The sequence below is a fragment of the Narcine bancroftii genome, chromosome 9 (assembly GCF_036971445.1).
Source record: "Narcine bancroftii isolate sNarBan1 chromosome 9, sNarBan1.hap1, whole genome shotgun sequence".
Lineage (NCBI taxonomy): Eukaryota > Metazoa > Chordata > Chondrichthyes > Torpediniformes > Narcinidae > Narcine > Narcine bancroftii.
Window position 1 is genome coordinate 124,364,927 of NC_091477.1, and position 144,179 is coordinate 124,509,105.

General features: G+C 40.7%; 1 protein-coding gene across 5 annotated transcripts; it reads left to right on the forward strand.

Annotated features, from left to right (window-relative positions):
• The first annotated feature begins 4,004 nt into the window (after positions 1 to 4,004).
• On the forward strand, positions 4,005 to 103,119 carry LOC138742788 (protein piccolo-like). Of its 5 annotated transcripts, none has more exons than XM_069897727.1 (9): positions 28,989 to 29,028; positions 31,490 to 31,537; positions 41,274 to 41,404; positions 61,891 to 62,067; positions 64,990 to 65,128; positions 81,622 to 81,722; positions 89,290 to 89,424; positions 96,481 to 96,626; positions 100,066 to 103,119. In XM_069897727.1, exons 3-9 carry the CDS (start codon positions 41,287 to 41,289, stop codon positions 100,237 to 100,239), a joined length of 990 nt encoding a protein of 329 aa, XP_069753828.1. In that variant the 5' UTR covers positions 28,989 to 29,028; positions 31,490 to 31,537; positions 41,274 to 41,286; the 3' UTR covers positions 100,240 to 103,119. The 5 variants fall into 5 exon arrangements, with proteins under 5 accessions (XP_069753832.1, XP_069753831.1, XP_069753828.1 ...); XM_069897728.1 differs by having other exon boundaries at positions 61,993 to 62,067; XM_069897729.1 differs by lacking the exon at positions 61,891 to 62,067.
• The last annotated feature ends 41,060 nt before the right edge of the window (positions 103,120 to 144,179 follow it).

Genomic DNA, 144,179 nt, shown 5'->3' on the forward strand with positions numbered 1-144,179 from the left:
CTGTATTTTATGTACAAATTGTTAATTGTGTATTATTGGAATATATAGTAATTGAAACAAGATTAACTGTAATTTGGATCATGAATCTAACACGAACTCATGATACCTTGAATTAAGTGTCAATGGAAGTCAAAAAGACAAAATGTCTTTATTCTCCATTGGTCATTCCTCAAGTTCAAGGATGATCTTTGTCCACTTCATTTATGTGGGGTTGCGAGGTGGTGGTAAAACCCATTTTTGTAATTGATTTATCAAACATGCTTTCCATTTCATAATTCTGCCAAATTATACACCGATATTCTATGTATCACATTCTTATCCATAATTTTCTGAATTATTGATATTCCATTTATTTCTTCCTTCTTGCTTAAATATTGGGATTACATTTTGCTCCCTTCAAACTCGTAGGAACTGTTCTAGAATTTATGGAACATGTTGCATAACAGCATTAGTAACATGTGACATTAACAGGGCATTGCTAGTACAAGGCACTTTCAGGTCGACCAAACACTTGTTTGTAAAGGCAGAGGTTAATCGCCCTTACTGCTAAAGAAATACCTTCCTGAATGTGCCATGACCGACTCCGACGCACCAATTCCAACCCTTCCTGGGAAAGGATAATCAGTGGAGTGCTGCGCTCTGCCACTTGACCTGAACGTACAGTCACTGCAAGAGGTTGGTTCGGGGTGGGCTGAAGATGCTGTCAGCCCGCGACCCATCTCCAAGCAGGGGCCGTCAACAGGAGCTGTTGGGGCGACCAGTGCAAGCTGAGACAGCCTCACTGGGCCGCTTCGGCCTTTGGGGCCATTCTCTGCGGCTCAAAACACAGCAGAGCAATGGCTGTCTTCCCTATGTATAATCCCCCATGCAGCTGGAACTGTTCTGGGAACCACAGAGCAGTTCCAGCTGCCTGAGGGATTATGGGTAGAAAAGATGGCCATTGCTCTGCTGGGTATTTATAACAGGTGGCACTACGGCACAAGTCGTCCCACTTCCATCAGCTCCAGAGGGCACTACGAGGCACCTCTGGATATGAATGGGATGCTGGAGCAGCCTTTTATGGTTGCTGTCTGAAAGGTAAGTTCTTGGTTTTCCAAACGCTCCTGTAGTCAGCCTCAAGATGGAGGCCTGACATGAAATGGCTGACAGATAGTAATTTGGCAAAGTATCAGGCCATCAAAGGTTGTAACAATGGTAGTTTTAGGACTAGAAGATGATTAATAGCAATATTCAACTGAGTTGGAGCTATTGATTTTTAAAATTTCTATCAGTGTCCTAGACTTGCAGGTGCAAGTAACAAATTTCAAATGGAAAGTGGCTTTACTGATTGGAAATCTTTAACCAGTGATGTTTTGGAGGGATTGAAGCTGCAGCCATTTTTGTTTGTGATGTAAATTAGCAACATGGATGTGAAGTTTTGATGAGAAGTTTATTTATCACATTATATCTGATGTGGTGTGAAGGGTTCTTTTGTGAGAAACCTAACAGTTCAACTCTAACATTCATACAGCCGTATAAATTAGAAGAAAAACAGCACAATTTCAGAGGATCGAGTAACAATAAAATAGATAATTTAGTGCAAGCAAGGGCAACATGAGAGCACGATTGATATAGGAGCCTTTTTATAGTAAAACACGAAAGTCTCCAGACACTGTAACCTCTTTCAGGTGGCCAGCATGCCCCGATGTAAAGTCGCATATTCTACCCGAATGTGGCTGCAGGGAGAAGAACTTGATGCGGCTCGTAGGAGTACTCACCAATCCTCCTCCGGGTGGTATAATCTCCACATCTGAGCAGTCCACCGAGGCATCTGAATGCAGCTGTCTGAAAGCGACTGCTCGGGGGCGGGCTGATGACAATCAGCCGGCGACCCAAATCCCTGCTGCCCAAGAGCCCCCTTCCCCACACCTGACAACCCCCTCCTCCACTGTCCCTGCCCTGACATCCCACGCTGGCCGCCCTTTCCTCGACGTCACGCGCTGACAGGAGCCGGAGTGCGCTCTGAGGAGCCTCTCCTGCAGCTGTCCCTTTCAGGTGGACAGCACAGTGCTTTCAGGACTTCCACCTGAATGATCATTCCACAGGGCTGTATCTGCTTCTGCAGGTGCATCCTTGGCGGAGAATGCACCTGAAAGTGGCTAGAGGTACCTTGAAAGGCTCAGTCCAAAATGTTGGATATATAAAATACACTGTTTGACCTTATTAGTTTCTCCAGCATTGCTTTTATTTCAGCCTGTTTGTGCTTGATTTCCCATTCTTGCCTTCATTGGACAAGGCATGGAGTATGGAAGTTGGGACATCATATTACAGCTGTAAAAGATGTTGGGAAGCTGCGTTTGGAGTATTGTGAGCAGTCTTCGTGATCAGCTTTAGAAAGTGTGCTATTAAGATGGAAAGATTGCAGTAAGATTCACAAGGATGTTACCGGAACTGGAGATCTGAGGACTTGATAGGGTCAAACTTTTCTCCCTGGAACATAGGATGCTGTGGGGTGCATTATGGAGACTTGTGTAATCACAAAAGTTATAGATAAGGTTAATAATCATCCTTTTTTTCCCCCAAAGATGGGGAGTCTGAAAACTGGAGGTGGAGGTTTAATGTGAGAGTGGAAAATGTTATAAGGGTCCTGAGAGACAATGTTTTCACACAGATGATTGTGTGTATATGCAACAAGCTGCCAGAGAATGTGGTAAAGACAGGTGCTATTACAACATTTGGGCAGCTAGATTGAGAGGAAAGGTTTAGAAAATATGGATCCAATGCAACAAATGGGTCAGCATGGATGAGTTTGACCACTGGGTCTGTTTCAAAGGTTGTGTAGCTCTATGACTCAATGAGTAAGCCACCTTTCCTGACTTCATGATATTGGAAAGGTTTATGATGAAGCCATATACAATATTTGAACCTGCCAGTAATCCTTGGGAGTCAGGAAATAAAGTGAAATTATTGGATGTAATCCAAAATCTACAACTAGTAATCATGAGTTTAAATCTGGTGAATAGTTTGATTTTTTTTACTTGCAACACCATCTTGTTTTATTGCACAAACCATCAATTGGTTTATCTGTGATTCCTGAGCTACCTCCCTCTGGATTATTCTAAACTGCTCTGAAATATCCTATCAGGTCACTCCCATATTCTTAAGGGTTGTGAAATGAGCGGACAATATGGTAACTGATCTAACTACTACAAAACTTGAAAGGAAAGATGCTTGTAATTGATGATCGAAATCTTTCATTACAGAGCTGCTTACAGGGTAGTCACAGATGGTTATGTTTTTATATCAAATCTACCATCAGCTATACCACATGCAATGCTGGATTTGGGAAATAAAAAGCAAGGTACCAGTGTAGAAAATAGACTCTACTCTGGGAATTCATGCTTTATTGTGCTTTTATTTTACCATTTATTTTGTACAGCACTCAAAGCTTTTGGCCATAATTATCGACCATTTATATTGAATCGCAAACATTACTGTAAGTGAAAGTTCAAACATCTGTGTGTTTTCCCGTTCTCCTATCTTAAACAATATTGCTGAGATATTTGAAATGAACTTGATTTCATGAGTTAATATTATTAAAAAAGAGTAATTACTGATGGAAGTTGCATGTTTGATGTGTTTTGAAAAGATTTTCGCTAAGTTTGCTGTGAAATAGCTTTTAGACCATTTAAGTGTTAAAAACATTAATGACTTGCAATTTTCAGGCTTTTGCTATTTATAGAATACAATATTTCAAAAGGGATGGTTTTTAACCACATCTGTGTCAATTTCAGCTAAACATACTCGTTTCAGTGAACAGAAAAACAGCAGGCTCCATGTTTTTCTGAGCCATTTGTTGAAATGCACAACATCAGATTGAGATGCACATTTAATAAATGGAAAGCAAGCTGAAACTTATATCATTGGAGTGAATGAATTCGTGACATTCATGGTTTGTTTGGTCTAAAACTTGTGGATTTGTTGACAGTCTCATCGTGTGCGTTTTGTTTGGTAGGAATGCAAGTTCTTGAGTGGAATGGAATTCCTTTGACTGGCAAAATGTATGAGGAAGTGCAATGCATCATTGGTTCCCCAGTTCGGGAAGCTGAAATATGTGTAAGACTGTGAGTTTTTCCCCACCTTTCTGTTCACCATTCAAATTCCAAGATTTTTATTTTGCATCCTGTTGAGGTGAAACCTTTGTAAATCAACCGATTGCAGGTGCATTCTACTATTTAAACTGGAAAGCAAAGGAATATTACAATGCACATGAAATTACTTTTCAGTTTGGCTGTTCCTTCTGTCACAACAGTATAAATCAATCTGCACATTCTCCTCAAACGAATGCTTATTTTGTCTCAAGCTTGAATCTTCCTTGTGAAGCTTGTGCTTAGCAGAATCCTTTACAAAACGCGCCAAGAATTGTAAACAGCTGTTGATCAGATTTTTATGTTCAGTTATTCTGTCAAAAATACTGAAGGAAGGATGCTTGGTTTATTTTATTTATAGAGTACATTTAAAATATGTTCATCATGTTGACTAAAATGTTGTACAGATCAAAAAGACATCACAACTTGGCAACTATTTAAAGTCCAAAATAAAATGAATGCGAGGTTAGAGCACAAGGGAGCAATCAGGTGAATAAGGAGGACTCAAAATGCTGGTGAATCAAAGTATATCTTCCCTCTGGATAGAAAAGAGTTGATGGAAGGGGCTGATTTGATTGAGGAAGGAATGTTGTTTCACAGTTTGGAGGCTGCAAGAGCCAAGGCATGATCTCCTCTGAGTTTATGATTTGATTATGAAACAGCCAATGCCCCAAGTTAGCCAAACTGAGGGGGTCTTGAAGGGGAATGAGGATAAAGGAGATCCATGTTACAAGAGGGGGCTGGCCCATGAAGGGCTTTATTGACAAACAGGAGAACTTTAAAAATCATTTCTGAGCCATGCTGGCAGCCAATGGAGGGAGGCCAGAATAGGGGTGATATGGTCCCTCTTCTTGGCACCTGTCAGGAGCCTGGCTGCAGCATTCTGAACCAGTTGCAGATAAGATAATGAAGACTTAATAATCCCAGTATATAGAGAATTAGAACAGTCTAAACAAGAGAATATAAGGGCATGGATAACTTTCTCAAGATCTTTAAATATAAGGAATTTGATTTTTGGCAATAGTACGAAGCTGAAAGAAGCTAGCTTTTAGTACTGCAGTCGCTTATTTGTTGAACTTTAACGTGGTGTTTAATGAGGGGTGGATCAGTTGCCAAGTCGATTGGAGATAATCTTGGTACAATTAGGGGGAACCGAATAGGATAACCACAAATTTTTCCTTTTTTATCTGTAAGAAGTTTTGAGCCATCCAACACTTTATGTCCTCTATACAGTTAGTGAGGCTGGCAACCTTTGATCATGAGGTTTCAAGGGGAGATATCATCGGCATAGCAGTGGAAAGAGATGCCATGTTTTTGAATGGTCGGGTCTCTGGCACTGGGATTGGACCCTAAAGTCAGAAGGGAAGAGAGGAATGCAGTTGTGATAGGGAATTCGATAGTAAGGGGGGACAGACCAGAGGTTCTGTGGGAGAGATCGATTATCCTGGATAGTTTGTTGTCTCCCTAGTGCCAGGGTCTGTGATATCCGGATCGTGTGCTCCCAAATCTCAGAAGGGAGGATGAGCAACCACATGTCATAGTCCATGTAGGGACTAATGACGTGGGTAGGAAGGTTGAGGAGGTCCTGGTAGGAAAGTTCAGGGAGTTAGGATCAAAGTTGGAGAGGACCTCCAGGGTTGTACTTTCAGGATTGCTACTCCTACCACATATTTATGAGGTGAGAAACACAAAGATAATCCATCTTAACACAAAGATAATCCATCATGGTGCAGGAGGGAGAACTTCAGGTTTTTAGAAAATAGGGGTTCTTCCAGCGAAGATGGGACCTGTTCTAGCAGGACAGTTTGCAGCTGAACTTGAGGGGAGAAACATTCTTGCGGGCAGCATTACTTCGGGGGTGGGGGGGAGTTTAAACTAGATTTGCAGGGGGAGGGGAACCAGAATGTTCGAGCAGATAGTGAGGTGGAGGTCAATGAGAGTGAGACAAGGACTGCATGTGTACAGGAAAGAAATCGTCTCTCATGCATCTACTTGAAAGTAAGGAGTATTGTTGGTAAGGTGGATGATTTTAGGGCATGGATTGCCATGTAGTATTATGAAATGATTGCTATTCGTGAGTCTTGGTTGCAGGAGGGGCAGGATTGGCAGCTGAATGTTCCAGGGTTCTGTTGTTTCAGACAGGATTGAGGGCAAGGGAAAATGTCATAGCTGTTCATTGACAGGACAGCACTGAGGACTTGTCTACAGAGGCTATGTGAGTGGAGCTGAGGAACAGGAAGGGCATGAGCATGCTAGTAGAGCTGTATTATAGACTGCCCAATAGTCCAAGAGAATTGGAGCAGCAAATCTAGGCAGATGGCAGGCCAGTGTAAGAAACAGAAAGTTGTCGTAGGAGGAGATTTTAAATTTCCACACATAGACTGGGACTCTCATAGGGTAAATAAAAAAAAAAACTGGATGGGTTGGAGCTTGTCAAAGGTGAACAGGAAAGTTTTCTGCATCGATATGTAGAGGAGCCATCAAGAGAAAATGCAAAGCTTGATCTTTCAGGGAACCAGGTAGGCCAGGTGACAGAACTCTGTGGAGGTGAGCATTTTGGGTCCAGTGACAATAATATCATCAGTTTCAAGTTAATTCTGGAGAAGGACAGGTCTGGTCCTTGAGTTGAGGTTCTGAATTGGAGAAAGGCCAATTTTGAGGAAATGGGGAAGGATCTTGGAAGAGTCAATTAGAATGTTATTTTCTGGCAAGGATGCATCCAGCAGGGGGAAGGCCTTCAAGGACAACATTTAGAGAGTGCAGAGATTGCATGTACCTACCAGGAATAAAGGCAAATTTAACTGGCATAAGGAACCTTGGTTTTTAAGGGAGATTGGAGAGCTGGTAAAGAAAAGGAGGGGTCTATATATGCAGTATGGGCAACAAGGAGCAAGTGAGCTACTTACAGAGTATGGAAAATGTAAGAGAATGCTTAAGAAGAAAATTAGGAAGGCAAAAAGAAGTAATGAAGGTGTTTTGGCAGATAATGTGAGGGGACAATCCAAAGGGTTTCTACAAGTATATTAAAAGTAAAGGGATAACAAGGGACAAAATTGGACCCTAAGAAAATCAGACTGGTCAACTGTGTGTTGAGCCTTGTGAAGCAGGAGAGACCTTGAACAATTTTTTTTGCATCAGTATTTATACAGGAAACTGCCAAAGTGAATAAGGATGGAAGGGAAACAAATGGAAGTGTCATGGAACATAGGAAGTTTCATGAGAAGGAGGTGTAATGAATAAAGGTAGATAAGAAGGGCTCCAAAAGTAAACTTGGCAATTATAGGCCAATGAGCCTGACGTTAGTTATATGTAAATTATTAGAAAGATTTCTGCGAGATGGGATATATAGTTATTTGGACCATCATCAGCTGATTAAGGGAAATCAGTGCGTGGTAGGTCGTGATTTACAAATCTTGTAGAGTTTTTTTTTAGTAAGTTACCAAGAAGGTTGATGAGGGAAAGGCGATGGATGTTGTTTATATGGATTTTAGTAAGGTCTTTGACAAGACTCCACATGAGAAGTTGGTTCAGAAGGTTAGGATACTAGGTATACATGGAGAGATTGTAAAATGGATTTGAAACTGGCTTGGTGGAAGAGTTGTGATGGGTGGTTGCTTCTCAGACTGGAGGTCAGTGTCGAGTGATGTGCCTCAGGGATCTGTGTTGGGAACATTATTGTTTGTTATCAGTATAAATGACCTTGATGATAATGTGGAAAATTGGATCAGCAAGTTTGCAGATGACAAAGATAGGAGGCGTCGTGGACTGTGAAGAAGATTTTCATAGCTTGTTGACGGATCTGGACCAGCTGGCAATTTGGGCCAGTAAATTGATGATAGAATCTCCCTTCCCTGCACTTCCCGAGCTTAGATCTGGGCGAGCTCAAGTCTTATGTACAATTAAGCCTATCGTTCCCCTCAGATTTTGTCCTTGTGATTATTGGAGCAACTGGTAGTGCCCAACAGAGATGTTGCAATTTGGAAGAGAAAATCAGGGTAGGACATACACAGTAAATGGTAAGTCATTGAGGAGTGTGGAGGAGCAGAGATCTGGGAATACATATACATTGTTCCCTGAAGGTGGTGTTACATGTTGACAGGGTTGTAAAGAAAGCATTTGTCATCTGAGCCTTTATAATTCAAAGTACTGAGTACAGAAGTTGGAATGATGTGTAGAAGTTATTTAAGTCATTAGTGAGGCCACACTTAGAATATTGTGTGCAGTTCTGGTTACCCAACAGCAGGAAAGATACCAATAAGATTGAAATGGTGCAGAGAAGATTCACAAGGATGTGGCCGGGTCTTCAGGAGTTGAGTTACTGGGAAAGATTAAACAGGTTAGGTTTATACTTGGAACGAAGAAGAATGATAGGAGACTTGATAGAGGTTTATAAGACTATGAGAGGTATAGACAGAGTAGATGTGAGTAGGATGTTTCCACTGAGATTGAGGGAATAAAGTCATAGCTTTAGGGTGAAAGGGGAGAGGTATAAGGGGAACATGAGGAGAAAGCTTTTCACTCAGAGAGTGGTAGGAGTGTGGAATGAGCTGCCACCTGATGTATTGAATGCAGATTCAAACTTGTTTTAAAAATAGATTGGATAAATACACCGATAGGAAAGGTCTGGAGGGTTATTGAATGAGAGTAGATCAGTGGGACTACCTAGTTTTATTGGTTGCCTAGACCAGAAAGGTTGAATGGCCTGTTTTTCTGTACTGAATTGTTCTATATGACCAAGGGAAAGTATGTATAAAGAAAAGAGAATGAAAAATTTTCCATATTATCTGAGAACATCCTATCATTAACATGATTTTTTTTAAACCAGTTCAAGGCCGTGCCATTGACACTGACCCCATACTGGAGATGGTTTATTAAAATAATGTGATCCACAGTATCAAAAACTGCACTAAGGTCCAGGTGAATTCGAATGGCAGAGCCACCTGAGTCAGTAGAAAGGAGCAGATCATTATACACTTTTAGTAAGGCCGAATCTTTGCTATGGTGGGCCTAATAATCTGACTGAAATCTTTCAGATATGTTATTTTGATGTAGGTTGGGCAACAATTGGCAAAGAACAACTTTTTTCAAGGACCTTTGATAGGAATGGAAGTTTAGAAAGCGGTCTACAATTTTTGAGTGTGGTGGGGTCTAAGTTTTTTTTTTCAGGAGGGACTGGACCACATCTACCAAAGAAGACAATTCAGATAGTTCTAAAGCAACATATTGCAAAAGATGGATCTACTCAACCCAAGCAACAGTTCAAAACAAAAGCAGTTTTTAGTGGAAGTTAGGGTAGGCAAAGAAAGAATATTGTGAAAGGGTGGACACCGAAGAAATTTAGATTTCAGATTAAAATTTATTGTCAGGGTACGTACATGACATACAACCCTGAGATTCTTTTTCCGACGGGTGAGGCAGAATTACCATTTATTGGTAGTGCAAAAAAATGTACTCAACACACACATGATAAACAAATCAAGAACTGCAAACATGACGTCCTGGGCTGAGTCCTCTACCTTTTGGAGGGCTTTATGCTTAGATCAGACCATGATGTAATTTGAAGACCCAAATAGTCACGGTCATAAAGCGCAGAAATACCCAAGAGCTTACATGTTTACCTCACCCTCAGCTTCCTATCTGTACTGATCCCATTTACCAGCACCTGGTCCATAGTCTATTAAGCCTGAATGTTTCAAGTGTTTTTCCACATGCCTCTTAAATACTGAGGTTGTACCTGCCTCCACCACTTTCTCAGACAGGGTCCTCCAGATTGCAACAGCCCTCTGGGTGAAAAATTATTCCTAAATTCTCCTCTGAATCTTTTATTCCTCACTTTAAAACTATATCCTCTGGTCTTTGACACCCACTGCCTGAGAGAACGGTTTCTTGCTTTCTACCCTTTCCATGGCTTTTGTCACCAGAGAAAGAATTACGAGAGGAACTCAGCAGGGCAGACATCATCCACGGGTAGAAATGGTCAGTTAAGATTTCAGGACTGAATAGAGGAGACATATTTACTCTCTTCCAATCACCATGACCACCACCTGTGGCTTGCACAGCTTGAAGTATTTCAGTCAGGATGCTGACCTCCCCTAATAGCCTGTTATACATCTCTTCAGACTCTTTCTGCCCACTGAGACATCTAAAATTCCTCCCCTTTAATCTTAAATTCACTGTTTTAATTCTGAAAGTTTCTGATGGTGGGATACTCCTCTGAATGTACACAAGACCTCTGACTCCATGTGGTGCGAGCTGAAAGAGTGATATAAAAGCTAGTGAATAACAAAAATGAAACAGGAAGCTCTGCAGATGCCATGATTGTAGTGAAAAATGCAAAGTGCTGGAGAAACTCTGCAGGTCACGCAACATCTCTTGGAAGTAATAGATTACCAATATTTTGAACCTGAACCCTTCTTCAAGGTATAAAAATGTTGGATACCAGGGCAGCTCATTTTTGATTTTTAAAAACTCTCCCCATGAAGTTACAATTTCTCTTCTGGTTTGTCCCACCTCCCAGCTTGTTATTTCAGTTAACCTTATCACACCATCATGCCTCACACAGTGCAACAATATCAACATCAAAGCTACTGAGCTCTGACTGCAGAGCAACATTCTGGTCTGTTGCTGGTAGGATTGTCTATGAGATCCTGTCGTTCAGACCAGATTTACATTCTAAAACAGTTTATTAGTGGTTCAAGCATTCAAGTATGCAAGATTTCACCTTAAACAATTCATCCATTCCTGTTTTAACTCCATCATTAATTTATTGAGCATCACAGATGGGAGATGTCTGTGACATGATCTTATGCCATTATACACTGCTCATGTTATATTCATGAATGCATTGTAAAATGTTGCTTTAATGTAATCTAAACATTTTATTCATATTTTCATTTAGGGATTTCAACATGCTCTCCGATTCAGAGAAGCTTCAACATTTGGACTTGAAGGAACGAACAAAACCAGGTAGGGCAAACGTAAACATTTATTGTCAACTGGAAATGCTCTGATTTCAGATTACAGAAATGATTGTTTAAAAATCCAAATCATAGTGAAACTCATTGGGCTAAAGCCATACAAATGGCTGGGACGGGGTGACTTGCACCCAAGGAATGAAAGGGAGTGACTACAGAGCTAAGGGACTCATTGATTGAAATTTTTCAGAACTCACCAAGTTTCAGGAGTGCAGCAGAATGGCAATATGAATATTGAATAGGCAGTATGATTCCCTTGTTAAAGGAAGACAGAGGGCTGGGACCAGTCAACTTAATATCTATTGTTGGCAAGATGTCAATCCATAATGAAATAATTAATTATTTAGGATCATTTAGAACTAAACCCAGTCAACATGCTTTACTGTAACATTGCCTTTCTTCAATTGACTATAAATGTGAAATATTTTTTTACCTCTCCTTTTATTTAAAATTTAATTTTAAACATACAGCATGGTAACAGGCCAATTCAGCCCATGGGTTCGTGCCGCCCAATTTACACCCAATTAACCTCCACTCCCAGTACGTTTCAAAGGGCGGGAGGAAACTGGAGCCCCAAGGGGAAAACCCATGCATTCGTGGAGAGAGTGTACAAATTCCTTACAGACAGCGTGGGATTTGAATCCCGGTCCTGATTGCTGCCGCTGTAACAGCATTGCACTAAATGTGCTGCCAACTGTACCATCCTGGTTGTTTATTATGGTTCTTTGTTTTGGCATATTGTGGTAATTTAATTTATACGATTGATGTTGGTGGATCTTGCATACCTGTGTGGCAGCTGCAAGTAAGATTTTTTTGTGTATCTATACATCGTACTTATGTATATGACAATAAACTCTCATTCTCTCAAATTTTATAGAATCTATTGAGCATGTGGCAGGGAGAGTTGATTAGAGGGAAACTTGTAGTTAGAAAGATTTTCAAAAGGCATTTGAAAAGGTTCTGCATAAAAGGCTCCTGTATAAATGAGGAGACCAATGTATCAGAATAATTATGTTAGAATGAATTGAAAAGTGTCTGCCACAAAGGAAATAAGATAATTGGAATAAAACAGGTCTTTTTTATGATGGAATAAGGATTGCCAAAAGTATGGTTATTCCTAAGAATTGAAAAAATGGGAGAATTCAGCAAGAGAGGACAGAGGCACAGATGAATGAGCATTGATAAAGAAAATGCAAATGAAGATTGATGAACTGGAAGGAAAATGCCAAATTATGAGAGCTTCCATGGTGTAAACTGAGTCCCTTAGAGATGAAGACAAGGGATATTATTGGAGAATAAAGAGATGGTGAAGATATATTTCGTGTTTGCTTTCATTGAAGAAAAACCTCCCAGAAAACGTTATTTCAGAAAGTCACAGAGCAGGCTCTTCAGCCCAATTTGTCCATGGCCACCACGGTGGCATTCTGGGCTAGTGCCATTTGCCTGTATTTGGCCCATATTCTTCTGCATCTTTCGTATCCATACATCAGTATAAATGAACATTGTAATAAGCCCTCTTCAAAAGTATCCTCTGGAAGCTCGTTCCAGATGCAGATCATACTCTGAATGAAGACATGAGGTTGCTTTGGTATTTTAAGACCAAAAGGATAGTAAGGGATAACATTGGTCCTCTTGTAGATCAGTGCTTCGATATGTTTGGAGCCAAAAGAGATGGCTGAGATTTTAAATGTTTTTTTTTGCTTCTGTATTTAGTTGGGAAACTGGCACAGAGTCTATGGAAGTGAGAAAATCAAGCAGTGAGGTCATGGAACTTGTACAGATTAAAAAGAAGTTGGTTGCTGTCTTGATGCAAATAAGGATGAATAAATTCCCAGGGCCTGACAAGCCTCGGACCTTAAGAGAGGTTAGTCACAGGTGAGGTGCCGGAGGATTGGAGGGTAGCTCACATTATTCTGTTGTTTAAAAATGTCTCTAAGAATAATCAGGGAAATTATAAGCCAGTGAGCCTGACGTCAGTAGTAGGCAAGTTATTGGAAGATCTTCCAACAGATGGACGTGCAAGCATTTGGATAGACAGGAACTGATTAGGGATAGAGGGGACTAGAGGGGTATGGACCGGGTGCTGGTCAGTGGGACTAGGAGGGTGGGGATTTGCTACGGCATGGACTAGTAGGGCCGAACTGGCCTGTTCTGTGCTGTAAGTGGTTATATGGTTTTATGACTGGACAGAGTGGATGCAGATGGGATGTTTCCAATAATGGGAAAATCCAGAACCCGGGGCCACGGTTTGAGGATAATAGGCAAACCATTTAGGACCGAGATGAGGAGGAATTTCTATACCCAGAGGGTGGTGAATCTGTGGAATTCATTGCCACAGAGGGCAGTGGAGGCAGGTTCATTAAATATATTTAAGAGGGAATTAGATCTATTTCTTCAGTATAAGGGTATTAAAGGTTACGGAGAGAAGGCGGGGACGGGGTACTGAACTTTAAGATCAGCCATGATCTCGTTGAATGGCGGAACAGGCTCGAAGGGCCGAATGACCTACTCCTGCTCCTATCTTCTATGTTTCTATGAAAGACTTCAGTCAGGTCTTTGAAAAGGTCCCACATGTGAGGTTAGTCAGGAAGGTTCAGACACTTGGTGTTTATGGTGAAGTAGAAAACAGGATTCGACATTGGCTTTGTGGGTGAGGTCAGAGTTGTAGTTGATTATTGCCTTTCTGACTGGAGGTCTGTGACTTGTGTGTCTCAGGGATCAGTGCTGAGTCCATTGTTGTTTGTCATCTCTATCAATGCTCTAGATATTCATGTGGTAAATTGAATCAGTAAATTTTCAGATGACACTAAAATTGCAGGTGTTGTGGACAGTGAGGAAAGTTTTCAAAGCTTGCAGAGGGAACTGTACCAGCAAGAAAAATGTGCTGAGAAACAGCAGATGGGATTTAATACTCATGTTTCTTTTATTGTCATGTAATAAAACAGAATATGTAATATTGCATGAAATTTCTTTTAGTCTGTTGTGAGGAAATCAAAGAGTCACTATTAGTATTGCCTCGCACCTTTAAAGTAAGAAAAAGAAAGTCCCCCTGGAGAGGGGACTGAGTGTCTGCAGATTCACCTCCAGCACTTTTGCATCCTCTGCAACAACACAGACTCCTGTTCAATCTGTTGGCAATTCAAGCTCCAGATCCAAACCTCTGATATGATCATGAAGCCTTCTTGGCCTCGGCACCCTCTCGAATCCTGGTTAAGATACCTGGATCCCATGAACCGTTTGGCATTTCCTGAATAGCTTCCTTAATTTCAAAATCCGTAAATGGAGATTCCAATTCCTGATTATCAATTCCATCTAATAAACTTAAGTTTAGATCAGGAAAAATCAATTATTCTGTTTCCCCTCAGAAGTATATAATTTTTGATAAAATGAATAAAATTGGTCATTAATTTCCTGAGGCTTATGTTATTATTGAATTCTTCTTAACAGCATTAACAGTCTGAGATGCCTGTTCAGCTTTCAACTGCCAAGCAAGTACCTTATGAGCACTTTCCCCAACTCATAATAGCGTTGTTTAGATCAATTAGTTAAGCACTCAAACTGATAAGTTTGTAAAGTATCATAATGCAACTTCAACCTCTCCAATTTAATTTTTAAAAATCTTCTGTTACCCCTTTCTGAAAGTCCTTCTTTAACTCAGCAATCTTATTTTATAAGATGAAACTTTCTGCCATATATTGTTTCTTAACTTTCGTAGAATAATGATCTGCCCTCTCAAATAGGCTTTTCAAGCATCCCACATTCCAAAATGACTATCCACAGTATTAACATTCTCGGTCAAAAATTAAGAAATCTGCTCTTGAACAAAAGTAACAAACTTTTTTTTCAATAATGTTGCATTAAACCTCCATCTAAACGATGGACGCACAACCTCTGAACTTTCACAAGAAAAAAGTAATAATGAATGATCTGATATAACTCTACTTTTATATTCCGCTCATAATACTCAACCTTGTAAATGCGCTGATAACAAAAATAAATCAATTCTAGAAAATGAATCATGTCTTGAAGAATAAAAAGAAAAATCCTTCTCTGTAGGGAAGGATTCTCTAACTTTTATCCAAATAGCCACCAAATTTAAATCTTTCATGAACGCATTTGTGTTGCCATCTTTGATTTCCTTATACTTTTTGGATTTCTATCCAATAAAGGGTCGAGAACACAATTAAAATCACCACCAACTAAAACATTTTCATTAACTTGAGTTAAACATAAAAAAAAACTTCTAAAATAAACCACTCATCATCTATATTAGGGGCATAAAGATTCAACAAAGTCCACGATTCAGTAAAAATCTTACAATTCACTCTTAATACTCTACCAGCGTACCCCTCAAAGATTCCAATTCAAAAGGTAAATTTTTAAGAATCAAAATCGCTACTCCTCTTGCCTGAGAATTAAAAGAAGAGAAAACATGACCAACCCAATCTCTTTTCAATTTCAAATGTTCTTTCTCAGTCAAATGTGTTTCTTGTAAAAAAGCAATATCAATTTTCATTTTTTTTAATGTAGGCCAATATTCTTTCTCTTGATTGGATTATTTAACCCCTGCACATTAAAAGTTGCAAAGTTCAATTGAGACATCTCTTTTTTTAACTGCTAATATAATTATACACTATAAAATAATGCTCCCCTCTACAATTCTTCCAAAAAAGAAAAACTCCTCAAAAAAGTAAAAATAACAAAAAAACAACAAAAAAACCACCCAAAGGTAGTAATACCTTAAAAATCTGGGTGTGGTAAACCCACTAGTGGTAGATGACTGTCAAATTTTACAGTGTCATCATCAACCCCCACCCCCCCCACCCCAGCCAGATACATATTGATTATTTAATCAAACACAATCAAATATAGTCTATATATTCAACCAAATGATTCCAAGCCCAATGACTGCTCCAGATCTTCAACATCAAGAAGACTCTGTGTCATCTCTTCTTTCTTTCCATTCCCATGTCCATTTCCTTGCAATTCCGGCAAAGAGTTGGCAAAAACCAAAGCATCATGATCAAAACTGAGATTGAAAATTTCCATAGAAAACCTTCAAAATTGCAGGATAATGAAAAGCAAACTTGTAACCTTTTCGCCACAAAACATCCTTGGCCGTATTAAATTCTCGTCGTCTTCTAATAACCTCTTGACTCAAATCAGCATAAAAGAGTACCCTGTTATGTTGAACTATTAATGGAGCTCGATTCTTTCTTGCATTCTGTACTGCCATACGTAAAATCATTTCACGATCTTGATATTAGTGTTAGGGTTCAAAACTAATCAAAACTGCTCTCGGTGCTTGTCCTGGAAGTGGTCTTCTTCTCAGAGCTCTGTGAGCCCTATCCAATTCCAAACCTTCAGGGAAAAACTCTTCACCCAGCACCTCTGGGATCCAGCGCATAAAATTTTTTATAGGGTCAGCACCTTCCATATCCTGTGGAAGACCAACTATTTTCACATTATTCCTCCGACTTTGATTTTCCAATGAATCAGTCTTCTTCATTAAATCTCTTTTCTGAATCCCCCAATCTACAAAAGAACCTTCTACTTTTTCCATTTTTTCTCTATTACTTCTACCTGAGTTTGACACTCAGAAAAAGCTGTTTCAATTTTCTTAAAATTATCTTCCACAGTGTCTACTGATTGTATCCATTTATTAATATCACTTTTAACTACACTCATTTCCTGTTTCACAGTTGATATTTCATGACACAAAGTATTCATTTTTATTTTCATCTCCATAAATTCTTGAGTCATTTAAGTTGATATTTGTTTTGACAAATTATGCATTTGCTGTGTTTGACCAGGAATCCCTTCCAAAACAATAAACACTGAATCCAGTCCAGATTCCACTTCCACTTTTTGAGATTCACCCTCTTTAACAGCAAGCTCCTCCTCCTGGATGTATTCCAATAAGGTAAGTTGCTCTTCTTCCTCAGTCACCACAGTTCCTTTCACTGAACGGCTGCGGCTCTGGACACCCGACGCCGGCACCCCGACCTCTTTGGGATGCCAGTGCTCAAGTTCCCCCACAGCGTTAATTTTATCCAGCAGCTCCCGGGCCCGCGATGCCACATGCAGGCCAGGCGAAGCCATCGGACGCCCAGAGGTGTCTTCCGACAATACTCTGTGGGCCAGCGGGCGGGCTCGCGGGTCCCCTGATTGGCCGTGCTGCCCGCGCACACGACTTCACGTGGACACGGGTTGGCAACAGCCGAGCTCACCGAGGTGTCGGCCCCATCTTGCCGAGGCAGGATCGGCGCCGGAGTCAAAGTCGAACGGGCTGGAGTCCTCTGAGGCCTGGAGACTCTCAACAACCACTCCGTGGATTCAGTGATTCAGGTAGGCCTCAATTCTTCCACACTTTTATATGGTAGTTTTTTCTGAAGCGGAGGTTTGAGCTTTTTCACATTAGATGCCATCATAAAGCACTGTTATTTAAATAACTATAAATCTTATCTTTAATCATTTTTATACTATTAAAAAAACTGGGTATTTAATCAAGCTGGGGAGAGGTGGAACACACATCTTCCTTCTACGCCATCTTGCCACGCCTCCCTCCCCCCCCAGGTGTTGCATTTTCGAAGGACAAACGAGGAAGAATGTGCATGGTTAATGATGGGGCGCTGAGGATTGCAGAAGAACACAGGGATCTGTGAATACAGATACACTATATGAGTGATGTGTCTAATAGTGTGCCTGCATGTTTTGAGCTGAGGACTGGAGAATACTGTTTCGTTGGGTGGCACTTGTACAATCAAATGACAATAAACTTGTCACAGGCAGATAGGGTCATAAAGAAAGCTTTTGGTCCATTGGCATTCATAAATCAAAGTACTGAGTATACGAGTTGGGATGTTAGGGTGAAGTTGAATAAGACATTATAAAACCAAATTTGCAGTATTGTGTGCTGGTTCAGTCATATAACTACAGGATAAGATTGAAACAGTGCAGAGGAGATTTGCAAGGGGATTGCCAGGACTGAGTTTCAGGAAAAAAGTTAAACAGGTTAGGAATTTATTTAGAAAAATGCAGAGAGATTTGATAGAGGTATACAAAATTATTATACGTATAGTTGAGTAAATGCAAGCAAGATTTTTTACACTGAGGTTAGGTGAGATAAAAACTAGAGGTTGTTGGTAAAAGAGGTAAAGTTTAAAGAGGTAATTAGGAGGAACTTCACATAGAATGTGATGAGAGTGTAGAATGAGCTGCCAGCTGAATTGCTCAATGCAGGTTCAATTTTGATATTGACAAAAAGGATTGTGGACCATTCACTTTTCCATGCCTTTATGATGTTACATACCTCTATGAGGCCCTCTCTCATTTTCTTGATAAAGGGAATAAAGGGCCATTCTATCCAATGTCTCTCTAGTACTGTAAAAATACAATGCTGGAGAAATTCAGCAGGTGAAAAGGTGTACTTTACATCGCAAAGATACATAATCCACATTTCAGACTTGAGCCCTTCATCATGATACCTTGATGAAGGGCTCAAGCCTGAAACATCAGTGATGTGTCTTTATATTTGCTATATAAAGGACACTGTTTGACCTGCTGAGTTTCTCCAGCATTTTTTGTTTTTACTTCAACTATGGTATCTGCAAGGGGAGTCACGTGATGGAGTAGTGGCTGATCGGGTGGAACCAGCCCTCTCCAGAGAAAAGAAAAAAAAGAGCTCAATAAACATAAAATAGAGGAAGAGAAAGGTAAAGTTTCAGAGAAGAGACAGAAAAGAGAAATAGTAAGAATAACAGAGAAAAGGGAAGAAGGAAAATCACTGGAGAAGAAAGAAGAAGGCCTTACCTGCACGTCAGAGCAGAGAGCCACCGTGGAGAAGAATGGCCGATCTCTGGTGTTGGTGAATCCCCAGAGGAGCGGTGTCCTCCCGACCGGCGGACTTCATAAATGGCTCTCAGAGCCAAGAAGAGGTGCGCAACTGCACCTCGTCGCCCCGTTGCCATTCACCCTCTTCCACCCCTTCATTCTCTTTCTCACCAGTCTTCTTTTCGACTTTCTTGCTTACTTCCCCCAGCCAAATGCCCCGATACTGGATCTCTCTCAGTTGGTTGCTGCTCAACTGAGTCCCCCTCCCGCCGGCATTAACCTTTTCTTTTACTTGCACATCAAGAACCATATTGGTAAAATTTCTAAGATATACAACAAGAGAAAACATACTGGAGCAGGCAAGAAAGAAGGTTAGAGAAGACAATAAGACATTGGAATATAAGGGACAAAAATTATTTTTTTACCTGGACATAAGCTTCAAACTTTTAAAGAAGAGGAAGGAATTCAACACGGCGAAAACAATCTTATGGAAGAAAGGGTATAACCTTATATAAAGACATCCAGTGGTACTCAAAGTATTTATTCCTGGGGAACAGAATAGAATGTTCTCGGACCCAAAGAAAGCCCAAGAATTTGCTGAACATTTTCAGGACTGGAGAAGAGAGGAGGAGGAGTGACAATAAGGAAGACCGGTAAGAAAATATACAAAAATATGTAAAAATATAAAGTAAAGATAATGTATATATAAAGATTTAAAGATGGTTAAGAGAAGGGAAAAAAGAGAGAGAGAGAGCTTTGTTATAATTATAGGAAAATAGTGTTCTCTCGGGGGGGCTGGGGGTGGGAGAAATGGACACTGAGAAATCGGTTGACGCTTGCGAGTAAGTTCGCAAACCGAATGGAAAGGGGAGTTATGGTTGCTGTCAAGGGACAAGGGGCAATCCAAGGAGGGGAGTTCATTTGGGGTTAAAGGGTTATTGCTTGTGGGGATTGTTGGGGTATTGAGATTAAAATGTTAAACTTTAAAAAAAACAGTCATGGAAAAAAGGGATGGAGGTGGTGAAGAGGCGGGAAAGAGTGAAAATAAAGATATAAGATGGAAGATGGCCACATTGGACTATAGGACTATAAACATTAATGGAATATATAACCAAGTTTAAGTGTATCCCATTGGGAAAAAAAATCACAAATAATTTAAAAGACAAAGTTACAATGTTTGAAAAAACCTGGGAACCATATATGGAACATAACAGAAAGAGCAGGCCTTGGACCACCACCACCTAAAATGATAAGAAGATAAACACGATCAGATTTAATGTGAATAAGTAGATGATACGTCTTTTTTGTCTGTATTCCTTTTGTAAAAGATATTGTTTTATTGTATTTTATATGTTCAATGTTTACTGTTTTTGGAGGGGGGTGGGAAGGGGGAAGGGAGGGATGGGGGAAAAAAGAGAAAATGTCACTGTGAATATTTAAAGAGATGCATCTGTAAATATATTGGTTGATATGGTTCATAGTGCGATAAATAAAGAATTGCAAAAAAGAAACTATGGTATCTGCAGACTTTCGTGCTTTACTCAAGCCTTCCCATCACAGCAACATCCCGGTGTATCTCCTCTGGCCCACTTCCAACTTACAAATAACCTTTCCAAATCAGATGACTAGAACTGCACAGAGTACTTTCCAAATATGCTCTAAGGAAGCACCCCCCCCCCCTCCCCTGATCAATTCCCAGCTTTTCTCTCCTGCACTCTTATCTGTGTCTACCAGTCGCCTCTTCGCTGTTGGCCTGTGCTCCTCTGCCTGGCTCTTCTTCTCTTCTCCCTTCTCCTTTCTATGCAGACCACTGCTTGCTTTTTGCTCAGAGCATGCTGAAAGGCTGAAGGCTGAAACATCAGTATATATCTTTGCCTCTTTGGATATGGCGGGACCTGCTGAGTTTCTCCAGCATTTTGTGTATTTACAGAAATTAAAATGGTTTGATACCAGCAGTAATTTATGATATTATTGAGATGAACTAATTTAGTGACAGAATTTTTAAAGTATTTCATCATTATCAGTGGAATACAGAGCGGGCACTTGGGCCCCACGATATTGTGTGACTTGGATGAACCTAAAACCAATATCTCTGTTATTGGCCATTGCCACTCTGGGGAAAAAGGATGCAATTCAAAATGATCCATCATGATACATGTTCAGTAGGCACAATATTGTGGCCCAAAGGTCCTGTACTGTGCTGTACTTTTCGATATTCAGCAGTTATTGTTTGAAATTTGGCTAAAGATGTTTGTGGCTTTGAATTCCCCAAGAAAATCAAAAGTGTATTCATCTAAGTACATTTTCAACCGTGCTACGCTCTTTGCTCAGGAAAAAAAAAATTCTACATTGATGTTTGATTGAAAATCATCAAATTTATTTTTAATAGGTTTTATTTTTTTAGACATAAACCACAGTAAGTGGCTCTTCTAGCCCATGAGCTCATGCTGCCCAATTAACCTAATTACAGTAGGTAGACGAGTGAGAGGGGACTTGATAGAGGTATTAAAAATTATGAAAGGAATAGATAGACTAGACATAAACAGACTCTTTCCCCTGAGGGCAGGGGAGGTTGGAACAAGAGGCCATGAGTTAAAGGTCGGGGGCAACACTTTAGGAGAAATATTAGAGGTGGCTTTTTCACTCAGCGAGTGGTGGCAGAATGGAATGATCTTCCGAATGAGATAGTTGCGTCAGGGTCCCTTCTGTCATTTAAGAGAAGGTTGGATGTGTACATGGAGGTGAGGGGGTTGGAGGTTTATTGGCGGTGAGCGGGAGGTTTGAGCTAGTGGAGTTGTTCAAGTGAACCGGTGTGGACTTGAAAGGCCGACGTGGTCTGTTTCCGCTCCGTAAATGGTTATATGGTTATGTTCTATGAATTCTACAGTCAGCCAATACATTTTATCAAGTTGTGCAATGCAACTGAATACCAGAAATCTCCATTACTTCACATTTTGATATTTAATACATTTGGACTAGTATTTAATTCAACATCATTCAAGTGTGTGATGCAAATAGAGGCCATGGATGGAAGAAAAATAGAGAATTACGGGGTTACAGTGCCTTGTTGTATTGCAATGCTCAGACATAATTTATTCTGTGCAGGGAGGGCTGATGTAACACACGAGCTCAATTGTTCCATTCCTTTCCAGCAAAGCCCAGCCCAACTCATCTTGGTTCGTTATTCACAAGGTGTGTGCAAAGTGAGCAAGGCCTGTCCTTGTGCAAGAATTGCACATGGATGACATAAACTTATGGCAGAGGTTTCAAGCAGCCCAGTGCAAGACCTTGCAAAATACTCATTTTACACATCTTTTCGGGACACAAGAATTTCAAACAGATTCCCTGAAAACAAATTTGATTGCTATGAAACAATTTTTGTCACTGTATCGTTACGTTAAAAGAAATCTTTCAAATATCATTAAGAAATATCGTAACAGGGCTGAAAATCTGAAATGGAAATGAAAAATACTGGTAATGGTCCATGGGTCTGACTGCATCCCTGTGGTGGTAAAACAAATTTGAAAACTTCAGTGACAATCCTGGGCACGTCACTACTAAATCAGGAATTTTATACAGAACAGGAGATGCATCCACCCCCATCCAAGTCAGTAATGCTCTAATGCAAGTTAATTCAACTGTACCTGTGTTATTTTGAGGGTTTAAACAAACACTACCTGCCACCCCTCTCCCAACAAGCAGACATGGCACACCAGTTAACAAGATTATATATCTATTTCCAAGTTACAATGGGCTAGACAGAATCGACTCTTCTGGATGCAGGCACACACCTTAAAATTAGTTCTCCAGCATCGTCTGCACCTCTCAACCTGGAGTTGAATTTCAGATAATTAAAATCATAGTATGCTACAGCATAGAAAACAGGCCATTTGGCCTTTGTAGTCTGTGCTAACCATTGTTCAGCCAGTCCCAATAACCTGCTCCCATTCTGTAACCCTCCAGACCTCTCTCATCCATGTATCCAATTTATTCTTAAAACTCAAGATTGAGTCCACACCCACTATGTCAGATGGAAGCTCATTCCACACTCCCACTACTCTCTGAGTGGAGAATGTTCCCCCTAAACCAGTAGTTTTCAACCTTTTTCTTTCCACCTACATACCACTTTAAGTATTCCCTCTGCCATAGGTGCTCTGTGATTAATTAAAGTGGTATGTGGATGGAAAACTCTGGGGGGAAAAAAACAAAGAAGACCTTACTTGTACATGAGAGCAGGGAGCTCCCACCAAAAGGTTGGCCTGACTCCTGAAGCCGGTAAGTGGCTACAACAATGGCTCGCAGAGCCAGAGAAAGAAATGCAACTGCGCATGCGTGATTCCTCACACATGTGCAGTACGTAGTGCAGCGACACTGCCGACAGGAGCAGAGCCTGGCTGCGGGACATGGCAGAAAAACCTCACAAAGATAAGCGTAGACAGAGCCGTTGTCATACCCACACTCCTGTTCGGCTCCGAATCATGGGTCCTCTACCGGCACCACCTACGGCTCCTAGAACGCTTCCACCAGCGTTGTCTCCGCTCCATCCTCAACATCCATTGGAGCGCTTACACCCCTAACGTCGAAGTACTCGAGATGGCAGAGGTCAACAGCATCGAGTCCACGCTGCTGAAGATCCAGCTGCGCTGGATGGGTCACGTCTCCAGAATGGAGGACCATCGCCTTCCCAAGATCGTGTTATATGGCGAGCTCTCCACTGGCCACCGTGACAGAGGTGCACCAAAGAAAAGGTACAAGGACTGCCTAAAGAAATCTCTTGGTGCCTGCCACATTGACCACCGCCAGTGGGCTGATAACGCCTCAAACCGTGCATCTTGGCGCCTCACAGTTTGGCGGGCAGCAACCTCCTTTGAAGAAGACCGCAGAGCCCACCTCACTGACAAAAGGCAAAGGTGGAAAAACCCAACACCCAACCCCAACCAACCAATTTTCCCTTGCAACTGCTGCAATCGTGTCTGCCTGTCCCGCATCGGACTTGTCAGCCACAAACGAGCCTGCAGCTGACGTGGACTTTTTACCCCCTCCATAAATCTTCGTCCGCGAAACCAAGCCAAAGATGTGGATGGAAAGAAAAAGTTTAAAAAACACTGTTTAAATTGTACCTCATTGACTCATTATGTGCAGGGTTTTATAACTCCAAAGGAAATAGGCCACTGACAATTTTTCTCAAGCAAAATATTTCAGTAACAATTGGGTCTAGAGCAGTGATTCTCAGCCTTCCATTCCCACTCACATATCACCTTATGCAATCCCTTACTCATCACAGAGCACTGATAGCATAGGGATTACTTAAAGTGGTACATGAGTGGAAAGAAAAAGGTTGAGAGGTCTTTAAATCGTTTGTAAATCTCTCTGCTCCTCTGCACTCCTCAGTGCCCGACCATTTACTGTGTATGTCCTTCCTTGATTTGCTCTTTGTGCAATATATCACTCTTGTCTGCAATAAACTCCATCATCCTTTTATTGGCTCATTCTCCCAGTTGGTTCAGATCCCTTTGCAAGTTCAAATATCTTCCTCACTGTCTACTACGTCTCCTATCAGCAAACTTGATGATCCAATTTACCACGTTATCATCCAGATCATTGATATAGATAATAAACAAAAATGGTCCCCACACTGCTCCCTGAGGCACACCACTCATCACAGGCCTTCAAAGAGAAGAGAGCCCATGTGCTGGATTTCAAACTGGAACCAGCTGTGGTCCACCCCACGTAGGCCATATGACTTTAGGTGAGGTGGAAAATCACTTGGAAGGTGGCTTCACCCATGAGTTGGCCTAGGAAGTCACGTGATAGAGTAGTGGCTGGTCATGGAAAACCAGCCCTTCACGGAGAAAGTGAAAAATAGAGTGAATGAACAAAGAAAACATAGAGAAGCTGCAAGATAAAGTTAACAAGAAGAATCTGAGGATGGTTCCAAAGAAAGAGAAGATAAGAATGACCGACAAAGAAGAAAGGAAAAACTCTGGGGGGGGGAAAAAAACAAAGAAGACCTTACTTGTACATGAGAGCAGGGAGCTCTCACCAAAAGGTTGGCCTGACTCCTGAAGCCGGTAAGTGGCTACAACAATGGCTCGCAGAGCCAGAGAAAGAAATGCAACTGCGCATGCGTGATTCCTCACACATGTGCAGTACGTAGTGCAGCGACACTGCCGACAGGAGCAGAGCCTGGCTGCGGGACATGGCAGAAACATCTGGAGGAACCAATGAGGTGACATCGATGGAGGAGGAAGCACCAGGAAGTCAAGAAAGGCAGCCAGAGAAGGAAGACAAAGACCCACATGGAAAAACAGAAGGTAAAAAAACAAAAGCAGCTAATAAATAGGGAATATTTTGATGAACAAATAAAGACACTAATGGACATCTTCATGACGAATTTAATATAATTTTTTTTAAATGGAAAAGGCAGAGGACAGAATGCAGAGAATGGAACTTACCATAGCAGAGATAGGAAAAAGAGTTGATGAAGTGGAAATGGGGATGAATGAACTAAGAGAAAAGCTGAAAGATGGGGACAAGGAAATTAAGGAGGTACAAGATTTGCTAGCTTAAAAAATTGACATTTTGGAGAATTGTAGCAGATGCAGCAATATAAAAAATAGTGGCCTTGAATGAAGGAACAGACATCAAGGGATTTATAAAAAAAATGCATCCCACAAATCTTGGGAGTGGAAGAACTCCAAGAAGAAATAGAAATCGAAAGAGCCTACAGAATATTTGCACCAAAGCCGCAACCACATCAAAAGCCGCGCTCTATATTAATAAAGTGGCTACGATACACAACGAGAGAGAAAATATCGAAGCTGGCAAAGGGTTGAGTGAAGGAAAATAAAGAACCATTGGAATACAATGGGGAAAAAATATTTTTCTACCCAGACATTGACTTTGATCAATTTGAAATATAAATATACTTTATTTGAACAAATTTGGGAACCATACAAATGCCAACCTCAGACCTTCATCTCCTAAAGTGATATGAATACAAGCACGATAAGATTTAAATATGTAAAAGTGGATGATACCTTTTTTCTTTGTTTTTTTGTTTTGTTTTGTGTGTTTTATTATTTCTTGGTTTTTGAAGGGGAGCGGGGAGGGATGAAGGGGGGAAACTTTTTTAAAAAAAAAAGCAAATGTTACTGTGCATCTTTTAATGATGAACACTTTTATATCTATATATTGTTACGGATGTGGTTCATGGTGCAATAAATAAAAAAATTACCAAAAAAAAAAACCATGGGTTGACTGGAGGAAGTAACATTTGGTCTGCTTCCTGGCCAGGTGACCTTCCAGGTTACAAGCACATGGAAACTCACCTTTGTCCCGACCAGCTTCTTGTCTGGCCTGTCGAATAATCATCTGTGTTACAATCCCTGAAGAGGAAAAATAATAATTCCATTCTGAAGAGAGGTGCTTGATCTGACACTCATGTTGCGATTCTCCACCAGTGAAGTTTTTTTAAATATAGATTCAATGGGTCCCAGAGCAGAGTACAGACCCTTTGACCCCAATCATTCATGCTGACCAAGTTGACTTTCTGGCTGATCTAATTTGTGAGCATTTGGCCTACAACCTTCCAGACCCTTCTTCTTCACATATGTCCAAAGCCTCTTGAAAGATGTCATTGTAACCTCCCCGCCCCCACCCCCACCCTACCCACAGCTTCCTTTGGCAACTCGTTCACCCTCCCAGTGAAAAGGTAGCCTCTTAGGTCCCTATTAAATATCTCCCCTTTCACCTCAAACCTATACCCTTTAGTTCAAGAACCATTTGCACTGGGGGAAAAGAAAATGAGTCTTCACTTAACTTGCTATGATTTTAAGGTCATCTCTCAGCCTCCTACATTCCAGGGAGTAAATGTGGCTCTTCCTTGGCCACAAATTTGGGTTAACATCCTGGTGAATCTCTTCCACAGCTGTTTAAAAATTATTTATGGAATTAATTTCTATGCTTACTGGTATCCTGGTATATCCTGGTATATTGGTATATTGTAAAATCCTGGTATATTGTAAAATGGCGAAAAGAGGAGAGGAAGTAGGAGCAAAGGGAAGGTTTGTGATGTGGTTGGTACCAAGGGGAGGCGAATTCAACAAATGTTGCTGTTACTAGCTGAAAGAGATGGTGAAGGCCAGATCTGGCCAGAGGAGGAGTTCTGTTGTAAGAGGCCATGGACAAAGAGTTCAGAGTGGGCATGGGAATGCAGAATTAAAGGGAAAAAGGCCACACTTGTGAACTGATTGGAGAGTTCTGTATAGTTGTCTCACAATGTGTATGTGGTTTTTCCTAATGTAGAGAGACATATCATGAGCACCAGACACACATACACCATATTGGAAGGAATGCAAACTTCACTTTGAAGAAAAATCATTAAATTAATGGCAGTGCTGCCAGATCAGCTATTGCAGACCCAGGGACAGCGGGGAGCAGAGGCACAGCACTCCTCACATGGCCTGTTAAAAGAGGTCAACAGCATTTTATTCAAAATCCTGTAATTGCAGCGCCTGTGGGCAGACACCAGGGAGCAGCGGACTGGCACAGGTTGCCAGAAATCGGGTGAAACACCCCACTGTTGAGAGGGAGAAGCAAAGTAGACATCCCTACAGAACGGTGACCACAGCAGTGGACCAGCAGCTGAAAGACCACACAGGCATGGGCTGCTGGAGACTATCTCTTAGATACCAGGTATCAGAACCTGGATTTGAGAGGGTGCTGAGGGCAAGAATAGTTCCCAAAGGGCCTTGAGCATTGATAGTTTCCTGATCGTATCAGACATTTGAATCTGGAGTTTGGGTGGCCAGTGGATGGAAATGGGGACATTTTAAATAAATCTGTCAGGGCCCCTGAAATTTCTACTCTAGACTTGTCAAGGTCTGAGAATATACCTTGTCAGGCCCTGGAGATTTATCCATTTTTATTCATTTTAAGTCAACAAGCACGTCCTTCTCTTTAATCTGTATGGGTTCCATGACCACCCTTCCCTGGACTCTAAGCCAGTTTTCTGACTGTATACAGATGCAAAATAAAAGCCATTTAAGATATCTCCCATCTCTTCTGACTCCACTTTGATCTACAAGAAAACCAATTTTGTCTCTTAATATCTGTCGAAGCCCTTAGGAGTTTACGCAATCCTGTCTGCCAAAGCAACTTCTAGTCCTCCTGAGTTCCCTCTTGTGCTTTTTCCTGCATTCTATATTCCTCAAGCATTTGCTCCTTGTTGCCTATACCTGTTATACACCTCTCTCTTCTTAACCTGATCCCCAATATCCCATGAAAACCAAGGGATGCCTGTTCACTTTGCCTTTAATCCTCACTGAGCACACAAACCATATAGTCTCAACATTTCACCTTTGAAGACTCCCACTTACTGAGCAAATCTTGCCAAAAACCTGGCAACATTGAGGGAATATCTTTGGTCCTGTTCTCATGAATCCTTTTCAAAAACCTCAATCAAATTTGTGAGAGAATTTCCCCACACACAAACCTATATTTTCCAAATCCATTTGGATCTTGTCACTCAGAACCCCCATCCAGTAGCATGTCCATGTCTGGTGATGATGTCACTGACCTGCAACCTTTCCTGTATTAATGGTGATTGCTTCTATTTGTCATGAAGCGAATAATGTCGATGGTCAAACTTGAATTTTAGGGGATCCCTTGACAAGCCTGTCCTCTGTCAATTGCATTTCTGTGCACAAGAATTCCTGCTCCTTGTCATTGATTTTTTTCAGCTACAGATTTGTCACCAATTGTCTATCAAAATCTGAGGGATGTTGGAATAAAAGTTTTAAAAGTACCAATGCTATTTTTTAAACTTGTTACTTGATCATTTTTCTTTAAAAAGAAAAAAATTACTGTGTTCGTTTTATTCAGGAGAAAAGCAAAGGTCACCAGGAGTTGATCCAAAACAACTGGCAGCAGAACTACAGAAGGTGTCTCAGCAGGTACCTTGTGTAGTGAGTTCAGCCACAGAGAAAGGGATCCACAGCCATTCAGGAACCACATCAGCTGCCTCGAGCGCTGCCCCGAGCCCTGGGCAACCTGCTTCCCCTTCAGTAAGCAAGAAGCGACACAGCAGCAAGGTGAGCAGAGAATCCTTGTTCGTGCTGAAAGCGTACTCAGTCCTTCATAGGGTGTGTTGAGAAGGACTTTGTTTCCAGATTAATTAATATCATAACTGTATAACAATTACAGCACGGAAACAGGCCAATTTGGCCCTTCTAGTCCGCACTGATCCAAGTCCCCTCCTCTAATCCCACTTACACCTCAGGATTCCTAATAAAGGCAGTACCGCCCAATCCCCTCCCTCAGTACTGCCTTGGAATTGGGCAGAGGTGCCTCTAGGTTTATAACGATTAAAGCCTGTTAATCTCGACTTCTGGTCTGTTGGGTCTAATTGATAACACTACAATTTAATCGCTATATACTTTCATGCCATGGACAAGGCTTTTTAAGTGGAAAAGCTGGACACTGACCCTAAAGATCCAGAGTCCTCTGTAAAATTCAACCAGTTGTTGCACTACCTGAACGCCCTTATGAGGTGACATGATCTTCTAGAGGAAGACAAGAGAGTCCTGCTGTTTGCACAGGTTGGCCTCTGCGTTTTCCAGATGATAGAACCAGTGATAGGCACAAGAATTTATCTACAAATGGAATTCAAAATTGTTAATTGGTAGAGATCCATCAATATTGAAGCATTTAATTAAATTATGGAATAAAATTGATTAAGAGATGGGTGGAAAAAGTATGATTTCATCTAAATGCCTTTATATCAGAATAGACTTTTTTCTTTTTACTGTTGATCATCAGTTTTTAAAGATGTGGAATCAATTGGAGATTAAAAAGGTGGAAGATTGTTTTGAGGCTGGGAAATTTATTTCTTTTAATCGAATGAAGAAAAAATATAAACTTCCTAATTTTTTTTGTTATTATCAAGTAAAATTTTTTAAACGGATAAGTTAGGTTCCAGTTAAAAATTACCGAGACAATCTGCTTTAGAATTATTACTTAATAAAGGAGATATAAACAAATTTATTTCAGAGATGTATAAATTATTACAAAGGAAAATGCCTACATTAAATATTCATAAATCAAGATTAAAATGGGAAATTGATTTGAATAGAAAGATGAAAATGATTGGAAAAATGCATGTAGAGATAATGTTACTAAATTTATTAATGTAAGGTAGAGGTTAGTCCAACAGAATTTTTACATCAATTATATTTAACCCCTCAAAAATTAACTTAACATCCTCAGATTTATGTTTGAGGTGTGGTAAAGAGACAGGTTCTTTATTCGATTTGGTTATGCCCCAAAGTTGAAACTTTTTGGATCCAAGTTAAATTATTTTTGCAAAAAATATTGAAAGTTAAACTCTCACTTGGTCCAATGTTTTTATGAAGAGATATTAAAATTATTAGTTTAAAATTAAGATTAACTATGCATCAAATTGAATTTTTACGTTTAGCTTTAGTTGTATCTGAGAAAAGTCTGGCCATCACTTGGAAATCGGATTTGGTGTTGGGAATGCAAAGATGGCAGACTGAAATGAAATCTTGTATCCCTCTTGAAAAGATAACATATAATTTGCAGGATAAATATCATTTCCCTTTGAAAGTATGGACCCTCTCTTTACAAATTGTTTGTTTGAAGATATGAGCTCTCAATCCATTCTGGTGATGATTCTTGGTTTCATAGCTGGAAAGTTGAAATTTCCATGTAATTGATCATCTCCTCCTTTCTTTTTCTTCGTGGGTAATTGTAGGGGGAGGAGGGTGGGGAAGTTGGGAAATAATGGGGAGGGAGGGGGGTTTGTTTTTTACATATATCGTTCACGTATTTTTCTGTATATGAATTTTAAAAATGGATATAATTGTAAAAGAAAGTATTTAAAAAATCTGTATGGAAATGTTTTCCAGGAGTTGAAGTTAAGGTGCTGTGTAATATCCCAATGAATTCAGCCCACTGTGTTAGCCTGGGAGAGTTTTCTAATGTTAGAATTACAGGTTTATTTCAGCTGATTGACTTTTTCTCTGTGTACTTCTTCATGCTCGTGCTTCATTGTAAAGACCATTTATCTTTTCGAGTGTCTATTTCTGCAGATCTACTATACCAGAATAATCATAGAACTCTTCCAGGTTGCACAGAAGGATTTAGAAAGGATAGAGCAGAGAGAGAGAATGTAGGATTAAAAATCCATGTGAAAAGAGTGAGAGAAGTTGTCAAGAGAAATTCAGCAGAAGTCCCTTTATTTTTGCAGAGCATTGGAGGATCGGTTGGAAAAATGTTTTCAACATCTTTGCGATCTTCTTACATCCATTCTTGCACATTAATGCAAAGAAATGGAAGCAAGGAATGAATGTAATAATTAGATAAAGGAGATAAAAAAAAATGCCTAACAATAATCATATTATTATGTTTTCATTCCTATAAACAAATGGGAAATTTAACCTATTGTTGCATAAAATATAGAGGTTAAAGGGTATCAACTGGAGGAAATGGTTAATCATGAAATAAAGAAGTTGTTTTTTTGTGATTTTGCAGCCTCCTGAAACATCAAGCAAGTCACATCCAGTCACTGGAGAAATTCAGGTAAAATTTTTGTGTCATTTTGTTTAATGTTGATGCTTTATTTTTCTAACATTTGCCATTGTCAAACACGATTATAAATCAAGAATTTTAGAATAATTAGGGCACAAAGGAGACCATTTGGTCAATCGTTTATGTATGTACTAGATTCAAGCAGAGAAATCTGATCAAGACCCATCTCCCACAGCCCTGCTGGTTTCTGTCCTTACAGAGTCCATCCAGTTCTCTTTTGAATATCGGAATTGGCTGTACATCCTGACAGTGATTTTTAGGTCATCATCTCTACATAAAAATGAACACAATACCTCAGTGCCTTTTGCCCTTTAATTCTGTAAATCAAAGTCTACCTGACGGAATTCTGAAATAAAAACAAAAATGTCGGAAATGCTCAGTCTCTCTGAAAAGAGTAACTGAGATCCCATTTTGAATGAATAACTCTTCAGAACATGAAAAGTAAGTGTGTTTTCAGTTCTAGATGAGGGAGCATTTGAGAGAATGGAATGTTCCAGACGAAGGTGTGCAGCCAGTTTGATGATGGCTCCCAAAGCTGAATGAGAGGGCTTAGAGAAAGCTAAAATGAGAAAAGAATATACTTGAACACTTGAGTGCAGAGCAGAGTCATGACTTGAATTTATGTCAAAAAGGAATGCCAGAAATGCCCAAAATATCAGGTGGCACTGGACTACCTTGGTCTCTTCCTGATAACTACCATGCTGTCTCACTCTTTGCAACTGAAAACCCAATTGTATTCTTACTTCATACCTTGATGAAGGGCTCAACACAACAGTGCATGAAAAATGAGGCAGTGTCTGTGGTTTATCGATTATTCAGGGATCTGATGGCAGCGGGGAAGAAGCTGTCCTTGTGCCGTTGATTTCTCATCTTTAGGCTCCTGTACCTTTTCCCTGATGGTAGCAGAGTGAGAAGGACATGGCCTGGGTGGTGGGAGTCTTTAAAGATAGAGGATGCTTTTTTAAAACACCGCCTCATATCGATGTCCTTGATGGAGTGAAGTCTGGGGCCTGTGATGTCGCAAGCCAAGTTAATAACCCTCTGCAGATTATTCTTGGCCTGAGAGTTGGTGCCTCCATACCAGGCAGTGATGCAACCAGCCAGAATGCTCTCAGTCGTACACCTGAAGAGGTTCACAAGAGTCTTTAGTCACTGAACCTCCTCAAACACCTAACAAAGTATAGCCACTGGCGAGCCTTCTTCATGATTGCATTAACGTGAAGGCTCCTGGACAGATCCTCAGAGATGTTGACACCCAGGAATTTGAAGTTCTTTGCTCTATAAAGTACACTGACCTGCTGAGTTTCTCCAGCATTGTGTTTTTACTGTACTCTTACCTTTCCACCCTGATGTGTTGATGATGTGAAATATCAGTTATTTTTTTTCCCCCACAAATGTTACCTGGACTGAGAATTTCCTGCATTTTCTTGTTTCCTGGTCATTGAATCATCCATGAGTGGAACACGATGAACTCTGTCTAAACCAATCATGATTTGGTATGCTTCTATCAAATGTGTTCTCAATTGTTATTGTGTCAAGCAATTCCTTCTTCTCCTGACCAGATGTAGGTGCAAGTGCCCCAGTTTATGCGCTGAAATCTTCACATCCTGACTAAGTTGAATGACCACTATTGAAAGAAATGGCCATTTTTGTATTTCATCAAGGTTCATCATAATTTCTCTGCATTTTATTCTCTGCCCCAATTTGTAAAACGCATAATCTCATCTGCTCAATGGATACAATTATATTTTGTCCTCTCACCCTGAAACATCTCCCTTTGTTCTATGTTCCAAAGTACTCAAAATTTAAATGTTGTTTTACCTGACTTAGTACCATTGGTTAGATACTTAATCATATTTTAAAGATGTGTTGCATCAATAAGGGATGGGCAATGTCATTCTGTTGAAAAAAGCAACATCACACATAAAAGAATGAAAGCGTGATATGCATAGAAAGGGAAATAATAAACTTAGATGTGAGGAATCTGGTGAGAACAACTCTAGAATGTATGGATATGAATGTGTAAAGTGTGGTGAACAAAATTGATATTGTAAATACAGGGTATTTGTGAGCATACAATGTGGAAATAAAACAGGTAACAAAAGCACAGATCGAGACACCGTTTCAAGGCGAGCTGTTCAGAAAACAATGGAAGCAAATAATGGTGGAAGCATAAAGCAAATAAAAGGGCAGTAGTGCTCAGGAGAACAGATCCTTCAGCCCATTATCTGTGCTTAACACATCAAACTTGAGTGCTTCCACCTGATGGATATCATTTCATCCCCTTTGTATTCATTTTGTCAATCTTAAACCTTTATTGTATACATTAAGTTCCACTATTGGATCTCCTGGCAGGCTGTTTCAGGCATCCACCACTGCATAAAACATTTTTCCCTTATGTCCCCCTCAAGCTTCCTCCCGTCTCACTTGAAATGCATGTCCTCTAGTTTGTCAAGACAGGCTGCATCTGTGGAAAGAGAAATAAATTAGCATTTGTGGTTAACAAGAAAATTTGCAGATGCTGGAGTCAAGTGCAATCCCCAAAAGTGTTGGAGAAACTCAGCACGTCATGCGGAAGTCGAAGGCCATCAATGTTTCAGGCCTGAGCCCTTCATTGGGAATGTCCTTTGGGAATGAAGGGTTTGGGCCCAAAATGTTGTTTGTGTTTTACTTCTTATAGATGCTGTGTGACCTGCTGAGTTTATCCAGCACTTTTGTGTAAATTCTTCAGTGTTAACTCTTTGATCTCCTGAGTACTTTCAGAACTTTTTGTCATATTTCCAGTATGAGCATTTATTTTTCTAATTTTCAAAGAAAGAAGAGATGACATGAGAATATGCATTGAAAATTAGTTAGTGTTGTGGAAAGAGCAAGTCCTCAAGGTGACAAGGGCAGAATCTCATTATTGCAGTCTGATCTAGACCATCAACCAATGAGAGGAGGTTTGTGAAATTAATCTGAGGAGAAATTACTGTAAGGCTCAAGAGGTAAAGATTACTGAGGTTGTAGATGTCAACTATCCTGATCTGAATTAAATTCAAGAGAGATCTAATGTGCAACAGGATACCAGAGAAGAAAACTTGAAAATACACACTAGATACATTCAAGGTATTGGATGAAACCCGGGCTCCTCGGAGAACAAGTGAGGGACTAACAGTGGCATGGTTAGTGTAGCAGTCAGCACAGTCTATTATAGCACTAGCAAACTGGGCTTGAATCCACCATATAATCCGTAAGGAGATTGTATGGTCTTCTCCATGACTACGCAGATTTCCTCCGGGTGCTTCCGTTTCCCATCTTCCAAAGACATGTAGGGTGTAATTGGGCAGCATGGGGCTCATGGGCTGGCTCTCTAAATTTATATTAAGAAAATTTAAAATATATAATTTAATGTGTAAGACACATTTAAGCTGAACAGTTCCATCATAAATAAGTAAAATGGAGGTTTGAGAAAAGAATGACAGTGACAAATAGGACAAATGTGGTTGGTTATTTCATGTTGGGATTGACATTATGGATGGAAAGATGCTTCTGTGCTTTAGGAACCTATAAATGTTGATCAAGAACAAGCCATTTGGCCCAATCATTTATTTCTGGCCGTAAATCCTTTCTAAATTGATTCTATTTGCCTGTATTAGATCCATAGCCTTCTACTCTTTTCCACTCCAAGTATCTGTCCAAATATTGTAATTGTATATACATACTGCCTCTTCTGGAGCTCATCCCATTTAACCACCAGAAACTTACCCTTCAGAACTACTTTAAATATCCTCCCTCTTACTTAAACTTGGGCCATTCGCTGGAGGCTCACTTACCCAGCAAGAAGATTTCTTTTTTATCTATACCTCTCCTCTGCCTCCTACCCTATATTGAAAATAAACTCAGCCTATCCATTCTTCCCTTATAATTACAGATCTTTATTCCAGGCAAGATCCTGGTCCATTCTCTTCTGCATTCAATCAATTTATCAGGATTAAACTCCACCTGCCATTTCTCAGCCTATTTCATTAAAACGCCAAAATCACTCAATAGCCTAAGACTACTCTCGACAGTGTCAACATCTTCATGAACCTTAGTGTCATCTGCAATCTTATTGATCATGCCTCCAACACCCTTTTCCAAGCTATTGGAATGTCTTACAAACAGCAAGAGCACCAATCCCAGCGGAACATCGCCAGTCACAAGCATTCAATTACAAAAGCAGCCTGCCACTTTCACACTCTGTTTCCAATTGCCAAGTCAATTTTTTAATCCAATTTGCCACTTTGTTCAAGATCCCAGGGTCTTAATCTTTTGGATAAATATCCTATTTGGGACTATATGAAAGGCCATGTTGTCATATTGAAAGCCTGCAACACCTGCGCCAAAAATCATGCCAAATTAAACAAAACTGCTTGAACATAATCCATAACCTACTAGTCATTGCATATTCATGTGTCTATTTTAAAGCCTCTTTACCAAGGGCTCAACCCTGAAATGTTGGTGATGTATCTTCACCTTTGCTACATAAAGACACTGTTTGACCTGCTGTGTTTTTCCAGGATTTGTATGTTTTTTCACTGAACCACGGTGTCAACAGAATCCTGTGTTTTACCTCTAAAACCTCTTAAATGTGATTATCGTTTCTGCTTCAACCTCTACCTAAGGCAGACCACTAAAGGCACCTCTTTTTTTTGTAAAACCTTGCTCCACACACCTTCAGATAAACCTCTATTACCTCAAATGTATGTCCTCTAATATTTGACCTATTTTATCCTTGGATTTGATGACAGTCTCCTCTATCAATGCCTCTTATGAACTTCTATCAGGTCAGCCCTCCGTCTCCAAAGAGAACAACCCAAGATAATATCCATCCTCTCATTAGGGTTCATTCCTCCTGATCCAGGCAGCATCCTGGTCAATTCTTCTGTAACATTTCCAGACCCTCCACCTCCTTTCTGTAACAGGGCAGGCAATATTCCAAGGGTGCTCTCATCCAAATTATAAACCCTAGAGTTGCAACATGAATCCCTTAACCTCCTACTCCATTCCTCCATGAGTGAAGACAAGTTTGCCATTCAGTGTTTTTACCAACCGATCGACTTGGCCACTTTCAGGGAGCTCTGGATTTGGAGCCCCTTCAGTCTGTACCTAATGATATTAATGATCTAGACATCAACTTTGTCCAGGTTGGACCTCTTTAATTCAGCGACAGGACCTGGCCATTGCTGGACCACAGAAAAATGCCAGAAAACAGAAATTGACCCCTAAGGCAACCTCCTAAAATACAGCTGAATAGAAGACATTGACAGGACTGTATCACCAAAACACTTGGCTGCAATGTAAACAGTTTCTGGCGCATTAGCGCTGCTAACAGCGCCCTGGTGGCAGAGCCACACACTGAGGGTGACAATTCCTAATGTGCCAGAGCTCCGAGTGCTGGATAAGAAAGGTCCAACTTGGACTTTTTCCCTCACATTTAGCTTCCAGACGTCCAACTTGCACTTGATTGCAACATTTCATCTGCCTTTCCTTCTGCATATGATCTGGAACTGATGCATAAGAGATGGTGCTGCAAGGAGGACTTCAGGTTCATGGATCATTGGGCTCTTCCAGGGAAGTCGGGACCTGTTCTGGCAGTTTGATTTGCACCTGAACTGGAGGGGACTAACCTACTTGCAGATCGTTTTGCTCGTGCTGCTTCGGGGGATTTAAACTAGATTGGCAGGGGGAGGGGAACACGAGTGTTAGTGCACAGAGTCAGGTGGAGGTCGATGAGAGTGAGGCAAGGACTGCATGTAAAAACAGGGTTGTCCAGGAAAGAAAAGGTCTGTCATGCATCGACTTCAATGCAAGGAGTCTTGTCAGTAAGGGGGATGATCTTAGAGCATGGATTGCCAAGTGAGATGATGAAATGATTGCTATTCGTGAGTCTTGGTTGCAAGAAGGGCAGGAATGGCCACAATGTTCCAGGGTTCTGTTGTTTCAGATAGGATAGAGGGCAAGGGAGGAAAGAAGGAGGTGTGGCATTGCTAGTCAGGGAAAATGTCACAGCAGTGCATTGACAGGACCACACTGAGGACTTGTCTACAAAGGCTATGTGAGTGGAGCTGAGGAACGGGAAGGGCATGGGCACACTAATAGGGCTGTATTATAGACCACACAATAGTCCAAAAGAATTGGAGCAACAAATCTAGGCAGATGGCAGGCCAGTGTAAGAAACAGAAAGTTGTTGTAGGAGGAGATTTTAAATTTCCGCACATGGACTGGGACTCTCATAGGGTAAAAAAAACACTGGATGGTTTGGAGCTTGTCAAAGGTGAACAGGAAAGTTTTCTGCATCGATATGTAGAGGTGCCAACAAGAGAAAATGCAAAGCTTGATCTTTCAGGGAACCAGGTAGGTCAGGTGACTGAAGTCTGCGTAGGTGAGTATTTTGGGTCCAGTGACCATAATATCATCAGTTTCTAGTTAATTCTGGAGAAGGATAGGTCTGGTCCTTGAGTTGAGGTTCTGAATTGGAGAAAGGCCAATTTTGAGGAAATGAGGAAGGTTCTCGGAAGAGTCAATTGGAGTAAGTTATTTTCTGGCAAGGATGCATCCAACAGGGGGAAGGCCTTCAAGGACAACATTTTGAGAGTGCAGAGATTGTATGTACCTACCAGGAATAAAGGCAAATTTAACTGGCATAAGGAACCTTGGTTTTTAAGGGATATTGGAGAGCTGGTAAATAAAAGGAGGGGTCTATGTATGGAGTTTAGACAACAAGGAGCAAATGAGCTACTTGCTGAGTGAAAATGTAAGAAAATGCTTAAGAAGGAAATTAGGAAGGCAAAAAGTAGGCGCGAATATGTTTTGGCAGATCATGTGAGGGGAAAATCCAAAGGGTTTCGACAAGTATATTAAAAGTAAAGGTATAGCAAGGGACAAAATTGAACCCTTAGAAAATGTGTTGAGCCTTGCGAAATGGGAGAGACCTTGAACAATTTTTTTGCCTCGGTATTTATGCAGGAAACTGGTATTATGAATAAAGATGGAAGGGAAACAAATAGAATTGTCATGGAACATATGGAGTTGATAGCTGCCTTGCAACAAATAAAACCCCCGAAACCATGTCCTTGAGGGAGCCAAGTACTGAAATTGCAGGACCTCAGGTGGATATATTTAAAATGTCCTTGGTCATGTTTAAGGGCTCCAAAAGTAAACCAGGCAATTATTGACCAATGAGCCTGACGGCAGTAATATTACAATTATTTGAAGGATTTCTGCGAGATAGGATATATAGTTATTTGGATCGTCATCAGCTGATTAAGGGCAGTCAGCATGGATTTATGTGTGGCGAGTTGTAGAGTTTCTTTGAGGAAGTTACCAAAAAGGTTGACGAGGACTTTAGTGAGGCCTTTGACAAGGTTCCACATGGGAGGTTGCTTCAGAAGGTTTGGACACAAGGTATTCAAAGAAAAGTTGAAAACTGGATTCAATATTGGCTCTGAGGAAGATTTTCAAAGCTTGGTGACTGATCTGGACCAGCTGGGAAATTGGGCCATAAATGGCTGATAGAATTTAATGCAGATAAGTGTGAAGTGTTGCACTTTGGAAGAACAAATCAGGGTTGGACGTACACAGTAAACGGTGGCCCATTGAGGAGTGCACAGGAGCAAAGAGATCTGAAAATACATATATATTGTTCCCTGAAGGTGGGGTCACATATGGATGGGTTTGTAAAGAGAGCTTTTGGCATCTGAGCCTCTATAAATCAAAGTATTGAGTAGAGAATTTGGGATGTTATGTTGAAGTTATTCAATCAATGGTGAGGCTATAGTTAGAATATTGTGTGCACTTCTGGTTGCCCAACAGCAGGAAAGATATCAATGTCAGATATTGCCAGGTCTTCAGGAGTTGAGTTACCGGGAAAGAGTAAACAGGTGAGGACTATACTCCTTGGAACGAAGAAGGATGAGGGGAGACTTGATAAAAGTTTGTAAGATTGAGGGGTATAGGCAAAGTAGATGTGAATAGGATGTTTCTACTTAGAATGGGAGAGATAAATATGAGGTCATCGCTTTAGGATGAAAGGGAAGAGGTTTTAGGGGATCATTATGGAAAAGTTTTTCACTCAGAGGTTGGTGGGAGTGTGGAATGAGCTGCCATCTGATGTGGTGAATCCAGATTCAATCTTGAGTTTTAAAAATAAATTGGATAAATACATGGATAGGAAAAGTCTGGAGGGTTATGGAATGAAAGTAGGTCAGTCGGACTAACTAGTTTTATTGGTTGGCACAGACCAAAAGTGTTGAATGGCTTGTTTTTATAACAGAACATTACAGCACAGTCTCACAATGTTGTGCAAACCAATGTAAACCTACTCAACAATCTAAACCTTACCCATCTCTCACATCGGTAACCCTCTATTTTTCTTCCAGCCTTGTGCCAAAGTGTCTTTTAAATGTCCCTATTGTACCAGCCTCCACCACCATCCCCGGCAAGGCATTCCAGGCCCCCACTCCTCTCTGTGTATCCAAAGAAATTATCCCTGGCATCTCCCCTAAACTTGCCTCTCCTCAACCTATACTGATGCCTTCTGGTATTTGCTACTGTTGCCCTGGGAAACGGGTGCTGGCTGTCCACTCTCTCTCTGTGCCTCTCATAACTATGTGGACATCTATTAAGTTTCCTTCTATCCTTGTTCACTCCAAATCGAGCCCCCAGCTCTGTTTACCTTGCTTCAATGCACTCTCATAAAAGCTTTCACATCCTTACTTACTGCAATGAGAGACTGGAGCTACTGTAACGGCAGTGCAACGACTGCTATGGACCTGGGGAGAGCTGGGAGTGGAGACATTGTAGTGTTTTGCTGGGTCCTACCAGCTTGTCCAGCTACTGCTAGCTCACTGCAGGCTTTAAACAGCCTGTTAAAGGACCTGATTATGTTTTATTTAAAATCCTGTGTCCACACGGTCTGGGCCCAAGATTGCAGTGCCTATGTTTCAGGGAGGCAGCGGACAGGCACAGGGCACCAGTAATGGGGAGAACACTCCCCATTGAGGAGAGGCAGAGAAGAATACCCCAAGGATGGTGATCACGATGGCGGACCAGTGAGGGGCTCTGCGGCTGAAGGATGCACACAGGCGGCAAGCTGTGAATGACTTGCAGGCTGTGGGCTGCTGGAGCCTGGCTCATGAGAACCAGGTATAAGAACCAGGATTTGAGAGGATGGTGGGATTACGAAGGGCCCTGGTTGGTGAAGGCTTTCTCATCATGTCAGAGGTTTGGATCAGGGCTCAGGTTGCCAATGGCTTGAACTTCACTGGAATCTTGTGCAGCTGAAGAGGCTGAGGGAGCACTGGAGCTGGATCGAAGGACACTCAGTGAGTCTAAAGGGCTCTTGGCTGCTCTTTCTCTGACTGTAAGGCTGGCCAGGCAATCCTAATGGTGAATATTTGTCTGCCTTATGGTAGATTAAAGGTAATTTTGTGTAATATTACATTTCTGTTTTATTGCATGCCGATAATTTGTATATGATTTGACATTACACCTATTAATGTGCAAGGTATACCATATTTTGGGATATTTTTAATTGTATTTCAAAGCATGTCAGCAATTTTGGCATTAACGAGAAATTGGAAATGATGGATAAATCACCATCATCACCTCTGATTACAAGTGCATTTCAAGATTCAGTCCTATGCTTCCCTCTCCCATTCTGGCCTGTGCATTCCTTTCAATTGGACTTTTTTTTTCCCCTTAGCTCCAAATGAATTATGACAAGCAAGTTGGAAATCTCATTGTGCACGTTCTCCAAGCCCGGGACCTTGCTCCAAGAGAGAACAATGGTTATTCAGACCCATTTGTTAAGGTTTATCTTCTTCCAGGAAGAAGGTAAGGGTAACTTAAGAACTTTCATGCCTTTGCAAATAAAACATTGTTCCCCTGATGTGAAAACACTTTGGGCTAACGTTCATATATTTTTGCTTTGTACAGCATTGAATACTGGAATGTAATGAACATTGAAACCGATCCCACTGTAAATGTTAGTGGAACTGAAAGCTGAGTCGATGATTAGAAATGCAATTGAAATCCTTGTATTATTGGTCACATTCTGTAATTATTAAGCCTTTTGGCAGCATATCATTCAAATTGAGCACAGAAGCTGAGTCTGATCCTCAGGATATCTGTTGTAAGAGCACCGCGTTAAAATTTTCCAAACATCATGGACACAGTTTACTAAATTTGAAAGTGGAAAGAGGGAAATACTGTTATCAGAGGTAGACAAGAAGATGTTGCAAAACAGAAGCCCGTCAGGCAGAATCTATGGCAAGTAATAGACAGTTAACGTTGTCAGGAGACTGCCAAAAACATGAGGCCATGGATGGACTTGTCAGTGTGGGAATGGGAAGTAACGTTGAAGTGGCTGGTCACTGGGAGATCCTTCCTGTTGCACCGATCAGAGCAAAGGTGCTCAACTTGAACAGCTCATCGAGTACATGTACTGTATGTGACAAGTGTTTCCCAACCCTGATAGTGAATTCCAGACACACATACTCTCTGGGTGAATAAAGTATTCTTTATCTACCCTCTAATCCCCTCATTAAACAAAATATATACCCCTTGGTTTTTAATGTCTCTCCTTAGTGGGGGGGGGTGGGGGGAATCTTTCCTGCCAACTAAGCCCCATCCATTGTAGACACTTCCTATCCGTTTCACCTGTGCAAATGGAAACAACAGCATCGTATCAAATTTTATAAATCACCATGGCATCTTTTGGAGTCCACTCATACCATATCTATCAAATGACCTGAACTATACCTGATACTCAGTCTGAAAGCCAGTTCTTTGCTATTCCCTGCTCCTGTGCTTTGTGTCTCAGGAAATTATTCCAGCTGTTTCTTGAACCACCTTATTCACTCCTATCTTTAAGGTTCATGGACGTGCACTCCCAATTTCCATTATTTCTCCATATCCTACCAATTATTTGCATGTTCACAACCTTGCTGTGTTTCCACAACAATGTTATCTCATGTCTTTGGGTTAAGTTCAACTTCTCCTCTCTTTGCCCAACTGACCATCCCATATTGAATCATCTACAATTTTTTTTTCATCCTTGCATATTTAATATCTTAATTGTAATCTAAAGGAAAGGAATCAGTTTGGAGAAATATTAGAATGTGTCATGAAAGTTGTTTTGTCAAGGAAAAAAAAACTCAAGGTAATTTGTCACGGCCAACATGGTTTGTGAACGAGAAATCATGTTTGGCCATTTCTGTGTGTGCGGTGGATAAATGGAAACTGGTGGGAGCAAAGGGCTTCGATTTCAAGAAGGCATTTGTTAAATAATAAATAAAATAGGTCAAGAAAAAGTAAGGCAGTGATTCATTGATCATTCAGAAATTTGATGGTGGAGGGGAGGAAGCTGTCTTAATGCCACTGAATGCTTGTCTTCAGGCTCCTGTACCTTTTTCCCAATGGTAGCAGAGTGAAGAGGGCTTGGCCTGGGTGGTGGGGGTCTTTGAGGATAGAGGCTGCTTTCTTAAGGCACTGCCTCTTGTAAATGTCCCTGATGGAGTGAAAACTGGGACCCATGATAGCACTGGCCGAGATAACAACCTTCTTGAGATTTATCATGTTCTGAGCATTGGCACTCCGAACCAGACAGTAATGCAACCAGCCAGAATGCTCTCCACGATACACCTGTGTTGCAACAAAGGTTATTGTAATAAATTAAACTTCATGATTCATAATTCTAGGGATATTCAGGCTCTTCTGCCCAACCCATCCATGCTGGCCAAATTGCCTAGTCCCATCTCCCTCCATTTGGTCCATATTGGAAGGACCGGTTGGTATAGCGGTTAGCACAATGCCTTGACAGCATCAGCGATTAGAACCGGACCTGGGTTCGAATCCCATGCTGTCTGTAAGGAGTTTGTAGGTTCTCCTCATGTCTGCCTTGGTTTTTTCCAGGGGCTCTGGTTTCCTCCCACTGTTCATAGTGTACTGGGGGTGGAGGTTAATGGGGTGTAAATTGGGTGGCATGGACTCATGGGCCAAAATGGCCTGTTACTGTACTCTGTCTAAATAAAAATTTAAAAATATTCCTCTAACATTTCATATTGGCATACCTGAAGCAATCTCTTTTAAACATTGCAATTGTAGCTGCCTCAACCCCTTCCTCTATCAACTTGTTCCACATACCCACCACCCTCTGTCCTCTTTAAATTTTTCTACTCTCACTCGGTCCATGTTTTGTCATTTTAGAAAACCCCACCCCTCCCAAAGCTTGGGAGAAAAGTTGTGAACGTTCATCTTATCTCATACCATCACGAATTTATACACCTCTTTATGGTTGGCTTTCAGCCTCCAACACTCTGTTTATAAAAAAAAAAGCCCAGTCTATCCACCCTCTCCTATGTCCTCCTCACAGAACCATAAAACACTACAGCAGAGAAACATTAGGATTAAGCCCATCTAATCTGTGCCAAAATATAATTGTAAAAGCTAGAGGATGAAAACTGGAGTCAATAATAGAGAGATTGGCAATGGGCTCAGAGGCCTCAGTGGGCAAGAGAAGTAGGATACTGGGAGATGAAACCTGATGTAATTGCAGGTGGAAGTGAGATGAATGATTTAGATGCAAGTCAGTACCATGTGGGCCCTTTGCCCAAATAATAAATAACATTTTAATTTGGTTTAATCAAGTCCATGTCCAGGACCATGTGAAAGCACCGTTGTCCTGAAAATGGAAGCAGGGCACAGGAATAATTTCACAGACAACAGCCAAAAAGTAGTGTTGTCTCAGGAGCCAACATCTTCTCATGTACATTTCATGCTCAAATGACATGGGATTCATCAGCATGTTTCATACTGGCTATGGGCAGCTGATGCAGTTTTCAAACTTCTTTCCTTCTAAAATGTATCTTAATTATGTCACACTGAAACTTAATTTCTCGAGTCAAGTTTCATGTAGAACGTTTCCCTCTTAGGACAGATTGTTTTCCCAATATCCAGATTTGAATGGTCTGATTCATAGAAGACTCATGACACAGAAGAAAGACATGTTACCCACTGTGTCTTTGTCATTCAAGAAAGAGGGACCTGTCCTAATCACACCTTCTAGTTCTGAATCTGTAGTCTTGCACGTGACAGTTCTTCAAATTGACATCCGAGCATCTTGTAACTATGAGGGCCTCAGCTACGACCAACCACTCAAGCTTGAGATCTTTATTGTAGGAGGAGAGGAGATATTCCCAATTCGTTATTGTGAAACCCAGCATTTATCCCCTATGTTCAGGCAAACATTTTCTTCCTATCAACAACCCAAGTTTCTCAAAATGTGGACAGTTCCATTAAGAGTCTGAGTGATAAATGGTCATTGTTCAATCTGTTCCTAAAAAGATTGCTGACAACCAAAAGTGTTACAGATGGAAGGAAACAAGGTGATAAAGTTGGACACAATCTCTTTGTATGGCATAACAGACTCAAAGGGCTGAATGGCCTTCAATTGGTTCTGTGCTCCAGGTCAACACGATGAAAATTATTGATTGATTTTATTGACGGTTTAATGCATTAATTGCTCATTTTAAATTGTGTTCAAAGCCTTGTCTAATCTAGGGAAAGTCTAGTAACAGTATTTGTTTTAGTGCATTTACTCAATTGCTACTTCTCTTTCTCTCCCTTCCAAAATTTTTAGATGAATTACTTCACATGCTTAACTTTATTCTTGATCTCAGTCTGATTTGTCTTTGCCTTTGTGCATCTTTTTATTTCTATTTGCTCTGCTCTCCCCTCAATCTCTGGCGTTTGCAGTCAAGTTATGGTTGTCCAGAATGCAAGGTAGTGTTTGCTTTTCCTTTCTGCTTGTGATTTATGTTGTGCCAATTTTTGTACAAAGAACAGACGGATGTACTCACTTTAGTGCTGGCCTTTTGTTGCTCACTTATATTGGATGTGGAATGACAGCATACTCATCAGTCATTTTCTTCATAACTATTCAATACTTCAAAATAAGAACAAACCTCTAAATTTAGTCACTTGCTGAGTATAACAGAATTTTAAAAGACTTAAAAATCTCAGAGAGAAATAAACTATCAATATAATGCAAAAGTGAACAGTCATTTTCTTATCCAGCATTTTTGTGGGAGCAGAACAGGATATTGGACAAGTGGTGGAGGGGAAGGGAAAGTCAGGAGTACAATTTTTGATCCAAATAAGAGTTCTTGTTCATTTTTATGTCGAATTAGGCCAAACTGCAACACAGTTCTGGGGCAGATGTTTATGCAATGGCAGTGGTAAGATCTGCCTTTAAATAGAAGGTTTGAATCAAAATCACCATTGATGTGGTCATGAACATGTCATAAAATTTGTTGTTTCACAGCAGCATTTGCAGCTGTTGACCAGAACTGAGGGTAATGATGGTGCCTGAAAGCTGAGCTGCAGAGAAAGAGTAGCCTGATGTATGATTTGCTATTGTTTAAGTAATCCAGGGCAGAGTGGAGAGCCACTGGGATTGCATCTCCTGTGGAGTGATTGGGGCAGAAGGTGAATTCCAATAGGTCCAGATCTGTACTTAGGTACGAGCTAATTCTGGCCATGACCAAGCTCTTAAAGCATTTCATCACAATGGATGGTAGAGCAATTGGGTGATGGTCATTGAAGCAACTCACTTTGTCCTTCTTGGGCACCGGTATAATTGAGGAACTCAGCCGATCTTGCAGTGTCCACAGGATATAAACTCTCAACAGTCTATAAACCCGCAAAGACCCAAAGCTACCTTGACTACACCTCTTCCCAATCGGTCCCTATAAGGATTCCATTCTCACAATTCCTCCGTGTCAGTTGCATCTGCACCCAGGACAGGGATGCCAGATCATCAGGGATGTTCTTCTTCACCATCTACCACCCTATACCAACATCAACTCGGCATTTACCTGCATATCCTCCATGACCCTCACATCTGCCCTGCACAAGAACAGGATTCTCCTTGTCCTCACTTAACACCCCACCAGCCTCTGCATCCAACACATCCTCCGCCACCATTTCCACCACCTACTAGGTGATCCCACCATTAAACATATCTTTCTGCCTTCTATTGGGACCACTCCCTCAGTGCCTCTCTTGTCCACGCCCCTCTTCCCACCAATCGTCCCCTTAGGACCTACCCCTTCAACCACAGGAGATGCTCCACTTGTACCCACAACTCTTCCCCCACCACCATTTGGTGCCGCATACTGTCTTTTCAAATGAATCAACACTTCACTTGTGAATCTGTCATCTACTGCATCTGGTGCTCCCATTGTGGTCTCCTCTACTCGAAGAGACTGGACACCGTCTGAGAGGTCATTTTGTTGAGCACCTGTGCTCTGTCCACCATAATTGGGTGCATCTCCCAATGGCCACCCATTTCAGTTCCTCATACCATTCCCTTGCTGACATGTCTGTCCATGATCTCCTGTACTGCCAGACTGAGATCACTTACAAATTGGAGGTACAGATCTTCCATCTGGGAACCCTCCAATCGGATGGCATTAACATCAACCTCTGCCTTTCACAAAATCCACCTCCCCCCCCCCCCCCATTGCCTTCCCCCAGCTCTGTCTCTCTCCCTTTAACTTGTCTCCTTTCACACAGACAAAAATCAATTCTCACCTCTCTTGTTTGTTCTGAGATTTCCTGACATTTTGTGAGGGTTCACCCTCTTGAAGGCTGTTCTGACTTTGGCCTCAGAACCAGATATCACAGGGTCATCAGCTTCCACAGGGATGTGCATTGGCAATTAAATTGCACAGCAAAGCACAAGAAATGTTATATGAAATCTGTGCAGCTGAATATTGTCAAGGGATCCATTGCAACTCATCGGCACAGAATGTGGGGAATTTATAAAGAAAATAATTCAAACTTCAAACCTATACATCTTGTTAAGTTATTTTTTGCATGTATGCTACATAGCAGATAAATTGTGACCACTCATTTTGGATTTGGATCAGCATGGAATTTGAGGAGCTAAAGCCCAAGTAAAATATTTACTTTGCACGACTTGCTTCGCTGTTTACCAAAAAATAATAACTGAGCTCCTGGTTCACATATTTCACTTGATATTTTGTATTGTGTCTGCTTTGTTGACCTGAAGGTCTGGAGAGGGCAAATCTTTTCCACTGAAATTTAAATATGTTTATATAGAGAAGCAAACCTTCGAGATTTGTGAGTCACCATTGCTACGATGTTTACATGAACCTGTACCTTTCAGGGATTTAAAGAAAGAAACTCCTCATGCATCCTCCATTCAGATGGTTATTTTGCATAAGTCTAGGAGATGACTTAATGTTTGAAATTCAAACAAGTTGTATTGATAGGTTAGGTGCTGTTCTAGGCTATTGTAGCTTTGGAATAGAAACTTTGCAGTCATTATATAGTTGCTAACATACTTGGAAATCTGTGTATTGTGTACAGTGCACAGCCAAATCAAATAACTGGCATAAAACCAGTCGATGAGGAGATTAGATTTCATTTCCTTGACCTGCCTAATGTTCATCCACCCATGTGGAGCTTTCAGGTAATTTTGACATTAATTTGTACAGCCTCAAACCATTGCAGTTTATCAATTTTTTTGAAAAAAATTGGTTCTCTTCAATGTCCTTCCCCATTAGAACAACTTGGTTCAAACAAAACTCTTCCGGGGGAGTCACGTGATGGAGTAGTGGCCGGACGGTGAACTCCAGCCCTCTCCAGAAAAGTCAGAAAAAACAAAGCAAAACACAAAGGCACAAAAATAAAAATCAAAGTAAAGTGAATATAAAGGTGGAAAGAAGATGGCGACGAAAAACGAAACCAACGGTAAGAAGAGAGGAAGAGAAGACAATGGAAGATGAAGGAAAAGCCTTACCTGTTCGAAGAGGCCCGCGGTGGAGAGAGAAACCCGCTCCCTCAGGTCGGTAGAAAGTGGACTACAAAAATGGCTCGCTGAGCCGAGTAAAAGTGCGCAACCGCGCATGAAAAAAAACACACCGACGGGAGGGGTGACCAGCTGGGGAGTCGATCTCCACAGCCGGCAACGACAGCTGCAGAACACCTGCAGCAAGAGGAGAACATAGAAGACAACGAAAACAAGAAAGAAGAAGAGAAGAAAAGGGCAACAAAGAAACAACAGATGGCCAACCCAGAGGAAGAAGAAGAGGAAGAGTACAGTGAAATAGAAGAAGAAGGGAAAGGCAAGATAAAGGAGGTACTTTCTCTTATTAAAGATTACATGGAGTCATTTAAAGAATGGCAAGCGCAAGAATTTAAAGATTTAAGAAGAAGAATAAACAATACAGAAGAGAAAATGAATAAAATAGATATGACCTTATCAGAAATGGGAAAAAGAATGGACAAGGTGCAAGAACGAGAAGCAGCAGTAAAAATGGAGGTAGAGGACTTAAAAAATAAATTAGAGGAATCTAATAAAAAAGTTAAAGAGACACAAGAACTGTTAGCTCAGAAAATAGATATAATGGAAAATTATAACAGAAGAAATAACATAAAGATAGTGGGCCTTAAGGAAGATGAAGAAGGCATCCTAGGATGTCCAGAACTACAGCAAGAAATGGAAATAGAAAGGGCACATAGAGCATTGGCCTTTAAACCACAATCACAACAAAAGCCAAGATCTGTTTTAGTAAAATTCCTAAGATATACTACAAGAGAAAAGGTACTGGAGAAAACAATGGAAAAAGTAAGAGAGGACAATAAGCCACTGGAGTACAAAGGGCAAAAAATCTTCATTTATCCAGATATAAGTTTTGAACTCCTGAAGAAGAGAAAGGAGTTCAATACAGCAAAGGCGATTTTATGGAAGAAAGGGTATAAATTTATACTAAAGCATCCAGCGGTATTGAAAATATTTATTCCAGGACAACAAAACAGACTATTCTCGGATCCAGAGGAAGCACGAAAATTTACAGAACAATTACAAAATAGACTGAGAGATGAAGACTTGTAACGAGAGTACAAAAGACTGCGAACTAAAAAGACATAAGTTTTGAACTCCTGAAGAAGAGGAAGGAGTTCAAAACATCGAAAACGATCTTATGGGAAAAAACTATTCTCGGAACCAGAGGAAGCAAGGAAATTTGCAGAACGACTACAAAACAAACAGAGAGATGAAGACATGTAATAAGAGTAAAAATGACCACGATTTATATGTATGTGGGTAAAGAGTTATATGTGTGTATATGTATAATGTGCATACATGAATGTATCCGTATTTAGAGGAAAATATAGATAGTATAGACAAGAATTAATAAGGGAAGGAAAAGGAATAGAGGGAATAAGGAGGGAATTAAAAGAGTGACCTTTGTCACATATGAAAAGTGAAATCTTTTCTGGGGGGGGCTGGGTGGGGGGGTGTTACGGTCACTGCAAAATCAGCTGACGCTTGCGAGTGAATTCGCAAATCCAAATGGAGAGGGGAGATGTGGTTGTCCGACAAGGGATAAAGGACAACTCAGGAGGGGAAGGGGGATTGGGGCTAAAGGAGTTTTAAATAGGAGAATAAGGAAAATGTTTGATGTTTTAGGAATGTTGTCTTATAAAGGATTCAAAACAAGAAAACAGAAATGGATAAGAAGGAAAGGTAATGATGGAGAAACGGAAAGGGAAGATAAACAAAGTATAAAATGGCTACGTTGAACTATATGACTTTAAATATTAATGGAATACATAACCAAATTAAAAGGAAGAAACTGCTAAATTTACTGAAAAAAGAAAAAATTGATATAGCATTTGTGCAAGAAACACATTTAACTGAATTGGAGCATAAGAAATTAAAGAGAGATTGGGTAGGACACGTAACAGCAGCATCGTATAATTCAAAAGCAAGAGGAGTAGCTATATTAATTAGTAAAAATGTGCCATTTAAAATAGAAGAGGAAATAATAGATCCAGCAGGGAGATATGTAATGATAAAATGTCAGATATATTCGGAGTTTTGGAATCTACTCAATGTATATTCACCTAACGAAGAAGATCAAAAGTTTATGCAAGATATCTTTTTGAAGATAGCAGATACGCAAGGGAACATATTAATAGGAGGGGATTTCAACCTGAATTTGGATTCAAATATGGACAAAACTGGGAAAAAAATTAACAGAAAGAACAAAGTAACCAAATTTATAATTAAATCGATGGAAGAAATGCAACTTTTGGATATATGGAGGAAACAACACCCAAAGGAAAAGGAATATTCATATTACTTGGCTAGACATAAAACATACTCAAGAATAGACCTATTTTTGTTATCAGGTCGTATGCAAGATAGAGTAAAAAAAATAGAATATAAAGCTAGAATACTATCGGACCATTCACCCTTAATATTGACAGTAAAGTTAGAGGACATCCCTCCAAGAATGTATAGATGGAGATTAAACCCCATGTTACTTAAAAGGCAGGATTTTAGAGAATTTATTGAAAAACAAATAAAATGTATTTTGAAATAAATACGGAATCAGTGGAAGATAAGTTTATACTATGGGATGCAATGAAAGCATTCATTAGAGGGCAAATAATAAGTTATGTAACCAAGATGAAAAAGGACTATAATCAGGAAACAGAGCAGTTGGAAAGGGAAATAGTAAATATAGAAAAAGAATTAGTAATGAAGGAAGATATAACTAAAAGAAGAGAATTGGCGGATAAAAAAATAAAATATGAAACACTACAAACATATAAGGTGGAGAAAAATATAATGAAGACAAAACAGAAATATTATGAACTAGGTGAAAAAACGCACAAAATCGTAGCATGGCAGCTTAAGACAGAACAAGCTAAGAAAATGGTATTGGCATCAAGGAAAAAAGATAAACAAATTACATATAATCCAAAAGAAATTAAGGAAAACTTTAGAGAATTCTATGAACAATTATACCGAACTGAAAACGAAGGGAAAGAAGGGAAAATAGATGAATTTCTAACTAAAATTGAACTACCAAAACTACAAATAGAGGAACAAAATAAATTAACAGAGCCATTTGGAATAGTAGAAATACAAGAGATAATAAAAAAATTACCAAATAATAAGACACCAGGAGAGGATGGATTCCCAATAGAATTCTATAAAACATTTAAAGACTTATTAATTCCGCCCCTCCTGGAAGTAATCAACCAGATTGATAAAACGCAAAGCTTACCAGATTCATGTAAAACAGCAATAATTACAGTAATACTAAAGCAAGGGAAAGATCCACTCACACCAGCGTCATATAGACCAGTATCTTTACTTAACACAGATTATAAGATAATAGCTAAATTATTAGCAAACAGATTAGCAGAGTATGTACCGAAAATGGTAAATCTAGACCAAACTGGATTTATCAAAAAAAGACGCACAACAGACAATATTTGTAAATTTATTAACTTAATTCATGCAGTAGAAGGGAATAAAGCACCAACAGTAGCAGTTGCTTTAGACGCAGAGAAGGCCTTTGACAGAGTAGAATGTAATTATTTGTTCAAATTATTGCAAAAATTCAGTTTACCGGAGAAGTATATTAATTGGATTAAAGCATTATATAAGGGACCATTAGCGAAAGTGACAGTAAATGGACATGTATCAAAGCAATTTAACTTAAGCAGGTCAACACGACAGGGATGCCCACTATCACCTTTATTGTTTGCGTTAGCTATAGAACCACTAGCAGAATTGATAAGAACAGAAAATAATATAAAAGGGATAAAAATAAAAGACAAGGAATATAAAATCAGTTTATTTGCGGATGATGTTATAGTATACTTAACAGAACCAGAACTATCAATAAAAGAATTATATAAGAAATTGAAGGAATATGGAGAAGTGTCGGGTTACAAGATCAACGTAAATAAAAGTGAAGCAATGCCTATGAATGATGCGGATTTCTCAAAATTTAAGAAAGAACCACCATTTAGATGGCAAATGCAAGCAATAAGATACCTAGGTGTACAAATAAACAAAAATCTCGGCCAACTATATAAACTCAATTATTATCCACTAATGAAAAAATTTCAGGATGATTTAGAGCATTGGAAAGATTTACCATTAACACTAATAGGAAGGATAAACTGTATTAAAATGAACATTTTTCCAAGGATATTATACCTATTTCAGGCATTGCCAATACAACTGACAGAGAAATTCTTTAAGGAGTTAAAGAAAATAATAAGGAAATTTTTATGGAAAGGGGGGAAACTGAGGATAGCACTAGATAAATTAACAGAATGGTATAAACAAGGAGGCTTTCAACTGCCAAACTTTAAAAATTATTATAGAGCTGCACAATTAAGATACCTATCAGATTTTTATCAAACAAGGGAAAAGCCAGATTGGACTAGATTAGAATTAGATAAAATAGGGGAAAAGACACCTGAACACATATTATATAAATGGGATGAAAAATTGGTACAACATAGAAGTTCTCCAGTATTACATCATCTACTCAATATTTGGAAGAAGATTCATGTAGAAAGAAATAAATTATCAATTACCAAAACTAATATTGACGCAAAACAAGTTGCTCCCTTTTACAATAGATAACCTTTCCTTTAGAGAATGGGAGAAAAAAGGGATTAAAAGAATAGAAAATTGTTTTTCAGGAAATAGATTATTATCCTTTGAACAAATGAAAGATAAATACAATATAACTCAAGATACAGCACTGGCATATTACCAATTGAGATCCTACTTGAAGGATAAATTAGGAAGCAGTTTGAGTTTGCCAGAGGGAAGTAACTTTGAATATGTGATTACAGATACAATGATAATCAAAAGATTTATAACAAATATGTATATTAAACTGCAAGAAAAGGAGAATGAGGAAACAAATGGTAAAACTAAACAAAAATGGGAACAGGATTTAAATATAAAGATAAAAAAGGAAACATGGGAGAAGTTATGCTCTGGAACGATGAGGTTACGTATGATACAATATAATTGGATACACAGGTTATACATTACACCTCAAAAGTTAAATAAATGGGACCCAACAGTATCTGATAGATGTTTTCGATGTAAAAAAGAAATGGGAACAACAATTCATGCAATCTGGACATGTGAAAAAGTAGAAAAATTTTGGGAAGATCTCAATCAGATATTAAATAAAATAACAGAAAACAATATACCAAAGAATCCAGAGATCTTTCTCCTAAGTAACATAAAAAACAAAGAATTTGGAATTGATTTGGAGGATGCACAAAAAAGATTTGTTAAGATAGCTCTAGCCGTAGCAAAAAAATGTATTATGTCAACCTGGAAATTGGAAGATAATTTGAAAATACAACAATGGTATATAGAAATGAATAAATGTATTCCATTAGGAAAAATAACATATAGTTTAAGAAATAATATTGAAATATTTGAACAAATATGGGAGCCTTATATTAAACACAATAGCGAAAACCTACCGGGGACAATCACGACCTAAGTTAACGGAAGGAAAAGGAAATGAAAATAATGGACTCAGTGGAATTTCTGGTGTATTTTTATTGAATGACAACATTGTCTGACTGGTTTAATGTATCCTAGATTTTATACCTTAAATGGACGGGAGGGGGGAGGTGGGGAGGGTAGGAGGGGAGGAGGGAGGGGGGGGTAGAAAATGACATTGTATATGTGTGAAAAGGAAAAAATGTGTATCATGGTTAATGTGATTTATGGTGTGAAAAATAAAAAATTATAAAGAAAACAAAACTCTTCCAAGGAGGAGGGGAAGTGAATGACATTCTAATTCTGACCATCCAAATCCATATCAGCTTGCACTAACCCAGTGGCAGATTTACTTAAAACAACCATAGCCCTAACTCTTTATATTCAAAAAAAGGATTGGATGGTCCCTTATTGCTGAAGGGAGCAAGGGGTACAGAGAAAAACAAAAATTAGGTACTTAAGTCGCATGATCAGCCATTATCGTATTGAGTGGTGATGTCGTGGAAGGGCTGAATGGCGTGTTTCTCCACTTAGATCCATAGAACATTGCAGCACAGAAACGGGCATTTTGGCCCTTTACAGGGAGAGATTAAGGAGATTGGGACTTTATTCACTGGAACGTAGATGACTGAGAGGGGACTTGATAGAGGTATTTAAAATTATGAAAGGAATAGATAAACTAGACATAAACAGACTCTTTCCCCTGAGGGCAGGAGAGTTGGAACAAGAGGGCATGAGTTAAGGGTAAGGGAGCAAAACTTTAGGAGAAGATGCTTTTTCACTTATCTAAATCCCAGAGGTACCAGTCTCCTGGCAGGGGACAAGGGTTCATGTCAGGGTGGATAGCAAGAACAGAGACTTTAGGCAAAGAATAAAGACTTTTTCACACAATCTGGAGGTGGAACAGTAGCAGGTAATAAATAGTGGCCATAATAACAATTGTAGAGAGGGTGAGAGGCAGAAAGTTAAAGGTGGAAGATATCTGAGATGCATTTATTTCAATGCAAGGAGTGTGGTAAACAAGGTGGATGAACTAATAGTGTGGATTGACACGTAGCGTTATGATGTGAGAGCAATTAGTGAGACATGGTTGAAGGAAGGTTGTGACTGGCAGCTAAATATTCCGGGATTTCGCTGCTTTAGACGTGACAGAATTGGCGGGGTATGAGGGGGAGGTGTGGCATTGCTTGTCAGGGAAGATATTACAGCGGTGCTGAGGCAAGATAGATTGGAGGACTCATCACAGGGGGCTCTGTGGGTTGAACTGAAAAAATAAGAAAGGTGAGGCTACAAATATAGGGGTATATTTTAGGCCTCCAAAAGAGGAAAGAGAACTGAAAGAGCAAATGTGCAGGGAAATAGCTGAGATGTGTAGTAGAAATAGGGTTGTGATATTTGGGGATTTCAATTTTCCTAAAATTGATTGGGAAACACAATCAGTGAGAGGGCATGATGGCTTAGACTTTGTACAATGTGTTCAGGATTGCTTTTTTTACAGCAGTATGTTGAGGTGCCTACTAGAGGGGAGGCAGTGTTAGATCTATTAGGGGATGGAATAGGGCAGGTGATGGAAGTGTGCGTTGGTGAGAACTTTGGATCTAGTGATCAAAGGTCCATTAGCTTCAACTTAAGTTATATGGGCTGATCTTTTTTCTGGAAAGGATGTAGAAGAGATTTGGAGGGTATCTAAAGAAGAGATATTGAGAGTACAGGATCTTTATGTGCCAGTCAGATCAAAAGGCAAGGCCAAAAGTTTAAGGGAACCATGGTTTTCTGGAAAAATTAGGAAGTTGGTTCAGGATAGGAGGGGGGCATTTTCTATATTTAAGAAGTAAAAAATGGATACAATATATGATTATTATAAAGATTGCAATAATAAGATGGGTTCAGAGGTGGCTGGAGGATAGACAGCAGAGAGTCATGGTGGACAACTGTCTGTCAGGATGGAGGCCTGTGACGAGCGGCGTGCCTCAAGGATCGGTGCTTGGTCCTCTGTTGTTCATAATTTATATTAATGATTTGGATGATGGGGTGGTTAACTGGGTAAGTAAATAAGCAGACGATATGAAAATACGAGGAGTGGTGGATAACGAGGAAGGTTTTCAGGGATTACAGAGGGATTTGGTTTGTCTGGGAAATTGGGCTGAAAGATGGCAGATGGAATTTAATGTAGAGAAGTGTGAGGAGCTTCATTTCGGAAAAAATCATCAAAATAGGACATATGTCGTAAAGGGGAGGACACTGGGGAATGCACAAGAACAAAGATCTTGGAGTTATGGTGGATACTTGAAGGTGGATTCCCATGTTGACAGAGTGGTTAAGAAGGCATTTGGTATGTTAGCCTTCATAAATCATAGCATAAGAGTATAGGAGCTGGGAAGTTATGCTGCGACTGTTTTAGGTGGTGAGACCAGGTTTGGAGCATTGTGTTCAGTTCTGGTTTCCAAATTATAGTAAGGTGGAGAGGATGCAGAGAAGATTTACAAGGATGTTGTCTGGCTTAAAATACCTAGAGTACAGAGAAAGATTGAAGAGGTTAGAACTTTATTCATTGGAACTTAGATGGTTGAGAGGAGATTTGATAGAGATGTTTAAAATTATGAAGGGAATAGATAGACTCTTCCCCCTGAGAGCAGGGGAGGTTGAAACAAGAGGACACAAGTTGAGGGTAAGGGGGCAAAAATTTAGGAGAAACATTAGAAGATGCGACTTCACTCAGAGAGTGGTGGTGAATGGAATAATCTTCTGGAGGAAATAGTTGAGGCAGAGTCAATTCTTTCATTTAAGAGGAGGCTGGATATATACATGGATAAGAGGGGATTGGAGGGTGATGGGCGGAGAATAGGCAGTGGGATCGAGCGGAGTTGTTTGAGTGAACCGGCGTGGACATGAAGGGCCAAGATAGCCTGTTTCCATGCCATAAACTGTGATATGGTTATATATGGAATGATCTTCCAAAAGAGAGAGTTGCAGCAGGGTCCCTTCTGTCATTTAAGAGAAGGTTGGATGTGTACATGGAGGTGAGGGGTTTGGAGGGTTATTGGTGGAGAGCAGGAGGGTTGAGCTAGTGGAGTTGTTGAAGTGAACCAGTGCAGACTTGAAGGCCTGTTTCCACGCTGTAAAATGGTTATATGGTTATATAATATCATCAACAATCTTAGATACACTGCACTCTGTCCCCTCCTCCAGATTGTTAATGTATGTTGTGAATAATTGTGAGCCCAGCACCAACCCCCTGTGGCACCCCATTCACCACTGATAGCCAACCAGAAAAACACCCCTTTATCCCAACTCTCTCCTTGCAATTCCTCTATTTATGCTAATACATCGCTCCCAACTCTATGCATCCTTATCCTATGCATGTCTTTTCTGCAGCATCTTATTGAACGTACCCTCAGCCTCCAAAAGTACAGAAAAAACAGTCCCAACCTTTGCAACCTCTCTCAAGCTACCCAGTTCCAGTAACATCCTTGTGAATCTTTTTTCATGCACTTTGCATTAGACTGCTATAAAGTGCTTGAGCAAAGTTTTAACCCGAAATATTGATAGTCCATTTCCCTCTGGAACATAGAACGCAGAACCCTTCAGCTCTTGATGTTGTGCCAAAGTATATATACCTCCCCAAAAAAATCAAAATCCTTCCTACCTCATAACCCTAGGTTTTTCTTTCATCCATGTGCCTGACTGAGATGTCCCTATTGATCTAGCCTCATCACCACCCCTGACAATGCATTCCAGGCACCCACTACTTTCTGTCTTTCTGGAGGTTACTTTGTACAGGTGTCCTTTGGTGTTTGCTACTCCTGCCCTGGATAAAAGGCGCTGGCTATCCATCCTATGTATGCCTCCCATCCTTCTTCACTCCCAACATAAAAGTTCCAGCTCTGTCACTCTTGCCTCATAAGACTTATTTTCCAATCGAGACAACATCCTGCTAAATCTCCTCTGAACCCTCTCCAGAGCTTCCACATGCTTCCTGTAGTAAGGCGAACAGAATTAAACACAATATTCTAAGTGTGTTCTCACTAGAGAGTTATGGAGCTGCAACATTACCTCATGATTCTAACACAATCCCCTGACTAATGAAGCCCAGCATACCATTGGCTTTCGTAACTATCCTCTCAACAAGTGCAGCAACCTTGAGAGATCTATGGATTTCGACGCCAAGGTCCTTCTGTTCCTCCACACAATAATCTTACTATTAACCCTGTACTCTGCCTTCAAGTTTGACATTCCAAAGTACATCACCTCCCACATTTCTGGATTGAACTCCATCTGCCATTCTTCCACCCAACAATGCATTCTAATTATATCCAGTTGTAACCTATTAGAAACCAATCCACAACACCTCCAACCATTGTATCATCTGCAAACTTGTTTTCCCATCCTTCTACTTCTTCATCCTGGTTATTTATAAAAATCACAAAGTGCCAGGGGTCCCAAAACAGATCACTGCAGAACTCCACTGGTCACCAGCCTCCAGACAAAAGACTTTCCTTCCACGGCTAATCTCCGCTTTCTGCAGGCAAGCCAATTCTGAATCCACACTGCCAAGGTTCCAAGGATTCGATGCCTCATCACTTTCTGAATGAATCTCACATGGGGACCTTGTCACATGCCTTACTAAAATCCATATACTCCACATCAACTGCCCTACTTTCATCAATTTTGTTACCTCCTCGATACTCAATTAGGCTCATGAACCATGACCTTCCCCTAACAAAGCCAGGCTGACTATCCCTGAAAAGATTGTACCTCTCTAAAAGCTCATAAATCCTGTCCTTAAGAATGCTCTCCAAAGTTTGCCCACCACTGATGTAAGACTCACTAGCCTATAATTCCCAGAATTCTCCCTTTTACCTTTTTTAAACAGGGGGACTACATTTGTTATTTTCCAATATTCTGGCACATCGTCTGTGACCAAAAAGGGTACAAAGATCATTGTCAATGCCCCAGCAATCTCTTCCCTCCCTCCCCTACAACAACCTAGCATATATCTTGTCTGGTCCTGGGGACATCAATCCTAATATTTTTAAGACAGCACTTCCTCTTTCTTAATCTCAACATGGTCCATCACATAAGCTTGTTCCAATTTGACCTCACCTTGACCAAGGTCCTTTTCTCTGGTGAATACTGAGGCAAAGTACATGTATTCATTTAGGACTCCCCAACCTGCTCCGCCTCCAAGCACTTGTTGCCTCCTTTATCCTTAAGCGGCCCCATCTTCACTCTCCTCATCCATCTGTCATTTATATATGCATTTAACAGCTTTGGGGTTTCTTTAACCTACTCACCAAGGCTTACTCATATCCCCTTATTACTCTCCTTGGTCCTTTCTACAGATGCTGCTTTCCTGCAGTGTTTTGTTCTGCGTTAGCATGTACAGTCTCTTTTTTTTTCCATTCTATGAGGATTGATTGCTTTGAATAGAACTAGTGTTTAGAAGAATAAGGGGTAGAATATTTTCATGCAGAGTGGTTTTGGATCTCGAATGCACAATCTAAGTCAGTAGTGAAGCCAGAGACTCTCACATATTTAAAACTTGTCTAGATGAGGCATAAATGGCCACATTTATGTGAAACATTTCTTCCCGCAGGCTGAGATTGATGAACAGTGTCCTGAGTAACTGAGTAAATCATCCCAAAATATTTAGAGATGTGTTTTTTTAATTCAAGTTGACTTTTTGTATATACATTATATGATTATTATGTGCTGTGAATTCTGTTAATATGTGTCTGCACAATGGTCCAGAGAAATGCTGTTGTGACTGGTTCTATATGGGTTAGCAGAACATCAAGGGCCAAAGGGCCTGTACTGTGCTGTTGTGTTCTATGTTCCATGTGAACAGTCAGGTGAAAATCAACTTTTTGTTCTCCTCTCTCATCTTATACCTGTGTTTACAAGTCCCCTTCCCTGGGATAATAACGGATGGACTACCCTATCTGGGCTCCTCATAATTTTGTTATTCTCCGTAAGTTTTCCTTCAGCCTCCCACACACCATTGGGAATAAACGCAGCCTATCAAAACACAGCCAACCAATTCCACGTGATAAGATCAATGGAAATAATTAAAATATATTTTGAATTTATATAATTCTTGTGAATCAAAACTGGTAAACTTAATTCTACTTTGGATATAGAGACCTATTATTTGTGGCGGTAGGCAAACAAAGTGATAGTAACTCAACAATGGGTTGTGATAAAGCAGCCGTCCCACAATGGTTCTGTCACATCAATGGCTCATACTGCAATTTGGTTAGAATAGTTCGTTGGAGGAGATTTGCTTTACAAATTTGCAATGAAATTCTTGATGTGCTCATTGACTACTTTTAAATAAAATCTCAAATGTCATACCCAGCTCTTCATTTTTGGCAAAAATGTTGAAGATAAAAATGTTTGATTCTAAAGTTAGCTTGAATAAATGTTGGATGTCTGCCTTTAAAGGTGAGATTATTGGATCATCTGTGTATGATATGCACTTAAATTCTTCATTTGATCTTGAACATTTTGTTCATTTCCATGTAATTATAAATAAGAATAAATATCAAATTTAGTCATGTTTTCCAGCTCCATATCTAGTTTTGATAAAAAGGAATAGCATTAAACTGATAACTGCTTATATACTTGAAATTATTATAACAAAAATAGAGATAATAAATGTGTTATCAATAAATTTAGGATTTACAAACCATTAGCCAATGTCATGCAAGATTTAATTTGATTCCTGTGGTCCTCAAGTCGCGGTATTGTGGTGAAGAAGGTGTTTTGCATGCTAACTCGTTGGTTAAGACATTGAGTAGAAAAGCAGGGAGATTGTAATGCAACTGAATAGGGGTTTAGTGCGGCCATGCGTCGAATATTATGTGCAGTTTTGATCACACAGCTGCAGGAAAGAGATCATTAAGTTAGAAAGATTCACAAGAATGTTACCAGGTCCAGAGAGCTGGAATTAATAAGGATAAGGCTGGATAGGCTAAGACTTTTCACCCTGGACCATTTGAGGCTGAGGATGGATCTGATAGAGGTTTGTAAAATAATGATGGACATAGATCATGGTCTTTATCCACGGTAGTTGAATTCAAAATGATAGGACAGATTTTTAAGGTGAGACCTGAGGGGCTCTCTCTTCACACAAGAGGCCAGTGGGTATACAGAACAAAGCAGCTCGAGAAAATGGTAGAAGCAAAGAAAAAATGTACATTAAAAAGATATTTGGGCAGGAAAGTTTTAAAGGGATATGAGCCAAATGCAGGCAAATAGGATGAACTCAGTCAGCATGGACAAGATGGGTCAAATGACCTGTTTCGGAACATATTCCTTTCCTTTTTCGACAGGTGCCACTTTGCTCTTAAACCAAAAAAAATTTTTAAATCATAAAACAAGATTGTTACTGGATGCAATTGCAGGAAAAATATGTTTGATCAATATACAAGTTCTTCCATTCAGATATGAACTGAATAAGATTGAAATATTGAATGTGTTCCTTTGGAGTATGCCATGTTGATAAGTAATAGAAAATTAATCCATTAAATTACTAATAATCATTATTAGTAAGGACTTTATGGGCCTAAAGTGATAGCTACCCCATGATGTATCTAGTACACCCAAGTACAGAAACATATTGAAAGAGTTCACATCTTTATCAGGGCTTCACTTTATCTGATTTCTTACTGTTGCATTTTCACTACTATTGTTTACCACTCTGAATCTCACTGTTAGAACACTCTGGTTTACATTCCACAAGTCAAAAATATAAGGCCAAATTAAACATAATTAGGAATGAGGAAAGGAACTGGCCAGTTTCGACTCCTTAATGCTCTGCATGTTGTGTTTCCTTGGTGTTTTCACAACTTATTTAAATGAAACACTTCTGTTTGCATGAAATACGCTGGTCCCATCTGAGGATACATACTCTGGGTTTCCATTTCACCCACACTTGCCACAGCACATAAAAGCGGTCAGGCTCAAAATCACGCCAGGAAGCACAGACACAGCATTGCAGGCGTCCCAATACAAAGAACTCAGTCTGACAATCTACCTTCACCAGCCAATGAGAACAAAGACCAAAATCAACTTGCCATAAGGAAGGTGACGTCTGAAGGATCATCCAAAACAGAAGGAGGTAAGCAGATCAATGTTGTTAAAATGTTTCCTACTTCTGTACACAAATTTATAACCTTCAATTCCTACTAAATTCATGATGTCAAGCATTTTATTACAATTTTCTCTATATCAGTAATGAAATTACAGTAGTTGCTTTTGTAAATAGCTTGTTAATGTACCTCAAATCAGTTACAATTTCTCACTAATTGTAATTCCAGGCCCCTTAATTCTGGCAGACAGAACATATTTTTTGATTTTTTTTCCCATCATTTCATTAATTGATTTTTAAAATGCTATTAAAAAGCAGCAAACCAGAACAGCTGCTATCTGCAATTTGTATGCTGGATAGGTATTATGTACCGGTACATGAGAAATAAGTACAAGAAATTAGAACATGAAGCTGACACTCAAATAGTTCCCCAAGACCAGATATTCATAAGGTTGTGGCCGATCTGATTGAGGCTGCATGTTTGCGCAGTGGTTAAGCGCAACGCTATCCAGCGACCCGGATTTGAATCTGGCGGTGTCCACAGGGAGTTTGTACGTTCTCCCCATGTCTGCCTGGGTTTCCCCTCACCTTTCAAAATGCATGTGGGTTGTCGGTCTATTTGGATATTTGTCCTTGCTGGGCCGAAAGAGCTTGTTACCATGCTGCATGTATAAATTTTTTACATTCTAAAAAATCCATTTGTTCCCCTAACTCTTTCATTCCTTGATTCCCTTCGTGGGAAAATAGGACAAGGGGGGGATATTTATTCAGGGGAGTCAGGGGAGGTGGGTAAAGCACCAGATGTGTACTTTTCCATTGGGATTCACCAAGGAGAAGAACATAGAATATGGTAAGAGCAGTGTGGAGAATACTAAGATGTTGGAGCTTTTTGAAACAAAGAAATGGTGCTAGGTCTTTTGAGCAGCTTTAAGGGGGATAAGTCCTGAGGGCATAATGGCATCCTGTATACCCCTGATTATTGAAAAAGGCAAGAGAGGAGAATGTTTCAGGGAGGTAAATATTTTTACATAGAATGGTATATGTCAGGAATTCTTTTCTGGGCGTGCTGTTGGAGGTTGGTATAATCGACATTTAAAAGACTCTTAGACACATGGATGTAAGAAAATAGAGAGTTAGAACCTTCTTCGCTGTCCAGTGGGCAAGAGAAGTTTGTTCAGTGTAAGTACAGTTTAATATTTTTGTCTTTTAAGTTGTTTATTCTAAATGTAGTTGCATTAGTTAGGCATCGTAGCAGTAAGTCTCAATCAACTGGAAAATATACTTAACCAGAATCTACCAATCCATATTTCTTTTTGTTTAAAATCCCCATGGCTGCCAGATACCAGGGGTTTTACTGAACATATTCATTATCAGTAATCCAAATAGCATCTGTCTCTGTGTTATAGTGATGTGAAGTGTTCTCTTTCCTGAATTAAAGTGAGCTTTAGATGAAGTTGATTTTTTTGTAAAATCATGTGCATGTGTTTATAGCATTGAAAGCGTGTGAATTTAAAAATGATTTCAATAAAGGTTTGTTTCATTAAAACATAACTTGAGAATGACAAAAATTTATTTTAAGTTTGCCATATTTATAGCCAAACTATAATATTGAAAAGTAGAGACAAAATGGCACCTCCTCCAATCTCATGGTCTGCATTCTATGCTCTCAGTGTGGCCTCATGTATATCACCAAGGCCAACTGCAGATTTCAGGACCTTTTCATAGACAATCTGTGCTCTGAATGGAATGGTCATTTCCATCCTGGCCTTTCCATCTTTGAACTTTCACACTCCCAGACTGATGCCCAATGTAAACTGGAGGAAGAACATTTCATATTCCACCTGAGGTTTCTGCAAGCCAGTAGTGTATGAAATTTCCAATTTCAGGTAATGAGTCCTCTCTCTTCTTCCTAGATATATCTGTTCTTCCCCCATTCTCCCCTTTTTGTCCCACCCACTCCCAGTCAGCCTGGCTCTCATCTATTCCCATTTCGATTCCTCTTTGAACATAAAATATAAGAACATAACAGCACAGTTGAGGCTCTTAGGAACTCAGTGTTATGCCAGCCTATATATATTCCTCTCAAAAAAAAATACTGAAGCCCCCCCACCATCCCGTAACCCTCTATTTTTCTTTCATCCATGTGTCTGTCTAAGAACCTCTTAAATGCCCTCAATCTTACAGCCTCCACCACCATCCCGAGCAAGACATCCCAGGTACCCCTGATGTCTCCTCTAAACTTGCCTCCCTTCACTCTGTACAGATTTGGTTCTATCTTCTTCTACCCACTTTTACCCCATCCCCTATTCACACCCCCACCCCTCCACTTTGGTTCCATTTGATCTCTCATTAAACCACCATTGTCCCTTTATCTTATCAGATTCGAGCACTGCAGCCTCTGTCTAATCACCCACTTCACCCTGCTTGACTCATCTTCTTTGTTTCCCTTTGTTTCTCTTGTAACTGCCATCTACCAAGCAACTTCTTCCATCCATCATTCTTCACCACACCCTTGTTCACCACTCTCCACTGGCCTTTGTCCCACTCTGTCCTCATTAAGCTCGCTCTCTTCACCTCTGCACTCTGTCTTGTTAAGAAGTTGACAATTCATTTTCTTCCACCGATGGTACTCAACCAGCTGAAGTCCTCCAGCAGCGTGTGTTTTGAGTTAATATGAAGAACTTCTTTCGTTTCACACAATAGGCAATTCTGTTGGAAGTTTAGATTTTTTTGCGTGTGATGGAGCTTCATCAGATTCAAAGTGTGTTCCTGTTGTTAGAGGAGGATTAACAAGAATCTGCTCCAGTGAACTGCACTCATATTTTGTTTATGAAAAGATTAATTTGAATATTTATCAGTCATAGAACGAGAAATTTTATGCCTGGCCAAAAGCAGTGAGGCTACTTGTTTCAAAATTTCTGTACGCTGAACAAAGTTCTGCTCTCTACATAGCAAAGTCAACCAATCAGAGACCCACCGAGTCCTCCATCTCCACAGCCTCATCTCTTAGCAGTCCTGGAAGTGGCGACAATATAGATAGCGAAGGCAGCACCACAGCAGGGGAATGCAACATGTTCACTGACATTGAAATGTAAGTAACTTTAAACTCTGCATTTTGTTTGAAAGAGTTTGACCTTTATTCTTTCTTGAAAAAAGACTGCAGATACTGCAATAAAAATACAAAATGCTAAAAACAAATCTTAGTTGGCCAGGCAACAGCTGTGGGGGTGGAGGGGGAAGATAATTAAAACCACAGTTCTGAGAGACTGGGGCTTTTTTAAAATGCTGAGAAAAGATCGGAGACCTGAAATGTTAACAGTTTCTCTTTCCACAGATTTACTGCATGTTTTCAGTTTTTATTTTCATTCCTTCATAGTGGCTTGTTCAATTATATAATGAGTTAAACAGTAACTTAAATAATGGCTTGGACTTTATAAATCTAGTGAAATAATCATCAGATCCTTTCTGGAGCTACATACTAAAATTAGTTGCTATGCACTGTTTGCTTAACAAATTGTCATGTTGCTGGAAAACAAATAATGTGAACGAGTAAACGAGATTGCTTCAGTGCAAGTGATATTTACTCCTCTCATTTTGGAGATAGAAACTTTGCATGACGAGTTGAGTCGACTGGGCTTGCAAACTCGAGAGCAGTGCTTTTCAAATTCTCCTCGAAACTCCATTTCCACCTTAAGCAATCCTTATGCCATAAGTGCTGTGATTAGTGAGATTGTTTAAGGTGGGATGTGAGTGGGAAGGGAAGGTTGAGAACCACTGCTCGAGACCCAATTATTAGTGAAAATTTGTCATTGGCCCATTTCCTTTGGAAACCGTGCACATAACGAGTCAATGAGAGACAGTGGTTTTCATACTTCTTCCTTCCACACACATCGGGTGGAATGTGACTTTCGCTGGACAGTTAGAAAACCACTGCTCTAGATTTTTTTTTAAATCAGAAGGAATTTCATCAAAACTTTCAAAGTTCATTCATGAGTTGACCAATTGTCTTGGACTGGGGCCAGTCTTAGAACTAAAGATGTTGGGGAATCTTTGCAATTCCTGACTGTGGATGACCAGAAAGACTCAGTCATAAAGTTGAATCAAATCCAGGAAAGATCTTTCATCTTCAGGGAACCAGGGCATGGCAAGATCAAATGGTTGAATGACCAGAGAGCCATAGAACATTTTCAGCACAGAAACCAGGCCCTTCAGGCCATCAGTCTGTGCTGAACTATTATTCTGCCTCGTCCGACTGAATTGCACCCAGTCCGTTGCCCTCTCTCCCCTTCCCTTTGATGTACCTGACCAAATTCTTCATCAATGTTCAAATTGAGCTTGCATTCACCACTTTAGCTGGTAGCTTATTCCACTCTCTCACTGCCCTCTGTGTGAAGAAGTTCCCTTTAAACTTCTCCCCTTTCACTCTTAACCCATGTCCTCTGGTTAGGCAGTTCTTTTACCTTGAGTTGTCCCTATCATGGCTGCTGTGGGATATCTATTGCCAATAACAATCGAGCCGGTGAAAACCATTACCCAATATTCTTTGTTTTCTGTAAGTTTCTCATGGATCCCATGACCCCTGACTTGCTTGATTAACAGATTCACAGAAACACGCAGGCAACTTGGTAAATTCACCATCCTTGTGGATACTTCTGATTACCTGATCAAAATATAGAAGAATAGAGCTTCAGCCCATGATGTCTGTACTCAAATTAAAAACATGAGGAGTAGAGCAGTTGGAGGCAATGAAGCCCCTTGAACCTGTTCCATTATTCAATAAAGTCCTCACTGATCTGGCTGTGAATTTAACTCCACCAATTTGTCTTTTCCCACACTCCATTGACCTTCTTGATTATATTTTGCATTGGCAAACTAACCCTTTGCAATTTGTGCCAAAGCACTCCTAAGTCCCTCTGCATGTTTCAATCTTTCACTATTTAAATAATAATCTGATCTATTTTTGCTTCCAAAAGGGATGACCTCACATTTACCAAAATCATACTCCATCTGCCAGACCCTTTCCCACTCACTTAACCAATCTCTGCAAACCTTCCGCATCTTCTACATAATTTGCTTTTTTACCCAATTTGGTGTCATCTGCAAACTTTTAGATATACTCTTTCCAAATCTTTATTGTTTACCTTGAACAGTTGCGGGCCCAGCACTTATTCCTATGGCATTCTGCTCACAACTGATTGCCAACCACAGAAACATTTATTTATCCCAACTCTCTGATTTTTTATTTAACCTCAAAAAAACTGAATAAAATTTGTAAGGTTTGACCTGCCACTCACAAATCCACAATCCTAATCTAACTATGATTTTTCAATAATGCATAAATCCTATCCTGAGGTATCTTTTCCAAACGTTTCCCTATCAATGGGAAATTACTGGCCAATAATTCCCCTCATCAGTCATCAGTCCTCTGGGACCTCGCCTGTCACCAGTGAGGATGCAATGATCTTTGTCAATGCCCATTGATTCTATGGGTCTTCTTCTTTGGCTTGGCTTCGCGGACGAAGATTTATGGAGGGGGTAAAAAGTCCACGTCAGCTGCAGGCTCGTTTGTGGCTGACAAGTCCGATGCGGGACAGGCAGACACGATTGCAGCGGTTGCAAGGGAAAATTGGTTGGTTGGGGTTGGGTGTTGGGTTTTTCCTCCTTTGCCTTTTGTCAGAACGTACCCACCTCACTGATTCTATGGGTACGTTAAGAATAAAAGGGTAGGAAAGGAAAGAATTGGACAGAAGAAATAGGAGCAAGAATAGGCCATCTGGCCCATCGAGCCTGCTCCACTATTCAATAAGTTCATGGCTGATCTGATCATAGATTCATTAAAGATCAACATGGCCATGTTTGTGTCAAAGGAGATGGTGAGATTTTGAATGAATATTTCTTATCAGTCTTCACTGTGCAGAAGATCATTGAAGTGTCAGTTGATGAAGTCGACAAAGACGATGCGGTCAAACAATATTCATGGCTTTTATTAGCAGAAACTCATGGTACAATAATGAAAGACAATGGATGCAGCCCCAAGGGGCCTGGATGAGACTGCTCGTTGTATGATGTAGAGTTTTTGTCTCCTCACAACTAAAAAATACAGTTGCCTGAGTGAAGTGCACATGTCTTAACAGGTAAGCCAGATGAACATGAATTGGGCATGGATTGGCTTGGGAGTCTGGGCTAAAATATCCATAGCAGAAACATGGCTGAGAGAAATGCAGGCCTTGTACATTAATGTTCCAAGGAAGATTTGCAACAGATGTGATAGAGGAGCATGTAAAAAGGTGGGGGTGAGGGTGGGGGTGGGAGGTGAGAGTTTTGCCTTTTGATGATGGAAGATCTACTTTGAGGATATAATTTTGGAGTTGTCTACTGAAGCTACAGTCGATAGAAACAAGAGGGGAACGATGACTTTGATGGGGCTGTGTTACAGGATCCAAGACCATTAATGTTAGGGAGAGATATGCCAACCAGAATAAGAGGGCAGTGAATAGGGAGGAAGATACACAAGTAGATACACTATGTTGCAAGATTGTGAGGAAGAACGGGCGGTCAATAGGGAAAAAGTGCAAGTGTAAGATTAAGGATTTAACTTGAGGTACTCTGGAAAACAAATTGAAAAGTATGACGAACACAGCACCGATGGTCTTGTATTTAAATGCCCGCAGGACAAGAAATAAGGTGGATGATCAAGTGGGTGCAGCTGGAAGTGGGCAGGCTGAGTCATGGCTGGAAGATGGCCACAGCTGGGAACTAAATATCCGTGGATACACAGTGCATCGGAAGGATAGGACGGTAGGTAGTGTGGGTGGGGTAATTCTGCTGGTTAAAAGTGGAATTCACCCTTTGGAGAGAGGAGACATTAGATCAGAAGATGTAGAATCCCTGTGGGAAGAATTAAGAAATAGTAAGGATGGGAGTTGCATACAAGCCTACAAACAGTAACCAGGATGTGACATGCAAACTACAGGGGGAGATAGAAAAGAAATGCAAAAGAGCAATGGTAATAATAGTCATGGGCGATGTCAATAAGCAGGTTGATTGGGAAAGCCAGGTTGGTACTGGATACCAAAAGAAGAAATTCATCAAATGCTTGTGCCTGAGCCAACCAGAGAAATGGCAATTCTGGATTTGTTATTGTATAAGAAGCAGTGTTGATAAGGGAGTTCGGCGTAAGGGAACCTTAGGAGGCATGAATCATAATTTGAAAGAATTTCCCCTCTAGTTGGAGAGGGAGAAGCTCACCTCAGACCTGCCAGTGAAATAAAGGGAACTGTATGATAGGGGAACTAGCATTTTTCTTCTGGAATTTACACATACGGCATGGAACAGGCCCTCACTGCCCTCGAGCCTGTGCCGCCCAATTGCACCCAATTAACCTACAACCCCCGTACATTTTGGAAGGAAACCCACACAGACATGCAAAGAACATGCATACTCCCTACAGACAGCATCAGATTCGAACCCCAGTCCCTGGGAGACAGGTATATTTTTCCCTGAAGATGGTATTGCAGGTGGACAGGTTTGTCAAGAAAGCTCTAGGCATCTTGGCCTTCATAAATCAAAGTATTGAGTGTAGAAGTTGGGATGTGATGTTGAAGTTATATAAGACCAAATTTGGAATTTTGTGTGCCGTTCTGGTCGCCGAACTACCGGAAGGATATCATTAAGATTGAAAGAGTGTGGACAAGATAGACTAGGATGTTGCCAGGTCCTCAGGAGTTACAGGGAAAGATTAAGCAGGTTAGGTCTTTATTCCTTGGAATGAAGAAGAAGAAGGGGAGATTTGATAGAGGTTTGCAAAATTGAGGAGTATAGACAGAGTGGATGCAAGTAGGCTCTTTCCCCTGAGATTGGGGGAGATAAATATGAGAGGACATGGATTTAGAGTGAAAGGGGAGAGGCTTAGGGGTGCATTAGGAGGAACGTCTTCACTCAGAGAGTAGTGGGAGTGTGGAATGAGCTGCCATCTGATGTAGTGAATGGAGACTTGATCTTGAGTTTTAAGAATAAATCGGATAGATACATGGATGGGAGCGGTCTGGAGGGTCATGAAATGGGAGCATGTTATTGGGACTAGTTGGACAATAGTCAGCTCAGACTAGAAGGGCTGAATGTTCTATGGAAATGGGATCAAGCAAGAAGTAGGGAAACAGAAAATAAAGGTAGAGCAGTTATGATAAGTGACCCTGTTATGTATTTAAACTAGTGATGGAGGGTTTTAACCCACATATTTGTTGAAGGGTTGGAGGAAACCAGAGCACCCGGAGGAAACCCACACAAACACAGGGAGAACATACAAACTCTTTGCAGACAAGTGCTGAATTCAAACCCAGTTTGCTGCCACTGTAAAAGCATTATGGTTTACGCTGTGCCAACCATGCCACCCTCTATAATCATGCCGCCTTGCAGTGTGGTGAATCTCCAGAATTCTGGATGGTCATGGAGGAAGATCCCAGAAATTATTAAAAACTGAGATATTTTTGCAAGCAGGCCTTTATGGCTGTGGGGAAATCTGTTGCACATGAATTGAGACCTGGGATAGATCAACCAATAAAATGAGGGGAAGGCATGAGGGACTGATTAGAACTATAGCGGTTAGTGCAACGCATTTACAGCGCCAGCGATCAGGACCAGACCTGGGTTCAAGTCCCGCACTGTCTGAAAGGAGTTTGTATGTTCTCTCAGTGTCTGCATGGGTTTCTCTGGGGGCTCGTTTTCTCCCACCCTTCAAAATGTAATGGGGAGGAGGTTAACGTGGTGTAAATTGGGTGGCACAGTCTCGTGGGCCGAAATAGCCTGTTACCACGCTCTACGTCTAAATTCAGCCTTTCTAGTCCATGTTAAACTATTTTTCTGCCTTGTCTAGTCAGTCTATATCCCTCCATATCCCTCTCATCCATGTACCTACCCAAATTTTCCTTAAATGTTAACATTGAATCCGGATTCACCACTTCAGCTACCTCTAATCTCAATGTAAAAAAGTTCCCCCTAAACTTTTCCCTTTCACCTTTTATCCATGTCCTCTGGTTTGTATCTTACTTACCCTCAGTGGAAAAAGCCGACCTACATTTACGGTCTATATCCCTCATAATTTTAAATACCTCTAGCAAATCTCTGCACATTCTTCTACGCTCCAGGGGAAAAAAGTTCAAACCTGTTTAACCTTTCCCTGTAACTCAGTTCTTGAAGTCCAGGCAACATCCTAGTAAATCTTCTCTGCACTCTTTCAATCTTGTTGATGTCTTTCCTGTAGTTAGGGGACCAAAACTGCACACAATCCTCTAAATTTGTCTTCACCAATATCTGATGAAACTTTACCCTAACATCCCAACTACCATGCTCAGTATTTTGATTTTTGAAGACCAATATGCCAAAAGCTCTCTTTACAACCCTGTCCACCTGTGATGCCACTTTCAGGGGACAATGCATCTCTATTCCCTGATTGGCTAATTCCTGCTCTTATTTTCTGATGTTGAGTATTGCATGCATTTTCTGTGGTTCTTCAGGTTTGTCTCCAACTTCACAAGTCATGGAGATATTTCTGAGAAATCAACACCATCAGGAAACAGGTCCCACATTTACAGTGAAAGACTCAGCTCCATCCACTCTTTTCCTTGATCTCTCTACATTCACAGATTTGCCACAATGTTGACTCAGAATGGGTTGAATGCTTTTTTTCCCCCCCAATTAAATACTTTATATGCTTCATCTGCCCCACCTCAATCTCTAGTCAGTGATTCATCCTAATCTGGTAATTAAGGATGAAACACACCATTCACAGCCTCTGTGTCATTGATATGACCTTCTAGCACATAACCACCAAGATAGCTTCCGATGAAAAGCCATTGATCTCAAACGTTATCGCTGCTTTCCCTCTCCATAAATATTGCTTTATCCTCTGAGGTTTTTTAGCATTTTCCATTTTTACATCAGGTTCCCAACATAAAAGATTTGTCCTTTTACGTTGGATATTTTCCATTGAAACATCAATGGCAGATTTCTGCAGCTCATGTAATGAGGGGCCACCAAGGTTTGTCATACAAAATGGTGACAGATTTCAGAAAACATTGTGTAAACACATCCTACATACCAGGCTGATATGCATTTCACATTCAAGTTTGAGAAACAGTCATTCTGTGATTAAAGTGCAAGATTACAGGTTTTAACTTCTAGAAATATTTTGATAGACCTGAAGATTAGCTCATGATCTGTCTTTAAACAGTATTGCATATATCTCTACTCTTTTGTTGTCCATATCTGTCTCATTAGCTATAGCTGGTGTTGATCTTACAAGAATAAATTTTATAATGCAGATCAATTTAAAACAAATCCATTAAATTAGATACAAATTTGCAATTCTATTCAACTGTGAGTTAAATGCACAAAATAAATTGCAGTTGATCTGAAATGCTGTGCTTATTTCATGATTCACATGACTAACATTTCAAGACTGAATCATGTCCATCCCTATGTAAAAAACCCTGATTCTAATATAATTTGTAGTTCGAAATGTATGAAGCGATAAATGCCGTGTCCACAGAGCATATTTTTACAGATTAGAGGATAACACTGTCACATTTGATGCTGCGACGTGCAGGAATGTGGCATTGGTAAATCTACCTTTCAGATGAGAAAAGCAACTGCATATTTTGTGCTCTTTTGTTACTTTTACATACACTATGACCATGGAATTCCTTGCTTTTGATATGTAAAATGTAAGGTGCCAAAGAGGAGCCCTGTGAATGTAACCCTCAGCAATAAGTACGCCTCTTTGAGCACTGTTGAGGGGGACATCAAGGTTGGGGGGAGCAGCAGTGGCTGTGCCTCTGGCATGAGGTCGGCCCCTGTAGCTCAGAAAGGGAGGGAAAGGAAGAGGAGGGCAATTGTGTTATGAGACTCCATAGTTAAGAGGACGGATAGGGGATTCTGCGGACGCAGCAAGGAGAACCGGATGGTGGTTTGCCTCCCTGGTGCCAGGGTCCGGGATGTTGCTGCTCGTGTCCCGGATATCCTAAAGTGGGAGGGACAGGAGCCAGAGGTCGTGGTACATGTAGGTACCAATGACATAGGGAGAAATAGAGAAGAGGTCCTAAAAAGTGAGTACAGGCAGTTAGGTAGGGAGTTAAAAAGAAGGACCGCAAAGGGGGCAATCTCTGGATTACTCCCTGTGCCACGTGACAGTGTGAATAGAAATAGAATGAGGTGGAGGATTAACACGTGGCTGAAGGGGTGGAGTAAGGGGCAGGGTTTTAAGTTTCTGGATAACTGGGACCTTTTTTGGGGGAGATGTGACCTGTACAGTAAGGACGGGTTACACTTAAATCCCAGGGGAACCAGAATCCTGGCAGAGGTATTTGCTAGGGCTACTCAGGATCCTTTAAACTAGAATGGTTGGGGGGAGGGAACAAAATAGTACAGAGCAGTAAGGAGAAGGTTAGAATGCAAACAAAGAAAGTTTGTAGTAAGTATTTGAATATGGATGGGCAGGTGATAGAGAAGGGAAATGCTCTGGAAGAAGATGAAGGGCAATTGGCAGGAAAAGTAAATAATGTTGTTCTTAAAGATGAGGGAAAACAGGGATTAAAAATTGGGAAATCTCTGAAATTCATATATTTTAATGCCAGGAGTATTGTAAAAAAGGTGGATGAGCTGAAGGTGTGGATTCATACTTGGAAGTATGATGTGGTAGCGATTAGTGAGACATGGTTGCAGGAGGGATGTGATTGGCAGCTGAATAACCCTGGGTTTCGTTGTTTTAGGTGTGATAGAGTGGGAGGGGCAAGAGGAGGTGGGGTTGCATTGCTTGTCAGGGAAAATATTACAGCGGTGCCTAGGAAGGATAGATTAGAGGGCACATCCACGGAGGCTATTTGGGTGGAACTGAGGAGTAGGAAAGGAGAGGTTACACTTGTAGGGGTGTATTATAGACCACCCGGAGGGGACCGAGACCTAGAGGAGCAAATCTGTAGGGAGATAGTAGATATTTGTGATAAGCACAGGGTTGTAATTATGGGAGATTTTAATTTTCCACATATAGATTGGGAAACACATTCTGTGAAAGGACTGGATGGGTTAGAGTTTGTGAAATGTGTGCAAGATAGTTTTTTACAACAATATGTAGAGGTGCCGACCAGAGAAGGAGCAGTGTTAGATCTACTGTTGGCAAATGGGATGGGTCAAGTGACGGAGGTTAGTGTTGGCGAGCACTTCGGGTCCAGTGATCATAATGCCATCAGCTTCAATGTCATTATGGAAAGAGAGAAGTCAGGGCCAAGGGTTGAGGTTTTTGATTGGGGAAAAGCTAGATTTGAGGAGATGCGAAAGGACTTGCAGGGTGTGCATTGGGACAATTTGTTTTATGGGCAGGATGTAGTAGAGAGATGGAAGTCTTTTAAAGATCAGATTTTGAGAGTGCAAAAGCTTTATGTTCCTGTTAGGTTAAAAGAGGGGCAAAAGGTTTGAGAGAGCCGTGGTTTTCAAGGAATATTGGAAACTTGGTTCGAAGTAAAAGGGAGGCGTACATTAGATATAAGAAGCATGGAGTTAAGGAGATGTTTGAAAGATACATTGAATGTAAGAGGAATCTTAAGAGAGGAATTAGGAAAGCTAAAAGAAGGTACGAGGAAACTATGGCAAGCAGGGTGAAAACTAATCCAAAAGAGTTCTACAAATATGTTAATGGTAAGAGGAAAGCTAGAGACAAAATTGGTCCCTTAGAAAATCAGAGCGGAAAACTGTGTGTGGAGCCTAGAGAAATGGGGGAGATATTGAACAGTTTCTTTTCTTCGGTATTCACTAAGGAGAAGGATATTGGGAGATGTGAGATAAAAAAAAGCAAATTGGGTAAATATGGGGAATATAGAGATTACAAAAGGTGAATTTTAAGGCTTTTGAAGAATATAAAGGTGGATAAGTCTCTGGGACCAGACGGGATCTTCCCCAGGACATTGAGAGAAGTGAAGGAGGAAATAGCAGAGGCTCTGGAGGTAATTTTCCAAATGTCATTAGATATGGGGATAGTGCCGGAGGATTGGCGCATTGCGCATGTGGTTCCGTTATTTAAAAAGGGTTCAAGGAGGAAACCTGGCAACTATCGGCCTGTAAGTTTGACGTCTGTGGTAGGTAAATTAATGGAGAAAATTCTTAGAGATAGTACTTATAAACATCTGGATAGACAGGGTCTGATCAGGAGCACTCAACATGGATTTGTGGGAGGAAGGTCATGTTTGACCAATCTGATTGAATTTTTTGAAGAGGTGACTAGGAATGTGGATGAGGGTAGCGCAGTGGATGTTGTCTATATGGACTTCAGTAAGGCCTTCGATAAGGTACCACATGGAAGGTTAGTTAGGAAGGTGCAGTCTTTAGGTATAAATTTTGAGATAGTCAAATGGATTGAACGTTGGCTGAAAGGGAGAGGCCAGAGAGTGGTAGTGGATAATTGTCTGTCAGGTTGGAGGCCGGTGACCAGTGGTGTGCCTCAAGGATCTGTATTGGGCCCATTGTTGTTCGTTATTTACATTAATGATCTAGATGATGGGGTGGTGAATTGGATTAGTAAATATGCAGACGATACTAAGATAGGTGGAAGAATGGATAATGAAGAAGGTTTTCAAGGATTGCAGAGGGATTTGGGCTGCTTAGAAAAGTGGGCTGAAAAATGGCAGATGGAATTTAATGCTGATAAGTGTGAGGTGCTTCATTTTGGTAAGAAGAATCAGAACAGGACATACGTGGTAAATGGGAGAGCATTGATGAATACAGAAGAGCAGAAAGATTTAGGAGTAACGGTACATCGTTCCCTGAAGGTAGAAACTCACGTGAATAGGGTGGTGAAGAAGGCATTTAGTATGCTGGCTTTTATCAATCATTGCATGGAATATAGGAGTTGGGAGGTGATGTTGAGACTGTATAAGACGTTGGTGCGGCCTAATTTGGAGTTCTGTGTGCAGTTCTGGTCGCCTAATTATAGGAAGGATATAAACAGAGTGGAGAGAGTGCAGAGAAGATTTACCAGAATGTTACCTGGGTTTAAGCATCTAGAGTATAGGGAGAGATTGGACGGATTAGGTCTTTATTCTTTGGAGCGTAGAAGGTTGAGAGGGGATTTGATAGAAGTATTTAAGATTATGAAAGGGATAGACAGAGTGGATGTGGATAGACTATTTCCGTTAAGAGGAGGAAAGATTAAAACAAGAGGACATGAGTTAAGAATTAAGGGGCAGAGGTTTAGAGGTAACATGAGGGGGAACTTTTTTACTCAGAGAGTGGTAGCCATGTGGAATGAGCTTCCGGGAGAAATAGTGGCGGCGGAGTCAATTGTATTATTTAAGAAAAGGTTGGGCAGGTATATGGATGAGAAGAAGATGGAGGGTTATGGGCATTGTGCAGGGAGGTGGGACTAGAAAGGGGTGTTTGGTTCGGTGCGGACTAAAGGGCCTAATGGCCTGTTTACGTGCTGTAAATTGTTATGTTAAACATGAAATAAAAATAACTCAATGAAATAAAATTCACAAATACAAAATAATTAAACGATCAATATGATTTGCAAATACATGTTGGGAATAAAATGCATTTTAACTCTGTTACACCAACAGCTATATTAATCAACCTTATGGGTTTCGTTTGGTTGATACGATATCTTGGCCGCTTGCTTTATTGGCTATTGGAAACCAATCTCATGTGAGTGAGCATGTGAGAAGCAACAAGGAAAATGATGTGGGAATAGAATTGATGAGATTACCGTAAATATTCGAGAATAATGCAAAATATTTTGTACCAAAATTTGAGCTCAAAATGGGGGGGGGGGGGGTCGCATGATACACGGGAGTAAAATTTTTAAAAAATTTTCTGCCAGTTTTAACGATAAGTAAGATTATCAGCACCTGCCTACATTGACGGCAGACGGACTGGGGGAGGCGGGGGGGGAGAAATGGCAGTGCGACTCGGGCAGGCAGAGAGACACCAGCATGAATCGTGCCGGAGAGGGGGGAGAGACGCCAGCACAACTCGGGCAGGCAAGGGGAGGGGAGTCGTATTATACATGGGGGTAAAATTGTTCCCCCTTTTTCCCTTCAAAAATGGGCTGGGGGGGTCACATTTTACACTAAATGTATTATTCATTAATATTTACAGTACTCCAAAATATATCTTGATGAAGGATTTAGGCCTGAAACATTGGTTCTGGTGTTTTTCTTTGCTAGATAAAGCACACTGTTTGAGCTGCTGAGCTGTATATCATTGTGTTCATACTTCAGTCACAGATTTTTGTGTTTCACTCGACTCCAAATTGTGGCCTTGACACACAATGAATCGAAACAGCTCCCATGTTATCAAGAAAGTGTGACGTGTTGACCTTTGGATGTCAAGTCTTTTGTCATCTGATTGTACAAGTGCAACCTGACGAAACAGCATTCTCTGGTCCTCCATGTAAAATATGCAGACACAGACAAATAATACAGATGCAGGACAAGTATTTTATCGATAACAATAAATCAATATTGTTTTATACAAATAAGAATCTCAGATGGTTAGTGTCAGCAGTTCCTATTGGTTGTTCAGCATTCTCACTGTCCGTGGAAAGAAGTGTTTTCTCAGCCTGGTGGGTGCTGGCTCGGATAGTCCTGTGTCTCATACCTGATGGGAGCGGCTGAAAGATGCTGTATGCAGGCTGCAGAATGGAAATGTAAGAGAAAAGTTACTGGAAGGCCTTTTCAGTGCATGGATAGATAGAGAGATCTTGAATGCATTGCCAGTTGCTCCCAGAAAGTAACAATGCCAGTAGATCAGATGATAAGGAAGGGTAATGGCTGACTTGCTTCCATCAGCTCGGGCAATGAGTAGAAAAGTTATGCTCGAGCTGATGATGGCCTCCTTCACTGTGACCACACTGCTCAATATTAATATGCAATCCAACCTCTGACCGTACTGCAGTCTTTTGTACTATCAAAGTTTATAACTGTATAAAAATTGTAAATATTTGTACAGTAAGGGGTAATGAGTCATCAAGTCATTGATGAGAAGGAAGATTGAAAACTTGGCACAATGGTGGACCAAAAACAGCTTCGTACTTCATGTGACCAGAAACAATGAGCTGATTATTGACTTCAGCAAGGGAAAACCAGATGGGTGCAATCCACTGATCATTGGGACTCAAAGGTGGAGAGGGTGAGCAAAGTTCTCAGCAGTCATGATCTCAGAGGATCTTTTATGGGACCAACACAGTAATGGCATTGTGAAGAAAGCACGTCAGCACCTCTACTTCTTCAGGAGTTTGCGGAGGTTTGGTATGACATCAATAACCCTGGCAATTTCTACAGATGTGTGGTGGAAAGTGTGCTGACCAGCTGCATCATGGTCTGGAATGGGGACACCAATACTCCTAAGCGTAAATCGGTCTAAAAGATGTGGACAATGCACGAGACATCACAGTCAAAACCCTCCCCACCATCGAGAGCCTCTACAGGGAACACAGCCATTGGAGAGCAGCAGCAATCATCAAGGATCCACACCACTCAGGACACGCTCTACCATCAGGAAAGAGGTCGAGGTGCCACAAGACTTGCACCACCAGGTTCAGGAACAGCTGCTCCCCCTCCACCATCAGACTCCTCCACAACAAACTCAGTCAGGGACTCGTTTAAGGACTCTTAATTTGTGCACTTTATTGATATTATTCCTTTCTGTATTGCACAGTCAATTTGTTTACATTTCTTTATATGTTTACATGTGTATGTTGTGTACAATTTTTTTTTGTACTACCATGAAGTGGTAATTCTGCCTCACCCACAGGAGAAAGAATCTCAGGGTTGTATGTGATGTTATGTATGTCCTCTGACAATAAATCTTAAAAATTGAAATCTGAATGTGAACTTACTTTCTTTGTGTCAAAACGTGTTATTTCTGTTCAAGGTTACCCTTCTGTGATTTCTGCTCAGATTTTTTAAATTTCAGATTTAAATTTATTTTAAATTTAGACATACAGCGCATTAACAGGCCCTTCTGGCACATCAAAACCAGAATTTATTTCACGATCAAGTCATGAGATTTGGTGATTTGCGGCAGCGTCATGTAAACCACCTTTTAACAATAAATTTTTTTAATGTTCACAACAAGTAAGGCAGTGTCTTTGGTTCATTGATTATTCAGGAATCTGTTGACACATGAGCCTGTGCCGTCCATTTACACCCAATTGACCTACAAATCCCGGTACATTTTTGAATGGTGGGAGGAAACCAGAGACCCCGGAGGAAACCCACGCAGACATGGGAAGATCATGCAAACACCTTACAGATAGCATGGGATTCAAACCCAGGTCGCTGGTGATGTAACAACGTTGCACTTTCCACTGCACTAACAGTGCCGCCCTCTCCATTAGCACCACCTAACTTGCTGGGCATGTTCCACTAGCCTGCAGATCGGAGATGTGGGAAGCTGCAGATGCTGAAATCTAGAGGAAAAATAAAATACTAGAAGAACTCAGTGGGTCAAACAGCATCTGTGGAGCAAAAAGAAGTCGATAGGCTACCCTGGCCTTACATTCCACACCTTTTCATGTTCTTTCTTTCTGTTACTCTCTCACTGTCTGAATTCACCCCATTGATCTGCCGACTTCTACCACAACTCAATGGCATCAGCCTCGTCCCATCACCCTATTCCTTTTCTGCTGTCCATCAATCCCGTCTAAAATTTAAAAGTCGCTTTTTATTCTTTCTTCTCTCGTTCTGATGATAAATAATCAACTTGCAATGTTAACCCTCATAGAATTTCTCTGAATGACCTGCGAAATATTTCCAGGATGAAGAATGGAGGGAATTCGGATATGTGCATGGATGAGTGTGTGCAGTAAGGCCATAAAGTTCTAAAATACGTCATATTTAAAAAGTGTAAATATCATGTCTTTAGCAGGCTTGAATGTGGAAAAATCCCAAGGGGTGGATGAAATGAGGCTGCTATAGTCGGCAAGGAAGGAGGTTTTTAAATCTTTGCCATTCACAGGTGGGGTCCAGATATGAGGAAAGGACAACAAATGTGGTACCTTATTCACAAAGGGCACCAGAGATAAGCCAGGGAATTACAAACCTGTGAGTCTGTCAGTCGTAGGGAAATAGAAAGAACAATTCTGGATCAATCTAGGCCTGGAAACACAAGGATTGATCAAGGATACATAATGGTTGTTATGTGGAGACCTTGACTGACCAATTTTATGGAATTTTTTGAAGAAGTCACAAAATTTATTGATGAGGGAAGAGCTGTTGTTGTTGGAAGAGACTTCAGGAAAGCCTTTGACAAGGTCACAAATGGGAGAATGGTTCAAATGGTTAAAGACCCATGGGACACAGGGTTAATTAGTCAACTGCACCTAATACTGGTCAGAGGAAGCAGCGAGTGATGGAGGAGGTTTATTTTGTGATTGGAAAACTGAGATCAGAGAGTCAGTCCAAGGATTCACAGATTTTATCACTTATTTAAATCATTTCAACATGAATGGAGGAAGAATGATTCATGTTTAAAAACTACATGAAAATTGAGGGTGTTTTTAATAGCGAGGGGAAAGGTATTTAAAACATGCTTAGAACAGTGCGGCCGATCTGAAGTAAAATAAAACAATCAATCAATATTAATGTATGTTGGCAACTCATGATTTATAAAATATTAAATGGTGCAATATATATGTTGACAAGACCATATAAGATCCATTCACCTAACATCCATTTGATTCCATAATCATCTAAAAGCCTGGTGCAAATTTGTAGCCAAAGAAACAGTTTGATGTTGGAAATTTTGCTCTAGTTTCGCATTGTTAATCAAAGAAAAATCAAGTCAAGTTTATTATCACCTGATCATACAAGTACATTCCGACAAAACATCATTCTCTGGTCCTCCGTGCAAAATGCGCACACGTAGCGGACACAACACACATCGAGACAAACAATGCTAATGTCGAACAAGTATTCATAGATATAAATAAATAAATATTCCTTTGTGAATAGGAGAGTCTTGGATGGTTCGTGTGAGCAGTTCCTTTGTTCGTTCAGCGTTCTCACTGCCCATGGGAAGAAGCTATTCCTTGGCATGGTGGTGCTGTGTCTGATACTCCTGTACTTCTTGTCCAACAGGAGCAGCTGAAAGATGCTGTGTGTGGGGTGGAAGGGGTCCTCAATGATTTTGCGCACTCTCTTTAGACAACGATCCCAATAGATCACGTCGATGGGGGCAAGGAGACTCCCTGGAGTCCTCACTGCCATTTATATGGTCCTGTGGATTGACATCCAATGCCTTTCTCTGCGGCAACAATACCACAATGTGATGCAGCCAGCCACGGCACTCTCGATGGGGGTTCTGTAGAAGGTTGACATACCACTTTATGTCTTCTCAGGAAGTACATTCTCAGATATCTTCCCACAAGTTGCAATTAAACTTGGTAACAGCAATGTTTGAACATTTAATAATTTCACAGGTAATAAATTGGCTTTAATAAATTAAATTTTCTTCAGATATCCTGACTTTAACCTTCTTCTGATCATATTCTACTTGCATCTTGATAAATTCCAACAATTTGTTTTTGTTTTTCTCCAGGTGTAAAATGAGCCAGGACACGGAAATCATCGTGAAAGATGCAAAGCACAAAATATCTGAACCATTCAAGCAGCAAGGTCTTGGGGCAGCAGAAACCGATGGTAAGATGCAAGACCAATCATGGACCCTGGTGCTCTTGCAAAATCTTATCCAAAGAGATTGAGAAAATATAACTATGTATTTTCAATATATTTCAGAATCAAGAATTTATTGTCATGAACAAGTCACGAAATTTGTGGTTTTGTGGCAGCATCACAGGGCAAACATTCATATAAACCACCTTACAACAATAAATAAAAACAGTGCACGAAAAGTCAAAGTGAGGCAGTGTCTGGGGTTCACTGATCATTCAGGAATCTGATGGTGGAGGGGAAGAAGCTGTCCTTGTGCTGCTGAGTGCTTGTCTCAGGCTCCTATACCTTTTCCCCAATGGTAGCAGAGTGAAGAGGGCATGGCCTGGGTGCTGAGGGTCTTTGAGGATAGAGGCTGCTTTCTTAAAACAACGCCTCATGTAGATGTCATCGATGGAGTGAAGTCTGGTGCCTGTGATGTCCCAGGCTGAGTTAACAACCCTCTGGAGTTTTTTTCCTGTCCTGGGAATTGGCACCCCCCCCCTCCCCCACACCAGACAGTGATGCAACAAGTCAGATTGCTCTCCACAGTACACATTGAAGTTTAGAGAGTATTCGGTGACCTACCAAAATCTCCTCAAACACTTCACAAAGTATAGACGCTGACGAGCTCTCTTTGTGATTGCATCGACATGGAGGCTCCAGAGAGATCCTTGGAGATGTTGACACCCATGAATTTAAAATGATTGACCCTCTCCACTACTGAGCCCTTAATGAGGACTGGGTCGTGTTCCCTTGACTTCCTCCTGAAGTTCGCAATCAGCTCTTTGGTTTTGCTAATGTTGAGCACAAGGTTGTTGGTTGGCGTGACATCACTCAACAAACTGATTGATCTCCCTCCTGTACACTTCCTCATTGCCGTTTGTGATCCTACTGACAACTGGTGTCATCACCAAACTTGCAGAAAGCTTTGGAATTGTGCCTGGCCACAGTCGTATATAATGAGAAGAGGTGGGCTAACCACACTTTCTTGGGATGTGCCTGTGTTGATCGTCATTGAGGAGGAGACACTGTTTCCAATCCGTACTGACTGGTCTTTCAATGAGGAAGTCAAGGATTCAGTTGCAGATTGAGTGGTGGGGTGAGGGGGGGGGGGGGGGGACGCTGCAGAGGCCCAGAGTTTGTCGCTTCTGAGGGAATAATGGTGTTGAAGGCTGAGCTGTAGTTGATGAAGAGCAGCTTATGGATGACTTGCTGTTTTTGAGGTGATTCAGAGCTGAGTGGAGAGCCAGCGATATTGCATCGGCTGTGGAGCAATTGTACAAATTGGAGTGGGTCGAGACCTTGACTTAGGTACATGTTCATTCTGGCCATGTGCTGTCTCATGGCTGTTTATCACATTGCTCAGTCCCTCCAGTGCCAACCTGATCTTAGTCTGGAGCAGAATGTACACAGTGACTAGGATGATGGTGGTGAACTCCCTTGGCAGGTAGAATGGGCAGCACTTGATCACCAAATGTTCCAGATCAGGGGAACAGAACTGGGACACGACCGTCACGATTGTGCACCACAACTCTGCCTGCCCTTGTTTTTCCTGATCCCAGTGTCCGATCAGCACAGTGTAGAGTGTAGCCCACGAGCTGTAGTGCCTTGACTGGTGTCTCCATGTTTAACCATGTTTCTGTAAAATACATCACACGGTATCCCCTGATGTCTCTCTGATGTTGAAGACTGGCTTGGAGTTCATCAAGTTTGTTCTCCAAGGACTCTATGTTGGACAGGAGGATGGTAGCCTCAGGGCCTGGCATCTCAGCTTAATCTGTAGTCCCCCTCTGGGTCCACAGGATAGGGTCTTCTTTACATGGCCCTTGGGTCCACTACTGGTAATTCCTGCGCTGTTTAAATGGTCAGTGTGATGTCCCTTTAAATCTCCAGCGATGTTTAAATGGACTGAACATCATCTGCTGTTTGCAACTCCTGCGAAGTTTAAATGGCCCAATTATTGACTGTTTAAAACTCCTGTGGTCTTGAACTTGCCTGAGCTGTTTAATGGAGACTACCGATTCTTTCAATTCCGAGGTGTGCTAGCGATCCTAGGATATCTTTGTTCATGGGTAAGTGTGACTTTATGGATCTGGGGTAGAATTTTAATAGTTTTGAATAGAAATATTTGATCATTACCATCAAAGCTGCATTCAAAGAGTGGCCACTGGAAGACACCATCTTGTAATTCACTCAATCAAATATTTTCATATGATTCCAACCAATTAAAAATAAGTGGCAGTTCTCTTAGAAACAAACTTCGCTGGATTAAACAAAAGAAAGCCCCATTAAGCACTGCGTATTTATTTCTTAATTGTTCAAAAGATGCAAAAGATCCCTCCTCATAACAGTCAACAACATATTTTATTCCTTTTTCGTCCTATGAATTCAATATTTTGTGACCCAGATTCATAGGCAATACATTTTTACATAATGGTGTTCTCAGAGAAAGATGGGGGCCAAGTTTGGCCCCACTTGAAATTAATGAAATGGAACAAACGATTCGGCTGGGAAATACACTTAAATGTATAATTAAGATGTACTATGCTTTCCAGAATGAAAGTGCGAAATCAGGTTCACAGAGATCGAGAGAGAGAGAGATGGGAGTCAGATCGAGATGTTGCAAAAATGGAAAGATGATGGTCTGATTGGTGTTTGAACAGCATGACGTCAATTATAACTGCAAGAGACAGATTAGTGCAAAACAATTTTCTACACCAATTATACCTCACACCACAGAAGTTAGAGAAATCAAAATCTGAAATATCAGAGATGTGTTTCAGGTGTGGGATAGAAATAGGATCGTTTTTACATTCTATATGGTCGTGAGGGAAGGTGAGATCTTTCTGGCAGGATATTACTAAAATATTAGCTGGGTGGTCTTCATGGCTGTTCTGGAGCTTTATCTTTTGGGCAACTTCATTGAAATAAGTAATGAACTCACTAAATTCCAAATTTCACTTGTTAAGATAGCCATAGCAGTGGCTGAGAAATATATTGTGATTACTTGGAAATTCGACTCCCCTCAACATGTAGCACGACGGACTGCTGAGATGAATCGCTGGAGACCTATGGAAAAAAATTACATCAAACTGAAAGATCAAATATGACGTGTTTATCAAGATGTGGCAGGCATATCCGGATCGTATAGGGACCCAATTATAATTATAAATACAACAATAAAAAAGGATAATAATAAATGCTGCTGTAATATAAAATCAAGTGACTTCCCCCATATAGAATTTTGGATGGTCAACATAAATGTGAGCCCTGTTAGTAGGAGGATTTATATTGTGAAAGAGAGGAGGGGGAAAGAGGGGTTGTTTTGTTTTGTTGGTTTTTTTGTCAAGAAAAAGCTTTTCTATGTATATGGGGAAAAAACAAAAATAATTTTTAAAAAATGGGAAATAAAAACAGAGATTTGGCAAAACCATTAATAGAGAATTAACAAGGAAGGTCAGGAAACGTCAGGGTTTCTTACTTATTAGGTTAAGGAAGGACATAGCATGAGTACTTAGAAAGAATTTTCTGGGGAGTTCGGCCGTGAGATTATATGGGTAATTCTCTGAAAAAAAGGGAAGGATTGCTTTGCTGGGAATCTATTATATGTCCACACTAGTTAGTGGGAACTAGAGGAGCTGACATGTAGCTGAAAGAATAAGAGGATAGTATTACTGGAAGATTTTTTACTTGCTGATGTTGACTAAGTCACCCATAATGCAGAAAGATTGGAGTGAATTGATTAACTATGTCCAAGGAAGTTTTTTTAATCAATAAAAAAGAGGGCCTTAGTGGAGAGGTGCGACACTGGACCTCCTCTATGGGAACAGGAGTGACTGAATGGTCAGTGAGGGAACACATTATGATCACAGGCCATAATTCTATTAGTTTTGAAATAGTTAAGGAGAAACAGAGGACTGGTCCACAAATTGAGATCCTACATTGAGGGGAAAGCCAATTTTAGAGGCTTTCGGAGAGAACTTTCAGAGGTTGAATGGGAGAGGATATTTTTTGGTAAAGATGTGGCTGGCAAATGGGATCCATTTAAAAGTGAGAGTCTAGGTATAACATGTTCCTATTAGGGTGAAAGGCAACCCTGGAGAGCTAGCACAACCTTGTTTGACAAGGAATATTGAGATTGTGACCAGGAGAAAAAAAGGTATAACCTGAACACAATCTGCCAATGGAATCGATGGCTGAAGCAGCATCAGTGTGAGAAATAGATTGGTCAACAGGTTAAGCCAAAACCACCTATCTTGATTTAAGCCATTCAGACCAAGGATAAAACCAGTCTATGGACAGGTGTGAACCAATTAATGTAGTGTGTTTGAGCTTTCAACCTGGGAGGCAGTTACGAGTATTGTGAACCCCGAGAGTCCAGGTGACAGCAGAGTGTGTAAGGGAACACTTCGGATGCAGTGATCATCATGCCAATTGTTTCAAGATAATTATGGAAAGGGATAGGTCTGGTCCTTGGGATGAGATTTTAAATGGGAAAAGGTCCATTTTGATCGGATCAGAAAGTGTGGATTGAAACAGGTTGTGTCCTGCAAGGGTGTGCTTGGTACTTAAGAGATCTTTGCAAGTGAAATTTTGAGAATATTTTGTATGTTACTGTCAGAATTAAAGACAAGACTAACAAGTATAAGGAACCTTGAGTTTTGAAAGATTTTGAGGCCCTGTATAATGAGGAAAAATGGTGCATAGCAGGGAACAAATGAAGTATTTGACGAGTATAAGAAATGAAAGAAAACACCTCAGGAGGTCATCAGAAGGGTGAAAAGAAGACATGAAGTTGCTGTGGTAGGGGACGGAAAATCATAAGCTTCCACAGATATATTAAGAACAAAAGGATTGCAAGGAATAAAATTTGGATCAGCTAAGTATGGAGATAAATAAGATAGGAGAGAACTAAGATTTAAAAAAAACACAAAGCTGGAGAAACTCAGCAGGTCAAACAATGTCCTTTATAGAGCAAAGATAACGATACAGAACCAATGTTTCAGGCTTGAGCCTTTCATCAAAGTACAGTATGTGATAAAGGGCTCAAGCCCGAAACATTGGCTGGGTATCTTTATCTTTGCTCTATAAAGGACATTATTTGACCTGCCGAGTTTCTCCAACATTTTTACTTCAACCACAGTCTCTGCCAATTTTCATGTTTTACTTGGGAAAGAACTAAATTTCTTTTTTTTTACAACTGTATTTACTCAGGAGATGGACACATTCTAGAGAAGTGAGGCAAGACAGCAGCAATGTCATGGACCCTATGCAGATGACAGAGGAGGAGGTGCTTTCTCTCTTGAGGCAAATATGGGTGGATTAAATTCCCAGTGCTTGATAAAACATTTTCCTTGGATCTTAAGGGAGGCAAGTGCATAACTTGTAGTTGCTCTTGGAGAAATATTTAAAATGTCTTTAGCCACAGGTGAGGTGCCAGTCTACCTTAAGCAATCCCTTATTAATCACAGAACACTTATGGCTTAAGGAATACTTAAAGTGGTATGTGAGTGGAAAGTAAAAGGTTGGGAACCACTGGGCTAGAGGATTGGAGGTTAGCTAACGCTGTTCTATTGTTTAAGAATAATCCTGGAAATTACATGCATGTAAACCTGGCATCTGTAATAGATGTTGTTGGCAGGTGTCCTGAGAGACTAGATATACAAGTCCTTGGATAGACGGGAACTGATTAGGGTTCATCAAATGGAGATCAATGAGAAAATCTACAGATACCATGGTCCAGAACAGTACATAAAAGTACTGGAGAAACTCAGCAGGTTACGCAGGATCCAGTGGAAACAAAAGGCAGTCGGTGTTTCGGGCCTGAGGTCTTCATTGGCAATGTCAAAAATCCGGCAGCTGCCTGAATAAAGGGTAGATGGGAGAAGGAGATGGGGAAGGAGTATGGGCACACAAGTAAGAGGAATGGAAAGCTGAGGTGACAAGGGAGTGGGTAGAGTGCTAAGAAGGATTGCTCTCTGATACGAAAAGGAATGGGGTGGGAAGTTGGTGAAAGGCAGAGGTGAGAGAAACATGAAAGTCTGCAGATGCTGAGAAAAGAGAGAGTGGGGAGGGGGCTAACAGGAGTTGGAGAAATCTATATTAATGTCATTTGGTTGGAGATGGTGAGACTGCTTGAGGTGTATTGTTCCTCCAATTTGTGGGTGGTCTCAATTTAGCAGTACACGAGGCCATGTACAGACATGTCAACATGACCATGGTGTGGAATTAATACGATTGGTTACTGGGAGGTCTTTGCTGTTGTCGTGGGCAGAGCAAAGGTGCTCAACAAAGCAATCTCCCAGTTAAACAAGAAAGTCTGCAGATGCTGGGGTTGGTTGCAATACACAAACATGCTGGAGAAATTCAACAGGTCATGCAGCATCTGGAGGAAGTAAAGAGTAACCAATGTTTTGGGACCGAGCCCTTCATCCAGTATTAACCCAGAATATCTTACTGGTAGATATGGACAAGTCAGCCCGAAGGGCCAGCTCCATGTTGTATCACTCTGGACTCTTTTCAACCCATCCTAAATGAAGTAGACTGGATGGTTTTCTCATCATGCTTGCTCAAATCATCGATAAAATAGATTTCAGGGATCTTTTCTAACTTCTGATTCAACTTGGGAATCGCGTGCAATTCTAGTTGCCCACTGGAAGTATCGAGAGGCCTTGGAAAAGATTTACCAGGATATTACCTTTATTAGAGAGTATGAGAATGAGGAGTGTGGTTGGACAAACTTAGGTTCTTTTCTCTGGAGTCTTGGAAGATGAGATCAAAGTTTTTTTTAAAATTACAAGTGGTAATATGGAGAGTAGACTGGCGCAAAGTTTAAGGTGAGGTGGGAGGGGAGAGTTTAAAGAGACGAGACAAGTTTTTTTTTACCCAGCAAGAGGTAAGTGTTTAGAACTGGCCGCCAGAAATACTGACATAAGTCGATGCAATAATTGTTTGAAGCGGCTTCTGCATAGACACACAAATATGCAGGAAATGAGGGCGATGTATCATGTGCAAGCAGCAGAATTTTGTTGAATTTGGTCATTGTGTTTCTCGCAGACAGATGGCCTGGAGACCTTGTTCGTTCTTGTGCTCTAACTGAACTTTATGTTATGTTTATTCCGATTGAGAACCATTTATCTTGTCTGATTCAATCATTGGAAATTTATCTCTTGTGAACACTTCAACGCAGGTCATATTCCAATAATGCTGTGTTTTTGAACCCTGTTTTGCTGGTCAGTTTTCGACTTCAAAAGTATGTTTAAAAGAAGCACCATTTCCGGAGACAGAAAATGCTGAGTAAACTCATCTGGCAGCATCTGTGCGAAGAGAAACAGTTAAAATATCAAGTGGGTGATCAGTGTCGAAACGTGTTGTTTTGTCACGGAAATTTCCTGCCCTGTAAACTGATTCCAAATATGTTCTTGCTTTTCCATATATTATCCAATATCCCAGCAAAAGAACAAGTTTCTCATCTCATTTGTGAAAGAAATGAAAACTGACCACATTTTAATAAAATTATTTGTATTGAAATACACTTCCTTTTTCTTCATCACAGGTCAAACTCAAGTGATGGGAGAGATAAAAATTGCTTTGAAGAAGGAGGTGAAAACAGATGGAGAGCAGCTGTTGGTGGAGATTCTTCAATGCAGAAACATTACCTACAAATTTAAGTCTCCTGATCACTTACCAGGTAGCAACGCTTATTAGCTCAGCCACAATCATAAACCTGCTGACGATTTTGCACTTTTCTATTAGATCTGCAAGCGTGACCCTGAATGACTTCAACTTTCCATCACCACCCCAATCTTCTCCTTTAATCTTTAGGCTATTGTACCACTCCAGAGAAGCCCAATGTTCAAGATCAAGTTCATTTGGCATCTGATTGTCCAAGCCCAACCTGACAAAATAGTGTTCTCCAGTCCTCAGTACAAAACACGCAGACCCACATACAGAAATAACACACCTACAGACAAAGAAGTTATATGCAGGATAAATATATCCATGTAAAAATCAATAAATATGATTGAATAAATAGTAAAGTCTTGGAGGCTTCATGAGAGCAGTTTGTTTAATCATTCAACAGCTCCACTGCCCATGGGAGGAAGCCTGATATGAGAGAGGTATTGTCTCTGATACTCCTTTATCTCTTTCTCGACGAGCAGCTGAATGATGCTGTGTGTGGAGTGGTAGGATCCTCTCAGATTTTGCTTTAGTCTTTGGACAAAGATCATGGTAAATCACATCAATGAGGGGGAAGAGAGAGACCCCAATGATCTCCTCTGTCACTCTTATGGTCCTGCAGATTGACCTCCGATCCAATTCTCTACACCATGATACAGCCAGTTAGGATGCTCTCAGTCGAGCTCCTGTAGGTTGACGTAATAGTGGCAGGTAGCCTTGTCATATGTGTGTGTGTTTATGCCTTAAAATTAATAAAATGTCTCGGCAAAAATTACACAACAGCTATCAAGGAAAAATTTTAGGAGATGTGCAGAAGGATAGGGGCCTTCATCGTTATTTCTCCCTGAAAGTGGCCATGGATGTGAAGGACGTTTATTCACACACAGTATGTTCAGGGCCTGGAATGGTCTGCTGGGAGTTATGGTGGAAGCAGATACAATAGCAGCATTGAAGAGGCTTCTAGATAGACAAATGAATATGCAGGTGGTCACGTGCTATGGATCATGTGCAAGCAGCAGAGATTTAGTGGAATTGGGGAACTTGTTTGATGGAGATATTGTGGACAGAAAGGCCCATTCTTGTGCTTTACTGTTTGAACTTAACTTTAGATAATGCAACACAGTAACAGGGCCATTTGGGTCCACAAGGCCATGCCACCCAAACACCCCAATTCACCTGCAACTGAGATTTGAACCCCAGTTGCTGCCAACTGTAATAATAATGCAGAAACCTCTACACTAACCATGCTGCCCTAATGTTCCTTTTTTTGTGCCGCTGAGTGCTCGTCTTTAGGTTCCTGTACCTTTTCCTCAATGGTAGCAGAGTGAAGAGGCCATGGCCTGGGTGCCTTTAAGGATAGAGGCTGCTTTCTTAAGACACCACGTCATGGAGATATCCTCGATGAAGAGAAATCTGGGAGCTATGATATCGCAGGCTGAGTTAACAACCCTCTGGAGTTTATTCTTATCCTGAGAGTTGGTGCCTCCATACCAGGCAATGATTCAACTAGCCAAAATGCTCTCAATGGTACACCTGTATAAATTTTCAAGAGTCTTTGGTGACAGACTGAACCTCCTCAGACACCTCACAAAGTATAACTGCTGGCCAGCCTTCTTTGTGATTGCATGAACCTGGAGGTTCCAGGACAGATCCTTGGAGATGTTGACACCCAGGAATTTGAAGTTCTTGACCCTCTCCACTTCTAAGCCCTCGATGAGGACTGGGCTGTGTTCCCCCGACTTCCTCGTGAAGTCCACAATCATCTCTTAGGTTTTGCTGATGTTGAGCATAAGTTTGTTGTCGTTACCCCCTACTGTTCGCTTCCTTATTGCCGTTTGTGATTTCGTTGACAACTGTGGTGTCACTGGCAAACTTGTCAACAGCATTAGAATTGTGCCTGGCCACACAGTCATATAACGAGTAGAACAGTGGGGTTAAGCACACATCCTTGAGTAGGGAAACAGATCAGCTCATTGATCATTCGTCAACTGTTTAACCTTCATATCAAATCAAAGATTATGAAAGTCATTCAAAAAGGATCCCCACAGAGTTTGAAAAATAGAATACAAATTGGAAATTGAGCATCTAGTCTTCTCTTAATTTAAACATGACATAACGCTCTGTAGCCATTAAGCATGAAGAATCAGAGCAGCATCCCTCCATCTGAGCAACACCATCCGCCTCGCCACAAGAGAAAGAAAAGCCTATACTTGCATATTAGATGCTATTAAAGTTATGTCATTCTCTCCAGCAATACCAAATAAGGGATTAGAATTAAAATTAATTTTAAAAAGTGCAGAGGAAGTTTGAAATACTTCATTCCAATATTTCTCAAGTCTCTGACATGTCCAGAACATGTGAATTAATGAAGCATCTCCATTGGTGCATTTATCATCCACATAAAAGAGATAGTTTGACTTTGGACGTGTGAACCCTGTGGACGACTTTAAATTGTAGGATGGAATGGCGGGCACATAAAAATGAGGTATCAACCAATTTCAAAATTACATTCCAAGTTTCTTTTGTTTTGAATATTTTATTTATTTTTTCCCTACGTGAAATTAATAAATCATTATATAATGCAATAAAAGTTTAAGTTGAAGAAAGTCTCTTTCATATATGATGGTTATCACCCCCCCCACCACCCTCATAATTTTTTTATATATTTCTATAGTAATATAAAGTCAGAAATAATAGTATCATCGATTGCACAGAGTGTCGCTCCCCAACACACTGGAATTCAACAATTTATATGATCGTTTTAAGGAAGAAGGTTAATACAGATCTGAAAAGGTTGGAAGAATGTTTCTACATAATATATCTTAAATTTGCAGATATGGATTCCAAATTTGCAGATATGGATTCCAAATTTGCAGATATGGATTCCAAATTCGCAAAAATTTTGGATATTTATTTCTCAAATTATATGTAATTTTCTCCAAAGGGATACAGCTTTGAATTTCTGCATTCCATCTTCCCATACCTAAATATGAATCCAATTTCCAGGTTACAACCAATGCTAATTTTATTTGATACATCGATATATCGATCACTTCAACTTGAGTCTTGTTCCTTATGTATTCCCCAATAAGAATAAATATGGGTTTAATGGAAATACTGTACTTGTAACTTGTTCTAGAATGTTCCCGAGATCTACCCAAAAAGATTTTACCTTAGAATATGATCAAGTTGAATGCAAGAATGTGCCTATCTCTTCACCACACCTAAAATATTGATCTGATAGATCTGATTTCATTCCATTCAGTTTTTGTGGCATTAAAACATTCCAAGTTTCTTCAGAAATTAAAAGCTGTAGGTCCTGTCCCAAGGCTTTTTTAATTTTATCTGAGGGAGCCTCTCTTATTCCCAACAGTATATAAATGTTAAATAGTGAACCATTATAGAAAGGTTGTTAATTAAAAATTAAATCAATTAAATTTTAATCAGTCCTCTTAGGAAATGTACGTAATTGAGATTATTTAAAAAATCTCTAATCTGTAGATAACGAAAACAATTCGTATATGGTTGTCCATATTTAATTGAAAATTTTTCAAAAGAAGCGAGATTCCCCTTGACAAATAAATATTGAAAACATTTAATGGTCAATCTATACCATTCTTTAAAAGTTACATTAATCATGGAAGGTTTAAAGAAATAATTAGAAAAAATAGGACGAGAATGAGAAAAACTATAACATTCTGATTCACTATTTTTTCATCATCTGTTTTACCATTTACCCCCAAACGTTCTAACTTTTGAGTAATATTCAACAACTCATCCTTTGTTGCCCCCTTCAAATCTGCAAAATTGGCAATCCCAAAAACTTTGAGATATCCTTTGCTGCTTTTTCCACACACACAAGCCTTTTAATTTGCTTTCAAAAAGGAATTTAACCAATTGAAAATCAATCGATCGATCAATGAGCTCCAATTTTTGTTATATCCCAGACAAGTCCCCAATTTGTTATGTCATAGGCCAACAGCAATAGAAATTTACCGTCAATGTATCTAAAACAGTAATTTTTATTAATAACTATTAATAATATAATATCTTACCTAACTCTGAACCAAAACCCAACTGTTCGCAAGTCTGTGTGTGTGTGTATATAGATTACCCAAACCATTGCAGGTCAGGCACAATTCTGAAAAGTCAAATTCAAAGAAATCTTGCGTTGAAACTCAGAATCTTTAAACTGATGTTCAAAAGTAATTATGGAGTAGATGATGAAACGAGTTATCAGACATCTCAAAACTCACAAATTCTTATTGAGTTGCTTTTGGAGAAACATTCCTTCATACTTCCCCCTTTCTTGCATCGGGTTATGAAGCTTATGACTTCTGCAATGCTTTCAAAGCCCCAGGTAAGGGTCAGACAAAGTAACCATCAAAATGGTCATGATCCAAAAGCAAGAATGATCTTGCTTTCATTACCCAAATATGGGTGAGTCAGAAGTGACCATTACAATGGTAACACTAGTCTCTCTTGACAATGAGAAGTAGCAGAGGTGATCACCTTCCTCCAAGGTCACTTTAATTCATTGACTGCTTTTTGAAGTGCCTGAATCACCTGACTGTCTTAAGATGGCTTATTAAGGACGGTGAGCACGGCTTTGTGTGTGGTAGGTCATGTTTAACAAATCTTGCAGAGCTTTTTGAGGAGGTTAGCATGAAGGCAGATGAAGGAAAGACTGTGGATGTTTTCTACATGGGCTTGAATAAAGCCTTAACATGGGAGGTTAATTCAAAAGATGAGGACACGAGGAATCGATGGAGAATTTGTAAACTGGATTTGTAATTGGCAGTGTGGGAGAAAATGGAGTGTGGCAGTGGAAGGCTGCTTCTCAGTCTGGAGGCCTGTGATGAGTGATGTGCCTCAGGGATCTGTATTGGGTCCATTGTTGTTTGTTGTCTATATCAATGATCTGGATGATAATGTGGTAAATTGGATCATCAAATTTGCTGATAACAGAAAGATAGGAGGTGTTATGGACAGTGAGTAAGCTTTTCAAAGCTTGCAGAGGGATCTGGACCAACAGGGAGAATGGGCCAAAAAATGGCAGATGCAGTTTAAAGCAGACAAGTGTGAGGAGATGCATTTTGGAAGGGCCAACCAAGGTAGGACATACACAGTAAATAGGAGGGGACTGAGGAAATACACAATGCTGGAGAGACTCCGCAGGTCAAACAGTGTCCTTTATGACGTAAAGGCAGAGATACATAACTGACATTTCGGCTTGAGCCCTTCATCAAAGTATGAGAAAATGCTAGTGAGCGTCATAATAAAAGAATCAGAGGGGGAAGGGGGTGGCAGGGCAGGAGATGATAGGTGGAGAAGGGAGGGAGGGGACAGCAAGGCACTGAGGTCTGCGTAGGAGCAAAGAGATCTGGGAATACAGATACATTGCTCCCTGAAGGTGGCATCACAGGTAGACAGGATTGGAAAGAAAAGTTTTGGCATCTTAGCTTTAAAAATCAAAGTATTGAGTATTGGAGTTGGGTTGTTATGTTGAAGTTGTTTAAGACATTGGTGAAGCCAAATTTGGAATATTATGTGCATATCTGGTTGCCGAACTACAGGAAGGATATCAATAAGATTGAGAGCGTGCAGAGAATATTGACTAGGATGTTGCCGTGTTTTCAGGAATTGAGTTACAGGGAAAGATGAAACACGTTAGGACACTATTCCTTGGAATGAAGGTGAATGAATGGAGATTTGATAGAGGTTTACAAGATTATGATAGATGTAGACAGAGTGGATGGGAGAAGGCTTTTTCCACTTCAATAAATATGAGGGGTCAATAGTTTTAAGGTGAAAGGGGAAAGGTTTAGGGGAGCATTAAGGGAAAGTTCACTCAGAGAATGATGGGAGTGTGAAATGGGCTACTATCTGATATGGTGAATGCTGGCTCGATCTCGAGTTTTAAAAATAAATTTGAGAGATACATGGATGGGAGAGGCCTGGAGGGTTTTGGGATGGGTGCAGGTCAGTGGGACGAGCCAAATGGTGGGAAGCACAGTGGCAGAATGGCTTGTTTTCTATGCTGCAGTGTTCTGTGGTTCTATTTGTTTCATATTTCCTGTATCTGGAGTTTTATTTTTGCTTTCAGTCATTGATAACTTTATTGCTTTTTATTTGATCTTTGGATGGCAAATCCCTTGGCCTGCAATGTCTTTACTTCAGTGTCCTGTTCATTGCTCACATCATGTTTAGATTCAGTCATGTTTGTAACCTCCAGAGGAATTGTTGGACCAGGAAAGCCTCCAGAGATAGAGTCAGAGAAGGCTGAAAATACTCATTTGATCGGGCAACCTTTTTGGAGAGAGAGAGAGAGAGAGAGAGAAATACAGTGATACTGCTTCAGGTTGTTAATCTTTCAACAAACCTGTCATTGGTTTAAAACATGAATTCTGATTACTGAATGATATTAAGATCTTGAGAAATGGTATTAACTCATTTATTCCCCTCTTCAACCAATCTCAAAACAAAAACAAAAGCTGAAGAGGCAAAGAATTTGCATTAAAAACAGAAAATGTTGGAAATGTTCACCAGGACAGGGAGCATCATTATGAAGGGAAACAAAGTTAAAATATCTTTGTGGTATTGACAATGCCTGAAGATGAGCTTCTCTGCATACACTTTTACAACGGTTCATGCATTGCGGCCATGAATGTTCACATTCCCATCAATGAAACTCAAGTTGAATATAATGTCCCAGCTGGTCACGGTTGGCATATCTTTAGTGAAGACTGACAAGGCCATTCCTGTTCGACTTGTCAAGAAGGACAGCTTCTTCCCCTCTGCTATCAGATTCCTGAATCAACAATAAACTTTATCTTGACTTTTTCTTGCACTATTTTTATTTATTTTGCAAGATGGTTTCTAGAAATGTTTGCACTGGAATCTGCTGCAGCAAAACAACAAATTCCATCATATAAATTCTGATTCTGATGTCTCAATATTCGAATAAACAGTGTATATGTTCATTCAGGATAGATGTGATATCAGGCCGATGCTCTTTGAGCCATTGGAAAGAAATCCTGACGTGTTATTCTCTATACTTTTACAGATCTCTATGTAAAATTATATGTCATAAATCTTTCAACGCAAAAGCGAGTCTTTAAGAAGAAAACTCGTGTCTGCAGGCATGACCGAGAGCCTTCATTCAATGAGACATTTCGCTTTAGTCTCAGCCCAGCTGGACACTCCCTTCAGGTAATATTATGTGCAATGTCTGAGTTTGAGTGTCTAATACATGGAATATAGAACATAGAACGGTACACACATGTCTCCGTGGATCTTTATGCCCAAAATAAACTAAAATCCAATGGATTTTGTCAGGTAATTCTGCTCAATATGATTTTTTTTTAATGATTTCCAGAGAAACAGTCAATTGTTGGAGTCAAAAGGGAAATAAATAAAATTAAAAGAATGAGGGCCAGAATAAGAAATGGGATGAATGCAGGATTAGTGGAAACTAAGAGTGATTCAGTGGCCGCAGGGCCTGTTCCTGTGCTGTATGAATTTTTTGATATTCTTACTTCATATCTTTAACCTTATAAACTCCATCTTATCGTATAAGAATGATTAAAATGTTCCATGGTAATCAAAGAAGATTCCAGCCACCGAAGACAATTGAATCATCAGTTTGTTCTTTTATTTTTCTCACTGAGGCACCTCAGTGTGGGGGACACCTGAGATAAACACTGACCACAGGGAATATCCCCTCCACACCTCTCCCATCTGTGTATTGTCCAAATTTTTCTTAAAGGTTAAAATCAAGCCTGCATTCACCACTTCAGCTGGCAGCTCATTCCACATTCCTACCACTCTCTGTGTGAAGAAGTTCCCCCTCATGTTCCCTCTAAACCTTTCCCCTTTCATCCTTAACTCATGTCGTTTAGTTCTGTCTCACCTAAACTCAGTGGAAGAAGTCTGTCTGCATTTACTCTATCTATACCCTTTCTAATTTCATATACCCCAATCAAATCTCCCCTCATTCTCCAACAAACCAGGGAAGAAAGTCTTAACCTGTTTCACCTTTCTAAACACAACAGCCATGTTGAGCTTCCAGTTACACTCCAAAGAGAGAAGTCCCAGCTCTGCTCACCTTGACATTTTCCAATCCAGGCAACATCCTGGTAACTCTCATCTGCACCCTCTCCATAGCTTCCACATCCTTCATGTAATGAGGCGACCAGAATTGAACTCTTCTCCCTACTCCCCTCAACTATCCTCACCTGGAAATAAAGCCGAACTACCTTATATTTGTGCCATAGGATTTTATACATCTCCATAAATTCACCCCCCAGGCTCCTGGTGCATAAGGGAGAAACATTCAGCTCCACCAGTCAGAGCAACATTAGCACATAGATGAATTCAGCAGACAATAAGTGCCCTTCGGCCCACAATGTGCTGATCTATAGAAATCTAACCCCTCCCTCCCTTACAGGCCATAAGCCTCCTACCTTGCTTCTTCAAATGTTCATTATTCCAGGCACCATTCTGGTAAATCTCCACTGCACCTTCTCTAAAGCTTCCACAATACCCTTGGTGTGGACTAATCAGAGTTCGCTAGAGTGGCAAAGTTACTTCATGGCTCTTGAACTCAGTTCCATTATGCCTTCTAAATCATCCTATCAACTTGCAAGGCTGTCTTAAGGGACCTCTGAACTTGGACCTGAAAATCCCTCTGTTCCTCTGTACTGCTATGAATCTTGCCATTAATCATGTCCTCCACCTTCAAGTTTGACCTTCCAAACCTGACACTTCTCCAATTTGAATTCCATCTGCCACTGCTCCACCAACTCTGCATTCTGACCATATTCTGTGTAACACACACCAACCTTCTGCACTATCCATAACTCTTCCACCCTTCATGTCTCCTGCAAAGCTACTGACCCAACCTCTGTCGGAGTCGATTATAAAAATCTCATGGACCAGGGATCGCAGAACAGATCCCTCTGGAATACCAGTAGTTACCAACCTCCAGGCAGAATACATTCCATCAACGACCACCGACTGGGGTCAAGCCCATTCTGAATGAATGCACAGAGCAAAGTTGACAGGGACCCATGCCTCTTGACTTTCTGATGACCCTACCATGGGGAACTTTGTCAAACACCTTACTAAAATCCATATGACTGGATCCACTTCCCAACCTTCATCATCTTCTTTTGGCATCTGCTTGAAATACTCAGGCTCGAGAGGCCCAACCTGCTTCCCATCAAGCCACGCTGACTATTCTTAATAAGTCTGTGCTTCTCCAAATGATTGTAAATTTTGTCCCTAAGAATCATCCCCAATAGCTTTCCTCCCACTGACATGAGACACATTGGCCTATAAACAACAGTTTCACTCCTGTGGCCAGGGAGGATGCAATGATTGTTATCAATTCCCCCTCCAATCTCTGCCCTTGCTTCCCGTCATAATCTGGAGTATATCCCTTATGGTCTCGGGGACTTGTCTGTCTGAAGTTTGGCACCTCCCTTTCTATTTCTGACCTCGCCCACACTGATGCAGTGAACAATACCTCCGCAATATCTTCCATTTCTCCAGCTGAATAGCAATGGGGCACTATCCACGTCTTTTACCCACCCTTCCTATCTCTTTTGAAACATCAAAACCCTGGAACCTCAAGCAGCCAATTCTTACTGCCAAAGTTTAAAGTTCAAATTTATGATCAGAGTACGTCAAATGTTATGAGCCCGGAGGACCCCAAAACCCAGCAGCAATAGATATTCACCAAGACAAATGGTTACTTCAACAAAAGTTGCTTTTAATTATCTTTAAACATGAAAACAGAATCACACTTTAACTTATCACTATTAACTTAATGAACCTAACTTAACCCACCCCCCCCCTTCTAATTTTATGCTCATGTATATGCAAGTTCAGAAAAGTTTCTTTCTAATTGGGCAGCACAGACTCATGGGCTGAAAAGGCCTGTTACAGTACTATATATATCTAAATTTACAGGTCCAAAACATAGGGCCTTGGTAACTAACTGAAAGTGTGGAAAGATTAAAATTGTGGCAGGTAAGGAGACCAGAACTGCATGTCGTCTCCATGTATAGTTCCACCAGAAGCTCCTTCTTCTAAAACTCAATCCCTCTAACAAGAAAGGCCAGAATTCCATTTGCCTGCTTGCTAACTGTTGCATCTACAACCCAACCTTCTATCATTCATCCCCAAGCATTCTCATCAACACCATGCTGTAACTCTGTTTTGATCAAGCATTTTTTAGTCTAGTCAAGTTTATTTTCATCGGATTGCACAAGTACAACCCGATGAAACAACGTTCTCCAGACCTCAGTGCAAATAACGCAGACACAACACACATACACATGCAGGGCACATAAGTACAAGCAAATAGGTCTTGTTTCCTGAATATGAGAGTCTCGGAGGGTCAGTGTGAGCAGTTCCTTTGGTCATTCAGTGTCTTCACTGCCTGTGGGAAGAAGCTGTTCCTCAGCCTGGTGGTGCTGGATCTGATCCTCCTGGAGCTCTTCCTGGGGTGATCTGATCAATAATAGTCTTATTGAAAAGTGAAGCAGGCTTAAGGGCCGATCTGGCCTTCTGATGTTTCTTATCTTATTATGTTTTTAAACTGCCTCATTATGATTGGATTATGGATTTGCTTTCTCTGTTTTAGATTTTACTTGTCTCTAATGGTGGGAAGTTCATGAGGAAAACACTGATGGATGAGGCATACATCTGGCTTGATCAAGTGGATCTGAGGAAGAGAGTAGTTAACTGGCACAAGCTGCTGATCAGCTCAACAGAAAGTCAACGAGGAGCTCCATCTGGGTTTAATGTGCAAATCTGACCTGGTCACATGGAAACCTGAAATCTAGCACTTTCATGCTGTCTTGTACAGTTTGTAACTTCCAAAAGAGCAAGAGAATGTGTTCCAGTCGAGTTACACTGTGGCTATCATGGCTCCTGGAAGTCCAGTTCAGTCAGGTCTTGGACAGTTAAAGGGACAGCATGAGCAAGGAAGAAACCAAATTATGAATGACACATCATGGTTAAACTATAAAAATAAAAGGAAGATGAAATGATGAAAGTACAAACGTACAACTATAGGCAGATCATGATTCTTGGATTGAATCCATTTCAGGAAAAGGAAATTAATCTTGAGTTTGATCATTAATAGGTTGGCGCAGAAAATTTAAATGACCAAGCCACCCATTCGACTGTGACCATTTCCTTTTCATCTATGAAAATATCCGTGTTGTCCCGATATCTCATCAAAAATACACACAAATTAGCAGAATTTTGGACAGTGTGAAAATATTTATATCGTTCCAAAAATGATCTCTGAAATTAAAGTATTGAGGTATTACTTTTCAACAATGTGGTTGTTGATGGAGCAAGGTCATGGCTGGATGTTTCCGAGCTTATTCTTGAGGCGTGTTGACATTTCGAAGCCTCTTTGTTGGGGTTGAATGCCGTCTTGAAATGCTGAATGCTGGTCTTTGAGTGGATGGTTGCAATTCTCTGACATACTCAGGTGAATGACTGTAGATGTGAATCACAAGCAAAAACTAAATTGGAATGGGATTATTGTCAGGACGAAAATTAAATGTGTTTGTCTTAAATTGTCAGCATAATTTCTGATGGGAACTTGGAGTAATCACAACTCATTCTTAAATTTGTTAGTTTCTGGGTAGTTCATGCAATTCTCCCAACTCTTTTCATAAACAATTTCATGCTCCAGGTGCAAACATTGTTAAACCTGCAAAGCATGAAGTTTGAACCGAGTGATAAAGTTCCTGGCATAATATTTCAGAGACATTCATATAGAGCATACGTCTGCTTTGATAACACTAGATCTCACCAGGAAGATGCGGAAAGAGCTCTCGTCCTAATTATTTTGCAGCACAGTTGTCACTTTGTTCTGCATGAGGGACTCCTCACTTTGCATTTCTAACTTGTTATTGGTTCCTTATTTATTGTTGACATGGGCACAATTCAATTAGGTGTGCGGGTATTAAAGTGTTTAATGTTGAGATGAATTCCGTAACAGCTTAATTTCAGATATATATTTTCAATGCATTGGGTATGAAGGGCTGGGAAGGAAAGAGCCACACTTGAAGGTCATTTGTGTAGCTCTGAGTTTAAAATAGGCTTCCAAAGTGTGTATGGTCTTTATCTATAGATATCAATATAAATCCTATTAAAATAAGATTTATTCAGTGTGACCTAAGGTAATCTCTGCAAACTGGACTCTACAAATTTGGATGCAATTGTTAAACTAATAAATGAAGGGAAAAGCACATTGTGATTGTTTTCTTATGTTACACTCGAATGGAGGGACATGCACCATTTACATTAATAAAGGCTGTGCTCACATTCCACATGATGCTCACTGTAATGGAAGAGTGGCTCATAGTTTAAGCAGACACTAGGGAATATTTTGTAGCACAGAATTCCCTTTGTAAGTGAGCATTCCTTTTGCTTGCTTCCACAGCCTTTATGTCAAAGTAAAATTACAACCGCATCAATAAAATCTGGAGAACATTTTCTCCAACTTGTCACTGCCTGGCTTCAACTCGCTTCAGCAGCTTTGTTACATGTGTGAGAGTCTATTAAAATGGCATCGTGTCACTGTAACAACTTTTATTAATGGTTCTTTTTAAACCTGATACCATAATATAGAGCCCAGGATTTGTTTCACTTGCTAAAGCTTTTCAATCCTTTTTGGAAACAAGAAAAAAAAGAAAATAATTTAAACATATAACACAACAGTAATTCTGTGGCATGTCTCAATGTTTAAATGTCTAATCACAGTCATGGCAAACATTGTGAATGGCAGCTATCTTTATTTCTAAGTGTAAAGAATATCAAATTAACTTGGATCATGAGATTTGATTTCCTAAATCATCTTTAATGATGGAAATTTAAGATTGACAGTATAGTTACATTCCAGTTTTCACGCAAGTTAGAGGAAGAGAGAGATTAATTTAAATTTAACCTTGTTCAACTTATCTAAAAGCTGCTGGTCTGACATAAAACTGGAATTTGAGTTCACAATCCTCCTGGCTTTTACATTAATGACAAAAGTCTATCTTGAAATAATTGTGAGTGATGTTGGTAAGAAAAATGTGGAGACTGTAATTAAATACCTTGAAATGCAACCTATGTAGAGCAGCACAAAAGGCAGTTTCTTTCATCCCATTCAGTTATATTAAGACTGTTTGATGTCTGTTTTGGTGAACACTATCCTTTAAACTGTTCCTGGTGGATGAGTGTCTTAGCTGTCTTGAGTATGAATAAATGATTTGTCTGGTGCAGATAAAGTGATTCCTTTGGACCTTGTAAATATAACTTCTTTTCTACAGCAAATTTTGAAAAAAAAACTTTATTTGGTCTGACATTCAGCATGTGAATGTGAAATGTTTGTGGTTTAGAAAAAAAAAAGTTTTAAAAAAAAAGACAAAAAACATTGAAACAATCTCCATAAAACTGTTCTGTAGAACTGTTCCAGGTGGACAGTGAAGTGCTGAGGTCCTCAGTGATGGCTGAATTCCATTTGTGCTGTCAATCGTTCAGTGCTTGGACACCAAACCCATTGAGCCTTTTGGAAAATTAAATCCTAAATTTCTGTTATGCTGATAGATGTTGCCTGTTTTATGGCTGGTCCTTGTATGTTTTTATTCTCTACAAAGCGAATCAATATGAAGGATGTAAAAATAAAGAAAATGATGCTTGTAAATTTGTCTGGAATGACATTCTCTGTAAAGATCACAGTATGCTGACTGTGTGATTGTACACGGAGTGTTTCTGGGACACTGGATGCAAACTGTGGGTAAAAAAGGCTGTTACGCTTTCCTCACTCACAAATATCGGAGATAAACAAGTGTCAGATCCTTCGGTTACTTGGAATTTTTTTCATAGAATAGTCTTTTTAAAATTATTTTTATAAAATGTGCAGCAGGCTTGTGTGGGAGAAGACCAATTCAGACTGCAAAATTAATACTAAATTCCAACTGTAAATGCAAACGCAGAATCTAAAGGGTAAGTGTTGCTGAGGGGAAAACCACAGGGGACCCTGTACTGCCTGCCTGTTCCCGATCCCTCTCCTGACTCACTCAGCTACTTTTCTCCTAGGTGTGATCGTGTCCCTGTAACTTTCTTTCACACCTCAGCCTCCCAAATAACCTGGAGTTCATCCAACTCCAGCTCCAATTCCCTAATATGGTCTGTAAGTAGCTGCAGTTGGATGTACCTCTTGCAGATGGAGTCATCATGGATAATATTGGCTTCCCTGACCAGCTACATTTTGCAAGAGGAACATGTCCCTACCCTGGCTGCCATTCCCACTCTCTCTTAAAGAGTTAGAAAAACATATTACCTTGACTCAATTCTTATATCTCCACTTCAGTCACTGCTCACCACCACCTCCGGTGCCACAGCCCAGATCCCCAGTCCTATACTGATCTCGTCACACAATGGTCGCTCCACTTTAACCTTGCCTTTCTTTTATCTTGTCTCAACTCCAAAGTCTCTGAAAAAGTCTCAAATTCCCACTCCTAAACGGGGCCACTCACACAATGACCGCTCCAATTATGCCCGCCTCAGTAATTTGATCCTGCTAATGAATTATGATTTGATCCACTAAAGCGCCGAGCCCCACGTGGAACTCTTTCTTTGTCAATCCGTTGGTTAATTGGCCAGCATGAGCTCGTGGGCCGGAAGGACCTATTACTGTGCTGCTTGTATAATTTTTGTTTCAATTAGAAACTGTCCTTGAGTGGTACTTCCTATTCTCTTGCCAGCTCTTTTCTGGTTTTCCAACACAGGAAACACAGGCCAAATGGCCCTTCTTGTCTGTGCCGAAAACATCATACTGCTAGTCCAACTGACCTGTACCCATTCTATCACCCTCCAAACCTCTCCCATCCATGTATCTATCCAGTTTATTAAAACCTAAGAGTGAGCATCCCTTATTTTTACTTCTTCATTTCCTTCTTAAGTATTTTCTTTACTCTTCTAGTACCTGAGGAGCTCTTTGTTGCCTCTGCTTTCTATGACCCTCTCTCTTAACTCGATCACCAATGTTCCTTAAAAATCAGGTTCCCTCTGCCTTTTACCTTTGCCTTTAATCCTGACAGGAACATGCAAACTCTGCACTCTCAAAATGTCGCCTTTGAAGGCCTTCCGCTCACTGAACACATCCTTGTTAGAAAACAACTTATCCCAATCCACTCTTTCTGGATTCGTTCGCATTTCCACAAAATTAACTTTTCTCCAATTTCTAATCTCAACTCAAGGAAAAGTCCTATCCTTATCCATAATTAACTTAAAACTAATCTTGAAACAAAATATTTGCCTCCATATACTCCTGTCACCTGACCTGTCTGGTTTCCTAATAGGACGTCAAGTAACCCTAATCCCTGTGCCATAGGTGCTCTGTGATGAGTAAGGGATAACTGAAGGTGGTATGTGAGTGCAAAAAAACAGGTTGACAATTCCTGCTCTGGACCCAATTGTTACTGAGATGTTTTGCTTTGGAAAAATTGACATTGGCCCATTTCCTTTGGAGTGATGAAACCGTGTTCATAACAGGTCAATTAGGTACGATTAAAATAGTGGTTTTCATCCTTTTCCTTTCCTCTCTCACAGAACACCCATGGCACAGGATATGAAAGTGAAAAGAAAAAGATTGGGAAACCCAGATCAAGAAACTGGAACCTCTCCCACCTGCACCATGTCCACATGTTCAAATGCATTATCCTCCTATTTCTAACCTCCACAGCATTCGGCATGGGTAGCAATCCTGAGATTGTTGGAGGTCCTCTCCTAGTACATAACTCCATGAACTCTCAGGACCTCCTCACTCTTCCTACCCATGTCATTGGTTCCTCTGCAAACCACGATATCTGGCTGCTCGCCCTCCTTCCTGAAAATCCAATGAAAGAACTGAGATATCTTGGACCCAAGCACCAGGGAGGCAACATACCATCTAGGATACTCAATCTTCTCCACAGAACCTCATATCTGTCCCCCGAAATGATGGAATTGCTCTCCCCTTCTTAGCGACAGGACCAGACTCCATGCCAGAGACCTGATCGCCATGGCTTGTGCTTGGTAGGGCGTCCTCCTCAACAGTATCCAAAATAGTATATTTACTATTCAGAGGAATATCCACAGGGCTGCCTGTCCCCTTTCACTTCCCTGACTGTCACCCCCATCTATCCTCCTCCTGCCTCCCAGGTATGATCATTTCCCTTTAACTCCCTACCAATCACTCCCTCTGCCTCCCAAATGTTCCAGTTTATCCAACTCCAGCTCCCAATCCTTGTCTTTTCAGGAGGATTGGAGGGATATGGTCTTGGCACAGGTCAGTGGGAGGAGAAAGAGTTGTAGTCTGGCAAAGAGGAGAAGGGCTGAAGGGTTTGATGCTCCTTCACCTGTGAAATCTATTTGTTGCTCCACATTCCAGCAAGGGTTGTCTCCTGTCCCCAAGGCAGCATCAATTAAGGGGATGGGAAGCGGTTTATCAGGTGATGGGAATTCACGGGTTGAGAACAGGGGAGTTTTCACAGTTGTGGCATTCAGATGGAAGATAAGAAGCCTGGTTTTATTGTTGAAAGCCATTTGTTTTCAGGCCTTGTTGGTTGAGTTGGTGTGGAAGGCATCAGGTGTTAGTAAAAGTCATTGTACTTGTTGGTAGTGGTCTGTAAGTGTTGAATAATAATGCAAGCTCTTATTTTCCTTGTTGCCAATTGCTTTGTAGTTTGTAAAATTTCTCAAATACATTTCAACTTAAACCATTTGCTCTGCCAGTACTTTTGGATCTTGGTTTGGAGTGATGGCTTGGGGATGTTAACATTGAAGATTCGGTCTGGATTCTGCCTGGATGTGGAGTCAGTGCATAAAATGCATTGAAATACATTGTTCTGTTTTAAGATGTATAAAATGTTATGAGACCAGAGGACCCCAAAACCTATCAGCAATAGATATTCACCAAGACAAATGGTTATTTAAACAAAAGTTGCTTTTAATTATCTTTAAACATGAAAACAGAATCACATTTTAACTTATTACCATTAACTAACCTAACTTAAACCCCCCCCCCCCCTTCTCATTTTAAGCGCACGTTTATGGAAGTTCAGAAATTTTCTTTAAATCACTGTTTAATCTCACTTCTCAATCTTCCAAGTTTACTGGTTGCAGGCAATTCTTGTACTGTGCACAGAAAGGAAAATGGTTACCGCTCAGGAAGGTTCTTGTTGGTCTTCAGAGAGAGATTTGTTCAACACTGGACACCCACAACTGATACTTTATAGTCAGCCACTTCAGTATCTTGCCAAAGAAACTTGCCCCATCAGGGTTTTCCAGATGATTACCTCTTTCTTTCAGGTCACCACAGAGTAACATTTTGGTTCTCTTATTTCAAGTGAAACATTACGCAGCCAGTCCACAAGGGCTTTGACCAGGCTGAACTAAGCACACTCACAACCAGTCTTCAAAAGCTTTACAGCTTGTCCTGTTCTTGTCCCAGCTGCTGCTGAACTGTAAAACTTCTCTCTCTCTCACACACACACACACACACACACACACACACACACACAGAGTCTATGTGGGTTTCCTCCCACCCTTCAAAAGGTGCTGGGCGTTTAGGCCAATTGGGCACCACAGGCTCGAGGGCCGAAAGGGCCTGTTCCTGTGCTGTATGCCTACATTTAAATTTAAGAACCCTAAACCTTAAACAGATTCCCATTTGGTCTGAATTATCCTTATCCAGAGCTATATGAAAGTTCAGAGATGTGGTCACTCTCACCAAAATGCTTGACCACCCTAAAACCTGCCACCTGCCTGTTCGCAGCTGGTCCACAGGCTGTCAGGACTGCTTCTTGAACACTTGGCAAATTCAGACCCATTTATCCCTCTTGCATTCTGGAAGTACTAGTCAATATAGGGGAAGTTCAAGTCTCCCATAACTACAACACTGTGTTTCCTGCACCATTCCAAACTCTGCCTGCTGATCTGCTCTTGGTGCCCCAAGGACTATTGGGGGGGCCTATGGCACATTCCCTGTTTCTGACTGCCACCCACACTGTCACAGTGGACACCCCCTCTGCAGTTACCTCCCTTTCTATAGCCTTGATACTATCCTTGATCAGTAATGTTATTCCCCCCACCCCACTACCCCTCATTCTATTCCATTTAAACCCAAACCCTAGGACCTGCATCAGCAAATCCTGCCCTTCCGCCAACCAAGACTCTGTAACAGTCACAACATCATAGTGGTACATACTGATCCATGCTCAAAGTTTATCCCCTTTATTCCTTGCATTGAAATAGACATTTCAAACCCTCTAACTGACTACACATCTGTTTTTTTCCCCTGCCTGTCCTTTTTTTCACAAACACAGAACATGTAGCCTCATGCTTTTGAACTACAGATCAGCATTTAACACCATCATCCCCTCCAAACTGACCAGCAAACTCCAAGACCTGGGAGTTAACACCTCCAGACCACTATCAGTGAAGGTTGGTAAGAATATCCCCTCCACGATCGCCATCAGTACCAGAGCACCACAGTGCTGTGTTCTTAGCCCCCACTCTATTCACTTTACACCCACGACTGTGTGGCTCGGTAGTTCAATAATATCCCCTACAAATTTGCTGACGATACCATGCTCGTGGGTTGTATAAAGGAAGGGGATGAGTCCACATGCAAGAGGGAGTTTGAAAACCGAGCTGAATGGTGCATCAACAACAACCTCGCACTCAATGTCACCAAAACCAAGGAGTTAATTGTTGACTTCAGGAATGGAAAGCCAGAGTTTTAAAATCCAGTGATGATTGGGGGATCAGGGGTGGAGAGGGTGAGCAACTTTAGGTTCTTGGGAGACACCATCTCAAAAAATCTTCCTGGACCAAACACCAATGACATCGTGAAGAAAGCACGTCAGCGCCTCTACTTCTTCAGGGGTTTGTGGAGGTTTGTGATGACACCAGAAACTCTGGCAAATTTCTACAGAGATGTGGTGGAAAGTGTGCTGACTGCCTGCATCATGGTCTGGTATGGGGACACCAATACCCCTCAGAATAAAGCCCTCCAAAAGGTCGTGGGCACAGCCCAGGACATCACAGACAAAACTCTCGCCACTATTGAGTTTATTGACAGGGAATGGTGCTGTCAGAAAACATAAGCAATCATCAATGATCCACACAGGCCAGCACATGCTCTCTTTCTCTTCTCACTGCTGCCATCAGGAACGAGGTCTCGGTGCCTCAAGACTCACACCCCCAGGTTCAGGAACAGCTGCTCCCCCTCCACCTTCAGACTCAATCAGGAACTCATTTCAGGACTCTTGCAGCACTTTATTGATTTTCTTTGTTTTCAATTCTTTTATCTTTCCAGGTTTCCACTGAACCGTTTATTTTTGCACGACCCATTCGTGGGAATTCGGCCGTGTCCACAGGAAAAAGGGAATCTCAGGGTTGGATGTGATGTCGTGTATGTTCTCTGCCAATCAATGGGAAATCTCCAAATCTTCAATCTTGGTGCAAGAGCCCACGAGGTGCAAAGCAACCATCTCCTGTCCAAGCTGCAGATTGCAAGGGCTGTAAAGTGCTGCCTCCGCCTGTTCACACCGAGTACTGCATGCATGAAGCGAGGGAGAGAGAGAGAGGTATAATACCACCACCTGGTGTCCGGACTCGCGAACTACAGGATACATGATTTTTATTTTTCATGGGAGTGTTGGAGAATGAGAGGAGACTTGATTAAGGTTAACAAAATAGAGCAAGATGGATAATATGGAGCTCCAATGAACAGGGAGGTCTCACCTGTGAAGGAGCAAGTGTGAGATCTCCCAGTTCATTCTTGCTTGGGCAGTGGTGGCCAATTGCAAGACAGCTCCAATTAGGGGAAGAGAATATGCTGTTTCAGGTCATGGGTTTGAAACGGTTTCCCCACTTGTGCCATTCAGACTCAAGAGAGCAAATGCTTGCAGACAGGAAGGAAACCTAGTTTTATTGTGGAGAATTGCTTGTTTTTCGGGGTGAAGGTTGTTTGTGGTCTGAGATTCCTAAATACTTTACAATGGAAGCAGCAATTTTCCTTGTGCCTGATTGCTACATAGCGGGTAAAATGTCTCAAATCTATCGCTCAGCCAGTACTTTTGGTCATTGATTTGGAGAGAGAGTGATGGCTTGGCAATATTTACAGCATGGTGAGTCCAAACTCTCAAAGTGACAGTGTGGAAGGAGTTTGTCTATTTTTGTGTTTTCTGCCACCCTTGAGAACTTAAAAAGTGTCTGTGAATTGTGGTATTGGTGAGACACAAGCTTGTTTTGCCCTCTTTTTGTTCTGTATGTCTATAAAGTTTCAGTTTAGGGATAAAATGTCCAGACACTGTTCTGTTCAAAAGTCTAGCAACCAAATCAGATTCTCCCGAGTTCTTGTCATGGATATGTATCATGAAGCCTGTTTAGCAGCAGTCGTGCTGCATTAGAGGTGCACATACAATTTTCAAAAATAATGAGTTTGAAACCAGAAAAAGATCAGGTCGTGCCCAAAGGTTCATCTGTGCTGTTGAATTGAATTGATGCCCCCAGGACCAGAATGTGCACTTCCACCCCATGGTCTTGAGCATCCCAAATCGCCAATGAACTTACGGCCCCCTTGAGCTGTGGAGTGTGGGAGGAAATCCACACAGACACCGAGAGGATGTAGAAACTTCTTGCAGTCAGTGCTGACTTGATCCTGGGGTGACTCGTGCTGGAGAGGTGGGACTACTGTCCTGCCTTCACCTTGTGATGGCTGATTTTTGTCTGTTGGTGGATGGAGGTCTGACATGATATTCCCTTGGCCTTGAGGGAAAGAAGAGTAGAAATTGCAAGGGCCCTGACAGAAATATTTAAAACCTGTTTATCCACAGGTGAGGTGCCAGAGGAATGGATGTAATCTAATGCTCCTTTGTTTAAAAATGGCTTCAAAAGCTAACCAGGTGAGCCTGACAGTGATAGGTTAATTATTGGAGGGTAATCAGAGAGTACCTCAAAAATAATCTGTTCAAATAGCTGGCCTTGATCAACCAAAGCATAGAATACAGGAGTTGGTCAGTGAGGTTGAGACTAAACAAGGTATTGGTGAGGCCCTATTGAGAGTACTGTGTGCAGTTCTAGTCACCAAATGAGAGGAAAGCTATTGTTAGAAAAAGAAGTACTGTAATGGGAGATTCTAACCTATTTTAGTTAACCTGTTTTTTTCTTAATTTCCAGCTCTTGGTTCTGCAGAGCTGAGAACCTTTTTTTTTAAACTTGCAGCTTTGGGTTCTGCAAGGCTGAGAACCTAATTGTTTTTAGACTCAGCAGACATAAGCAAAATTCCACCGAGGGGCCAGAGATGCTGTTATCTGAAGAAAGGACATCTGTGTACCGAGAACATTTAATCTTCCTGCTTGTTTTGGTCACAGACTGTCAGAGCTTAGCCTTGATGTAGAATAAACCATTGTATTAAAAATGATAAGCTGAAAATTATGTTATTCGTTAATTATCCTAGCATGCTAGCTTGCTTGCTTAACTTTCATGCTGTGCTGGGAATAGGTGCTTGGGTAAGCAGTTTTTGGGTAATAAAAGGCAAGGTCCTGCTGCTGAAGGGAGAGACTCTCCGAGTGGTGGCAGCATCTCTCAGCAAGAAGAAGAACTTCTGGAGTCCAGCCAACGTCCCAGTCAGGGGAGGTGGAGAAGTTGCTACCGGCGCCCTGACAACCAACTATAAGTGTGCAGTCGTTGCCTCGCTTCGGCAGTTGGGACCAGTCCAAGCGTTGATAAGTATAGTTGGGAAGGGCTTGCATATTGTAGTGTGAAATCAGCTTTTGAATTTGTAATAAACATTTGTATAATCTGAACTGCTCTCGGTGTGTGTGTCTATTTTCTTTCGGTAGTTCAAACACTGTGACCAATCTAAAATGAACAAAGTGAGAGGTACAAGTTTACCCAAGACAAGTACCTTCACAGAAATTGCTCGAGACAAAAATTGAGAACAAAGAACATTTATTATACAACAATGCAAAGTTGGGTGCTTCCCCTTACCCTGGGAATACGCACACACACAGGGGCTCACCCAACTTTTATAGAGTTGATTTCAGTATAGGAATACCCTCCCCCTTACATTCTCTGCCTCCTGGATGAGTTTGGCATTAGGCAATCCTGTCTGCCTACGTGCTGTTTCTGTGAACTTGGAGGACCTGTCGGTGTCCCATCATGTCATTATCCTCATTGTCCTTATTCACAAACCTGTCTTTGTTCTAATTTACACCTTCCTAACTCTCAGGGCTACAACCTCTTCATATGTAGAACTTGCTAATACTGTCTAGGGCTAGAAGACCCTTATCTTATTCAGACTAACTCTACTTCCTACATTCTAATATCCATTTCTTATCCTGTTCATAATGGCTTTATTCATGTACCCATATATCTATATTAGTTTCCTCATCTTCATATTTTTATATCAGTTTTACTCATCTCTCACAATCCTCACTTTTCTTTAAGATCAGTGATACTGATCTCTCACAATGATCAGTGTTACTGATCTCTTACACGATCAACAAAGTAGAGAGGGTGCAGAGAAGATTTACGTCAATGTTACCTGGATATCAGCAACTTGATTACAAAGAAAGATTACAAAGATTATTCTTTGGATTGTAGATGGTTGAGAGCGGATTTGATAGAGTATTTAAAATTACTAGAAGGATAGATTGAGTTGATGTGGATAAGCTTTTTCCATTGCGAGTAGCAGAGATTGAAACAGGTCTTGAGTTAAGAGGCAAAAGTTTCGAAGTCACATAAGGGGGACCTTCTTTACTCAGAGTGGTGGCTGAGTGGAATGAGCTTCCAGGAGAAATAGTGGTGGCAGGGTCCAAATTGGAGGGGAGGGGAATGCAGAGAGGTGGTACTAGAAGAGAGTATTTTTAGTTTAGTGCAAACAAGAAGGGCCAAATGACCTGTTTCTGTGCTGTAATTGTTATAGGGTTAAAATGTGTGGCAGTAACTTGGAAGTCCGATGCATATTTGGGAATGGGTCGATGGCCACACTGAAATAGGCCATTGATTCCCACGAAATAATTACATCGAATTCACGGAACAAATTTGAATTTCTCTTTTGAAGATTTGGGATGTGTATTTACCAATTGTAGGAATTAAGTTGTAATCACCCAACATGAACTTTCTGACTCCTTAACCCAAGAAAACCAAGATTTTATTTGAGAGTTTTGGTCAATTTTTATAAATACTATCTAGATGTTTTCTCTCTTTATTGTTTTTTATTGGGCAGCTGTGGGAGGGGTTACTTTTTCAATCACTATGCATTAATTTTATCTTATTTTCAAATAAGAAATTTAAGTTTTTTAATGCATATGTTAAATTAAATGTAAAAATGTTACAAAAAAGATAAATGAAGAATTGTTTCAGGAACTGGCGATCTTCTACGAGTGCCGTCAACCCCAGGCAGCAGGAATGTGTGAATGAAACACAAAACTGGCCAGAACAACTGAGGAAACACGGCTAAAAGTGCCCAAAAAGGTGCTGATGCCATCTTGATTTTAATGCAGGTGACACTGAGGAATGCGTTGGGGCAGAGATGGTCTATGGGCAGCCAATACGGACGCCTTGGGTAACAAAGCCGGCACCACCAGTAGGGATGGATAATGGTGGGTAATGAATAAGCAAATATGAGAGACACCGAGAGAGAGAGAGTCACAGACAGACCCGATTGGTTCGTGAGGTGCATGTGACCCTGGTTAATGATTATGCCCCACCCGATTGGTTCATGTGGTGCCTGGGCCGCTGGTTAATAATATGCCCCACTCGATTGGTTTATGCGTTGCCTGGGACGCTGGTTAAAGATATGCCCCATCTGATTGGTTCAGGGGTTGCATGTGATGCTGGTTTATGATATACCCCACCCGATTGGTTCAGGCTTTGCCTGGGATGCTGGTTAATGATATGCTCCACCCGATTGGTTCATGCGTTACATGTGACGCTGTTTATTTATATTCACAGCTCGATTGGTTCACAATTTGCCGAGGATACTTTTTATTGATATTCCCCACCCGATTGGTTCGTGAGGTGCCTTTAATGCTGGTTAATGATATTCCCCACCTGATTGGTTCGTGGGTTGCACGTGACGCTGGTTAATGATGTGCCCTGCCCGATTGGTTCATACGTTGCCTGGGACGCTGGTTAATGATATACCCCACCCGATTGGGTCATACGTTGCCTGGGACGCTGGTTAATGATATGCCCCACCTGATTGGTTCAGGGGTTGCATGTGACGCTGGGTAATGACGTTCCCCACCTGATTGGTTTGTGGGTTGCATGTGACCCTGGTTAATGATATTCCCCACCCGATTGGTTTATCCGTTGCCTGGGACGCTAGTTAATGATATTCCCCATCTGATTGGTTCAGGGGTTGCATGTGACGCTGGTTAATGATATACCCGACCCGTTTGCTTCATGCTTTGCCTGGGATGGTGGTTAATAATATGCTCCACCCATTTGGTTCATGCGTTACATGTGACGCTGTTTATTTATATTCACCGCCCGATTGGTTCATACGTTGCCGAGGATGCTTTTTATTGATATTCCCCACCCGATTGGTTCGTCGGTTGCACGTGACGCTGGTTAATGCTATTCCCCACCTGATTGGTTCATGCGTGGCTTGGGACGCTGGTTAATGATATGCCCCATCCGATTGGTTCATGCGTTACCTGGGACGCTGGTTAATGATGTGACCCAACACTTGGGCACTGAGGCTTAGGGTTTCCACCCATTTGTTTCCAAACGTCTGTTTCTCCGCCTCTTGATTCAATCTTCTGTTTCCTCCCTTTGTTTCCACGCCTCTTTTTACATCCCTCTGTTTGAATCCATCTATTTGCAGCCCTCTGGTTGCATCTTGGTTTCAACGTCTCTGTTTCCACCCTTCTTTTTCCACACCTCTCACTCCATGCGGTGTCTCCTCCTCTTGCTTTTGACCCCTCTGTTTTGAGCCCTCTCATCTGTCTCTGCCCCTCCAATTCTGCTCCACTGAATGAAGCGCTCAAGTGCGCAGTGAGTTCACTCTGACACCAGGGGGAGATATTGCGCCTAATGTGGGCTTTTGCAGTTTGCCCATCTTGACACTGGAGGGCGGTGTGGTCCCAATTTCTCTCAACTCCATCTCCACCTGCACTTACTGATTCACCAAAATTAAGTCAATCATTTTTAGGTGTTTTTGAATCTTAAATATTTGTAAAACACTCTTTATTCCAATGTTTCATTTTAGAAGTGTTTTGGGTCATTAAGAAGTTTGGTGGTGTATGTTTTGAAGCATGTGAGGAAACCACAGACACAAGGAGAAAGTACCAACTCCTTACGGACAGCGCCACATTTGAAACCTGGTCACTGAGGCTGTGACAGTGTTGCTTGGAGTCTGAGGACATGGTTGTGGTACTGACTGGGTGTTTGCCATCAGTATTTACTAAAAAGGACATGGTGGATATTTGGGCATGTTCATGGGTCCAGGTGTTTTGAGAGGAATTCTTGGGATTTTTTGAGGAGTCTGAGCCCTTCATCAGGAGTGCAGGATAACAGGCAAACACTTGAATAAAAAGATAGGGGAGAGGAAGAGACAAAAAGGTAACAGTTAAGGGGTAACAGGTGGACACAGGTGGGAGGGTAGAAGAGAAAAATTGGGGGAAAAAGGACAGGGAAGCATAGCTCTGATAGAATGAAGGCAAAGGGACATGAGAGGAAAGGAGACAGGTGGGGAAATAGAGACCAGAGGAGTGGTCTTACCAGAAATTTGGAGGTCGATATTGATGCTATTTGATTAGAGACTTCCAAGATGGAATTTGTGCTAGGCCTTGGTTTGGCAATGCGTGAGGCCTTGGACAACCATGTTGAGTGGGAATGGGATGTGGAATTAAAATGGTCTGCCCCTGGGAGATCCTTCTGTTGGAGCCATCGGAGTGAAGGTGACCAATGAAATGATTTTTCCAGTTTGCGTCCAATCGACCCAGCATAGAGGAGGCCACGTCAGGATCAACAGATCCAGTGGAGGACCCTACGGGTTCATCAGTGAAGTTTTGCTTCACAGTCAGGTTCCAAGGGAACAGTTGATGGGAAGAAATTAGCAAATCACTGATGGAGCAATCACAACAGAAAGGAAGGAGGTGTCTGATGGCAGGAGTGGTGGAAAATTTATGGTGTGGGAGGCAATGACCAGGAGAATTCTGTCCTTGTTATATTGAGGGGGGTGGGGGAGGAGGAGCAGGGTTGGGAATAGAGATGTGGGCAAGGGCATTAGGCCAGATATCCTGGACCAGATGGGCCATACAAGCACATATGTGAGCTGAATTCATCACCTCACAAAGATATGTCACTTGCTTAACTAGTCCACTGCCGAGCAGCATCCCATTCCAGGAGCTGCTCATGATGTTACTATTCTATGATGTTGTCTTGACCACAATGAAGAAGGTCGAATCCGCCCCTTGTTTCAATGTCTAGCAACATGCAGCTGTGACACCTCACACCTGAAGGATAAGCCAATTAACTGTTGGCCAGATTCCAGCTCAGGCCTGGCTGCTGTCTCCATCACCATGGCCAATAGTGAGAGAGCATCAGTTCAGGGGCTGTTAATCAGGTGACAGAAATTCATGGGTTTAAAGCAGATGAGTTTCTCTCCCCGCCCCACTCTCCTCTCTTTCCCCTTCCCCCGCTCCCCCCTGCCCCCGCTCCCCCCTGCCCCCGCTCCCCCCTGCCGCCGCTCCCCCCTGCCCCCGCTCCCCCCTGCCCCCGCTCCCCCCTGCCCCCGCTCCCCCCTGCCCCCGCTCCCCCCTGCCCCCGCTCCCCCCTGCCCCCGCTCCCCCCTGCCCCCGCTCCCCCCTGCCCCCGCTCCCCTCCTCCCCCGCTCCCCTCCTCCCCCGCTCCCCTCCTCCCCCGCTCCCCTCCTCCCCCGCTCCCCTCCTCCCCCCCTCCCCTCCTCCCCCCCTCCCCCGCTCCCCCCCTCCCCCGCTCCCCTCCTCCCCCGCTCCCCTCCTCCCCCGCTCCCCTCCTCCCCCGCTCCCCTCCTCCCCCGCTCCCCTCCTCCCCCGCTCCCCTCCTCCCCCGCTCCCCTCCTCCCCCGCTCCCCTCCTCCCCCGCTCCCCTCCTCCCCCGCTCCCCTCCTCCCCCGCTCCCCTCCTCCCCCGCTCCCCTCCTCCCCCGCTCCCCTCCTCCCCCGCTCCCCTCCTCCCCCGCTCCCCTCCTCCCCCGCTCCCCTCCTCCCCCGCTCCCCTCCTCCCCCGCTCCCCTCCTCCCCCGCTCCCCTCCTCCCCGCTCCCTACTCCCCCGCTCCCCTCCTCCCCTCTCTCCTTCTCCTCCCACCTCTCCCCTTCCCCTCCCCTTCCCCTCTTCCCCTCCCCTTCCCCTCTTCCCCTCCCCTTCCCCTCTTCCCCTCCCCTTCCCCTCTTCCCCTCCCCTTCCCCTCTTCTCCTCCCCTTCCCCTCTTCTCCTCCCCTTCCCCTCTTCTCCTCCCCTTCCCCTCTTCTCCTCACCCCCTTCCCCTCTTCTCCTCACCCCCTTCCCCTCTTCTCCTCACCCCCTTCCCCTCTTCTCCTCACCCCCTTCCCCTCTTCTCCTCACCCCCTTCCCCTCTTCTCCTCACCCCCTTCCCCTCTTCTCCTCACCCCCTTCCCCTCTTCTCCTCACCCCCTTCCCCTCTTCACTCTTCCCCCCCACTCTTCCCCCCCCTGTAACCTGTGGTTTTCAGCCTGAGATGTTGCTGCCATCAGAGGAAGGTAGGAAGTTTGGTTTTACTGTGGCTGCTTTTTCTGGGGTTGTTCTCTGAGTTGTTGGGGTGAAAGGAATTTGGTGTTCGTGGAAGCCACTGTTTGTGGGTAGTTTGCAATCTGGTGTTTTCCATGTGGCTCATGACGATGGAGCCAGAGAAATGTGTTGGTTTCATGTGTGTGGTTTACGCTGCCTGCAACTTTCGCTCTTGTCTTGGGATGATGGTTTTGGGATGTTTGTACCTGATTGTGTCTGAGGTTTGCCTTTGAAGTGTGGGCTGATGATGGATGTAGGTGGGCAAGAGCTGGGTTTGGGGACTGCGAGGGAAATGGGGAATTCTCTTTTGCTCTTGAATGCAAGAAGCACTTCATTTAACTTTCTGCTAATGTAACCCTATCTACCTTATGCATGAATGAGTGGTTTGTGTAATATTGCACTTTATTACAGGACAATGAATTGAATTTTGATCTTGGCATGTTTAGCAGAATGTTCTTAAAGTGACAGTGACCCAGGTTCATATCTGTCCCCGTGTAAGGAGTGTTTTTATCTCACCCTTCACAAAATGGGAAGGTGAATGGGGGTATTTGTGTGGTTCTGTTCTGAATGTTTAAAGTTCCTGTCTCTGGATGTACAGTTCAGGGGTGAAATGTCCTGATGTCAGTTCTTCTGTGTTCACACGTAGTAACTCAACCAATTTCTGTAGCGACGCAAATGCTGGGAGGCTCAGCAGGTCAAGCAGTGAACTTTATATAGTACAGATACTTGCCCTGATAAAGGGCTCAAGCCTGAAACGCTGTTGTGTGTTTATCTGAATACTGTCTGGAGCAAATAAACCAGGGTCTCCAATCAGAATTGGGTGGGGAGTTTTGTGCATTATAGTCGTAGTGATGCAACATTTAAAAATCTTTAGGTTCATCTGTGTCTTAAATCTTTAAAGTTATACCTGCACCCCCAATTAACCTCCAGTCTCCAGAAAACAGTCCAGCACAGAAGCAGGTCCTTTGGCCCTTCGAGTCTGTGCTGAACTATTATTTGGCCCATTCCCACTGACCTGCAACCAGTCCATAGCCCACCATACCCTTCCCATCCACATACCCATCCAAATTCTTCAATATTAAGATTGACTCCTCATTCACCATCACCCAGCAGCTCATTCCACATTCCCTTTACTCTCTGAACAAATTTCTTCCAATTTTCCCTCTAAACTTTTCCCATTTCACTCTTATTCCAAATCTGCTGGTTTGTCTCTGAGTGGATAACGCTGACCTACATTTACTGTCTATCCACCTCATAATTTTAAATACCTCTGTCAAATCTCAGTCATTCTTCTACCCTCCAGGGAATAAAGTCCTAACCTGTTAAACCTTTCCTTGGAACTGATTTCCTGAAGTCAGAGCAACATCCTAGTGAATTTTCTCTTTCAATCTTATTGATATCTTCCCTGTCGTTAGGTGATCACAACTGCACATAAGACTCCAATTTTGGCCTCACCAATTTCTTGTGAGGCTTCACCGTAAACTCCACACTTTGAAACTCAGTACTTTGGTATATGAAGGCCAATATGACAAAAACTCTCTTTACAACTCTATCCACCTGTGACAGCACTTTCATGGAATGACACCTGTTTCCCAGTTCCCTCTGTTCTACCGCACTCCTCAGTGCCCAACCGTTCACCGTCTTTTCATGGTTTGTCCTTCAAAACACAACACCTCACAGTTGTTCATGTTAAATTCCATCTGCTGTTTATTCCAGCTGGTCCAGATCCATCTGCAAGCTTTGAAAACCTTCCTTGCTGTCCACCACGCTTCTGATCTGAGTATTGTCTGCAAACTTGCTGATCCAATCACCACATTGTTGTCCAGATTGTGCATCTATATGACAAGCTACGCTGGTCCCAGCACCGATCCCTGCAGTACAGATCCCTGCAGCACACCACTAGTTACAGGCTTCCCCCTTCCCACCCCCCTCCAAAAACAGTAAATATTGAACATATAAAATACAATAAAACAATATCTTTTACAAAAGGAATACGAACAAAAAAGACGTATCATCTACTTATTCACATTAAATCTGATCGTGTTTATCTTCTTATCATTTTAGGTGGTGGTGGTCCAAGGCCTGGTCTTTCTGTTATGTTCCATATATGCTTCCCAGGATTTTTCAAACATTGTAACTTTGTCTTTTAAATTGTATGTGGTTTTTTTTCCCAATGGGATATACTTAAACTTGGTTATATATTCCATTAATGTTTGTAGTCATACCTTTGTTACATATGTAAAGTGAAATCTTTTCTGGGGGGGGGCTGGGTGGGGAGGAGTTGCGGTCACTGCAAAATCAGCTGACGCTTGCGAGTGAATTCGCAAACCCAAATGGAGAGGGGAGATGTGGTTGTCCGACAAGGGATAAAGGACAACTCAGGAGGGGAAGGGGAGATTGGGGCTAAAGAAGTTTTAAATAGGAGAATAAGGAAAATGTTTGATGTTTTAGGAATGTTGTCTTATAAAGGGTTTAAAATAAGAAAACAGAAATGGAAAAGGAGGAAAGGTAATGATGGAAAAACGGAAAGGGAAGATAAACAAAGTATAAAATGGCTACGTTGAACTATATGACTTTAAATAGTAATGGAATACATAACCAAATTAAAAGGAAGAAACTGCTAAATTTACTGAAAAAAGAAAAAATTGATATAGCATTTGTGCAAGAAACACACTTAACTGAATTGGAGCACAAGAAATTAAAGAGAGATTGGGTAGGACATGTAACAGCAGCATCGTATAATTCAAAAGCAAGAGGAGTGGCTATATTAATTAGTAAAAATGTGCCATTTAAAATAGAAGAGGAAATAATAGATCCAGCAGGGAGATATGTAATGATAAAATGTCAGATATATTCGGAGTTTTGGAATCTACTCAATGTATATTCACCTAACGAAGAAGATCAAAAGTTTATGCAAGATATCTTTTTGAAGGTAGCAAATACGCAAGGGAACATATTAATAGGAGGGGATTTCAACCTGAATTTGGATTCAAATATGGATAAAACTGGGAAAAAAATTAACAGAAAGAACAAAGTAACCAAATTTATAATTAAATCAATGGAAGAAATGAAACTTTTGGATATGTGGAGGAAACAACACCCAAAAGAAAAGGAATATTCATATTACTCGGCTAGACATGAAACATACTCAAGAATAGACCTATTTTTGTTATCAGCTAGTATGCAAGATAGAGTAAGAAAAACAGAATATAAAGCTAGAATACTATCGGACCATTCACCCTTAATATTGACAGTAAAGCTAGAGGACATCCCTCCAAGAATGTATAGATGGAGATTAAACCCCATGATACTTAAAAGGCAGGATTTTAGAGAATTTATGTAACCAAGATGAAGAAGGACTATAATCAGGAAACAGAGCAGTTGGAAAAGGAAATAGTAAATATAGAAAAAAAATTAGCAATGAAGGAAGATACAACTAAAAGAAGAGAATTGGCGGATAAAAAAATAAAATATGAAACACTACAAACATATAAGGTGGAGAAGAATATAATGAAGACAAAACAGAAATATTATGAACTGGGTGAAAAAACGCACAAAATCCTAGCATGGCAGCTTAAGACAGAACAAGCTAAGAAAATGGTATTGGCATCAAAGAAAAAAGACAAACAAATTACATATAATCCAAAAGAAATTAAGGAAAACTTTAGAGAATTCTATGAACAATTATACCGAACTGAAAACGAAGGGAAAGAAGGGAAAATAGATGAATTTCTGTCTAAAATTGAACTACCAAAACTAAAAATAGAGGAACAAAATAAATTAACAGAACCATTTGGAATAGTAGAAATACAAGAGATAATAAAAAAATTACCAAATAATAAGACACCAGGAGAGGATGGATTCCCAATAGAATTCTACAAAACATTTAAAGACTTATTAATTCCGCCCCTCCTGGATGTAATCAACCAGATTGATGAAACACAAAGCTTACCAGATTCATGTAAAACAGCAATAATTACAGTAATACTAAAGCAAGGGAAAGATCCACTCTCACCAGCGTCATATAGACCAATATCTTTACTAAACACAGATTATAAGATAATAGCTAAACTATTAGCAAACAGATTAGCAGAGCATGTACCGAAAATGGTAAATTTAGACCAAACTGGATTTATCAAAAAAAGACGCACAACAGACAATATTTGTAAATTTATTAACTTAATTCATGCAGTAGAAGGAAATAAAGCACCTACAGTAGCAGTTGCTTTAGACGCAGAGAAAGCCTTTGACAGAGTAGAATGGAATTATTTGTTCAAAGTATTGCAAAAATTCAATTTACCGGAGAAGTATATTAATTGGATTAAAGCATTATATAAGGGACCGTTAGCGAAAGTGACAGTAAATGGACATGTATCAAAGCAATTTAACTTAAGCAGGTCAACGCGGCAGGGATGCCCACTATCACCTTTATTGTTTGCGTTAGCTATAGAACCACTAGCAGAATTGATAAGAATAGATAATAATATAAAAGGAATAAAAATAAAAGACAAGGAATATAAAATCAGTCTATTTGCGGATGATGTTATAGTGTACTTAACAGAACCAGAACTATCAATAAAAGAATTATATAAGAAATTGAAGGAATATGGAGAAGTGTCGGGTTACAAGATAAACGTAAATAAAAGTGAAGCAATGGCTATGAATAATGCGGATTTCTCAAAATTTAAGAAGGAATCTCCATTTAGATGGCAAATGCAGGCAATAAGATACCTAGGTGTACAAATAAACAAAAATCTCGGCCAACTATATAAACTCAATTATTATCCACTAATGAAAAAATTACAGGACGATTTAGAGCATTGGAAAGATTTGCCACTAACACTAATAGGAAGGATAAACTGTATTAAAATGAACTTTTTTCCAAGGATATTATACTTATTCCAGGCATTGCCAATACAACTGACAGAAAAATTCTTCAAGGAGTTGAAGAAAATAATAAGGAAATTTTTATGGAGAGGGGGGAAACCGAGGATAGCACTAGATAAATTAACAGAATGGTATAAAGAAGGAGGCTTACAACTGCCAAACTTTAAAAATTATTATAGAGCCGCACAATTAAGATACCTATCAGATTTTTATCAAGCAAGGGAAAAACCAGACTGGATGAGATTAGAATTAGATAAAATAGGGGAAAAGATACCTGAACACATATTATATAAATGGGATGAAAAATTGGTACAACATAGAAGTTCTCCAGTATTACATCATCTCCTCAATATTTGGAAGAAGATTCATGTAGAAAGAAATAAAACAAATTATCAATTACCAAAACTAACATTGACGCAAAACAAGTTACTCCCTTTTACAATAGATAACCTTTCCTTTAGAGAATGGGGGAAAAAAAGGGATTAAAAGAATAGAAAATTGTTTTTCAGGAAATAGATTCTTATCCTTTGAACAAATGAAAGATAAGTACAATATAACTCAAGATACAGCGCTGGCATATTACCAATTGAGATCCTACTTGAAGGATAAATTAGGAAGCAGTTTGAGTTTGCCAGAGGCAAGTAACCTTGAATATGTGATTACAGATACAATGATAATCAAAAGATTTATAACAAATATGTATATTAAACTGCAAGAAAAGGAGAATGAGGAAACAAATGGTAAAACTAAACAAAAATGGGAACAAGATTTAAATATAAAGATAAAAAAAGGAAACATGGGAGAAATTATGTTCTGGAACGATGAGAAATACAATAAATACGAGGCTACGTATGATACAATATAACTGGATACACAGACTCTACATTACACCTCAAAAGTTAAATAAATGGGACCCAACAGTATCTGATAGATGTTTTCGATGTAAAAAAGAAACGGGAACAACAATTCATGCAATCTGGACATGTGAGAAAGTAGAAAAATTTTGGGAAGATCTCAATCAGATATTAAATAAAATAACAGAAAACAATATACCAAAGAATCCAGAGATCTCTCTCCTAAGTAACATAAAAAACAAAGAATTTGGAATTGATTTGGAGGATGCACAAAAAAGATTTGTTAAGATAGCTCTAGCCGTAGCAATAAAATGTATTATGTCAACCTGGAAATTGGAAGATAATTTGAAAATATAACAATGGTATATAGAAATGAATAAATGTATTCCATTAGGAAAAATAACATATAGTTTAAGAAATAATATTGAAATATTCGAACAAATATGGGAGCCTTACATTAAATACAATAGCGAAAACCTACCGGGGACAATCATTACCTAAGTTGATGGAAGGAGAAGGAAAGAAAATAATGGACTCAGTAGAATTTCTGGTGTATTTTTGTTGAGTGACAACATTGTCTGACTGGTTTAATGTATCCTAGATTGTATACCTTAAATGGATGGGAGGGGAGGTGGGGGATGGGGGGGGTGTGGATTGGGAGGAGGGAGGTGGGGGGGAGAAAATGTCACTGTATATGTGTGAAAAGGAAAAAGTGTGTAACATGGCTAATGTGGTTTATGGTGTGAAAAATAAAAAATTAAAAAAAAAATGTTTGTAGTCATATCGTCCAAAGTGGCCATCTTATATCTTTATTTTCACTCTTTCCCGCCTCTTCACCACCTCCATCCCTTTTTTCCATTACTGTTTTTTAAGCTTTCCTTTTTAAACTCAGTATATGACAACACACTTAAGACATGAAATACCCCAACAATCCCCACAAGCAATAACCCTTTAACCCCAAATGAACCTCCCCTCCTTGGATTGCCCCTTGTCCCTTGACAGGAACCACAACTCCCCTTTCCATTCAGTTTGCAAACTTACTCGCAAGCATCAACCGATTTCACATTATTCTTCCCCCCCCAACCCCCCAGAGAACACTATTTTCCTATACATATAACAAAGTTCTCTCTCTCTCTCTCTTTTTTTCCCTTCTTCTCCTTCTGTTAGCCATCTTTAAATCTTTATGGATACATTATCTTTACTTTATATTTTTGTATATTTTCTTGCCAGACTTCTTTCTTGTCACTCTTCTCCTGTCCTGCAAATGTTCAGCAAATTCTTGGGCTTTCTTTGGGTCCAAGAACATTCTATTCTGTTCCCCTGAAATAAATAGTTTGAGTACTGCTGGATGTCTTAATATTAAGTTATAACCTTTCTTCCATAAGATTGTTTTCGCCGTGTTGAATTCCTTCCTCTTCTTTAAAAGTTCAAAGCTTATGACCGGGAAAAAATTTTTTTGTCCCTTGTATTCCAACGGCTTATTGTGTTCTCTTGCCTGCTCCAGTATGTTATCTCGTCTATCTTAGAAATGTTACCAATATGGATCTCGGTTTTAGATGTGGTGGCAGTTCCATGTGCCCTTTCGATTTCTATTTCTTCATGTGAATCTGTCATTCCCAGCATCTTTGGGATCCATCCTTTTATAAATTCCTTCATACCTGACCCTTCTTTGCCTTCTTTCAGGCCCACAATTTTTATGTTGTTCATGTTGTTTCGCCTACTGTTTCCAATACGTCAATTTTTTGCGTCTCTCAGCTGAGTCCCCCTCCCACTGGCATTCACCTTTTCTTTGACTTGCGCTTTGTGCAACTCTTCGCGCAAGTGCAGTTGAACACCTCTTCTTGGCTCTGAGAGCCATTTTTGAAGTCCACCGGTTGGGAGGACACCACTCCTCTGGGAACATCAGAGATCGGCCGCTCTTCTCCACGGTGGCTCTCTGCTCCAATGTGCAGATAAGGCCTTCTTCTTTCTTCTCCAGTGATTTTCCTTCTTCCCTTTTCTCTTTTATTATTACGATTTCTCTTTTGGGTGTGTGAGGGATACTGGAATGTTAGGAGTCCAGAGATACTGGAAGCAAGTGCCAATTAAGAATAAAGTATTATGGGTTAACTTAAGGTGAAGGGATACTGGAATGTGAGGAGTCAAGCAAGTGCTCATTAGAGATGAAGTATTATGGGTTAAATCAGGGTGAAGGGATGCTGGAATGAGAGGAAGGGTTGTAAAAGGGTAATAAACTAAGGATCTTCAAAACAGGATAACAAGTAGATAGCTTTAGCAAGTCTTAGGGATTGATTAATGAGTGAAGAACAAAGACATGATACTTCTCTGGCTAACAAGTTTGCAAGAAGACACAAACTGATAAGAAGTTAGAATCCACGTGGGCAGAATTACCTAATGCTAAACCAATCCAGGAGGCAGAAGAATGTTGGGGGGAAGGTATCTCTGTACTGAAATGAAATGTATAAAAGTTGGGTCAGCCCCAGTATCTGTGTGTATTCCCAGGGTAAGGGGAAGCACCCAACTTTGCATTGTTGTATAATAAATGTTCTTTGTTCTCAATTTTTGTCTCGAACAATTTCTGTGAAGGTACTTCTGTTTCTCACAGGTGCCATCTTCTGTCCCTTCTCTGAAACTTTCTCTTTCTCTTCCTGTATTTTATGTTTATTGAGCTCTGATTTTTCAAACTTTTTTTTCTTTTCCCTGGAGAGGGCTGGTTCCACTCGACCAGCCACGACTCCATCACGTGACTCCCTCACCTCACCCTCGTACTTGAGAATGGTGTGAACTCTACCCTAGAAACAACCACAGCAAAGAGACCATTCAGCCCTTCTCATCCCTGGTGAAATATCATTCTGCCAGTCTCATCGACCTGCACCCAGTCCCTAACCCTCCTGACTTCCCACATCCATGGATCTCTGCAATTGATTCTTAAAACGTAAGAGTTTGAATGTTAAATGGCAGACCATTGAGGAGTGTCGTCGAACAAAGGGATGGAGGAACTGTGGTACAGAACTGCACAAAAGTGGAGTCCCATGTAGAGATAGGGGGTGAAGAAAGCTTCTGGTATTTTGGCTTTCAGAAATGAGAGGATTGAGTGCAGGAGGTGGGAGGACACGAGGAAGTTGGACAAGGCCTGGGTGAGGCCAACTTGGGAACATTGTGTGCCGTTTGGGTGGCCGGAGGAGAGGAAGGATAGGAATGAGACAGCGCGTCGAGGAGAGGGACAAGAAGGTGGTCTGGCTTTCGGGGTTTGAGTTCCAGGGGAAGGTTGGACAGGCTGGGACTTTATTCCCTGGAGCGTAGAAGATTGAGGAAGATTTGAAAATTGTGAGTGGGGACGGATCGTGTCCATGGGGACAGGCTGTTTCCAAGGAGAGTGGGAGAGATTCAAAGAGGAGGACATGGATTGAGATTGAAGGGGGATTTTCTTCCCTCAGAGGGGGGTGGGAGCGTGGAATGAGCTTTGGGCCAAGGTGGTGGAGGTGGGATGGACTGGAATCTTGGGGGGGAATGTGGGGCAGGTCCTGGTGTGGAAATGTGCAGCCTGAAGGGGAGATGGACTGGAGGCCCGAGGCAGCTCTCGGCCCCTTCCCCAGTGGGACTGGGCTGGCGAAGAGATCCCGTGGAGGGGTGGCCCAAGCTCTCGCGAGAGCGACCGCTGGGGGCCGCCATGTTGTTGATCTTTCCCGCCTTTGGAGCAGTTGGTCGCGAGCGGGAGAGGTTCGTGTCGGTGCTTCACGGGCGGGAATCGGGGCATTTTGGGAGCGAGACCAGGGAGGAGGGAGTTTCCACGGGTCGCCCTTTGGGTCTGGGGCGGCCGGAGCTCGGAGGGGAACGGGCGGGGAGATGGTTGTGAGGTGGGGCCGGGGAACCGTGAGGGAGTTTGGGTCGGGGTGACATTAGGGTGTGTGGTAGTCGGGGCTCGCGAGTCTGAGGGGGGGTCGGGGGCAGCGAGACTGAAGGGGGGTCGGGGACAGCGAGACTGAAGGGGGGTCGGGAGCCGCGAGGCTGAAGGGGGGTCGGGGACCCAGAGGCTGAGGGGGGACGGGGCCCGCGAGGCTGAGGGGGGGTCGGGGCCCGCGAGGTTGAGGGGGGGTCGGGGCCCGCGAGGTTGAGGGGGGGTCGGGGCCCGCGAGGTTGAGGGGGGGTCGGGGCCCGCGAGGTTGAGGGGGGGTCGGGGACCCAGAGGCTGAGGGGATCCGTGTGGTTGAGGCGATCGGGGAACTGCGAGTGTGAGGGGGACCCGTGAGGGTGAGGGAGTCCCGGCCCCATGGATGGGAATGAGCAGGAAGGGGTGCTGGTCAGTGGGACGAGAATATCAGTTCACCACAGACTGAAAGCTTTCATTTCTGTAATGAGACGTCATTAACTATGACACCGACAGCCCAACCCTCTTTCTCCCAGTTTCACTGCAGACATTGGAAGACGGTCCTGTTTCAACTAATCCAAATACCCCTGGGCGCGGACCCGCCGAAGCCACAGATTATTTCCTGCATCTCAGATGGTGAAGCCTACAGATTTTCCTTTAAAATATTGTTTACATTGTAAAACAATTTGGAAAGTGCATTAACATATTTTGTAATGTTCAATTCAAAAGGAAAAAGTAGCACTAAGGAAGGTTCAAAAAAAACACACAGGAGTAAATTCCAACATCCTGGAGATGGATTTCACAGTGACCAAGGACAAGATTTGTTCTTGTCTCTAGCTGTGCACACACGAGGATGAGAGCAGTGTTTGAGATGCTCCGGCCAGAAAGAATTCCGATCCATATCCCCACGTTTTTATTCCTCGGGCTGACGGCAAGGTTCATACTGAAATAGCAGAGGATGAGAATCCAGGCAAAAGGACAGAAGCCCAGACCAAGCAACAATTTTAGGTCCACAGGTAGAGAGAGAGAGAGAGTGGAAGGACACTGTCAGAATGCCCATAGGATTTAACCTGTTTAAAAGCAGGTGGCACAAATCTGTGCAGAGGGGCACAATTTAAAGGCGATTGCAGATGTTTGATTGGAAAGCTGCTGGAATTCAGCCCATCAGAATGAAGTAAATGCAATATCCAAAGAGAGAAACCTTGGGCTTTCTCTGGAGTGATGCAGGAAGCTCATAGAGTGAATGGATTTGTGGCAGAGCTTGGTGGAGGAGCAGGCAGTGCTGAGGAAACACAAGGCTGCTGAAGGACTTGTAGAAAGAGAACGTGCAGAAGGCTGCGGGTACCTGGAGCGCATGGCCGGGCAGGATGGTGGAGTCTGGAATAATAGGGACCTTTAACATTTAGACAGGCACATTGATGCAAGAAAAATAGTGGGTTATGGGTGTGAGGGGGGAAAGGTTCAGTTTGTAGTAGGTTTGAGCTGTTGTCTTGTGACACCAATACCCCTGAGCAAAAAGCTCTGCAAAAGTATGGACACCGCCCAGGACATCTCAGGTAAAAACCCTCCACCATTGAGAACATTTGCAGGGAACGCTGCTGTCAGAGAGCAGCAGCAATCAAGGATCCACATCACCCGCTCTGTTCTCACTGCTCCCATCAGGAAAGAGGTATAGCCAGGTTCAGGAACAGCTGCCACCCCTTCACCTCGAGACTCAACACACATTCAGGGACTCATTTAAAGACTCTTCCTTTTGCACTTTGAATTTTTTCTCTCTCTATTGCAGTTTGTTTTCATATCCACATTTTCAGAGATTACAAGTAGATGAGTCCAGTTGGGGAAACTTGGTTTTGGTCTATATAATGGTTACTTTTATCCCCTTTTATTGTTCATTTATATTAGTGTCTGGGCCCCTATGTGGTCCAGGTACAGCTGACAGACCTTTACCAAAGGGTCACGTTTATGTGATTTTTTTTTTTCCGTAGGTAACAGCTTCCACAGCCCAGCATGCTATCGGACATCCAGTGATCGTGATACATCTTTTCGCGAAGGCCAGTGCTATTTTTATAAATGATATGAGATATTTGGTCAAGTTGTCGCTTGTTTCCATGAAGATATTGCTCCAGGTCTCACGTGGAGGCCACTCCTGTGAACGTGGTTAATTTTTCTGCGCTTTCTTGCCAAAATGGCCTCACTTTCATGCACGACCACGTAGAAAAGTTTAATGAAGCTCATCATCCCATTGGCCTTCATAACTATCCTATCAACCTGAGCGGCAACCTTGAGGGATGTTTGGATTTGAACCCCAAAGTCCCTCAGTTTATCCACACTCAAGTAACCGACTGGTAACCTTGTACCCAGCCTTCTGGTTTGTCCTTCCAAAATGCATCACCTCACACTTACCTGGATTGAAATCCATCTGCAACTTTTCTGCCCAAATCTGCATCCTGTCTGTATCCTCTTGTATCCTTCGACAACCTTCAGCTTCATCCACAACTCCTCCAACTTTCACATCATCTGCAGACTTACTGACCCATCTTCTGCCTCTTCATCCAGGTCATTTATAAAAATCACCAAGAGCAGGCGTCCCAGAACAGATCCTTGTGGCACTCCTCTGCTCTCTGCTTTCTTCCAACAAGACAATTTTTTATCCACACCCAAAGTGACTCTGATCCTTTGCCAAATACTTCCTGATGAGTCTCGTCAAATTCTTGCTAAAATCCATGTAGACCACATCTACCACACGACCCTCATTCATTTCCTTTGTTACCCCCCTCAAATAAAACTCATTTAGACTCGTGAAGCATGACCTTCCCTTCACAAAGCCATGCTGACTGTCCTTGAGAAGTCTGTACTTTTGCAAATGCTCATAGATCCTATACTGGTCTATAATTCCCAAGATTCTCCCCATTACCTTTTTTAAACAAGGCGACTGCATTTGAATGTTTGTGCTGGATTTTGGGGGCGGGGGGCTGGGTGTTTGTGGGCAAGGGCTGGGTTTGGAGGCTGTAGGGAACTCGGGGAATTCTCTTTTCCTCTTGACTGCAAGGAACACTTCGTCTAACTTCCTGCTCATGTGACTCTGTCTGCTTTATGCCTGAATGAAGTGAATTTTGTGTAATATTGCACTTTATACCATGACAATCAATTGAATTTTGATCTTGGCATGTTTGGAAGAATGTTCTTAGTGACAGTGACCCTGGTTCAAATCTGTCACCATGTAAGGGGTTTGAGTGTTTTTTTTCTCACCCTTGTTGAAGTCGAGTTCCTGTCAAGGTACAAAAAAGGTACAGTAACAAACCGCAAACTCTAAAACACAGTCTTTATTGAGTCATGCCAGCAGGAATGAGGGGTACCAGTGGTCAGTGAACAGACTCACCTCACTATTAATGTTTGAACGGGATTTAAAGAACACAGTCACATGGTAGAGCGTTTAAGACATTTTCCTGCCAACAAATTGGAAAACATTTCTTGTAAGGTATTGCTACAGCTTCTGTTTTACATTTTGCACATCCTCTTCCTCAAGACATGGAAAGGATTTGTTGTTGGCAATTTAATCTCATGTGCACGTTATAATTAAGAACATCCTTTTGGTCTACAAAATTTCAACAGAAATCTGGAAGGGTTGCTCACAGTACACATTGGTAATCATTCTCTGCCTGTCTGATTTCTGGTTTCCAATTTACACATGTAAATGTCTAGTTTCATGGTAATTTTAAATTCTTGAAGTTGACAATGGTGGCCAACAGTTCAAAGCAGCATTTCTTCCATTGATTTAATTATAAATTTGGTTACTTTGTTCTTTCTGTTAATTTTTTTCCCAGTTTTATCCATATTTGAATCCAAATTCAGGTTGAAATCCCCTCCTATTAATATATTCCCTTGCGTATTTGCTACCTTCAAAAGGATATCTTGCATAAACTTTTGATCTTCTTCGTTAGGTGAATATACATTGAGTAGATTCCAAAACTCCGAATATATCTGACATTTTATCATTACATATCTCCCTGCTGGATCTATTATTTCCTCTTCTATTTTAAATGGCACATTTTTACTAATTAATATAGCTACTCCTCTTGCTTTTGAATTATACGATGCTGCTGTTACATGTCCTACCCAATCTTTCTTTAATTTCTTGTGCTCCAATTCAGTTAAGTGTGTTTCTTGCACAAATGCTATATCAATTTTTTCTTTTTTCAGTAAATTTAGCAGTTTCTTCCTTTTAATTTGGTTATGTATTCCATTACTATTTAAAGTCATATAGTTCAACGTAGCCATTTTATACTTTGTTTATCTTCCCTTTCCGTTTTTCCATCATTACCTTTCCTCCTTTTCCATTTCTGCTTTCTTGTTTTAAACCCTTTATAAGATAACATTCCTAAAACATCAAACATTTTCCTTATTCTCCTATTTAAAACTTCTTTAGCCCCAATCTCCCCTTCCCCTCCTGAGTTGTCCTTTATCCCTTGTCGGACAACCACATCTTCCCTCTCCATTTGGGTTTGCGAATTCACTCGCAAGCGTCAGCTGATTTTGCAGTAACCGCAACTCCTCCCCACCCAGCCCCCCCCAGAAAAGATTTCACTTTTCATATGTAACAAAGGTCACTCTTTTAGTTCCCTCCTTATTCCCTCTATTCCATTTCCTTCCCTTATTAATTCTTGTCTATACTATCTATATTTTCCTCTAAATACGGATACATTCATGTATGCACATTATACATATACACACACATACCTCTTTACCCACATACATATAAATCGTGATCATTTTTACTCTCATTACACGTCTTCATCCCTCAGTCTATTTTGTAATTGTTCTGCAAATTTTCGTGCTTCTTCTGGATCCGAGAATAGTCTTTTTTGTTGTCCTGGAATAAATATTTTCAATAGCGCTGGATGCTTTAGTATAAATTTATACCCTTTCTTCCATAAAATCGCCTTTGCTGTATTGAACTCCTTTCTCTTCTTCAGGAGTTCAACACTTATATCTGGATAAATGAAGATTTTTTGCCCTTTGTACTCCAGTGGCTTGTTGCCCTCTCTTACTTTTTCCATTGTCTTCTCCAGTACCTTTTCTCTTGTAGTATATCTTAGGAATTTTACTAAAATAGATCTTGGTTTTTGTTGTGGTTGTGGTTTAAAGGCCAATGCTCTATGTGCCCTTTCTATTTCCATTTCTTGCTGTAGTTCTGGACATCCTAGGATCCTAGGGATCCAATCTTTTATAAACTCTCTCATATTCTTGCCTTCTTCATCTTCTTTAAGGCCCACTATCTTTATGTTATTTCTTCTGTTATAATTTTCCATTATATCTATTTTCTGAGCTAACAGTTCTTGTGTCTCTATAACTTTTTTATTTGATTCCTCCAATTTCTTTTTTAAGTCCTCGACCTCCATTTCTACTGCTGCTTCCCGCTCTTCCATCTTGTCCATTTTCTTTCCCATTTCTGTTAAGGTCATATCTATTTTATTCATTTTCTCTTCTGTGTTCTTTATTCTTCTTCTTAAATCATTAAATTCCTGCGTTTGCCATTCTTTAAATGACTCCATGTATTCTTTAATAAGAGAAAGTATATCCTTTATCTTGCCTTTCCCTTCTTCTTCTATTTCACTGTACTCTTCCTCTTCCTCTTCTTCTTCCTCTGGGTTGGCCATCTGTTGTTTCTTTGTTGCCCTTTTCTTCTCTTCTTTCTTGTTTTCATTGTCTTCTGTGTTCTCCTCTTGCTGCAGGTGTTCTACAGCTGTCGTTGCCGGCCGTGGAGATCGACTCCCCAGCTGGTCACCCCTCCCGTCGGTGTGTTTTTTTTCATGCGCGGTTGCACACTTTTACTCGGCTCAGCGAGCCATTTTTGTAGTCCACTTTCTACCGACCTGAGGGAGCGGGTTTCTCTCTCCACCGCAGGCCTCTTCGAACAGGTAAGGCCTTCTCCTTCTTCCTCCGTTGTCTTCTCTTCCTCTCTTCTTACCGTTGATTTCGATTTTTCTTTTTTTGTCGTCATCTTCTTTCCACCTTTATACTCACTTTTCTGTAACTTTTATTTCTGTGCCTTTGTGTTTTCCTTTGTTTTTTCCGACTTTTCTGGAGAGGGCTGGAGTTCACCGTCCGGCCACTACTCCATCACGTGACTCCTCCCTGTGCCTTTGTGTTTTCCTTTGTTTTTTCCGACTTTTCTGGAGAGGGATGTTATGTTGACGTTGTTTCAGACATTGGTGAGGGCAAATTAGGAACATTGTCTGCAGTTCTTTTTTTTCACTCCTGGAAGCATATCAATAGAGGGTTAGGGATGAACATTATATCGAGGAAGAGGGCACTTTTGTGGTTTACTGGACCTTCCACAATATTGTGGGCTAAGCAGTAATGGATAAACCATTCTATGGAGTTATCCCAACTTTCTTCTACTTTGTTGAATTCCCCGACGTACCCTCTACCATCTTGGCATGCTTTTGCCTTGATCTTTCGTTGGGAATTTGTTGGGGTTGTAAGATAGTTGTTTTCCTTCTCATGGTTGGTGCATGGAGTATGTGCAGGGTTTATTTTGTTCCTCTTTGCCACTGTTGTGTTGGTACTCACACAATTAAGACTTGAAGGAGTGATGCTTTCTTCCGACAAGGGATAAAGGACAACTCAGGAGGGGAAGGGGAGATTGGGGATAAATAAGATAGAAATAGGAGAATAAGGAAAATGTTGGATGTTGTAGGAATGTTGTCTTATAAAGAGTTGAAAATAAGAAAACAGAAATGGAAAAGGAGGAAAGGTAATGATGGAAAAACGGAAAGAGAAGATAAACAAAATATAAAAGGGCTACGCTGAACTATATGTCTTTAAATATTAATGGAATACATAACCAAATTAAAAGGAAGAAACTACTAAATTTAAATGAATAAATGTATTCCATTAGAAAAAATAACAGATAGGTTAAGAAATAATATTGAAATATTCGAGCAAGTATAGGAGCCTTACATTAAATACAATAGCGAAAACCTACCGGGGACAAACAGTACCTAAGTTGATGGAAGGAGAAGGAAAGAAAAGAATGGACTCAGTAGAATTCCTGGTGTAATTTTGTTGAATGACAACATTGTCTGACTGGCTTAATGCAACCTAGATTGTATACCTAAAATGGATGAGAGGGGGGGGGGTGGGGGGGTGGTTTGGGAGGAAAGGGGAGGGGGAGAAAAAGTCACTGTATATGTGTGAAAAAGAAATAGTGTATATCATGGCTAATGTGATTTATGGTGTGAAAAATAAAAAATTTAAAAAAAAAGGAGTGATGCTTTCTCATCCTTTTATTTAAATTTTTTATTTTTCACACCATAAACCACATTGACCATGATACATACATTTTCCTTTTCAAATATATACAGTGTCATTTTCTCCCCCCCCCTCCTCCCATCCAACCCTCCCTACCTCCCCCCCATCCATTTAAAGTACAAAATCTAAGATACATTAAACCAGTCAAACAATGTTGTCATTCAATAAAAATAAACAAGAAATTCCACTGAGTCAATTCTTTTCATTTCCTTCTCCTTTCGTTAATTTCGGTAGTGAATGTCCCCGGTAGGTTTTCTCTATTGTGTTTCATGTAAGGCTCCCATATATGTTCAAATATTTCAATATTATTTCTTAAACTATATGTTATTTTTCCTAATGGAATACATTTATTCATTTCTATATACCATTGTTGTATTTTCAAATTATCTTCCAATTTCCAGGTTGACATAATACATTTTTTTGCTACGGCTAGAGCAATCTTAACAAATCTTTTTTGTGCACCATCCAAATCAATTCCAAATTCTTTGTTTTTTATGTTACTTAGGAGGAAGATCTCTGGATTTTTTGGTATATTGTTTTCTGTTATTTTATTTAATATTTGGTTTAGATCTTCCCAAAATTTTTCTACTTTCTCACATGTCCAGATTGCATGAATTGTTGTTCCCATTTCTTTTTTACATCGAAAACTTCTATCAGATACTGTTGGGTCCCATTTATTTAACTTTTGAGGTGTAATGTATAGCCTGTGTATCCAGTTATATTGTATCATACGTAACCTCGTATTTATTGTATTTCTCATCGTTCCAGAACATAATTTCTCCCATGTTTCCTTTTTTATCTTTATATTTAAATCTTGTTCCCATTTTTGTTTAGTTTTACCATTTGTTTCCTCATTCTCCTTTTCTTGCAGTTTAATATACATATTTGTTATAAATCTTTTGATTATCATTGTATCTGTAATCACATATTCAAAGTTACTTCCCTCTGGTAACCTCAGACTGCTTCCTAATTTGTCCTTCAAGTAGGATCTCAATTGGTAATATGCCAGCACTGTATCTTGAGTTGTATTGTATTTATCTTTCATTTGTTCAAAGGATAATAATCTATTTCCTGAAAAATAATTTTCTATTCTTTTGATCCCTTTTTTCTCCCATTCTCTAAAGGAAAGGTTATCTATTGTAAAAGGGAGTAACTTATTTTGCGTCAATATTAGTTTTGGTAATTGGTAATTTGTCTTATTCCTTTCTACATGAATCTTTTTCCAAATATTGAGTAGATGATGTAATACTGGAGAACTCCTACGTGGTACCAATTTTTCATCCCATTTATATAATATGTGTTCAGGTATCTTTTCCCCTATTTTATCTAATTCTAATCTCGTTCAATCTGGCTTTTCCCTTGTTTGATAAAAATCTGATAGGTATCTTAATTGTGCGGCTCTATAATTTTTAAAGTTTGGCAGTTGTAAGCCCCCTTGTTTATACCATTCTGTTAATTTATCTAGTGCTATCCTCGGTTTCCCCCCTTTCCATAAAAATTTCCTAATTATTTTCTTTAACTCCTTGAAGAATTTCTCTGTCAAGTGTATTGGCAATGCCTGAAATAGGTATAATATCCTTGGGAAAATGTTCATTTTAATGCAGTTTATCCTTCCTCTTAGTGTTAATGGTAAATCTTTCCAATGCTCTAAATCGTCCTGTAATTTTTTCATTAGTGGATAATAATTGAGTTTATATAGATGGCCGAGATTTTTATTTATTTGTATACCTAGGTATCTTATTGCTTGCATTTGCCATCTGAATGGTGATTCCTTCTTAAATTTTGAGAAATCCGTATTATTCATTGGCATTGCTTCACTTTTATTTACGTGAATCTTGTAACCTGACACTTCTCCATATTCCTTCAATTTCTTATATAATTCTTTTATTGATAGTTCTGGTTCTGTTAAGTATACTATAACATCATCCGCAAACAAACTGATTTTATATTCCTTGTCTTTTATTTTTATCCCTTTTATATTATTTTCTGTTCTTATCAATTCTGCTAGTGGTTCTATAGCTAACGCGAACAATAAGGGTGATAGTGGGCATCCCTGCCGTGTTGACCTGCTTAAGTTAAATTGCTTTGATATATATCCATTTACTGTCACTTTCGCCAATGGCCCCTTATATAATGCTTTAATCCAATTAATATACTTCTCTGGTAAACTGAATTTTTGTAATACTTTGAATAAATAATTCCATTCTACTCTGTCAAAGGCCTTCTCTGCGTCTAAAGCAACTGCTACTGTAGGCGCTTTACTCCCTTCTACTGCATGAATTAAGTTAATAAATTTACAAATATTGTCTGTTGTGCGTCTTTTTTTAATAAATCCAGTTTGGTCTAGATTTACCATTTTAGGTACATACTCTGCTAATCTGTTTGCTAATAGTTTAGCTATTATCTTATAATCTGTGTTAAGTAATGATATTGGTCTATATGACGCTGGTGCGAGTGGATCTTTCCCTTGCTTTAGTATTACTGTAATTATTGCTGTTTTACATGAATCTGGTAAGCTTTGTGTTTTCTCAATCTGGTTGATTACTTCCAGGAGGGGAGGAATTAATAAATCTTTAAATGTTTTATAGAATTCTATTGGGAATCCATCCTCTCCTGGTGTTTTATTATTTGGTAATTTTTTTTATTATCTCTTGTATTTCTATTATTTCAAATGGTTCTGTTAATTTATTTTGTTCCTCTATTTGTAATTTTGGTAGTTCAATTTTAGTTAAAAATTCATCTATTTTCCCTTCTTTCCCTTCGTTTTCAGTTTGGTATAATTGTTCATAGAATTCTCTAAAGTTTTCCTTGATCTCCATTGGGTTATATGTGATTTGTTTGTCTTTTTTCCTTGATGCCAATACCATTTTCTTAGCTTGTTCTGTCTTAAGCTGCCATGCTAGAATTTTGTGCGTTTTTTCCCCTAGTTCATAATATTTCTGTTTTGTCTTTATTATGTTCTTCTCCACCTTATATGTTTGTAGTGTTTCATATTTTATTTTTTTATCTGCCAATTCTCTCCTTTTAGTTGTATCTTCCTTCATTGCTAATTCTTTTTCTATATTTACTATTTCCCTTTCCAACTGCTCTGTTTCCTGATTATAGTCCTTCTTCATCTTGGTTACATAACTTATTATTTGCCCTCTAATGAACGCTTTCATTGCATCCCATAGTATAAACTTATCTTTCACTGATTCCGTATTTATTTCAAAGTACATTTTAATTTGTCTTTCAATTAATTCTCTAAAATCCTGCCTTTTAAGTAGCATGGAGTTTAATCTCCATCTATACATTCTTGGACGGATGTCCTCTAACTCTATTGTCAATATCAAGGGTGAATGGTCCGATAATATTCTAGCTTTATATTCTGTTTTTCTTACTCTATCTTGCATACGAGCTGATAACAAAAATAGGTCTATTCTTGAGTATGTGTTATGTCTACCCGAGTAATATGAATATTCCTTTTCCTTTGGGTGTTGTTTCCTCCATATATCCAAAAGTTGTATTTTTTCCCTCGATTTAATTATAAATTTGGTTACTTTGTTCTTTCTGTTAATTTTTTTCCCAGTTTTGTCCATATTTGAATCCAAATTCAGGTTGAAATCCCCTCCTATTAATATGTTCCCTTGCGTATCTGCTATCTTCAAAAAAATATCTTGCATAAACTTTTGATCTTCTTCGTTAGGTGAATATACATTGAGTAGATTCCAAAACTGCGAATATATCTGACATTTTATCATTACATATCTCCCTGCTGGATCTATTATTTCCTCTTCTATTTTAATTGGCACATTTTTACTAATTAATATAGCTACTCCTCTTGCTTTTGAATTATACGATGCTGCTGTTACGTGTCCTACCCAATCTCTCTTTAATTTCTTGTGCTCCAATTCAGTTAAATGTGTTTCTTGCACAAATGCTATGTCAATTTTTTCTTTTTTCAGTAAATTTAGCAGTTTCTTCCTTTTAATTTGGTTATGTATTCCGTTAATATTTAAAGTCATATAGTTCAGCGTAGCCATTTCATACTTTGTTTATCTTCCCTTTCCGTTTCTCCATCATCACCTTTCCTTCTTATCCATTTCTGCTTTCTTGTTTTGAACACTTTATAAGACAACATTTCTAAAACATCAAACATTTTCCTTATTCTCTTATTTAAAACTTCTTTAACCCCATTCTCCCCTCCCCCTCCTGAGTTACCCTTTATCCCTTGTCGGGCAACCACATCTCCCCTCTCCATTTGGATTTGCGAATTCACTCGCAAACGTCAACTGATTTTGTGACCGTAACTCCTCCCCACCCAGCCCCCCCAGAAAAGATTTCAATTTTCATATGTAACAAAGGTCACTCTTTTAATTCCCTCCTTATTCCCTCTATTCCCTTTCCCTCCCTTATTAATTCTTGTCTATACTCTATATATTTTCTTCTAAATACGGATACATTCATGTATGCACATTATACATATACACACATATACCCCTTTACACACATACATATAGTTCGTGGTCATTTTTAGCTCTCATTACATGTCTTCATCTCTCTGCTTGTTTTGTAGTTGTTCTGCAAATTTCCTTGCTTCCTCTGGATCCGAGAATAGTCTGTTTTGTTGCCCTGGAATAACTATTTTAAGTACCGCTGGGTACTTTAACATAAATTTATATCCTTTTTTCCATATGATCGTTTTTGCTGTATTGAACTCCTTCCTCTTCTTCAGGAGTTCAAAACTTATGTCTGGATAGAAAAAATTTTTTTGACCTTTATATTCCAGTGGCTTTTTGTCTTTTACTTTCTTCATTGCTTTCTCCAATATATTTTCTCTTGTTGTATATCTTAAGAATTTTACTAAAATGGATCTTGGTTTTTGCTGCGGTTGTGGTTTCGGGGCTAAAGTTCTATGTGCCCTCTCTATTTCCATTTCTTCCTGTAATTCTGGTCTTCCTAGGACCCTGGGGATCCAATCTTTTATAAATTCTCTCATATTCTTGCCTTCTTCATCTTCCTTAAGGCCCACTATCTTTATATTATTTCTTCTATTATTCTTTCTTTGGCTTGGCTTCGCGGACGAAGATTTATGGAGGGGGTAAAATGTCCACGTCAGCTGCAGACTCGTTTGTGGCTGACAAGTTCGATGCGGGACAGGCAGACACGGTTGCAGGGGAAAATTGGTGGGTTGTGGTTGGGTGTTGGGTTTTTCCTCCTTTGCCTTTTGTCAGTGAGGTGGGCTCTGTGGTCTTCTTCAAAGGAGGTTGCTGCCCGCCGAACTGTGAGATGCCAAGATGCACGGTTTGAGGCGATATCAGCCCACTGGCGGCGGTCAATGTGGCAGGCACCAAGAGATTTCTTTAGGCAGTCCTTGTACCTCTTCTTTGGTGCACCTCTGTCACGGTGGCCAGTGGAGAGCTCGCCATATAACACGATCTTGGGAAGGCGATGGTCCTCTATTCTGGAGACGTGACCCACCCAGCGCAGCTGGATCTTTAGCAGCGTGGACTCGATGCTGTCGACCTCTGTCATCTCAAGTACTTCGACGATAGGGATGAAAGCGCTCCAATGAATTTTATATTATAGTTTTCTATTATATCTATCTTCCGAGCTAACAGCTCATGTGCCTCTTTAACTTTTTTATTAGATTCTTCTAATTTCTCTTTTAATTCCTCTACTTCCATTTCTACAATTGTTTCTCGTTCTTCCATATTTTCCACTCTTTTTCCTATCTCTGAGATGGCCATTTCCATTTTATTCATTTTTTCTTCTGCATTCTTAATTCTTCTTTTTATCTCATCAAATTCTTGTAATTGCCATTCTTTCACTGATTCCATATATTCTTTAAAAAAAGATACATCCATTGTCTTGCCTTTCTCTTCTTCTTCCACTTCTTTCTGTTCTTCTTCTTCTTCTTCCTCTGGGTTGACCATCTGTTGTTTCCTTGTTTTCTTTTTACCCTCTTCTTTCTTGTTGTCGTTATTGTCTGTGTTCTGCACCTGCTGCTGTGCTGCAGGTGTCTCTCTCAGCTGTGGAGATCGACTCCGCAGCTGTTCCCCCCTCCCGTCAGTGGGTTTTTTTTCATGCGCGGTTGCGCACTTTTACTCGGCTCTGCGAGCCATTTTTGTAGACCCGAGCCCGGGACTTCCACTGACCTGAGGGAGCGGGCTTCTCTCTCCGCGGCGGGCCTCTTCGGACAGGTAAGGCCTTCACCTTCTTCTTCCGACATTCTTTCTTCCTCCTTTCTTCCCGTTGTTTTTGACTTTTCTCTCTTCGCTGCCATTTTCTTCTCACCTTTATTTTTACTTTATTATAAATTTTAATCTTGTACCTTTGTGCTTTGTGTGTTTTTTTTTAAACTTTTCGGGAGAGGGCTGGAATTCCCTGACCGGCCACTACTCCATCACGTGACTCCTCCACCTGTATTCTTGATGAGTTAGCTTGGATGTTTCAGGGGCACAAGGACAAAGCATTAGCATTTTAAACACACATCGTTCTTGGAGATCGCAAACAGAAGGCAGTTGAGACAAACATGCAAGAAGGTGAAACGGATTTATGATGTTCTTGAGATATTGAAAACAATAGGTGTTAGTTCAGAAGCACCTGTACAAACGCAGGCCATTTTAGTTCTGAGGAAAGCAGACTTCTCAGAGGCATAAATGGATTTAAATGCTTTTTAGCACATTCTTGTCAAAAGGTCCTTTAGTCCCAAACATAATTTAAAAAGGTTGTTAGTTCATAACATATTTTGGGCTTGTCCTTGCGATTTGGAGTTTTGGGATCTGAAATCTTTGGAGTTTTTGTGATTTATTAGTAAACTGATTTCCCAAGCTCATTAAAGGGCTTATTGTGTGTGTGGTTAAAGTATAGCGATGGATTTTGGTCCATGTTTGGCAACACCAATCTGTGTCGATTTGAAAGTGGAAACTTTGTCACTTTCTGCAGGATGTGAATGTCTTAAACCCCAATATTAAGTGAGATTCTGTACAAAGTACAGATGAGTGTGTTTTGGAAACAAAACTTAAGTGTGGGCCAAGTGAACTTGTCCAAATAGAAACTAAAAATGTGTTTGGAATCACCAAACTTTTCAGATCTGAAGAAGGAGGAGTTGTTGCTTATTGCTAAGGAGATGAAAATTCTGGAGGTTAAAAGTTGAACAACGCAAGTTGGCAGTTATGTTGAAAACCTTGGCCAGTGAAGAAGATATTGGACAATTGATTTCAAGAAAGCTTGAGTGATACAGCAGCTGAAAGAAACAAGCTGTCAGGTACAGAAGCAAACTAATTAAGAGATCAAAGAGTCATTTTAAATATTTTCTTCAGTCAGAATTCTGATTCTGATTTTAAATTTGAAAGTTGTGACAGTGAAGGCAGTGATGTCTAAAATGATTTAAAAGTTTGTGACAGTGAGCAGCAGTTGGAAAAAGGATTTTTCAGAACTTAGAGGAAAATTGATAGATAAACAAAATGAAGATGGATAGAAACCATTCTCTGGTGAAGGAATTAAAAAGTGCCAGTTAGATATTATTTCAAAGGAGGTTTATTGATGAGAAAATATAATGTGACGTTGGCTAATGATGAATGGGCAGAGGTTCATTGGCTTATAGATCCTACAGCCTATAGAGATGAGATTTTGAACATGGCTCATAAAACACATTTGGGTGGGCACCTTGGGGTAAAGGAAATGATGAAACAATTCTACTGACCTAATTTGGAAAAGGATGGAAAGAGATTTTGTAAGACTTGTCACACTTGTCAAGTTGCAAGGAAACCTAATGAAGGTCCCACAGTAACATCTTTAAAATCTGTTCTTGGAGAACATTTTTCTAAAGTAATTGTGGACTGTCTTGGTCCAATGCCTGAAACAAAAACTGGAAATGAATATCTATTGACCATTATGTCATTATGTGTGCCATTTCCAGGTGTACAGAAGCCATACCACTTGGGAACATTAAAGCAAAAACTGTGTCTGGGGCTCGAGAAAAATTTTTTCAATTGGTTTGGTTTGCCTCAAGAAATAAAATCAGATCAGGGAAAGAATTTTATGTCAGGTGTATTTCAACAGTTAGTTTATAAACAAGGAGGTCAACAAATTGCATTGTCAGGATTTAAATATGGCGGTTCGGAAATTATGTAAAGATAAAATGCACAGGGTTTCTTTGGAAAAATTGACTTGGAAATATGAGTTGGTGGGGGGGGGGGTGTGGTTTGTGTCTTCCTCATTTTAAGAATTATTAAAAAGCAGCTCAATTGAGATTTATAAATATATTGTATAATTTAGATGATATTCCAGCTTGGGTTTCTGTCAAATTTAATGCAATAGGGAATATGGATCCCCAAGATTTTATTTACAAATGGAATCCTAAGCTTTATTTGGAAGTGGGGAATCATCTATTTTGAAACATTTGATTGAGTTGATAATGAAATTGGCATGAAAGGTTTAATATTGAAATAGATGTTTTCCTTTTTCAATAGACAACCAATTCTGGAAGATTTGGAGATGGAAGGGTATTAAGAAAATTAGTTTTGAGGATGTGAGATTGAAACCTTTGAAAGAATTATCTTGTTATTACAAAGTTAAAGCATTTTTATCTGTAAAAATAGGTCTTACTTTGATGTTACCTAATCAAAGTGAATTAGAATTACTGATTTGTTATCCTACTGGAAATAAATTTATTTCAGTAATGTATAACTTGCTTCAATCTAAGGCCCCCAAAACTGGAGTGAATAAATCTAGATGAAGATGGGAAATAGATTTAAATTCTCAAATAAGCAATAAGGATTGGATGGATTTGTGTAAATAATATGACTAAGATATAGGTTGGTTCAATGTCATTTTTTACATCAGTTCTATTTGACTCCACAAAAATCAAATAGATTAAATCCTGCCGTATCGGATTAATGTTTTCGATGTGGACCTGAGATTGGAACATTTTTGCATTCAACTTGGCAATGTCCTAAAGTTAGACAATTTTGGTTTGGGGTAGGTAATTTTCACAGGCCTTCATGTTCCACAGTCCTTCATGTTATTTTTACTGAGTAATATTAAGCTCACACCAAGACACAAGAGCAACTTGTCCGTGAACTACTCTTTGCAGACGATGCCGCTTTAGTTGCCCATTCAGAGCCAGCTCTTCAGTGCTTGACGTCCTGTTTTGCGGAAACTGTCAAAATGTTTGGCCTGGAAGTCAGCCTGAAGAAAACTGAGGTCCTCCATCAGCCAGCTCCCCACCATGACTACCAGCCCCCCCACATCTCCATCGGGCACACAAAACTCAAAATGGTCAACCAGTTTACCTATCTCGGCTGCATCACTTCATCGGATGCAAGGATCAACAATGAGATAGACAACAGACTTGCCAAGGCTAATAGCGCCTTTGGAAGACTACACAAAAGAGTTTGGAAAAACAACGAACTGAAAAACCTCACAAAGATTAGCGTATACAGAGCCGTTGTCATACCCACACTCCTGTTCGGCTCTGAATCATGGGTTCTCTACCGGCATCACCTGCAGCCCCTAGAACGCTTCCACCAGCATTGTCTCTGCTCCATCCTCAACATTCATTGGAGCGACTTCATCTCCAACATCGAAGTACTCGAGATGGCAGAGGCCGACGCTGCTGAAGATCCAACTGTGCTGGGTAGGTCACGTCTCCAGAATGGAGGACCATCGCCTTCCCAAGATTGTGTTATATGGCGAGCTCTCCACTGGCCACCGAGACAGAGGTGCACCAAAGAAGAGGTACAAGGACTGCCTAAAGAAATCTTTTGGTGCCTGCCACATTGACTGCCGCCAGTGGGCTGATATCGCCTCAAACCATGCATCTTGGTGCCTCACAGTTCGGCGGGCAGCAACCTCCTTTGAAGAAGACCGCAGAGCCCACCTCACTAACAAAAGACAAAGGAGGAAAAACCCAACACCCAACCCCAACCCACCAATTTTCCCTTGCAACCGCTGCAACCGTGTCTGCCTGTCCCGCATCGGACTTGTCAGCCACAAACGAGCCTGCAGCTGACGTGGACATTACCCCTCCATAAATCTTCGTCCGCGAAG

Coding starts and splice junctions, on each gene's coding strand:
- LOC138742788 (XM_069897727.1), top strand. CDS start 41,287: ATGACAAGCAAGTTGGAAATCTCATTGTGCACGTTCTCCAAGCCCGGG. Junction 65,129..81,621: donor ATGTTCACTGACATTGAAAT/GTAAGTAACTTT, acceptor GTTTTTCTCCAG/GTGTAAAATGAGCCAGGACA. Junction 96,627..100,065: donor CAGCTGGACACTCCCTTCAG/GTAATATTATGT, acceptor TCTCTGTTTTAG/ATTTTACTTGTCTCTAATGG.